We start from the raw sequence: 144179 nt of genomic DNA, 5'->3' as shown, positions 1-144179 counted from the left end.
GAATGGGCACTCCATCCACGCTTTTGTCTTGTGCTGCGTTCCATTTATGTAAGAAGCTGTATGTCAGGAGAAGAGTACTGCTGCAGCCTGGAGTAAAACGGACGTGTCCTGTGGGCGTCAGGTCAGATATTAGATTTTTGTTTCTCAATGACTTCTTCATCCAATGATATATTAGACCTTTGGTGTCAATCCTCTTTTAATTCAGCAAATCATCAACTGGGGTCACTTGTCATTCATTTTCTACTTTAACCTAATCTACTTTAAATTGCCTTAGCGATATTTAAAAAAAGAGCGCAGGAGTCACAGAACTGTTCTCAGTACAAGTAAAAATAAGCCTGTCATTCTATTCAGCAATAGTTTAATCGACAGAGTGGTAGATCAGTAGCTACACCTGTGTTGGCAACCTATGAGTGTCAATATTTTACAGTACAGCACTCTTTCAAGTGGATTATTGTAATTATACTACATTTTTACACCCATTATTTATGTGTAGAATTGTTCTTAAAAATACAGATCACAAAAAGTTTAGATATGCGATGTTTACTGTTGCTCGACGCGTACTGTTACTAAGCGACCTCGGAAGGAAATTAGGATTTCAATGAACATATGAATGCAGATTTGCAGTTTGCCTAATTTAAGTGAGTTCACAGAGACTTAATATAAACTATTCTTAATTAAGTTAGCAAAATTAATACAAATATATGACTTTTTGTTTACTCGAAAAGTCCAAATGAAATAGTAGTCTGCATTAAACAAGGCACACCGAAGACGGGCTACAAGCCTATTACATTTTAAACTTACCAAATTATCAAAGCAAAATCTTCACTCTAGAGTACACAAGTCTGAAAAAGTGTTTAATTATTAAATTGTTTTACTGCCACCTTTGCTATTCAAATACTATTTATGAAATATTCCTAATTTTTCATTATACCCCCTTCTACCTGAAGAACAGTTTTTGCTCCTTGTTTGCTGTGGGGTGTGTCAAATATTCCACAGGCATGAGTGACAATTCGCAGTATAGCGACAGTTTTTTTTAGCTGTAATAAGATTACAGATTAGATATTTGATACACTCAAACTCACGTAACAGACAGTGGACAAAATTAAGAAAGCTGGCAATAAAATTATTATTTAAAGGCATTCTTTAGTTGCCTCCACACATTAACAATACTAAATGTAAGAAAAATGGTTATCATAGACCTCATCTTACTGCCACCGAAAAGTCTGTTCTTGACAGCGGCTGCTCTCTCTGTTGTCCAAGCCAGAAAATTTTACATGTGTTGGGGGAATGGGGTTGTTGTTTATTATTTATTTATTTATTTGTGGGAGTAAAATTTTCATTTCTACATAGGGATAATAAAGTATAATCTATCTATCTATCTATCTATCTATCTATCTATCTATCTATCTATCTATCTATCTATCTATCTATCTATCTATCTATCTATCTAAATGTCTAGTATAATAAATAGTATTATTGATGCAAAAATTACACTTAGGGATTAAAACTAAACAGATGTTTCATTGTAGTTCATCTCTCATTTAGCCTGCATTTGAGTCCATCACATCCTGGTAGTGTGCGTAACACCTAAACTTATCTATAGTGTCTCTATGATTGTGTGAATCCTTATTTCCAGGAATATGATCAGATATTAGCACTGATGTGTGTCAACATCATTACTGTTAACAAGTATCTTAAAACATCATCAGAACATAAGAACATATGACTACCCAAGCAAACAGTATACTAAGAGCACGCAGACTGTGTATGCTCCAGTATAACTGGCCCTAAGGCTCTCTGTTACTGATATGACATGATTCTGCTCTACATAACCATCCATACTCGTGCTGATCACCAAGGAAAGAGAGGTGGAGGGCTAGCAAACATTTACTCAAGCAGGTTAAAATGTAAAAATATCAGTTTTGGTAAATTCAAGTCTTTTGAGTATCTCGCCATTATTATTCAGGGAGATTCTCACGTTCTAGTATTATCCGTGTATAGACCTCCAAAATTCAACGCGTCTTTCTTTGAGGAATTCTCTGACTTGATGTCAATCTTAATTACGAACTATGACACACTCTTAATAGTCGGCGACTTTAATTTTCATATAGATAATCAATGTGACCAAAAAGTAAAAGAATTTATGAACCTCCTGGACTCTTTTGATTTGAGACAGCTCGTTAATCAGCCTACACATAAAGCAGGTCATACGTTAGACTTAGTAATTACTAAAGGACTAAAAGTTGATATAAAGCAGGTCATTGATATTGGTCTATCAGACCATTTTCTTCTACTCTTTAATATAGAAATAATGATAGAAAACACTCATGAGAAGCATATTGTTAAAAAACGCTTCTTTGACTCATCAGCAACTTTAAAACTTACAAACATTCTAACCAATCAGTCCGTTTATAGTGCCAACTATAATAGCGAGGAGAATGTAAATAGTAAGGTGGAAAGATTTAATACTAAAGTGAGGGTTGCTGTTGACTTAGTTGCACCTGAAAAGACAGTTAAAAAATCTTCTAGCATTGTTATACCATGGAAGACCCAAAGAGTGTCTGATTTAAAGAGAACATGCCGTAGAGCTGAGCGTAAATGGAGGAAAACTAAACTAACTATTGACTATGAAATATTAAAAGTTAAAATAACAGAATACAATAACACAGTCCGTCTTGAGAGGCGCTACTATTTCTCTAAGATTATAAATAACAATGCTAGTAATCCCAGAGTCTTATTTTCGACGATTGATCGTCTGTTAAACCCAGGTAACTCAAAGGAATGCCTCCTAAGTACTTCCAGTAAAACCTGTGAGGCTATCGCTGTATTTTTCAATCAAAAAATTAATGATATTAGAAATAACATAGTATATCTCCCCAACACTAAGGATCCTCCTAAACCCCAGTACCCCAGACTGTCTTAAGACTGCGGTAGTTAAACCCCTACTTAAGAAAAATAATCTCGATCCCTCTGCTCTTGAAAATTATAGACCCATCTCTAACCTGCCTTTCTTAAGTAAAATTCTAGAGAAGGCAGTCATTATACAGTTAAATGAGCACCTCAATAAACATGCTATTCTTGATAAATTTCAGTCAGGTTTTAGAACAAATCACAGCACAGAAACTGCACTCGTTAAAGTAGTAAATGACTTGCGGGTAAATGCAGAAAGAGGCCATTTATCTGTTCTCATCCTCTTAGATCTGAGTGCCGCATTTGACACCATTGATCATAATATTCTTAAGAATCGCCTTAGTCAATGGGTGGGCCTCTCTGGCAGTGTCTTAAATTGGTTTGAATCCTACCTGGCAGGGAGAAAATTCTTTGTTAGTTGTGGTAATTATAACTCAAAGACACATGATATTCTATATGGTGTTCCACAAGGCTCTATCCTGGGTCCACTGCTCTTCTCAATCTACATGCTTCCATTAGGTCAGATTATCTCAGGGCACAACGTGAGCTACCACAGCTATGCTGATGACACACAGCTGTATTTATCAATAGCACCTGATGACCCCAAATCTCTTGATTCGCAAACACAATGTCTAACTTGTATCTCAGAATGGATGAATAGTAACTTTCTCAAATTAAATAAAGAAAAAACTGAAATCTTAGTGATTGGCAATAATGGATACAATGAGGCTATTAGAAATAAACTGGATGCATTAGGATTAAAAGTCAAATCGGAGGTAAAAAGCTTAGGGGTAACCGTTGATTGTAATCTGAATTTTAAATCGCATATTAATCAGATCACTAGGACAGCATTTTTTCACCTAAGAAACATAGCAAAAGTTAGACCTCTTATATCATCGAAAGATGCAGAGAAATTAGTTCATGCGTTTGTTTTCAGTCGGCTAGATTACTGTAACGCACTCCTCTCAGGTCTACCCAAAAAAGACATCAATCGTTTGCAGTTAGTGCAGAATGCAGCTGCTAGAATCCTTACCAGGAAAAGAAAATCCGAACACATTTCTCCAGTTTTGATGTCACTACACTGGTTACCTGTGTCATTCAGAATTGACTTTAAAATTCTGCTTATGGTTTATAAAGCTTTAAATAATCTCGCCCCGGCTTATATATCGGAATGTCTGACACCTTATATTCCAAATCGCAACCTCAGATCCTCAACTGAGTGTCTCCTTAGAATTCCAAGAGCAAAACTTAAAAGAAGTGGTGAGGCGGCCTTCTGCTGTTATGCACCTAAAATCTGGAATAGCCTGCCAGTAGGAATTCGCCAGGCTAATACAGTGGAGCACTTTAAAAAACTACTGAAAACACATTATTTTAACATGGCCTTCTCATAACTTCACTGTAATTTAATCCTGATACTCTGTATATCCAATTCATTATAATAACTATTCATTCAAAATCTGTACTAACCCCTACTCTCTCTTCTGTTTCCTTTTCCGGTGTCCTGTTGGTGGTGGCGTACGCCACCACCATCTACCCAAAGCACCATGATGTTCCAACAATGATGGATGGATTAAAAGCCAGAAGTCTGTATGACCATCGGCATCAAGTGACTCCGTGAAAAACCCGAACTACAAAGAGGACTATTTCATTTATGTTAGGTAGAATGCCCAGAGGGGACTGGCCGGTCTCGTGGCCTGGAGCCCCTACAGATTTTATTTTTTTCTCCAGCCTTCTGGAGTTTTTTTTTTGTTTTTTCTGTCCACCCTGGCCATCGGACCTTACTCCTTTCTATGTTAACTAATGTTGTCTTATTTTAATTTCTTATTTTGTCTTTTATTTTTCTTCTCTTCATTATGTAAAGCACTTTGAGCTACTTTTTGTATGAAAATGTGCTATATAAATAAATGTTGTTGTTGTTGTTGTTGTAAATGATCTGTAAACGACTCTGCTGTACCGGACATTATACCATACACAGCACAGCGCTTGTCTACTCTTAACCTAAGTAATTCAATTTGAGGCAAATACCCAGAAAAAGAGTTGGGGAAGCTTCCCTTTTATAATGTCCGGGGGACAGAGCTGTCAATAAGGACTGTTAGTTTGGTCAAAAATTGAAAAATATTTGACATTATGACAGAAAAAAGGGGGGTATTTAAGTAATGGCGGCAGGAAGGTAGTTGAGGGCAGAAAGGAAGTGGAAATGGTGTCATCGTGGCTGGACAGGAGTGATGTCATCAAAGATGGCCCGGAAGTGACATCATTGTGGCTGGTCGGAAATGACGTCATCAGAGGTGAGTTGGAAGTGACGTCTTCCTGAGGAGCTGGAAGAGATGGTATCAGATGGGACTGGGATGGAAAAGAATGGTTAATCTTCTGTTGGTCCGTTAAAAGAGGGAGAAAGGCATTAATGCTCCATTCCAAACCCCTATCTTTTATTATTTCATGTTCACTTGGACCCTTTGGCTGCCCTCTAAGCACACGTGTGTAACTTTATATATATATATATATATACATACAAACATCCATCCATCCATTATCCAACCCGCTATATCTTAACTACAGGATCACGGAGGTCTGCTGGAGCCAATCCCTGCCAACACAGGGCGCCAGCCCACCGCAGAACAAACACACACACACACACACTAGGGACAATTTAGAATTGCCAATGCACCTAACTTGCATGTCTTTGGACTGTGGGAGGAAACCCACGCAGACACGGAGAGAACATGCAAACTTCACACAGGGAGGACCTGAGAAGCGAACCCGGGTCTCCTAACTGTGAGGCAGCAGCGCTACCCACTGCACCACCGTGCCACCCTAAATTGTATTTTCAATATAAAAACAATTTTTCTCAAATAATTTTTGTTGAAAATGTGACACCAGAACAATAAGATTCTAACATACCATTTTTTTGACTACTTTTATAAGTGAAAATCAAAACTTTGACCAGAATGCTCAGATTGCACACTATTTTAAATCTTGTGGCATTACCGGCAAGTCCAACAAGGTACGTGCCATTTGTAGACCATGTTGTTACGAGTGGAGGCTCTGGTAAAATCTGTTAATTCTACTGGTGTTCATCTGTATGTCAGTTGATTAGGTCAGCACTACTTAAAAGGACAAGGAAATCTTAGTATTGGGACTACCAAAAGCTGACTTCATTGGTAATTATTCAGGACAAATCGTTCAACCACCACGTCAAATACAATATTTACAATTAACAGTAATAATAATGGGTGTGTTGAATTCAAGGAATGCACAAAGAAAATCAATTTAATAAACACACTGATCAGGGAATAAAATACACAAGTTGAAGCATTCCTATATTATATAGTACATATTTAGAAATTAAAGAAAAAATGTAATTAGGATAAACATGTTTGTTTGTAGTGCACAAAAATGGAATACAATTATACAATGCAGTTATGAAATTTTTAAAGAAAAACATGTAAGTGAAATGAACTAGCTAAAAACAGATATATTAAGAATTTCAAATATACAGTACTTAATCAAGAAACTTAACCCAATAACAGGAAAATGTTTCCTTTATTATTTATATCAATAATTAAATCAAATATACAACAGTATTATGCATCGTTGATAAGCTTTTGTAACACTCAAGAAATAGTTTAATTGTAAAAGTCAAAACATAAATAAGAAAGTAGGCCTGTGTACAGAGTGAGGGTTGTATTGGAATCCCAAGTTCAAATGTTTCACAGATGCTGTTCTTGTGCTTTCAGCTGTTGTGACACAAATATATCAAATTCTTGTCTCTCAATATTAAAATAAAACACACACACACACAAATAACACTCAAGGGTAAAAGCAACATTTCTATTCATATCAGACAAAAAATGTGCATTAGTCATTTGAAAGCACAACTTTTGGCCTTGTAATGTTTAGAAAAATATATCCTACTTATGACATATTCTGAAATTGGCTTTTATCAATAGGTAAGTGTTGTACTATTGTTTACTTAATATTTCGCTTTACGTTTACATATTTACTTTTAAATTGTTTCCAAATTCTCTACAATTAAAGGGTATTCTGTTTAACAGAATAATGGTGCTGAAAAGAAAAAGAAAGAGCTTGTTTGTTTCACATGACACATCACTCCGTGCACACTGGGCCATCAATAAACATGTCCTCTGCCTCTGCCAGAGAAATCCTCTCAACTTTCTTCCAGAGCTTTAATATCATAAACATTGAAAAAGACAGGACATTGCTCATACAGACAACTCATAACTCATTAAGGATTTACTGTAGAAAAACTTGTCCTGCTCTTAGAACCGGCACAATTATAATATGCACTGCCCTCCTAGAGCGGCAGTAAAGGAAAAATTAAAAATTCCAGGGCTTGAGTGACCAACACTACTTTCCTACTACACCATCCCAAGTACAGAGACACACCAGTGAATGCCGGGTTAAGTAAAAAATTATTACTGGAAGAAGATACACACACTTACTGTAATAAAAAACTCCTATTTACATAATATCATGCTGCCGCGCTTCCCACCTACCACAAATCATGGCACAAAACACTTGAACACATACGCTAATACATACATTTGAGAAAGAGAAAAAAAATAACGTATTCGTATTCCTTTAAATATTCTCTGTACAGAATGAGGTGCCGACCCATACCTCCTGTTCCAGGAAATGTACACATCAACAGTCCCTTGTGCTGGCCCGTCAGGTCCTCTCCTGATTATACCTTCACCAGAAAGGAAAAATAATTTGTCCTGAAATGAACGCGGGTTCACCTGACGTTTTCCATGCGGTGTCAATCTCTTTCCCTCTCTCCCTTTCCTTTGATGGTGTCCGCTTCTCCTCTCCTTTTTTACACCATCCATTTACATACTGTTGGCTTCTCCCTGTACAGTCTGTTAGGCCCTCCAAGCCAGGTGCTCCCCTCCCCATGTACAATACTTATAAATTAAGCCATTCCACTAATAACAGGAATGGGGAAAGGTACAAACGCACAGTGACACACACATATTCCAGACGACCATTACAAACTAACCTCTGCCATTAACACATCCAGAATGATACGGACTCTGTCCCTCCTTTCCAAAATGCCTGCAGCACTTGTAAGCACCCCAGCTAGATAGCTGTAGAGGACATCTATTAGTTCTTCATCCTCTATAAAGTACATTACCTGATGAAGTTTAGGATCTTCATACATATCATACCATTTGGAGGAAACATTTCTACATACAAAGACAAGAAAATACAACAGGCTGGTACTTTAAAGTCACCATCGCTCTCTGCTAACAGATTGATTGAAATAAAGTTTATTAGTTGTTATCTGCCCCAAGGTCCTTTGCTATGAAGTCTATTGGTTTTTTTATGGTGAGCCCTTCTGGAAGCCCTGCTTGTCTCTGTAGCTGAAAAAACCTGAGCTACTTGCCCTAATGCAGCCACACAGCCAGCAGTCTCTCCCATACTGTGAACACACACACACAAATAATACATAAAGTTATCAAATGTAGTATTTATCTTGTGCAAGCCATCAAGTTCTGAACCCAACTATTATGTTTCCTTCAGAAAAGTTCACACCTTGGAATACAATTACAACTGGGAGAACTGACTCTATGGCTCACCACAAAAACTCCACATGGAGGTTATCTCTGTACTTCACTGGTACACATCTAGCATTTTGACCGAGTATTAGATTATACCAATCTGGACAAAAAAAAAAAAACCACTAGTTAAAGATGTACATAAGCCACAGAAAAGCTTTCTAGATACTTTTATTGTAATCAACAAAATAACCAATCTGGCACTTCCCAAGATGACAATGTTTCCTTGACAAAGCTTTGCTTATGACAATCCTTCCGACCATGTTAAATTTTTCAAAGTCAAACCAAGTACAGTATCAAATAATATTGGATAGATAGATAGATAGATAGAGGGCGGCACGGTGGCGCAGTGGGTAGCGCTGCTGCCTCGCAGTTGGGAGATATGGGGACCTGGGTTCGCTTCCCGGGTCCTCCCTGCGTGGAGTTTGCATGTTCTCCCTGTGTCTGCGTGGGTTTCCTCCGGGCACTCTGGTTTCCTCCCACAGTCCAAAGACATGCAGGTTAGGTGGATTGGCGATTCTAAATTGGCCTTGGTGTGTGGGTGTGTTTGTGTGTTTCCTGCAGTGGGTCAGCACCCTGCCCGGGATTGGTTCCTGCCTTGTGCCCTGTGTTGGCTGGGATTGGCTCCAGCAGATCCCCGTGACCCTGTGTTCGGATTCAGCGGGTTGGAAAATGGATAGATAGATAGATAGATAGATAGATAGATAGATAGATAGATAGATAGATAGATAGATAGATAGATAGATAGATAGATAGATAGATAGATAGTGTGGCACGTGGCTGGGGGTGGTACCCAGCCGGGATGCCCAAGAGGACCGGAGGAGGGCTCAGGCCTCCTCCAGACCACAAGGGGGCGACCACCCTGGTTGCTGTGGGAGCCATGGGTACAGAGATTTGAAGCTCAACCCTGTAGGGTCCCATGGTCACCGCCAGGGAGCGCCCCAATGCCTGGAGAGCCCTGGACCTCAGCATTTCTGCCACACCAGGAAGTGCTGGGGGGAAGAGGGGCAGGGACACCCGGAGTGCTTCCAGGGATACAGCCGGCACTTCCGCCACACTTGGGCATGTCGGTGGAAGATTGCCGGAGCACACCTGGAGCACATCTGGGGGACAATAAAAGGGGCCGCCTCCCTTCATTCAGGGCTGGAGTCAGGGAAGAAGACAAGGTCTGGGAGAGGAAAGGCACAGTGTGGTTTTGGCATGGACTTGTGGGGTGATTGGTGCTGCGGCAATGGGTTTGTGCACTTTTTATACTGTGTAAATAAACGTGTGTTGGGAGTTAAAACGATGTCCGTCTGTCTGTGTCCGGGCTATCTACCACTATAGATAGATAGATAGATAGATAGATAGATAGATAGATAGATAGATAGATAGATAGATAGATAGATAGATAGATAGATAGATAGATACTTTATTAATCCCAATTCACATACTCTAGCAGCAGCATACTGATAAAAAAACAATATTAAATTAAAGAGTCATAAAAATGCAGGTAAAACAGATGGTAGGTTTACAATAATACCTTGGTGTAGCTGTATCAGTGTATTCCTCAAGGAGTTCACTGTTGTCATGTTCCTCCTGGTCCTGATTTTTAGACCTTAAAATATTGGTTATGTGATTCATTTAACCAAAAAAAAGAGACAAATTAGAGCACATAGTGAAATTGTGGCTGTACACACCAAAATACATACTGGTGGATGCCAAAAGAACTAGGCGCATACAATTATTGAAAAACTTATGAATTTAAAAAACAAAAAAACAAACAAGAAATACTAACGTTTGCCTTCCATTACAGCAGTTCTCCAGAAGAAGCAAACAGCACTATTTTCTAATGATTGGCATGTCATCCTAAGATAAAAAGGACACATAAACGAATTTCATGGTTAAAAGTATATATATATATATTGTGATAGACGGCCAGGAGCCCTGCCCCGCTGGCTTGCCTGGAGGAAGGAGGAACCAGGAGAGCGGCACTTTTTTTCCCTGGGTACCTGGCCGGTCCTTGATCCCTGGGGGGCAGCACTTCTGGGACGCCAGGAAGTGCTGACAAACCAGGGATGGTTTATGCCCGGAGTGCTTCTGGGTGCAAGGGCAGCACTTCCGCCACACTGGGGAGTGCTGCCAGAAGTCAGTCATCAGGCACCTGGAGCACATCCGGGGCTGAATAAAAGGGGCCGCCTAACTCCATTTGGGGGCTGCAGTCAGGAGGAAGAGGACAGAGCTCGGTGGAGAGGAGTGGAGGCGGTGAAGGACCTTTTGAAGGACAGAGGAAAAAGGGCGATTGGTGCTGGGGCACCGTGTGCTGTGGACTGTACTGTAAATAAACTTGTTCTTTTGTAGACATGGAGGTGTCTGTCTGTCCATGTCCGGGGCTGGCTTCCACAATATATATATATTTGTTGCTGGAAATCCACAAATGGAGCAAATGAATCACGTATCTTAAAATAGTTTTTTATTCCTAAGCTTTCAATTCCTACCAGGAATCATCATCAGAGGAAAATGATTAGACTTACAGGAACCCAACACAAAATATAACAAATAAGGAGGGGAGGTTAGGTGGATGTTGGAGGGGAGGATTGATGAGGTGGGGTTTGGAGGGTGTTGCTCATAAAGTCTTATTTATATGTGCATGTACTTCTTTTCAAGCATGCATATGCTGGATTCATGTCAAAATGTCTGTTAATGGCGTTTTTATTGGATAGCCACGTTTTAGCCAGTTTTCTGGAACTTTTAGTATTAGCCTTGAATTTTACTTGCACTGAGTTCAATTTAAATGAAGGGACGAAAAGACTGGGGGAAGGAGCTTGCACAGGGTAATACCTTTCCTGTGATGAGAGATGGCAGCCCCCCTGGTTTGCTACAATTCCACGGTTTTGGAACAGGGAAGCTGAACCCTGCTGGGGCACACAGCAGCCACCAGGGGGCACATGGAGAGCAGCTGAGCCCTCCTCTTCAGGGCTGCCGCCACACCTGGAAGTGCAGTCAGAAGGAGATTGTGAAACACCTGGAGTACTTCCGGGTGCTCAATAAAAGGGGCCGCCTCACTCAATTTAAACAGCCTGAACCGGGTGGGAGAAGATGAAGCTCGCTGGAAGAGAAGTGGAGGCAGAGAGAAAGAGAGAGAAAGAAGTATTGGTGCTATTTATACTGTGCTGTGTAGTGGGGAGCAAAGGAAAAGTGCTTCCCCACTTAAAATAAACGTGTGCTGTGTGGCAAGACTGGCTCTGTTTCTGTTGTGTCCGGGTTTGCGGAGCTGTACGCCTCTTGGTGGTTCACTATATATATATATATATATATATATATATATATATATACAGAGAGAGAGAGTGAGGGACATCACTGGAGGATCGGCATCTCAGCCGGAGTTGACTTGGAAACCTTACCTGGCAGGGACGCCAATAATATGGATGGACAGGGGAGAGCAATATATCCAGGTTATTGTTTCCCCCACCATATGATAGATCGCAGCAGCCCAGGATATCGGTACCTGTTGAGGTACAAGCAGGGAATGCTTGGAATTGTAGTCTGGTATTGCAGCCCTGCTGGGATCTATGGGTGCCGCAAGGGGGTGCTGCAGAGAATTACATTCCTTACTATTTGGGAATTCTGTACAACCCAGAAATTGCTTCCAACAGGTGAAGCCCTGGCACCAGAATTACTCTTGAGCAATCCATAAAAGAGACCACACTGCCTTGTCCAGACAAGTTGTAGCCGATAGTGGAGACAAGTAACACTCATCTGGATGAGTAGCAGTGCGGAGAGAAGAGAAAGAAAAAGAAAGAAGGACAAGACACTTGTGGAATCGTTAGGTATTTTTGTAATAAACCTCACTTTTTATTTGAATCCAGGACTGTTTTGTATATTGTGTTTGGGTTTTGGGGCTCAGTGCCACCCCTTAGCTTTCTCAATATAGATATCAGCATTTTAAAAGACTTACAGCGGTAAACTCAAAGGCCTCTGCCATTGTTAGATAAAGCACATACTATGAGAAAATACTAAAATAACAGTAAACTATTGAAATAACAATTAAGATATACCACATTTGAGGTAAATAACAAACCAATCTTTAAAAGCACACATACAACCTGAGAGACAGCAGAGCGGACAGCATCATCACTCACAGAACAAGGTTTTTCAATAGCTTCTTCCCTGCCACAGTCAGACTGATGGCAAAACAAAATTACTGAACGTGTGCAATAACCCCACACTCCCTCACTTCACTTGTCATGTAATAATAATAATAATAATAATAATAAATTTTATTTGTACTGCACTTTATATTTTAGCAATCTCAAAGTGCTAGTGCTGTAAATGACGAGTGATAAATGTGCAATATTTTAACTGTGCAATATCTGCAATATAATTGTATTTTTGTGTAGATATTACTACCTTTTTGTATATTGTTGGTATAATTCATATTATTTATTATATTGTTTTATTTTTTTTTTTTAATGTTTACTATGACTCTGAAAGAGCTCTGCACAAGAATTCCAATGTGCCTTGACTGTTGGTTTTATGCACAAATGGCAAATAAAGAACCTTGATTACTATTTCAACAGTCTACTGAAAATAGAATGGAAATGTTCAACTCCTTTTCCCTCCAAGCTGCCTTTAAAAAGTTAAAAGGTTTTGCATACTACAGACATAAAGAATAACTTTTATATTCTTCCAGCCATCTTATATCTTAAAAGTAAAATAGTAGCGTATTTAGAACTGATGTTGTTAGGTTGCAAGTTTACTCGATCTCATTTGTTTTCAATAATGACAGTAAAAAACATCAACCACTGCAGTATTTTGCATAAGTAGAAAAATATCAGCAATGGATTGGAATATGAAAAAATATGAGGCAATAGCTGTTTAAAGGGTTATAAGTAAAAAAATCAGATAAATAAATAAAAGTTGTTGAAATACATCCAAACTAAATTAAAGGAAGTATAATAATTCTTTACATTTATATAGCGCTTTTTTCACTACTCAAAGCGCTCCCCACACAGAGAGGACTCTGGAAGCAAACCCACAATCTCCTTACTGCAAAGCAGCAGCACGACCACTGCGCCACCTGTGAGGATACTCAACATCATGCATGGCAATTAACAATGTAGAGAAATTAATTCATTGACAGCAACAAGTTGGCTTAAATATTACTCTTAGCCCAGGAGTATCTCCTTCCGGTCCTGGTGGGCTGAAGCGACTTCATGTTTTCATTCTGACCATCTTCTTAATCAGTGATCAATTACTGTTAATTAACTTCTTTTGCCTTAATTTTAATTGACTTGACTCAGACCCCTGAATTGTTTATTTTTTCCTTAATTAGCAGCCAAACAATAATGATTAACAAAATGAGCCAACAAATTGCAGGCTTATCTGTGCCCATCACACAATATCTGAAAGTAAAGAAAGGTGAAGGTCTGAATAAATGTTGATCTGCTCAGATCACTGAAACATCTTGACGGTGTTCTTAGAAAAAAAGAACAGTTTTGGAAAATGTCTGCTGTGGCAGAATGAGAGCACCAACAAGCCATGGAATTAAATAACAGGTTTAATTAACAGCAAGAATGGGCTTCACATTAAGAAACTGGTTGGAGTGAAATTGGCTGGAGTTTGAAGCTCCTCTTTAGCTGGTCATCTGTTGGCTTTCTTTACATTTCATTTGTTTGGCTGTCATTTAATGAAGAAAAGAATCAATTCAGAAGACTGCATCCTTACAACCAGGGCTATTAAAATGAAGAGGAAAGAAGTTAATTAGCAGTTAATACTGGCCACTGATTAGGAAAAGGGTTAGAATGAAAACCTGTAGCCACTGCGGCCCACCAGGATTGGAACTGGACACCCCAGTTAAATTGTGTTGATGGGGAAAAACAAAACAGAACATAAGCTATAAATAAATGTTCTTTAACTCGTATAGCCAAGCTTGAGTAATACTGTCGCGTGTGACAGTAAGGATTGAAGATCACACTAGCAAAACAAACCTCTAGGAAAGTGGAACATCAAAGCAGGTGGGAATGCAAACACAGACATGCAAAGACACTGGTTGCGGTTAATTTTGATAGACAACCTCGTATTGTTAATAACTGGACACATTAACATTTGATTGATGTGTACTGGCAACAACATGATCCGCCGAAGTCGAATTTGGTTGACTTGTATTCGCCCATTTTACTCCAGGCTGCTGCAATAACTACTTGGATGCCGGCGCTGGAATGACGTCACACTCGAGTATTCGGGGAAAACCAATACGGACGTGTCCAGGAAAACCTTTTCTTATGCTTGCTGATTTGGAATAAATAGCAGTTGATAACAGCAAGCTACATGGTGTTTTTGGTATCCAAAAACTGTAGCAGCATGTCCACGAATATAAATTGGACAAAACTGTGTATACGACTGATTTAAAGCGCCACAAATAGACAGAAATGTTAATAAATAGTATGCACTAACTAAAGTTTTCGGTGTACGTCGCCATTTTGGGTAACGTCATGATCTTAAATCGGACAAACTCGGACTTGACAGACCAGACCCGAGTTTCCGACTTCAGGAGACGTGTTCCCAGTTACAAATTCCACCTAGGAACTGCAATTTGCCACTTCAAATGGAACACAGCATTGGTTTGCTCCACTTTCTGCACCTGTTTAAAAACGTCTTACGTTTGAAATCTTTCTCCACCTTGCTTTACCACTTGCATGGCAGAATAGCCGCATGAGGTGAACCATAGAATCCATCATTGGATATGGCAGCAAGCCGTTAATACCTTGTCTAAAACGCGCCTTAGTTTTGCAAAGTTCTGAGTGTTCCCGCATAGCGACGAAAGAAAGAAGGGTGTCTCACGATTGGCTGGATAGCAATGATGACTACTCCCATTGGCTATAAGAATAAAACCCCGCCCCTTCCTCTCTGGGTTCGTGCTCAGCTTATTTTGAATGTAATGCTGTGTAAGAACACTGCCAAAGTTCACATGATCAGAAGACTTTGTAAAGTGTATCGCATGTCTTCAAAACGTCTTGTGTACGTTTTCCGAAAGCGTAACTCCCACTCAAAATATTAACTTGCGCTTCCGTAATCTGTCTCTCACAGACGTTTTTTTACTAGTAGGGCGCAAAACAGTGTTGAAAATCACGTGGCTCAAAATGCAACGCTGGGGCTCAAAGTGTCCTACACGCGTTGCAGAAAGTACCATACTCAACATGTGCCCCACGGGCTTGTAAAATGTACCTCTCCCGCTGAAAATGTGCATCTTTGAGAAGAGAGTTGAGGGGCTATTTTATTCTGCAATGCGCCAAATTCTGACACGCTTTACCTAAAGGCAGCCTAAGCAAATGAAATCCTACTAACCTATAATCTCTCGCGTCCCTCCTAACACATGAACACCAGCGTTCTGCGTGCAGCAGTTTCTTGCTTGTGCTCATGTGCAGAGATACACAAAGGAACTGCTAGCCTCCAGCGAGCTGTCCTTCAAGGTGGCAGCTGTCAATTCAGAGATCCCCCCCACAAGCTAGCTGAGGTAACCATGTTGAAAGGTAAGTCTGAGCGGGCCCTTTATTCAATATCTGCGAGTTAGACATATACATTAATGTGTTTAGTTTGCTTTTTACTATCATGTAAAAACAAAGCTAATTCTTAAATGCTTTTTTTACTGTACTGTATGTTGGTCGAGTAGCCAATCAACAGAGACACGGTGTTTTTCTTTAAATGCCTACCGTAATTTGAGCTGAAAACAACCCAGTGGAAGGGTGAAGCCTCTGTGTACTGTGTTTATGTCAACCAGAGAATCAGGCAGGCACTTTCTCTCAGGGGATTAATTGCTCAGAATTCCAGATGTAACACCATTGCATTAGGCACGCAGGTGTAGCAAACATCCCAGCACGTATGACTTGCTGTACAAAGCGTGGAAAAAAAATCACTTTGTGTTTCAAACAAATGGTGCCAACAGTCCATTGAGACTGAATACAAGTTGGAGAAAATGTTTAACTTTTCTTCATTTTTATTCATTTAGCATTTGCTGAGAGTCCCTCACCCATTTCCTTTATACAGACTGTAAAACATCAACCTCATATAATATCCAAATTAAATTAAATTTGGTCCGGGTTTTTTTTTTGTTACAGAGTAATTCTTATCAAATATCTCATTGGCTTGTGTTATGAAGGCCACTCAACAGAAACTACAATCATTTTTTGTTTGTAAGGCAGTCAGTTAACCACTTGACAGCCTGAAAATCAAGATGGTAGATGAATCGGTCATTTCTATTTAAATTCTTTCCTTGGTATGGGTTGACAGCCCAGAGCCAGGTTGGTGGTCCGATATGGATGTTCCCTGCTTTTATGTATGTTTTCCATTTTATTATTTTTGTTTTTTTTAGCATATGCTTTTTGCATGTATGGAAATTTGGTTTATGTTTATTTATTATTTATATATTTAAGCATATTCCTCATATTTTGTGGGTGGTTCCCCCCGCCAAAAAGAAGCAGGACCACCCTCCACCTTTTATATTCAGGTGGAAGAGCTGGACCCCGTTGCATGTTCATTGACAGATTGTGAGAAAGTATGTTCCGCATGTTTTGGTTTCTGTTTTTTTGTTTTGCCTTAATTTATGAGAATAGGATTTGGATGCACTTGTCTGCTTGTCGTGGCCCTTTACAAACCCTTTTTGCCTTTCTTTGCTTTTCCGTAAGTGTTTCTGCTTCCTTCAGGGCAGAGAAAAGTGACTGAAACTTATCCTTAAGAATATTCTGGTAAAGTGACAAATTCACATCTCTTTCAATAATGGCAAATCTTTAGGGTGCTCAGTCAGCAGAGCCTCCCCAACAGCTGCACCATACCCTTGAACTGTATCTGCTTTACTTCAGACATACTGGGACCAGCGTTGTCCATAGAGTTCTACGTTTAACACATCTGTCTATAGAATGTTACCAAAGAGCCCCTAACAATAACCACACCCAAGCCCCTGGACACCCTGAGGGACTAATACAACATTGTGTCTAAAAGTCTAAATTTATTCATTGTGACAAATATGAAAAAACAAAGTGTACCAGGAAGGGGGCAGACAGGCTTCTGAACACGGTAGCTGTCTGGATGGCTGAAGGGTTAATCACTCCATCACTTCACTGTACATGGCTCTTGATATTTTACTTTTTCTTGCCAAAAGTATTTGATTTCTATGAGCACCTCTCCATAAATAAGAAAAGTTCAGGGTCTTTTTAAGAAAGCAGGACTAATATGAAATCTGGTTAAAGCAAGTCTTAATTCACAGAAATCAGACCAGTTTTGTTCCAGAAAACCTAGATGTAGCCAAACCTGCATTTTTGGAACAGAGTAGGCCAGAATTACATGATTTGTGATACCAAAGATGTGGATAACCCGCTAATCCTGCTGTTTGTAGTGGGCTCGGGATTTGCCCATGTCAGTTACCAACATACAGAACCTACCCTGCAAAAGAGCCAGTTTAACAAGAAAGAGTAACACCTGGCAGCCTCAAAAGTTAAGGAGCAGAGCATTTTAATCATAAGATCAAAGGTCATAAATGTCCTGTCAGACATGTTGATCAAGCCTGCACTTTTTAAGAAGCACAAAATCCAGTGAAAGGATGAAATGTTTTACCACATCTTGTGCTCTGTGTTGACTGTTCGTTCAACTCCACCTCCAAATTCTGCCCAGAGAAATGAAACCAGACCACAACCAGACATTCTGGAATGCCCAGAGAAGAGTCTGCATGAATGTTACCCTTTTACATCTGAGATTTGAACCATTATTTTTTTTGCTAACGGCAGCTTTGTCCACAATACTGGAGACTCCACACATTCCGACAAAGCGATCATAAAAGTGTGCCTAACTTTGAAGCAGTGCCTGCACACACACATACTGAAATAAATAATCACTATCAAAGAGGAATTTCATATAATCATAAGCAGGGCAACCGGATTTAAACAAGTGCATCATTTATGCACCATAATAACTGATGGTAGACTCACTGTTTCGACATGCTGCCCACCATCATCCCTTCTGTGGAGACTCCTGCTTTTTAAAGAATAAACCCGAACACTTGCCTCTTCTGCAACTACTGTACTTGATATGCTTATTAATATTTCATTATTGTACCCTGAATTGAAAATGCAAGTCCCTACATATTACATTGTAGTTGATTTGGCTGAAGGTTTTTTCTAATGTCGATAGCACTTCTATAGTTCCTGTTTCTCCCCTTTCCTTTACTTTAGTTAACCTGCTGGGTGGCAGTTGTAACTATACTCATCCTGCCAGATGGCTACTCCGCTAGATTAAATCCCCCTGTAAGTTGCTTTAGATAAACACACATAATTACAAATGCTTCTGCCAAACACCCAGGGTGTCAAGTTTGAACAGGGTAAGCTACCATTCAAAGAATGGGTACTGTTCCAAGTCTTCTTTTGAAAATGTGTACTGTACATAAAACTAATTAACCTTTGTTTTCTTTTGGTATGTAATTACAGGAAATACAGGATTCAGTGAAAGCAGGATAACATTTGAGATCTCACATCAACGACTAGAGATCTTCCATATATGCTGAACACTTAAAACACTTTTTGGATCCCATTAATATTGCAAAAACAAAATACAATGCTTACTTCAGTACATATAGCCTTTCCTGTAAGGTAGTACTATTAGTGATATATTTGGCACAGTTCAATAACTCACACAGTCACTGTCAGTGATATTCCTCCACCCCATCTTCCTTACCTTGACAGCTGCTGCTGTTGATTTGCTCCTCTGTTTTCAGATATGCTGATAATACTATAGGGTGGTCCAGATCTAACTACTTTAACTTTTAATGCAATGCAATAAATGCATAATTAGTTCTGGACCACCCTGTATTGTACTACAACCAGCACCTCTTGCTCTGCAGGCGTGAAGGAAGGTTGTTTGCCAATTTCTCCAACTTGTAATCCGAGGCTGATCGGCTGGTCGGTACTCAATTCAAAACATATCCAAGATTGCACAAGCCAACTGCACTCTGATGTTCTGACACCAGCTAATCTTGTTAAAGCAAACCATGATTCATTCAGAGATCCAAGATTATCTAATCTCTTTGTAGAACAGACCCCCAGTCAAAATCAGCACTTCTCCCCTCTATATTTGATTTGTAAATACTGTTCCCTACTTTACCCATTTTCAATTAAGTATCAAGGTAAAGCCATCTCTTGCCAAACGATATTATGACTATTTGGGTTCTCAACAGTTTGAAACATTCTCTTGACTCTTGGTCAACACTTTAAACTGTCATTCAGATCTAGGTTAACAATTATAAAAACAAAATATTGCTCCCCCACTTCAATTTTTGGTAGCTCAAAGCTAACATTCTTTGCGCATATTAGGTATTCACATAATGTAAGGTGGTAATGTGTAATTTTAATGAAAATAAACCACTATTAAACATTCCATATCGGTCCATAAAGGTAATAGGCAAAGTAATCTTGCCGACCTCACGCAACATCGTTAGGACTACACAATTTGTCTGGATTGGGAATGGCTAGTCCATGCCAAGGAATACTAATAAAATTAAATAGTGGAGTCCCAGGAGCTCCTTCCTCCCTCTTGCTTTACAGCTATTAAGTTCAAGACTCAAAATGTATCTCTTCTAATTACATATGATTTAGCTGTATGACTGTTCTTTCTTGGCCATAACAGTGGGAAGGTGATTCTTTTGAAGTACTGCCATGAATCGTTCATTAATAAATAAATTTGCCCATTATCCTGGCATTCATTTATTTGGTGTGTATGTGTCTCAGCCTTCCAGTGTTAACTGGTACAAATAATGCAGCTTAGCACAATATCCTAACTTACATTTTCCTTCTTTTACTTTGAATAACTTGGACTATGGTGAATCCTCAGCATTAGTATCAGTAAAGTACAAAACATCATCATGCATGTTAACTTTAATTTTCATGACATAAGGGGGGGGGAGGAAGCAAGCACAGAAGGCAGCGAGAACAGAGCAGAGAGCACAGGCAGATAGCTGGCCAAACTTAGAAAAAGGAAGAAGAGGGAATAGAGAAACTGGACATCAAATTAAATGTCCAGAAGAAAAAGTAAAAATTCTCACTTAGAGGGTCTGTTCAAAACTTAATTTTATTTTAAATATAGCAAGACCTAATTAATTACATTTTAGATTTAGCTTTTATATCACAGGAAACAATATTCTCCCCTTTTTTTTTTTTTTAAAGCAAAGAAAAGAATCGCGGTTACTGTTGGGTCTCCTCTTTCTCTCGGGTTGTTTTTAGGTTTGTTAAGCCTGACTCGATTGTATGTAATGTTACTTTCCTTGTTGTTAAAGTAAGTCTTGTTGGTATAGCATGTTAACTTCTGTAAATAAAATCTACCAGAAAAAAAATGTAGTGGAAGGTCCTGAACCACTCTTACTCAAAAACATCACCAAAAGTTGGGATGCTCTGCAGCACTCAGACACAGAGATGGGTTTGCCTTCAATAATACAGAGCAAGATTATTAAAATAGGGGATCTGGTTATGCAAACATGGGTAGAAGCCTAAATGTTTCTCAACCTTACACAAAATAATAAGTGCATATGAAAGCAACACATTAAAGTTTTAAGTGGTGGACCTGGGAAAGACCAAGTTCACATCAACTAGAATGACACTGGGCCTATGGTCACTTGCCATCTCTCGAGTCTTCACAGTTTACCTCCCCTGCATTTTCTCTGGCACAGCTGTGATGCTACTCCTCACTCAGCTGTTTATTCAGACTTTCCTTTTAACACTTAACAAGAACTCAGTTTATCAACAGCATTGATGTCTTATTGCAGTGTTTAAATGAATATCTTTATAAAAGAACACAATGAGAAATGTATTAAAGATTTTAAGGGGGAAGAGGAAAAAAAGATGTAAACAAACCATAACTGGCAATGAAATCTTCAGCAAAATGAATTTCAAATTTCACAAGACACTTGCAGTTTAGTCAAAGGATTTTACAAAAGTTGACAAAATCAACAGAAAAGCTGCAGAAAGTAAACACAAAATGCAACAAATCTGGGCAGGTACTACAAAGCAGCAGTTTTGAAATACTGACTTTTATTGTTAGTAAGAAATTTGCTTAATTTAAAAAAAAAAAAAAAAAAAAAAAAAAAAAAAAATCAAAAACAAACAAAAAAAAAAATCAAAAAAAAAAAAAAAAAAAGCCCTGTAGAAAATGACCTGCACTGGTATGTATTCCACAGTGTACAGAAACCTTAGGGCGACAATAAAAGGCAACAAGGTCATTTAGAGATAGCACCATAGTAGTTGCTTTCCCCACACCACCCCTCCCCCCCAAAACGGCTAGTTTACTGCATGTTTTTGGCAATTAGTTTATTTACAGATTTTTTCACTTAAACATGAAACTTTCCAAAAAATATAAAACAGTAACAAAAGCCAACCTTTAACTGAGCAAAGTAAAACAAGGCTGGAGAGGTGATACCCAGATAAACTATTCAGAAGTATTTAGATGAAACTTTCAATCACACTTTTGTTACAGCCATTAAATCCTAACCACTCATTGCTTGTGTATGATTATTAAAAACACACCCCCCACAATGATCCCCCTTCTGTGCACACATTTCAACTAAAGTCAACTGTAAATTTGTTTCAAACACATACTGGAATTAGAAGTGCTAACAGCACTGTATTTGGGAAGGTGCAATTTCCAATAAAAGGCAAACACATCAGAATTTCACATTTATACATAAATATCAATCAATTGATAATGCAAAGACTCCAACTTCCCCTGCACAGCTACTGTACAAAGGGGTTGGGGGAAAAGAAACCACGCTAATTCTCCAAAAGCTTCAAAATATAAAGCACTATATGTGTTTTGCCTAGAAACAAAATGTAAAAGAGAAACAGATCAAAAGTCTAATGATGCTGTGCAGGGAAATAACACCCATACATGGCACAACCCACTTATGGGCCAAATAAATTTCAGTACTATTCCTTTTGCAAGTTAAATTAAGCAGACATTGCTTAAATCACAGTTAAACCCATAGCAATGTTCACAATTAGTCACTACTGCTACCCTCACTGGCCCAAAATTCTGTCATCATGAATTTATCCTCCGGGAATACAATCTCTGTAAAGCTTTGCTCTTCCAGATACTAGAAACTAAAAAATAGTAGCTTTAAGTTTGCATAACAAAAATAAGAAAACATTAAATATCAGACCTGTAGTTTATTTTCATGAATATTAAAAGTGTGCTTTTAAAACTTAGGTGAAAAGTGAACTTATGAAAAAAAAAAAAGAGATCCGAAAAGTCAATATTTCCTGATCTCCCCTGAAAACAAAGTGGGGGGGAAAAAAAACCCACTTGACTGGTTTGTGTAATACTTTTAAACAATATAGTTCTCTGTGGACAAATTCATATTTATTCACATCAAGGTCCAAATATTTTGCAAAGTGCAAGCATTACAAAAAGAGGTACTCAACTGGATTTTTCCCACTTACACAACATTTTCATATAAAGTTTGTACAGAACCAAACGCATAACATGATTTGGTGGGGAGTACAGGCAGTTAACACATTGGGAAAGAAACTTAGTATTCCTCTTGCTCCTGCGGAGAGTCTCCATCGGGAATCACAAAACCTTCCTAAAAAAATGAAAATATAATCCAATTAACTTTTTGTACCTCACCACCAAAGTACTGACCCACATTCTGCTCCCACAAATGTCGTCTCAGGACAAGTAACAATTCAAAGACTGACCAAATGTACACTAAACTTTCATGTTAAAAAAAATTATTTTTCAAGCACTGGCACAAATATACTGGTAAGTGAAAAAAACACTTAGAAGAAATCCAATTTTGAATACTGTAACACAGTATGGTAAAGAAAGAGGGCATACAATGTTATGATAAAAGTATAAGGTCAGAGTATAGAAAAAGATCACATCACTTTCATTAACTGGTAATGGTCACAGCATTACAAAAACTGTTGTGTTACCATATACTGTATGGTACTCTGAATCATTATTCATGACTGGTAGATGTGACTGACCATCATTCGTGCAAGTAACAGAGTCTGAGCGGTTGTGTAACTCAACATGTTCTAGAAGCTGTCTGTCATTTTGCCTGGCCAGCATACTCACCAGACCTTTCCTATCAAGTACGTTTGGAACTGGCTTAGACAGCATGTCACATGCACACAGACATTAGCTGTGGACCTCAAACAGTTGAGTCTTCTGGTCCAAAAGGCATGGAAGGGCATTCAACGGGAGGACATCGCCATCTGTGTGAGTTTGCATGCCAGAGTGCAGGTCTATACTTCAGCACATAAGGTTATTATATATATATATATATATATATATATATATATACATACACACACACACACACAGGATGGTCCAGATCTAACTATGCAACTTTTAATGCAATGCAATAATTGCATAGTTAGATCTGGACCACCATATACAGTATTAATGTGAGTATGTCTATATGTAATAAACTATGTCATATCTCAGTGCAAGTGTAATCATGTTCTTAACATGCTCTGCTGATCCTCCTATCTATGACTCAGTTTGGTGGTGTGACACCTAGAGTGTTTTTTCCTTTATTTTCTGCTATTACAGAAATATGTACATTCTGCATCCTCAAGAATCCACTGTACTGGCATTTTTTTTTTTTGATACTGGCAAAGTATGGATGGAGAAAATCCTCAGTAAACAGCAATTGTATGAGGTGCACTGGACTTTAATTAGACCTCATCGTACTTATATAACAGATATTTAATTCACTTATCAGTAGTCCACATTACATTTCAATATGCATTAGATTAAGATCTACATGGGGAAAAAAGACAAGACACAAACAGGGAATAAAGAGAAAAAAAGAAAGTTGACAGCATGGTCAGTCAAAAAATTTTCAGGTCCTTTATGGGCTTGTCGCTTTCTGCTGCACCAACCTACTCTGCTTATGTAAGAATGCACTCTTTCATTAATGCACTAGTACTTCATGTTGAGATTTTCTGTATCACGCATCACTATTATAACAATAATAATCCACCTTAATAAAAGGACAAGTGTCTGTGTATCGGTGTGTTTATCTGGTTACTATGTCTCTGTAATTCCAACAGATGGTGTATCACAACCATTTGTGCATTTTGTTACTACACTGCAATAATACAGGGCAGCAAACCCTAGTTCTAGAGGTGCACAACTTCTTTCAATACAACTAGTCTCTACATTAGATATTTATCTAATATGTTCCATTAACTAGGTTGTTGTTGTTCCAAGTCTACTGTGTCCAATCGTCCTACTCGTGAACCATCTCTTTCCTCAAAATGTTTTCTTGTAGCAGTTACTTTACAATGAATAATTGCACACACCAAGAGATACTGTCTTTTATTTGATCCTAGTTGCTGGTTTGAGACAAGAAAAAAAATCCTATCAAAAAGGTGAATTAAAATGAAAAAATGTAAAAAAAATGAAGATTACAGTAGATAAATCACATGCTTATTATCCCTATAGCACAGTGTTTCTCAACCTTTAAGTATTTGCAACCCGAGTTTTCATAACAGTTTTAATCACACCCCCTAACGTTTTTTTGAAACCCTAATAAAATTTATTCCTATATTTTTTGCTGCCAATACACCACTACAAGTTTAAAATTTCCCTACAAATAGCGAAATTACACCACATATGGCAACATAAGCGCCCCCTTTTTTGTTACTTCAGGGCGCACCCCACTGTTTGAGAACCGCTGCTATATAGCATCAATGAGCATTTTAAGAAAGTGGCAGTTCCGTTTCTGAGATGTGGGCAAACAACTTATGTGAAGGAAAAGTTTAACACGGACTAACTTCAAAACAGGACCACAAACCCTGTAACCTTCCATATTCATTAAAATATTTCCAATCCCACTTGGAGGTTTACTTCTTGCAAATTTCTTCACAATGCACATCTTTTCAGTTACTTAAATATCAAGTCTGCATTTGAATACTATTGTTTTAAAAATGGTTAAACAGATTTGACCTTTTCAAATGTTATGCAAAACACATTTCCAAGTGTTTTAATTAGAGCAAAATATGAAAAAGCTGACTTGCAAGATTAATTACTTACATCAGTGGCATACAAAATCTCAACAATTCTCTGCAATGTTGGATCATTGTCACCTTCCTTCTCCTGACAGATAAGTTCGATATTTCTCAGTTTGCCAAAGTAGAAATCACGCTCTTTCTCCATGTCTTCAATAGTAATTTTTAGTAGGTTTATCTATATAATTAAAGCATAATAAAGCAGTGCATTACTGAAACAATATCAGATCATGGAAAAGCACAGATTCTGTTTCAAATGCAAGCAATAATATCAACACCTATTTTTGTAAAATTGATCATGAAATTTTAATATTCACTATATTACTTTAGTTAAACAAAACGTTAACACATTGTCTTAATCTCATAAAACATGGGACATATTTTCATGTATGGTGGCATACAGTGGGGCAAAAAAGTATTTAGTCAGCCACCAATTGTGCAAGTTCTCCCACTTAAAAAGATGAGAGAGGCCTGTAAATGAGAAAAAAAAAATCCAGAAAATCACATTTTCTGATTTTTGAAGAACTTATTTGCAAATTTTGGTGGAAAAAAAAAAGTATTTGGTCAATAACAAAAGTTCGTCTCAATACTTTGTTATATGCCCTTTGTTGGCAATGACAGAGGTCAAACGTTTTCTGTAAGTCTTCACAAGGTTTTCACACACTGTTGCTGGTATTTTGGCCCATTCCTCCATGCAGATCTCCTCTAGAGCAGTGATGTTTTGGGGCTGTCGCTGGGCAACACGGACTTTCAACTCCCTCCAAAGATTTTCTATGGGGTTGAGATCTGGAGACTGGCTAGGCCACTCCAGGACCTTGAAATGCTTCTTACGAAGCCACTCCTTCGTTACCCGGGCGGTGTGTTTGGGATCATTGTCATGCTGAAAGACCCAGCCACGTTTCATCTTCAATGCCCTTGCTGATGGAAGGAGGTTTTCACTCAAAATCTGATGATACATGGCCCCATTCATTCTTTCCTTTACACGGATCAGTCGTCCTGGTCCCTTTGCAGAAAAACAGCCCCAAAGCATGATGTTTCCACCCCCATGCTTTACAGTAGGTATGGTGTTCTTTGGATGCAACTCGGCATTCTTTCTTCTCCAAACACGACGAGTAGAGTTTTTACCAAAAAGTTCTATTTTGCTTTCATCTGACCATATGACATTCTCCCAGTCCTCTTCTGGATCATCAAAATGCTCTCTAGCAAACTTCAGATGGGCCTGCACATGTACTGGCTTAAGCACGGGGACACGTCTGGCACGGCAGGATTTGAGTTCCTGGCAGCGTAGTGTGTTACTGATGGTAGCCTTTGTTACTTTGGTTCCAGCTCTCTGCAGGTCATTCACTAGGTCCCCCCGTGTAGTTCTGGGATTTTTGCTCACCGTTCTTGTGATCACTTTGACCCCACAGGGTGAGATCTTGCGTGGAGCCCCAGATTGAGGGAGATTATCAGTGGTCTTGTATGTCTTCCATTTTCTAATAATTGCTCCCACAGTTTACTTCTTCATACCAAGCTGCTTACCTATTGCAGATTCAGTCTTCCCAGCCTGGTACAGGTCTACAATTTTGTTTCTGGTGTCCTTTGACAGCTCTTTGGTCTTGGCCATAGTGGAGTTTGGAGTGTGACTGTTTGAGGTTGTGGACAGGTGTCTTTTATATTGATAACGAGTTCAAACAGGTGCCATTAATACAGGTAACGAGTGGAGGACAGAGGAGCCTCTAACAGAAGACGTTACAGGTCTGTGAGAGCCAGAAATCTTGCTTGCTTGTAGGTGACCAAATACTTATTTTCCACCATAATTTGCAAATAAATTCTTAAAAATCAGACAATATGATTTTCTGGATTTTTTTTCTCCTTTTGTCTCTCATAGTTGAGGTATACCTATGATGAAAATTAGAGGTCTCTCTCATCTTTTTAAGTGGGAGAACTTGCACAATTGGTGGCTGACTAAATACTTTTTTGCCCCACTGTATATGAATGTTCCTCACATGTGCACATCTTCTTTAGTTCTATAAAATACAACAAACAATTTGACTTGACATATGGGTTAGTATTTGTCTATAATTTGGGAGATGCTACCAATATAGTAGCATTGATCAGGTGATTTTTACACACACTGTGCCACGCTTAGTGGTGGAATCTTTCAACATTCTACTGTAAAAAGGTTGGCATGGTCAAAACCCTTCATTAAAAAAAAATGCTGCTTAGTGGCAACAAATTTGAAATTTACTATTCAGAATTTTAGGAAGGTGCCATAGATTAAATTAAATAACTGTCATCTCTAATATGAATGTAAATGTCTAATTAGGAGGTCCCATTCAATGGCAATATTCTGCAAAAGAAAATGTTGACACAAGACAGACAGATTACAAAACCCACCTCCTGAATAAGCTCTGCCTTTTCTTCATCTCCATTTCCTGTTGTACCTGGTGCTCTCCTAGCTGGTCCTGTAACAGGTCTGGGGGGGGCCGGTGCTGTCTTTGTTACTGCTGTGGCTCTTTGAGGAGCTGAAAATAATTAAGACATACATACATATATATATATATATTTAAACTACATAAAATGCTAAAAATACAAATCAATTGCATCCTCCCTAAAAAGGTATTGCATTTTCTAATGTACATACAGTAAGATATATTAACAGAAAAATACTTTTGATCACTTTCAAAGGAATTCAGGTTATGCTTCAATAGAAAAATCATTTTATAAACGAATATAAAAATTATTAACATAATTCCATTTATACTTGTGATAACAGAACAGAATTTGGATACCTAGAGAAAAGGCTGGGGAATCACATGTGTATTTATGACAGATTGTTTATTGCATTAAAAAGTGATATATTAAAAATAATTAAGACAAGTAATTTAATCTGTAATTAACCTCCATAGCTTCACATGTTTTCTCAAAAAAAAAACAAGTAAAAAGCAATACATTTTTTGACTTAAAAAATGACATTGATTACACCTCATCTTTCTATTGTATAATGTGCAAAACAATAAAAGTACAAAGTCAAAAGTGTAAGATGACGAAGACAAAGAGCTAACACGTGTGAGTGACATGAGTGTCATTTTCAGATTCACTTTCAGTTTTTCTAACCATTTCAATTTCACTGCCTTAATCAGTGCTGATAAGAGATGTTTCTTACAAGACGCCACTGAGGCTAGGAAAAGACATGCCTACACTGTAGCCCAAGTAATGCTCAGGCCAGACGCTTACGCAAGACACGCCTATGCCATTACCGAAGTAAAGTTTGGCACTAACGATGTTGACACATTTACAACCTGAGTAAACCTCGGGTCTTTGCCCAAGTGACACTCAGGGCTAACTCTTAGTACTGTTTTTATATCCCAAGTGACGCTTGGGTCAAATGCTAAGGAAGTTAAACTGGCTCTAGCATTGCACAAGTATGTAAAAATTGGTCATCGCCCTGATTAGTTCTCTCAACTTCTGTTTTCAAAATCTACCTAAAACAAAACACGAAGCCTACACTTTTATGACCAAATTTTGGGTTTCTCCGACTGTCCAGATTTGCAGTCACTGAAGGAATCTTAGAATGTATCACTCTTCGAAAGCACTATCTTCAAATCACTAAAAAGTCATGGGGCATTTGAGGTCCTAGAACAGCTCACAGGGCATACCTGCAGCTTCATTTTCTGGCCCAAGACATGAACACACAATAACATAAGGTGACAAAGAGTTTAATTCTGCAGATCCGGATGTGGAAATCAGATGCTCTTCATACATGATATGGATAAAGATCATAGAATTAAATCTCTAAGAAAGCAACTTTGGATTAACAATACAATAGCCTGGCTATCTTTCTTAGCCTTATAAAACAAGAAAATGGGAAGGAAAATAAATACAATTAAATGCAGCTGTCTTGTCACAGCTACCTATATGTCTTATCCATGCATTTCACCCATTTCATCCACATTTGATTCTCAACTATATGCATAAAACTCTCCTTCAAGATGAAATTAAAGAATGCTGCACTAAGGGAAATCAATCACAGAGCAGGGTAAAAAAAGGAAGCAGCAAAAAAAAAAAAATAAAATTATATATATCACACTGGCTGGAAGCGTGATATAAAATTATGGGAAAATGTCTTTATTAAAACTTAGTTTCTTCAAGTTTAGATGCTACATTTGTTATATGTTGTTATATGTGGGATTGAAGACATTAATATTTATAACAATTTGTTTTAAAGTCTCTTTCCTCCTCACAGTAGGGTAAACATTAATAAAATTATTTTGCAATTGCACATTTAAATTCTTGAGTCAATGCAAAGAGTGTGTGTACAAATGTTGATCAAAACATGCATAAAAAAAAAAAAAAAAAAAAAGATATTTAATGGTGCATCCACATGAAAAAAATTACTAAAGACTAATCACCAAAATAAATTTATGAATAAAGGCAAAAGCTATATGAGAGACTTTGTTTCATGCAATTTAAGTAATGCAAACCATGTAAAAAAGTAAGACCAGCTTAAAGGATTTTTTTGTTTTTTTCATGCTACTAAAGGTATTAGCTTAAGACAGAGTTCTAGACTAATGTTCACCCAAAAATATCTTCAAGAGGACTAAGTCAACACGTCAGTTCTACCATGTCTCTAAAAAACAGCATTTCAAGTTTAACCCCAAATAGGTAGTTAGGTGAAGTTACACAGAGCTTAAAACACATAAGGTTATATAAGCTCCAATACATTTCAACTTAAATTTCCAACTTGGAACAGAAGTTTCCAGATTTTCAGATGTGCACACTGGTAGTATACACATATGCTGGTGCAAAAAATATTCTAGACAAACTTTCGATGACCTGCTATAGTATATTAATATTCAATTTCATTCGTTTTGACATGTTCTTATACACACACTTACTTATGAGCCCAGCACAATGTACAATAGCTGAAGCATTATAAAATGCAATATAAATATAAAACCCAAGGATAAGTCAGAGAAGATTCATTAAGTATATATAAAAATTGACACAAACACTTTTTTTTTTTTTTTTTTATAACAAACTTCAGCTGTGCTAGGTCTGAGGAATTCTGAAACGGCAAATTTAATTTAGACATGGACCATTTTCTGATGCACTATTATCCATGACAATGTCTTCTGGGGTTGATGAAGACATAATATGAAACAACTGAAGTAGTATCTCTAAAAAGTGTATGCTATGGTAACACTAAGTTTTCAGTCTTGGTTTACTATGGCACAAGTCTGCAAAGGTACTGGCACATGTGTCATTTCAAAAAATGTCACTGCATCTTAATAAATAGCCTCCAGACTAGGGAATCCATTTTCTGACATTTTGCATTCCCGGGAAAACGGTAACTGCCAAGCTTGCATATATAGCGTGTAAAAATCGATCAAGAAATAACAGAGTTATAGTTGAAAATAATGAAGGTGGCGCCATTGCTGCAGCTTGCACTTCATCAGACAACAGCTTTGAACAGCAACTTGAAATTGCAATGCGTCAGTCTGTTGCATCCGCATTATCTGTGCCAAGAAACTTGCCATCACAGAATGATGACAAGAAACAGGATACATCAGTAAAAGCTGAAATGGCGGTGTTTCAGAGCAACAGCAAGCACGGGTGTTGTTTAGAACAAGTGTATCAGTATCTGATGACTGTGCCACCTACTTCAGTTGAGGCACAGCGTGCTTTCTTAGCGGCTGGCATATTCTGCATGAAGGTGCGCTCTAGCCTGGACGACCGCACGCTGGACACGTTGTGCTTTCTACGCTCTTATTACTGCAACTAACTAGATACATGTACTTATATGACAACAAGAACTGCTTTTAGATAAGGTTAGTCTTTTATTTGTGTCAACATATTGCAGTAGTTTTATTAAAAATAAGTGTCAGTCGTTCTTAAACCGTTCGCATGTGAGATGCCCGTGTACTGTGTCATCCCCGGGAGCCCAGGATTCCCAGGAATGAGATGCGGGATTCCCGTATTCCCGGGAATGGATTCCCTACTCCAGACTTTCTTCATTCCTGTAAATCAATACAAGCCATACTCTTATCGATCACTGCCAATCTAAATCTGCCAATTTTTACTACTAAAGGTTAGATTAATGATTTGTAATTGGCTGAACAAAAAAAAAAAACATTTTTAGCATCTGCTTTTCTAAGCTTTATGGTAATTTAGTTGTAGTGCTTCTTTATGTGACATATTACTGTAGTTCAGGTAGAGCAGTCATTTTTGCTGCACTACCTGGAGCAGGAAGGCATATTTTACCAAAGTGAAGATGATTTGAATGTTAGACTTAAAATTAAGGTGGAGTAATAATCTGAGAAAAAGGAATTGGAGGGGTCATTCTGTGCAATTATACAAACCAAGAAAAGCTACTTTTTGTTTTGTCCTTTAACTGAAATGAACACTGCTTGTCTAAGTGTGGACAGTAAGAGACCTTGTGTTTAGTACAGCAGCTCACATTTGCAATTAGAAAAAATGTGCTGCTTTGTAAACAGGGTTGTTAGCTTAAAACAAATTTACTGTATATATTGTATTTGAAAACTTAAGCATGTTAGCCTTGTACATTCTAAATAAACATCTTATGAATATTTGATAAGATGTGCAGCTTTCTTTAAGGGTTTGTACTGTGTTTATTATTTGTGTGCACTGTCATACAGCATTTGGTTTTGGTAAGAAATAAGTACTGCATAATTAAAATAATCCATACTTATAATTATATTTCAACAATTACGGTTGTCCAGCTAGTACACTATAAGAAAAAAAACAAAAAACTGCATATATACAAGTAAATATCATTTAATAGTTAAATGCTGTAGTACAATTAACGATTAAAAATTATTCAAAACTATAATTTCATGTACATTTACATTTAAGCACTGTTTACCTGCCAGTTTCAATTAATCTGTTAGAATATACTGTATATAATTTGTTAGACAAATGGTGAAAACGTTTTTCAAATTAAACTTTGCTTTAGATAAACATTTCAGAAAAAAATTAAAAAATATGTATTTTAAGGTACTTTTACTTATTTTAGTATTTTTATGGTCACTGAACAATGAGCCTTTATTTTGTCAATAAAAATTAACGGTAACACTTGTAATCTATAGTTTAATTATAATAATACTAAAACTACCTTGAACAGTGTAAGAAAAAAAAACTCCTATTACAATATCAAACAAAATAAATAACAGCACTAATGGCACAAAACAAGCAATACATCTGTATTTTCCATTTCCACTTACAAAATATAATTTACCTCACAGAGCTAATTTAAAACTATTTTTTTAACCCAACTTTTCCTCATCTGACCACAAAGATCTTAATGTCTTGCCTTCCTGTTGCTTGTGTTCCAGAGTTCCTGACATTGCAAGAAAAGCGTTCAGGAAGCATGAGAACACTGGAACTGTAGTGCTGGAGTAAATGACATTCACCACTGCCAGTGAAGAGGTGCTGAAAATGAACTTTTCATCACTTCATCTTGACAAAAAGAAAAGGACTAGTGCCGCAGGAATCATTGTTTCCGGACCACTTCCTATGACAAATTCACACAAAGCATGCATCAGACTCTCTCTCTAAGGGACTGGCTGACATTCTTTAACAGGCACAGCTTTAGCTTCGTGGAAAACTAGGACTTCTTTTGGGAACGACTATGCTCCTTCATATGCAACATCACAAAGGTAATAAAATGCTTGTAATCATCTATATACAGTATAATAGCTGTTATGAACACATTAAAATATGCTGATTCAGTAGTACATTTGAAATGGAGGAGGTGCATTAAAATGGGACATTAAACATTTATTACAGATGCAATAAAAAGAATTAACAGACTCTTATACTTTTAACTTCTCTAGCTTTCTGGTATATTCAATGCTGTTATATCAATCTGATCCCCTTTAGCAAAAAGTTAGTCCTGAAGGAACACAGGTGCAACATCTTTTTATTCTAACCCAATTTCTTACTGAGAAGTCAGTTACTGCTGTTGAAACACTTACTGCTCAAGCAACATTTAATTTTTCATTTTAGTTAACTTGCTTATTAAAATTCCCCACTATTAATTGTTTTAGTCTTAAATAGCTGCAAACAGTTTTTCATTTCTGCTTAACAGCAATAGGACGCAAACGACAAAGGAACTAGCAGTTTTCCGTCTAACCTGCAATAATTTACTCCTTTGAATTCATCATGAACCACATCAGGTTTAATATTTAGAAGAAAACAGAAGGGGAAAGAAGTCCAAGACTGATCATTCCTAATCCGCTTCAAACTATAAGTAATCTGGATGATATCCTTGGCAAGGAAAAAGTATATGATATGGCATGAAATGACACGGCAGAATAAAAACACTAACGAGCAACAATTGAAGTAAGATCAGTTACTGGCAAGAACTGGTTTCTAATTAGGCAATAAGGTTGGAACAAAAACATGCAACTACTACAGCCCACTAAAATCGACTATGCAGGCCCCACAATTACTAAGGTACTTAAATTAAAAGATGCCAACCTTGGTAGATGAATTTCTTTTAAATACATTGCTATTATAAGAGCACTGCCTGTCCTAATTATCCATTTATCATCCACCAAAGCAAAACATTTTATTAATGGAATTTCAGAATGACAAAATGATAAAATTCACTGAATTTCTCATAAAGTCAGTCAATGTAACTCAAAGGCATGGGAATTTCTGAACCGTGTGTCTTCCTTTGATCTCAGTCAGCATGTTTCCCAACCAACTCACAATAGGTTGGTTCTAAATTAGATTTAGTTAGATCAGAGGGGCTTAAACATTATTATCATGCAAATCTTTGTCTACTGTGACATAATAACTTTGAATAAAACTGAAGGGGAACAAATTATCAAGAAATGTTATTTTGATTCAGTAGCTGCTCCCACATTTTGAAATATTACTATGGTCAGCCATTATTCCGTACTTCTCTCTCTATTATAAAAGGAAATCTTGAGACGAGAAGAGATTTCCAAGAGATTTTTTCAAGTCCCACCCTCCTCTCAAACATTTCCGGTTCCAAGCCCACGGTCCTCTCACCTTTCATTTGCGTGAATGCTTTTGTCAGACAGTTCCTGCACTCTCAGCTCTTATAAGTTTTTACGGTTTTCCTCACTATAAGTTCCCAATAAATGAAGACTTATGTCCAAATCTTAAAGAAGAATTTCATCCAGAAGAGTCATCAACAGAAGAAATGAGTACACAGGCAATCCTAGCACTGAGAAACGATGAAGTCAAACGAATAAACGCAAAAATTGTCGAACGGTTACACAGCCAATTAGTTAAATGCATATCAATAGACTATGCTGAAACAGTTGGTGATTGTGCAGAAGATGAAAACAATATCCCATACAATATCTACAACCGTTAACACCGTCCGGTCTTCCACTGGCTGAATTACTGTTGAAAGAAGGATGTACTGTAATGTTATTGCGTACTTTATGTATGGGTGATGGGCTATGCAATAGGAAAAGATTAGTTGTATTTAAAATTGGTCGAACAATTCTTGCATGTAGAATTTTAACAGGCGACAAGTAATGTAGTACATCTTCCGCAGAAAACAGACACTAATAGAGAACTTGATATGCCATTCATATTAAAAGGTTTACAGTTTCCCGTTAGAATAGCTTTTGCTATGACAACAAATCACAGGGACAAACATTCGAAAGAGTAGATTTAATTTATTAGAGAGAAACAATATTCACTCACTGGCAGTTGCATTGTCACGATGCAACTCCAAACACAATCAAAATTTTTAAAAAAAAGTTAATTCCAAATATTTTTACTGATGTTTTACAGTAAAAGTGAACATTTAAAAAGTATTTGTTAATTTCAAAGCCAAACAGAACGAAAACATAACACAATGAATACCTCTAATGCAACATGAAACAATTTTCTTTCAATTTATTACATTTTACTATGGTTAATTACTCGCTGTAGTGTAAAATAGTTAGGTCTATTACGCATATGTAACAATTCCCATGAAAATAATCTGTTTAAATTGTACATCCGCTTCCCCATACGCGAGCAGCAGAGTGTGCTGTGCCCGCATGAGGGTTAGCGAGCGAAGCAAGCAGGGGGCAGAGCCCCCTAGTACTAATACAGTAAACAATGTAAATGGATTACTTAACAAGTTCATTATTAGCCTGAAGGAAAAAAAACAAGTACAACTTCAGCTACACAGAAAACACAAGCAGCCTGTAAACTCAAAATAGAGTGCTAGAAAGCCGAGAGTGAATAGAAAAAAAGCTAAATTAATTGCACAAAAAAGCAGTATGATTAGTCAGTCTTATTATGTCCAGAGTGTCAGAAACGCCAGTGATATTCTAAACTATCAACCGTCTATTCCATAGGTGGACCTCTGTTTTATAAACATAAAGGATCAATAGTAAACTGTAAAGCTTTTGTAATATTTAAAGAAAACACAAGATCTCACATAGTCCCCATTTCACCAAGGGGGCAGCTTGCAATTGCTACAAGGGGGTCACCAATATATTTAAAAAGGCAAAACTGGGGTGCAGGCTTATAAAAAGTGGAGAAAGACTGGTTTAAAAAAGGTGATGCGGGTTGAATACATAATTAGCCATATGGAGCAAAGCAGATCAAAAGAAACCCCAAAGTGCTCTCTAAGAGTCAGAAAATATGAAATCCTGTGAAGCAACGAAAGATGCATTACTTCATCTGGTTTTAGCAAATGAAAAATTTCTAGAATATTTTTTTTTTGCATTCAAATAAAAATAAATCAAGGTTCGATATTTTAGAAACACAATAATAGAACAAGAAAGAAATGCTGCTACATATTTTAGAAAAAAAAACAATGTAAGATAGAAGGTGAGTAAGCATTTGCTGTTATCTTACATTATATGCAGAGGATTATTAAATATTTTCATCCACATGATTGTGATACATAATGTGTAATGAATGTTTTAAAAATACTAGCTGTGCTATCTAAGACAAGTTTAAAAATAAGTAATCAATATAGACCTCAGCATTAACGTTTGCAGTGCACCATGCAATGCATGTACAGTAATCCCTCCTCTATCGCGGGGGTTGCGTTCCAGACCCCCGCGAAAGGTGAAAATCCGCGAAGTAGAAACCATATGTTTATATGGTTATTTTTATATTGTCATGCTTGGGTCACAGATTTGCACAGAAACACAGGAGGTTGTAGAGAGACAGGAACTTTATTCAAACACTGCAAACAAACATTTGTCTCTTTTTCAAAAGTTTAAACTGTGCTCCATAACAAGACAAAGATGACAGTTCCGTCTCACAATTAAAAGAATGCAAACATATCTTTCTCTTCAAAGGAGTGCACGTCAGGAGGAGATAAAGTCAGAGAGAAAAAAGCAAACAATCAGAAATCAATAGGGCTGTTTGGCTTTTAAGTATGCGAAGCACCGCCGGACAACGCAGCTGCTAGGAAGGGAGCAATGTACAGGTAGCCTTACAGCATTTTTTTAGAGGAGCGTCCATATCGTCTAGTGGTGCGAACAGCACCCCCTGCTCATATCCCCTCCGTCAGGAGCACATAATGTCAGAGAGAGAGACAGAGAAAAACAAACAATTAAAAATCAATGAGAAAAACAAAATTAAAAATCAATATGTGCCGTTCGAGCTTTTAAGTATGCGAAGCACCATGCAGGAAGCATATCGCTTGACAAAACAGCCACATTTAAGCCCAGCAAGGAAGAGAGCAATGTGAAGGTAATCTTTCAGTGTTTTTTGAGGAGTGGCCGTATCTTCTAGGGGTGCGAACAGCCCCTGTGCTCACAATATATTTGGGGAGTTTTATTTAATACGTAATACATGCTCTGATTGGGTAGCTTCTCAGCCATCTGCCAATAGCGTCCCTTGTATGAAATCAACTGGGCAAACCAACTGAGGAAGCATGTACCAGAAATTAAAAGACCCATTGTCCACAGAAATCGGCGAACCAGCAAAAAATCTGCGATATATATTTAAATATGCTTGCATATAAAATCCGCGATAGAGTGAAGCCGCGAAAGTCGAAGCGCAATATAGCGAGGGATTACTGTATCTGTGTTAAACACCATTTGTTACAGGATTCATAAAAGCAGTATTACCGTTTGTGATGCACCCTCTATTGGAAGGACAAATGCAATGCATTTTATTGTTAAAGATGCTTGTGATGCACCATCTTTTGAAATGAGAAAGACACAGCAATCAGACAGACATCTATCCTTTTATTAATGTGTATGTATCATTGTACTTCAATTGATTTACAAACCTACTATGCCAGCAAGCACTTTGCACAACAGAGGAACAACCTCTGGAAATGTCAACAGTCCATCCCAGGGTGATAACAAACACGGGCCAATTTAGCAACTCCAGTCTACCTAATCTGCATGTTTTCGGACTGTGGGAGGAAACCTTTGCAAACATGAAGAAATGCAAACTTCACACATGGAGCATCCCGAAGGCAAACAATACCCCACCGTCTTGTTATTGCAAGGCAGCAACGCTTGTGTAAAAATATTTAAATTACTAATAATTTATTGCAATCCCTGTAAGGAGCCCCCATGATGTTGCTTATAATGATGTGATCTGGAGATTTATACCAAATGCAGGAAAACTCTATTTTGTTGGATTTGAGGATGGCTTACTGGTACCCTGGTAGTTGTGGTAGTCTGATCGTGTAGGCTTGTTTAACACTAGAATCCCTGAAGCCTACGAAAAAAGTCGTAAAGCAGGGCCACCTTAAATTCCTTCGCACCTCTCCATCAACGTCTTTGTTTTGCAAATGTGTTGATCAGCACAAGCAGCCTGCTATCACATCCCCACCCCACCGACGCAGCTTAAGTTCTCCTAGCTCAAGTCAGTTTATCTGGGTGTAAGGTGTCTGGAGTTGTGTAGGGTAAATAATATATCATGTGGAATACATACATTTCATGTGTGTTCTGTGTCTACAACCTGGATAAATGTAGGATGATAGGAAATGCAAGGCAAGAAATGAACACAACTAAAACAGAAATTTTTTTCATGGCATAACAATGACAAAATGCAGACGTGAAGTGTATAATGTGTGCAGACTGAAGTCCAAAGAAAGCAAATGTATGTTTTTATAATATAGTAATAACAGAAGCTCATTACTCAAAACGGAAAAATGCGGGAGAGACCTGGGATCAAACCTGCAACCTCTTGATTTAGAAGCAGCTGTTCTTACCTCTACACCATCCATGCAATTGATATCTGGGCTTTGGATTTTTACATATTGGCAGCAACACGTGAATTGAATAATTTCTTTTTCTTCGGTTATATTTTTGAATAAAGACGCACTTGTTTAGTTATACCTTTTGTGAAAGTGTTTATTTGGCATTTGGAATTCAGTCTGCACACATTATACACTTTCATGTCTGCATTTTGCTATTACATGAAAAAAGTTTTAGTTATGTATTCAACATTTCTTGCCTTGCATTTCCTGTCATCCTACATTTATCCAGATCGTCAGACACAGAGCACACGTGAAATGTATGAATTCAAAATAACAATATTATTATTTACATTATACAACTCCAGGAACCCAGATAAACAGACTTGAGCTGGGAGAACTTCCAGCTGCATCAGGGGGTGGGGGGAATGGGATAGCAGGCTGCTTGCTGCCTGTGCTGATTTGACACATTTGTCAAACAAAAACAGAAGGTGGCCCGGCACTGCCTTTTGTCGTAGGCTTCAGGGATTCTAGTGTTAAAGAGTTTGTTTTCATTTGCGGGTCACAGTATTATATGGATGCAAGATTATAAAATTGATTGCAAGGTGGAATCATATTTAGTGCACTTCAAGTAAACAAAGGATTCTGTAACTTTCTTGAAAATAACCATCTTGCACTTTAAACTTTAACTGCTAATTACGATGTGTTTTAGCTATGAAAACATTTGTAAAAAAAAAAAAATAAATAAAAAAAATTGATCAATAAACTGAATTATACCACCCCAATCCTCAAAGGCTAGGTTACATAACACAAGGAACAGGTGTGCACGGAGCTGAAATTCTAACACGTTTAGTGATAATATTTCAAAACCTAAATGCAAGTATCAGGTAAAGCAAGCTGGCAAATAAATGCACAGAATCGTAATTACTCCAAATATAGGCTGTTAAAGACAACATCATCTTCAGTTTTGGCAACCAAGCCTGGCAAATAAATACAGTAATAATAATAATAATAATTCATTTTATTTATATAGCGCTTTTCTCAGTACTCAAAGCGCTATCCACACAGGAAGGAACCGGAAAGTGAACCCACAATCTTCCAGTCTCCTTACTGCAAAGCAGTAGACAAAGTAACTTGTCACAGCTATGTAGATGTTGCACAGTTATTTCTCTCTATACTAGCAATAGACCCCAGAATTTTAACCTGCCAGAGCCTTAGTAGCATTATAGAATGGATAAGCATCAATTTCCTTCAATTTAAAAAACACCCCACTAACCATTACCAGCAATTAAAGTGGGAATCCTAGGGGAAAAATTATCAAATTAAGCCAAAATAAAAATAAACTATTATTCTGAACTCAGAGCTAAATTCTAAACATTTTAACTATATTACAAAGGACACTGCTTCTTCATTTAAGAAACAGCACAAATTCAGTCTTTCGTATCATTGTTAAATATCATTGAACTTGCAGACGTTTGATTTTAGTTACCTACTGTCATGTGAAACAGTAAGAACACAACATGAAATATTTTAACATATTGACATAAAGATTTCATCTTCATTTAAACTGTATATTTGGATTAAGGTGAGGATAAAATAAACTTTGCAATAATTTCTTCAATGTAAAATGAACAGATATACAATTTCCATCTATAAAAAAGTAGGTACACCCATGGCTCTAATAGCGTTTTTGCCCCTTTGGCATAAACAACCTCAGATAAGCAATCCCTATAACTCTACTAGTCTTGGTCATTGACTGCAAAGAAGTTTTTCCCACTCCTCCATGCAGAATTACGTGATGCAATGTTGGTGCCTTGCATGCAAAGCCTATATTAAATCCTCCCACAGCATCTCAAAGGGATTCAGATTTGGGCTTTGACTTGGCCATACCAGAGCCCTTCAAATTTTCTTCTTATCGACCATTCTTTGGATGATTTACTGGTATGTTTATAGTCACAGTTACTTTCAAAAGTCCATTTACAATTGAACTTCATCTTCTGACAGATGGTTTCACATTCTCAAGAACATTCTGATATAAGGAATTTATAGTGGATTCTACAATGGTAAGCTATCCAGGGTACCCAATTCTAATTTTAGATATTTGAGGTACAGTAATCCCTCATTGTATCGCATTTCGCGGCTTCACTCTATCGCGGATTTTATATGTAAGCATATTTAAATATATATCGCGGATTTTTTGCTGGTTCGCGGATTTCTGCGGACAATGGGTCTGTTAATTTCTTGTACATGCTTCCTCAGTTGGTTTGCCCAGTTGATTTCATACAAGGGACGCTATTGGCAGATGGCTGAGAAGCTACCCAACTTACTTTTCTCTCTCTCTCTCGCGCTGACTTTCTCTTATCCTGACATAGGGGGATTGAGCAGGGGGGCTGTTCGCACACCTAGACGATACGGTCTAAAAATGCTGAAAGATTATCTTCACGTTGCTACCTTCTGTGCGGCTGCTTCGTGAAGCGACATGCTGCACGGTGCTTCGCATACTTAAAAGCACAAAGGGCACGTATTGATTTTCGGTTGTTTGTTTTTCTCTGTCTCTCTCTCTCTCTCTCTCTCTCTCTTTGTCTGCTCCTGACGGAGGGGGTGTGAGCTGCCGCCTTCAACAGCTTTGTGCCGCGGTGCTTCGCATACTTAAAAGCCAAACAGGCCTATTGATTTGTTTGCTTTTCTCTATCTCTCTGACATGTTCTGCTCCTGACGCGCACTCCTTTGAAGAGGAAGATATGTTTGCATTCTTTTAATTGTGAGACTGAACTGTCATCTCTGTCTTGTCATGGAGCACAGTTTAAACTTTTGAAAAAGAGACAAACGTTTGTTTGCAGTGTTTGAATAACGTTCCTATCTCTCTACAACCTCCTGTGTTTCTGCGCAAATCTGTGACCCAAGCATGACAATATAAAAATAACCATATAAACATATGGTTTCTACTTCGCGGATTTTCTTATTTCGCGGGTGGCTCTGGAACGCAACCCCCGCGATGGAGGAGGGATTACTGTAGTGACAGATGTAAGGATGTACATACAAATTTCTCATGTGGAAAAAAAAATGATTGAAATTATACAATAGACTATAAAAAGAATATGAGGCATGACATTTGTCATACCACCGTTTTCTATAAAAATAATCAAGATCAATTTCATGGGGCGAATTTGTTTTTTTTTTGTTTTTTTTTTTTTTTATATAAACATGACTGTAGACTACAGTAATGCATTGCTATCAGAAATACAGACAGTATACCAATTAACTGCAGGTTATTTAAAATACAACAGAAAAAAATCTTAACCCAATTCAAAAAAAAATCTAACACACACGTCACCTGTATTACTATATTTACCCGACTTTGTCTTTTAAATTGATTTAAAAAAATATTCTCTAAAGTCGGTTCAGAGCCTTTTAATCTTCCTATATTTCAGAATGCCTGTTCACATACAACCCTAATCTTAAATTATGATCTTCACTTTTTTTAGTGCTCCAAGAGTGAAACAAATGAAAAGGGTGAAGAAGCTTTGATTCATTTTCACTAAAACTCTTGAAATAATTTACCAGTAGAGATATATCAGGCTAGTACAGAACAATAAAGTGTATTTTCAGCAGTGTTTTAATGTCATTTCATAATTGATAGCACAATTCTAATACTAAAATGAATCTTGCAATGCTAAACATTTTCAGCTTTTCCTTCATTCATGGTTGCATGCCTTGCCTTTTTGACAAAGTACAACTATTGGAGAGTTCTAATAAATTCATATTAAACCTTTCCCAGTTACTTGTCACTGCTTCTGTTTTTTTTTTTTTCTTTTTCTTTTTCTCCATTCCAGTATCCTATGGTATCACTTCACAGAACTGCCCTCTGGCCAGAGTACTCTGCAGATGTACTAAATGTTGTTAAGGATAACAGATGCTATAATAAAGGCCTACTGCACCAGATCTTCAGAGATGTTGTCTCATATCCAGACATTACGGAGTAGCTGTATTGTAGAATTTCCTGGGATACAGGGCTGTGTGTTGCCCTTGAAAACCCTAAAGGGGTTTACTTCCTCTACAATCTGCACCTGGAGAAATTGTCTATTTTTACCCTGTGATAAAAGGTCCAAAGAGGGCTAGATCCCTAGTAAAAGATCAAAAATAACATTTGAAATCACTAACTTAAAAAGTAGTCTAAAATGATATCCCACATTCTTTGGGATTTTTCATTTTTAAACTTCTGGGAGTGACTCTTAGAGGCTAGGACTACCAGTGAAAAACAGGTTTTAATATGTATTTGTGATGTGCCATACAATTACAAGTTTTATAATGGAACACATTAATTACTGAAAATGAAGTATTTGAAGCTGCCTCCCTCACACCAAAATTATTTCAAATTTTACTCAATATTAACAAAAAGAGCACTACGGTCTCCTTCACACTGTAAATCACTCATAGGTTATCTCGGATTTGTCTGGACACCTATGAAGTTAAAAATATTTAAGAAGGTCTCATCAAGAATAGATTGAATATTAACCTAAGATTTGTATGTGAAAAACAACAAACAGCAAATAAAAGTGTATTATCCTGTAGCAATATAGTTAAGTCTACATTATAACAGATACATATACAATATATACAGTATTGGTGACAAAATACTCATTGGAAAGTACGAGGGCAATCCCAAAAGTAAGGTCTCCAAAGCGGTGGGGACGTAGAGAAACTGTTCATACGGCTGTTGGCCACACTGTTGTGATTGGTGCTTCCTCCACTCCCAAACAAGCATGTGCGGCTTCGCTGGGATGCTCAATCTTGGCTTGGCAGCCCTTGAAAATGAAGCTCCCGTTGAACGCTACCGCCAAGTGTGAAGTTCGCGCTGGAGACCGTCGCGAAGGTTGAGGAAAACATGCGTAAAGATCGGCGGCTGGAACTTCATCATCCACCCACCCTATAGTCCGGACTTGGCACCCAGTGACTACCACCTGTTCCCTAAGTTGAAAGAACATTTGTCCGGAAGGCGATTCTGCTCTGACGAAGAGGTGAAAGATGAGGTTCAACACTTCCTGAAGGACATGGCGGCGAGCTGGTATGACATGGGCATTCTAAAATTACCACAGCATCTACAAAAATGCATCAACCGAAATGGCGATTATGTAGAAAAACAAATAAGTCTTTAACCTTTAAAATGATGTAAACATTATAGAAAATAAACGGTTGTTTGTATTTCTAAAAAAAAAAAAAAAAAAAGGAGACCTTACTTTTGGGATTGCCCTCGTAGAATCTACGTCTACATTAACATTTTATCGTATGTGCAATTAAGGGTTCTCATTAGGCTTTAGACAGATATCTTCAGACTGGGAGGACAATCTGAATGTTTTGCACAAAAAGAAATCACTTTTTACATACATGCTACAATAGTAATATTTTAAATATAGTTTTGTTGCTACTAAAAATAAAATTACAAATATGCCTTTTTTAACAAAAGGGCACAAATAAGATGACAATCTATCCTTTTAAGCATGCAAACCAGTGCACGTACTACATACAAGTAATACTGTTTTCATTAGGAATGCATGCTTGTATAATTAACTGGCTTCCAATTCGACATCATATTTTCAATTTCCCATTAAACAAATGTGTAGTGCATGCATAATGTGTTAGGATTGGGATATACATGACGCACCGTGATCAAAGAGTATTCTGACTATACTTGCACACGTACTTTATGTAAATCTGGAGGATTCCACCAGGTGGCAGTGCGAGATTCTTTTGAGAAGGTTGGGGGAGTCAACAGATACACAGATGATGGTATGCAAGACCATTAAATGTATTGTGTCAGAACGATGGGGAATCCCCACTTCTTTTCTAAGACATTTTATACTTTGCACAGATGTGTCGGTCTTGAATTTGCTTCCATTTTGTCTAGTACTTTTCCACATCCCCTTTCAAAGAGCACATTTCCACGGTACCTCATACCCTGGCGTACGCAATTTCTCCGCTCGGTTTTGCAGACTGGCGGCACCCAGCGTCAAAGCAGTGCTACTATTCCTGTGTGGTCATGCTTTCTTTCTTAGATCCACATTCCTGACGCAGCTTTATAAATACACTGAAACGAACTGCATATTGTTTATTAGTGTAATGCATCTGATTGTAATTAACCTGCAGCAATATAATGGTCCAGGGAATAGCCATAGTATTCCAAATACCATAACTGCTTTAGCGTTGTTACTCTCCCTGCATCATCTTCTTGGAAAGAGAATTATCGGGATACAGCATGAAGCAGACGTTGCCTGTGCCACGGCAAAATGTTTCAGAGACTTTCCTGTACAGACTTTGCGGTTTAGAAAAAGTTTCATCCCAAGAACTATAAACTATAAGTACAATTACCTCACTGTAAACTTGCATTACAGTTATAATATTGCACAACCTGCGCCACTTTATAAAGCGCGTATTTACATATGATGACGATATCATTTTTAAGATGAAATGCAGCAAAATATGTTGATTATATTATACAGCTAAAACTTTAACTTCATTTAAATAATCTGTATTGTTAATAATTAAACACGTGAGGACACGCTGCCATAGCACTAGCTAGTTCAGGGATTGTTCCTGCATTGCGTTGTATTCTTGCTGGTGCTGACGCGACACTGGAAGGATAGACGGATAGAATAATTAAACATGTACTACGAAGATATTTCAATGTTCCTTAAAAGTTTTGAAGAATCGGCGTTCTAAGCTTACAAGTGGCTTCACGTCTATTACAGAGCTGATTGTGTGGCGATTGGGTATTTGGAGAAAGAAAAGTAAGGACAGGAATTGGGGGTTAGTACATTTGAAAGACACAGTACTTGTGTAATAAATTATTTCATCGAAGGTCGCACATGGCGCAGCCAGCCTCTTGTGTGAGACACGACCAATCACTGCGCCACCGTGTTCCCATGTTTAATAACATGCTTTCATTCCTATCATCATGAAAAAGATATCAAGTATACATCTCAGTATTTTAATTATTCAGAGAGCTGTAATATCATGAATGTAATGGATTCTGTGTCCTGTCAGAGAAAGAGAAAGCCCGTTTAAGAAGCAGGTAGTGATTCATACACAGAGCACATAGAAGATCAAATACAGAACAAAGCATTTAACGTGTACTTTAGTTACAATGGGATTTGAGAAACTAGTAAATTAAACGATTTTAAGATGAAGTTTATGATGTTCTACTTTAATGGCAAAATAAACTGTGATTAAAGTGGAAATTTCGAGATTAAAGTTGACATTTCGTGCTTTGTTCCCCACTGTGTGCCTATTTTTTTTTGTCTATACCCTAAGAAGCTTTCATATGACACTCAGACAGTGGGCTACGACTCGCCTTTTCACAGTGACTTTGATATGCGATTTCTTTCGCACTGTGCGACTCTGTGAACTTGAGCGTTCGAGTTTCTCCGACACACTGTCACTCGATCAACTTCCTTTTGTTGATTATACCACTGCTTAAACCAACAAATAGTATGTTTTTCCAGAAGGCTATTTATATTGATTTGCATATTCAAAAAGGCGTAATTCTGGGAGGAGTTGGGGCGGGACAGAAGGCGTGTGCACGTACATTACTTTTCACACTGATCGGGATTTATGTAGCAGAAGAACGTGGAAGTTTGTGTACGTACAGATTCCTGCATCTGGATTTTTCTGTGCGTACGCACATTCCCGCTTTTGCGCTTATGCCATGTTATAGTGCGAGTTCTACGCACGGCATTATACATGAGGCTCCTGGTGATCTGATGCTAGCCGTTCTGACAGTCATGTCTATCACTACGGAGATGTGGATAGTAAATAAAGATGTTGATGTTAAGTACCAAAATTTAAATACACAAGGCACTCAGATTTTTGCTGGTACTGTAAGTAGTGCACGCATCTTGTTAATTTCTGACGACATGCTCAGAGGACACGTCAAAATAGCGATGGGAACATGCATGCACGTTGCTTTCCGAGCGTCAAGTATAACCCAGCTAAAACAAAGTATACGTCTTTAAAATGAAATTAAAAAAAAACAAATTTACTGAGTATACAAACTTTTAGTTGTTTCCAGTGTTTGGTAGAAGCATAAATAAATTCTACTTAAGATGCAGAACATACTACTAAAACATAATGAGAACAAAGAAGTGACAAAATCCCATCCCTGAACCATACACTAAATACATACTGCATAAACCACCAATAAAGTGCACAATTATATAAAATTATACCAATTGTTGCAGCTGGTTTCTTAAAGGTCTGCAACTCTGAAGACTGGTTATAATCTGAAATGAACAGATCACAACTCAAATTTGCAAGACTGGAAAAAGCAATGCAGTAATTTTGTAAATTAATACATCTTCTTGATATTTTTCATATAGACTGGTGACATAAAATGGTCTGTGTCACAAAGTATTTTGTGCATCAAGGCATAAGGATTATTTAAAAAACAAAAAGACACTACACTCACCAGCACTACCCGTACTTGGTATTTTCTTGGGCTTGTTCAGCACAGGAGCGGCAAGGTTTGATGCAGGAGCGGTTTCTTGACCCTGTCTAGCAGCAACTGGATCATACTCCTTTCCATCATAGTTAGCATCAAAAAATTTCTTAAACCACTGAACAAATTCAAAATTATCCTGAAATTTGCCTTTAACTAACTTGTCCACTGGAATAATCTATTAAAAAAAAGAAACAAAATGAATAGAACATAATTAGGGAAATTGACAAATAGCATTTCATAAAACAATGTCCACACTTCACTTATATTCATTCAAATACAAAAAAAAATTCAAGCTTCATTTTGATCACATTGAGGTAAGAATCCATGTTTTCTGTTCACCACCACTGGTGTTTTCATGTGAAATAACTTGAGTAAACTATGAAAGTGAACAGGAAAGTCAGACTTCTTTAAAAAAAAATCATAGCCTCGCAAAAATATATTTTCTGCAAAATTTATATGAATGCACACTTTTACAATGTGTGCAATCTCCAAACATGACTCAATGAGCAGAAACATACTCAAGCTTCAAAGCAGATGCACTGAACATTTTTCACTTGGAATCCGCCACAGGAGACACTTTTTTAATGACATGCAAGATCTTAGAGAAAAAAAATCCAAAATACTTGAATACCAAACTTATCTTCTAATACTGTAAAAAAAACTGGAAGAGAAACATGAATCAGTTGCCATGTGCTATATCTGGTTATCTGTAAAGCAAAGAATGTTTTCTCTTTGAATTTGCATTTCCCTTACTAAGTAATTCTGTATAAATGAAGCATGACAAATGCAGTACAACCAAAGAAAAAAATTAAATGCTCACTAACTTTATCAACACCCATTTTCTTGAAGCCTGCTTGCAAAATTTTGAAATTGTGAATAAATTCATGTTCTAACTTTGCTTGAAATTTAACTTTTTTCAGTGGCACACAGCCTGGAAAAAGCATGTCCATGAACTGGCAATATACAGCACCTACAAAAAAAGCCAAGAAATACAAAAAGTTAGCAAAACTTAAGCTTTATAATATAAAATTATGATAATGTTGCAGTTACAGGCAAAGAGGTTAATTAAAAACATTTTGTGTAATTTGTCAAAATCATTAAAAGTATAGTTCTATTCATAGCACAGAACCATGCAAGACTTTGGATTAATAATGCATCATACCTGAGCAAAGCAATTCAATCTTTGTAAGGTTTATTTGTAAGGATTCATTGATCCAGGCCAGCATATCATGTCGACTTAAATTATCACTTGTCACGGAGGTTGAATATACATTCACTGCCATCTTTATTAAACTGCACAGGAAACAAAAATTAGATTAACCTGAATACAACAGGTGCATGATGGGATAGTGAGTCACAAACCTAAAAAAACCCACTACAAAAACCTGTGATAGTATTTTTTTTATAAACAGGACAACTGGAAGGAGAACAAAAACAATGAGAAACTTGTGATAATTACTGTGTCTACAAAACATTACAATTCAGTAAATTAACCCTTATCTTTGTCTTAAACCCAAGTAAATTAACACCATTAGAAAAAGAAGCAAATATAAGCATGTTTCAATCAGCAGAAGAAAAGAATGATTTTTCTGTATACACACTTATTGGTTGGCCACAGAGGCATACAGAAACAACTGTTTGAACTAAATATCACAGCAGCTGCTGTGATGGCAACTGTGGAGTTGTATAATCACGTATCACGTAACACAAATCAAATATAAGCTAATGTGTTGCGAGAACGAAACTAATGCCATACACTGGCTACAATGTATGCACAGAAGCTCTATTTATAAGTACCCTCCACTTCAAACAATTACCGTTTGCGCTCAAAATAACCACTTGCATGGGGAAGAGGGGTCGTCCTTCTTTAAATCTAACCAACAGTACTAGTTTCAATGATTTTTCTGACAACCTAGATTTGCCGGGTGGGAGGAGTTCAGACACAATTACAGCCGTGAAAATCTGACTTGAAATATCAGCAGACTACTGCAGGCAAAGCGACTTAGAGAATCCGAGAAACTGCGAACAAAAACAAGCCCTTAAAGGTTGTGATTTAAAAAAATAGAACTTTACAGAACGGGCTTTGTGAAAACTTAAGTTGTTTTATAAGAGATAAACAACTAAAATCGAGTACTCTTGTAATAGCAGATTTACATTTACTATTGGGAAGAAATTATGATCCGAAATAGCATCAGCGTAAAACGATCTTCAAACTTCCAAGTGTCAGTTACAAAGGGCTTATCATTTCAGGCATCTGTGGAAAGAAGTCTCAGTTAAAAACGGAAAAAAATCGAAGAGCCAACTGGGAAAACGAGTGAAGACTGGCAAAGTGCTCTGTGCCTGCTTAGCCTGGGGATTTCTTAAGCAAACTTCAATCGAATAAAACTGTTACGCCACAATAAAAGACTGCCAAAATGCTCTGTGCCTGCTTAGCCCGGGGATTTCTTAAGCAAACTTCAATCGAATAAAACTGTTACGCCAAAATAAAGTGTACAATAAATATCAGTAACGGGTAAACTCGTCGTTTCTCTTATATAGTCAACTGCATGCTCAAGCAAAAATATGTGGGTTTTTCTGAGCTGTAAAAAAACGTTAGATATCTGCCAAAAGTCGGGCCTGTTCATTGGCTGTAGCGCTGTAAATTATTGTTGAACACACAGACGAACACCGTTCTGGTAAGAAATCACTTCGTGGTTACAATGGGAAATACAAATTGAAGTGTTCGATTGTTTAATCTAAAGCAACGGCGAAATAAGAAACTCGCATTTCCGCTTTTGAACGGAGTCTCAATAGGAACCAAGCCGTCCTCGATTTCGATTTTGAACATAAGAAAAAGATACTGGGTCAACCCAAGAACTACACAGACATTTAGATCACTCGTACACCGCGCCCTTCTCCTTTGCGAACCTTTTTACAAATGCGACAGTCCATTTCACGGTGGTTCCGCAGTATGACGAGGTACTTTTGCTTTACATGAATACACATGATAAAGGGGCAGGTAAAGAAATAATCATCCTACGTAAGCACTGAACGTTTGTATGCTTAGATGTAGCACTTGAAAAATTTAAAGACGGACGCGAAAGCCCGTAGGATGTAGAAAATCAGGGAGGCGCCCCCCCAGCTGCTAAGCAAGTACAGTCGTCTTGCTGAGAAAAACCAGCCCTTCTTCAGCTTGCTAACCATCCCCCAGAACCGGCAAAAAAGGAAGGTAAAAACGGCCATCTCCGACACTCCTAGATTCATTCAGATGCTACCTTGAATGCGGACACCGAGTCTACTTTCATGTTTCTAAAAGTCTTAACGGTATGTTACGGCATTATGTTATTAACCACGTTTCTGTCTTGCCCCCTCATGCCATCCGCCATTCAATGCTCACCAGTGACTTCTTTTGTCGCGCGGCCCGCCGACACCTCAACACTCACCTCTTACGTCTGTGTCACGAGTAGTTAAGCCAGCGAGGGGAATGTGGTGGTTGGAAGGAAAGTAGTTTATAGGAAGTCTCTTTTCCTTTTTTTTTGTTTCTTCTGTGTTTTGTAATTATTATCTCAACTTCTCCTTTCCTTCGCCGAAACCCTCTTCCGTTCCTTAAACCTTGAATTTCTTCAACACGCACGTGACGTCATGGCGTAACCGTTAAGCGCGAGGCGCGCTGCCGTACTTTGGCTCTCGAATACGTCAATCATATCGGTTGTGGGCGGGGCGCGGAAGTAACTAACTGAAGTTCTATCAGCCTAAGGAGACGATTATTAGAAAGTTCGTGTTTCATTTTGCTCCATTAATGATAGGGGTATTTGTAATATAATTAAAAGAAAAGCTATATTGTTCTGTAAAATATTTGAAACTGGTTCTTATTTTATTCAGGAAACGCACGCTTGTGATTCTGATATTGATTTCCAGAGAAGTCAATGGGGAAATGATATCTGGATGTCAAATGGTAACTATTCTGCTGGAACAGGACATTTTAAAGGGAAGATTCTTAAAACTAAAATGCATCATTCTGATCAATACATTTTGAAAGTAGTGGGGATAAAAGGAAAGCGCTACATATTGGGGAATATATACACAATAAATAGCCAATTACCAAATAGAGTACTGTAGTGTTTTCTGAGCATAAGAAAGAAATGAGCAATCTTTCATCAAAGATGCCTGAAGCTAAATAATATTGGTCAGAGAATTTAACAATGTACCTAATTTTAACAGAGACAGACAGCCCTCCAGAAATGCACATAGGGGAGAATCAAAGGATCTAATTAATTAGTATTTAAGTCTGGATTTGACTGATATGAAGAACTGAAAACCCTGATAAGATCAATTTAACATGGTGCTCTAAAGATAGGTCTAAACAGTCAAGAATTGACATGTGGCTCATATCCAATGTATTGGAGAATCAGATTTCTAATGTGTGTATTGACCCTGCTATTCTGACTGACTATAAGGCTATTTTTGTCACTTCATTTAAATAGGTGCCATGAAAGAATACATTTTAGCTGTTGCTGGAAATTTAATACAGGACTTCTATAGGACACAACATTCATAGAAGATACATATTATTCTATGTTGTAAGGGACAGACCATTTTAAGTAAAGATTGGGGAAACATTGGGAACATATGAAATTTAAAATTAGACAACTGGCTATTAAAAGAGGTAAAGAATAAGCTATACAGTATATCAAAAGACAGTCAAGTCAAGTCAAGTTGGGTAGCATGCACTAGTACAGTGTGCTGCCACACCCACTACACAACGAAACAACTCGGGATCCCGGTTGGCAACCCCCCAGGCAGACACGCAGTCCAGTCCCACCTTCCGGAAATGACCCTCTATCTGCTACAGCCAGGTGTTACTTGGGCGACCCCTTGGCCTGGTCCAGCCACTCGGGTCCCCAACAGTGAGGATCTTACAAGCTGGATCACTTACAAGGGAAACACGCCACATGGCCGTAGTGCTGTAACTGATGCTCCCTCACAATGCAGGTAATGTGCCTCATTCAGGACTACATGAGCAACTGCTCATTCGACACAAAGTCAAACCAATGGTATCCAAGGATTTTCCGGAGAGACACAGTACCAGAGGAGTCCAGTCTTCGTCTAAGGTCACTGGATAGCGTCCATGTCTTGCAACCATACAGCAAGACAGGAAGCACCAGGACTTTAAAGACTTGGACCTTCGTCCTTTTGCATAGATATTGGGAGTGTCACATACCCCTTTCCAGCGACCTCATGACCCCCCATGCTCTCCCAATCAGTCTACTGACTTCATAGGAAGAGTCACCAGAGATATGAATGTCACTGCCAAGGTAAGTAAACCTCTCGACAAGGTTGACACTCTCTCCGCAAACAGACACACTGCTGATGGCTGTGCCGAAGAGGTCATTAAAGGCCTGGATCTTAGTTTTTATCCAGGACACTCGCAAGCCCAGACACTCAGACTCCTCACTCGGTCTCTCGAGTTCCCTAATCAGAGCCTTCATTGACTCCGCGAGGATTACAGCATTGTCAGCAAAGTCAAGATCCATGAATCTTTGTTCACCAACAGATGCCACACAGCTGCTGGACACCATGACCTTGCCCAACACCCAGTCCATACAAGCATTGAACAGAGTAGGAACAAGAACACACCCCTGACGAACCCCAGAATCAAATGGGAAAAACACAGAGGTTCTGCCTCCACTCTGCACAACACTCACAGTATCAGTGTACAGGCTGGCCATGATATCCAGCAACCTCAAGGGGATCCCGCGAACCCTCAGGATGTCCCATAGGGCAGCTCGATCAACTGAGTTGAACACTTTGCAAAAATCGACAAAGGCTGCAAAGAAACTCTGCTGATATTCGCATTTGCGCTCTATGAGAACCTTCAGTACCAAGATCCGGTTGATGGTACACTTCTTATGTGTAAAACCAGACTGTTCCGGTCGCTGGTAGGTGAGCAAGTGATCATGGATCCTATTGAGGACGACCCTAGAAAGGACCTTACCCGGCACCGAGAGCAGTGTTTATCCCCCTATAGTTGCTGCAACTAAGGCGATCACCTTTCCCTTTCTAGATAGGGATGACAAGTCCCGTTTTCCAGTCAGTTGGGATGATGCCAGTCTCCCAAATGGAAGCAAAGATTGCTTGCAATGCCAGGAGGACAGCCTTACCACCAGCCTGGAGAAGTTCACCCCAGATACCACAGATAACTGCAGCTTTTCCCCCCCTCAGCTGGTTCACCAGCTGTGCAATCTCAGTGAGATCGGGTGGTTCACAGCTAATTGGAGGATCAGCCTCAAGGACTGTGGACCCAGAGATATCCAACATCCTGGAGCTGGAGGATCAGCTTTGAACAACTGCTCAAAATAGCCAGCCCAGCGGGTGTCAACTGCAGTGTCATCCGTTACCACCTACTAGGAAAATGAGACTGGACTTTGTCAGACTCCAAGACCAGGCTGTTTCTAATGAGTTTGCACGCAGTTTGTGTGAGGAACTTGCAGATTTCAGCAAGTGACACACCATCTATAGTCTAGCGACCTACGTCCTGCTTACAGAGGAATTGAAGCATTACACACATCCGAATCAGTTCCTCGGAGAGTCGCAGTCATGGCAGCTGATGGAACGGTCCTTATGGAAAAAATAAAAGAAAATAAAATCATTAAAGAAATTGTAGAAATTAACCCTGTCCCCATACATTAATAGCAAAGAGGAGATTGTCCAATTAGAATCGGACAAACTATATGAAGATAAAGATAAAACAGCATTTGTTAAGGGGAAAGTGGATTGAGGAAGGAGGGAAAAATACAAAATACTTTTATAAATTAGAGAAAAAGAACTTAGAGTTTAACTTGTTAGATAAATTACGCATTAAAGGGAATATTACACACAATGTTAAAGAAATAACTTCATATGTGACTCTGTTTTATTAAAATGTATACTGCTCTTCACAATCTTTTTTAAACAGTATTAAACAAAGCGTAAGAAGCATAGATGCTGATTATCAGAAATTGTATGGCAAAGAAATAACTATAGATGAGATCAAAATCAGTATCAATAAACTTAAAGATCCCCTTGAAATGATGGTCTGAATAGTGAATTTTATAAATGTTTTTGAGATGATGTAGTGGAATTTCTCCTAACTATACTGAATGCAGCCATTGAAGCCAAAGAATTGCTTCTTTCAATGTGGCAAAGACACATCACTCATACCTTAATGTAATAAAGATACTTTGGTATTAGAAAACTGGAGGCCCAATACTTTATTAAATAATGTTGTAAAGTTATTTGGTATAATATTCACTACCAGAATGAAAGAACATCTAGACCAGATCATTGATGAATCACAATCTCTCTTTATGAAGGAGAGACGTATTTACAGTAACATTCATTTGATAGATTATGATGATTTTGTTAAGGATGACGGTTTAATATTACATTTAGATTTTTATAAGACATTTGATATGTTGAAAGCGTGTTTATTTTTAAGGCACTGTATTTTTTTAGTTTTGGACTATTCTGCCAGAAAGCTCTTAAGATTTTATATAATGGTTGCAACAGTTCCATTAAACTCTGTAATGGAGCATCACCGAGATTTGATATCAGAAGTAGTATTAGACAAGGCTGTCCTCTTTCCCCACGCTTGTTTTAATTGGTAATGCAAACAGTCACCCTTCATATTAAGACTGGTCATTTTCAAGGTGTTAATCTTTAGGTAGGAGAACTTAAATTTTGTTAGGTAGCCAACAACATAAACACTTTTTTTGAGAAACGAGAAGGAAGTAAAAAAAGCAATTGAGAGAATTAATATCTTTACATCTGTGTCAGGACTAACCCTTTATATTCAAAATGGGGAAATTTTGCCATTAGAAGATTGTAATAAAGAGTTTATATGTGACATTCCAGTGAAACAAAAACTGTTCAGTAATTGATATATGTAATGATCCGTCAGAAAGTTAAATGTTACTGCTATTATAGAAAAATACAAAAAAAAAAACTGAATGCTTGGATGATGAGAGACCTGTCATTAACAGGTCATGTATTTCTTTTAAAAGCGGAAGGCTTATCTGGGTCAGTTTATACTGCACTGTCTTTAGAGGTACACGAATCCATAAAATAAATAAACTAAATATGCTTCTTTAGAATTTCATCTGTAAAAATAGGCATCACTATCTGAAAAACAAAACAATTGTTACTAATAAACAGGACCAAGGTGTCCTGAATGTTTTAGACTTTAAAATATCAAATCCTGTCTTGAAGATTAATTAGATAAAACTTCCTAAAAATAGAGACTGTATGTGGCTTATCATCCCTAAATTTAATTTAGATTTTGAGAAATTGGGCAGGCTTAAGTTTTTATTGAAATGTAATTTTAATGTTAACAAAATACCTGTTAAGTTATCGCATTTCCATAAACAGGCACTTATTTCTTGGACACTGGCCTACAAACACAACGTTTCCCCACATATAGTACAGTATATGTATTATTTCGAATAACAAAGATATAGTCAAGTCAAAATTTATTTATAGAGCACATTTAAGGCCACAGAAGTGGTTTCCAAAGTGCTGTAGATGAAAATAGATAAATGAAATCAAAGACTAATAAATCAAAAAATAATAAAAAAAAGAAGTAAATAAAAACAATAAATGATTGACAAATAACAGTGGCACATAAAAACACATCATAAATAACTAAAAGCCAGGGAGAAAAAAAATATGTTTTCAGCAAAGATTTAAAACTTGACAGGGTTGGAGCTGCACTTATCTGAAGCAGTAGGCTGTTCCAGAGCTGAGGAGTTTTAACAACAACAACATTTATTTATATAGCACATTTTCATACAAAAAGTAGCTCAAAGTGCTTTACATAATGAAGAAAAGAAGAATAAAAGACAAATAAGAAATTAAAATAAGACAACATTAGTTAACATAGAAAGGAGTAAGGTCCGATGGCCAGGGTGGACAGAAAAAACAAAAAAAAACTCCAGAAGGCTGGAGAAAAAAATAAAATCTGTAGGGGTTCCAGGCCACGAGACCGCCCAGTCCCCTTTGGGCATTCTACCTAACATAAATGAAATAGTCCTCTTTGTAGTTAGGGTTCTCACGGAGTCACTTGATGCTGATGGTTATACAGACTTCTGGCTTTTAATCCATCCATCATTGTTGGAACATCATGGTGCTTTGGGTAGATGGTGGTGGCACAAGCCACCACCAATAGGACACCGGAAAAGAAAACAGAAGAGAGAGTAGGGGTTAGTACAAATTTTGAATGAATAGTTATTATAATGAATTGGATATACAGAGTGTCAGGATTAAATTACAGTGAAGTTATGAGAAGGCCATGTTAAAGTAATGTGTTTTCAGTAGTTTTTTAAAGTGCTCCACTGTATTAGCCTGGCGAATTCCTACTGGCAGGCTATTCCAGATTTTAGGTGCATAACAGCAGAAGGCCGCCTCACCACTTCTTTTAAGTTTTGCTCTTGGAATTCTAAGGAGACACTCAGTTGAGGATCTGAGGTTGCGATTTGGAATATAAGGTGTCAGACATTCCGATATATAAGACGGGGCGAGATTATTTAAAGCTTTATAAACCATAAGCAGAATTTTAAAGTCAATTCTGAATGACACAGGTAACCAGTGTAGTGACATCAAAACTGGAGAAATGTGTTCGGATTTTCTTTTCCTGGTAAGGATTCTAACAGCTGCATTCTGCACTAACTGCAAACGATTGATGTCTTTTTTGGGTAGTCCTGAGAGGAGTGCATTACAGTAATCTAGCCGACTAAAGACAAACGCATGAACTAATTTCTCTGCATCTTTCGATGATATAAGAGGTCTAACTTTTGCTATGTTCCTTAGGTGAAAAAATGCTGTCCTAGTGATTTTATTAATATGCGATTTAAAATTCAGATTACAATCAACGGTTACCCCTAAGCTTTTTACCTCCGATTTGACTTTTAATCCTAATGCATCCAGTTTATTTCTAATAGCCTCATTGTATCCATTATTGCCAATCACTAAGATTTCGTTTTTTTCTTTATTTAATTTGAGAAAGTTACTATTCATCCATTCTGAGATACAGGTTAGACATTGTGTTAGCGAATCAAGAGATTTGGGGTCATCAGGTGCTATTGATAAATACAGCTGTGTGTCATCAGCATAGCTGTGGTAGCTCACGTTATGTCCCGAGATAATCTGACCTAATGGAAGCATGTAGATTGAGAAGAGCAGCGGACCCAGGATAGAGCCTTGTGGAACACCATATAGAATATCATGTGTCTTTGAGTTATAATTACCACAACTAACAAAGAATTTTCTCCCTGCCAGGTAGGATTCAAACCAGTTTAAGACACTGCCAGAGAGGCCCACCCATTGACTAAGGCGATTCTTAAGAATATTATGATCAATAGTGTCAAATGCGGCACTCAAATCTAAGAGGATGAGAACAGATAAATGGCCTCTGTCTGCATTTACCCGCAAGTCATTTACTACTTTAACGAGTGCAGTTTCTGTGCTGTGATTTGTTCTAAAACCTGACTGAAATTTATCAAGAATAGCATGTTTATTGAGGTGCTCATTTAACTGCATAATGACTGCCTTCTCTAGAATTTTACTTAAGAAAGGCAGGTTAGAGATGGGTCTATAATTTTCAAGAGAAGAGGGGTCGAGATTATTTTTCTTAAGTAGGGGTTTAACTACCGCAGTCTTAAGACAGTCTGGGAAGACCCCCGTATCTAATGACGAATTTACTATGTCAAGAACATTATCAATAAGCACACCCGATACTTCTTTGAAAAAATTTGTTGGTATCGGGTCAAGGGCACAGGTGGATGGTTTCATTTGAGAAATTATTTTATGTAAATCAGGTAAATCTATCCTAGTGAAAGACTCTAATTTATTTATTATGGAGTACTGGGGTTTCGGGGGATCCTTAGTGTTGGGGAGATATACTATGTTATTTCTAATATCATTAACTTTTTGATTGAAAAATACAGCGATAGCCTCACAGGTTTTACTGGAAGTACTTAGGAGGCATTCCTTTGAGTTACCTGGGTTTAACAGACGATCAATCATCGAGAATAAGACTCTGGGATTACTAGCATTGTTACTTATAATCTTAGAGAAATAGCAGCGCCTCTCAAGACGGACTGTGTTATTGTATTCTGTTATTTTAACTTTTAATATCTCATAGTCAATAGTTAGTTTAGTCTTCCTCCATTTACGCTCAGCTCTACGGCATGTTCTCTTTAAATCAGACACTCTTTGGGTCTTCCAAGGTATAACAATGCTAGAAGATTTTTTAACTGTCTTTTCAGGTGCAACTATGTCAACAGCAGCCCTCACTTTAGTATTAAATCTTTCCACCTTACTATTTACATTCTCCTCGCTATTATAGTTGGCACTATAAATGGACTGATTGGTTAGAATGTTTGTAAAATAAGAATTTGTCCTACTTCAGAGTATGTTACATCTACTCCCAGCTGGGAGTAGGAGTTAACGCTTGAGAATGAATGATGTCACGATTTTACAGTATCCCAAGCCACAAACTTGTACTCCTGAAGGTATTTTGTAGTTTCCATAAAAATCATGATGATGTTTAGTAGTTTCTTGATACTAACACTGTGGCTTCACTACAAAGATAATAATATTTAAAATAGCTCAAGAACAAGGAAAGCATAATAAAATAGGATATCGCACTAAGCTGCACGTAATTTTTGCCAATTAGCAATAACATCAAGGATGATACTGTAATTAATACTAACATGGAAAGACCAAGACAGACACACCAAATGAGAGTAAATCCTGCTAATGGGTGCATTTATTTAACAATGAATCCACAGTTGTACTTTCAGATGAATCCTCTTCCCACTGTTTTGACCACCTGAAATGCCTTGTAAAATAACAGTTACTGAAACTAGGCACAGCCTGCACTACCTGTGAAGTCACACTCACTCTTCCAGTGTTTCCCGATCGTCTTTCAGATCTGCGTACTGTGCTCCTCTCCTCCCTATCTCCTGCAAGGCCGTATTTATCTAATGCCCCAGGAGCCTGCGCTTGCCTTCTTGAGCCTTGTGAAGTGTGACGTGAGTATTACAGGAAGTTGTGGAGTACAGAGCTCAGTATACCTGTTTGACATTTAGCTGTTATTATCCATCCTGTCCTGCCTATCTTCAGAGTAATATGATGGCTATACAATACAGTTTGCCTCGATGTCCACCTGTGATATCACATATGCGTCCATCATATACAGTTAAGGCAACAATCTTCATGTCCATGCCATCAATGACACCAACAACTCCAGGAAAACCAGTGATTTTCATCAGTTTTCAAACCAGCTTGCTTTAACATTGCCTCATGTGGATTGGTGGGGAATAAATCTCCATATTACCTCACACGTTGTAAGGGCATTTAATGTTTGGTGCAAAATGTCAGAAATAGTTGGTTATGACATACTTAAAGCTGCATTTTCCCAGTGGCCAAAAAAATGTGACATTACCAACACTTTCATTTTGGCTGACAGTGAGATTGATCATGTAATATACAAGATTTGTTACAAATATTATTCCATCTCTGTCAAATCGGTGTCTTTTGACAAGTTAATTGTGGTTCAGCATGTCCAGAACATTCAGCCTTTCCTGGAAAGTGCATACTGATCTCTGTCTGAACTCCATCGTCTGGCAGCTCCTAGCAAGTTGGTGCAGTTCAGGAGCTTTCCTAAATCCTGGTGAAGTTAGGAGTGGTTTCCTAAATTAGGAAATTTTATGAAATGCTTTTACGCCTACTCCTATGACTAGGACCAAACTTGCACCAGTCTGAGATTTATGAGCCAGTTAGTTACTGTTTTCCTACTCTGAGACAAAGAATGGGCACTGGTTTCTAATTCCTGCCTAATGGTTGTTTTTGGAGTTTTCCTCCTGCATATTCAATATCTACATTTCATAAGGTGTGTGAAGTGAAGAGTGTTTGCGGGCTCACCTGTTTTGTTAACGTTGGAGTTCAGCCCCATGTTGTGCTCTTATATTTAGTGTGCGTCATCTCCATCTCTGCATTGCAGTACTGCTCTTCTCTGGGAAGCTCATCTCCGGGGTCAGGCTGTGGTCTGTAATGCTGCTCCTCGTTTTGGAGAGATCTGTTCTATCTCTGTGTGTTAGGAGATGCAGTATCATGTTCTGTTATGTCACTGCATGACTGGCTCAAATTTTCCTATTCTGTCATATCTATGTAGTTTGTATAGGCACTTTAAATAAAATCTGCATGTGATGATCCTGTTTTCATTTTGCAGTATTATTTTTATGTTTGTTTGTCTTTTTACATTTTTAAATCATCAATGTTTTTAGTATAAACACTAAGTAGAGAATATAGTGTGCAGCTACTAGGTCTCTGTGATTTATGCTTATGGATCTGTGTGTATATAGATGTGATTTTAGTAACTTGCATTTACAAAAAATAAAAGTGCTAGGAAAATGAGGCACAAGCTGGAGAGCAAGGATCTTGAAACACTAACACCTACAGAGAAATCAAAAGACAAGCGCTGAAGGCTGAATGCAATGATAAAAATGTTGCAAGTACCACACCCTGTTCCTGCTTTTTATCTTTATAAATTAACATCTACAGTAAGTGCTGTCTTGTTAGAAGCCATCACCCCATCCAGCCTTTGGACTTTTGTTTTGTTTTTCCAACACAAGTTACTTGGATGCTTCTGTACAACTAGAAAGAAAATTCAGCAGCAGATAAGATATTGTCCACATACTGGAAACTCTTGGTGATGATCCTCTACTAGAATAGATAAGGGGTGAGCAAATGCCCCAAAGCGAGAACTTCAAGAACCTCAGGGTCTGGCTTATAATTGAGTGGGGAGTTAATCCTGAGACAGATGAGTGAACTAATGGAGCAGAAGCAGTTTTCAGAACATTGCACCAGACCATGATGACAGTCCCCAGATAACACTTTCAGTTTACCAGTCAGTCTACACCCCCATCCTCATTTATAGTCAGGATGACGTGAACGTCGTGGGTGGCCATTGACACTTTTCTGGTGTCATCCATATTTAAAATAAATGACAATAAAATATGAAGTAAAGGTATATCTGTTATTATTAGTTAGACACAACAAATTAAATCAAATGTACATAAATATTAAACAACAGATGATTTTATTGCACAAATAACAAGACTTGCAACTTTTTGGAAATGATTGGTCAATGTAAAATTTTTTCAGGTTGACAGCCTTGCATTTATGTGCAGTGAGGAGACCAGGGTTCGAGTCCCAGGTCCTCTGTTTGTGCAGTTTGCATGTTCTCCCTGTGTCTGCGTGGGTTTCCTCCCACAGTCCAAAGACATGCAGGTTAGGTGGATTGGTGTTTCCTAAACTGGCCCTAGAGTGTGGTAGGGGTGTGTGTTTGTGTGTGTGTGTTTGCCCAGAGATGGACTGGCACCCAGTCCAGGGTGTGTTCCTGCCTTCTGCCCTATGCTAGCTGGGACAGGCTCCAGAAGACCCCTACAACCCTGTTCAGGACTAAGCAGGTTAGGAAATGACTGACTGACTGATCTTGCATTTATTTATACATGTGTAATGGCTAGGGATTAACCACAGTCATCCAAATGCTGCTGCCCACTATTTTAAACTGCGCTCTCATTATGGAGGCTTTAGGGCAGGGATCTCCATTTTCTAGTTCTGGAGTTTTCATTCTAACCATTTTTCTTAATTAATAACCAGTTTTTTTGCTGCAAATTAACTCTTTTGTCTTAATTTTAATTGACTTGTTATTTAAGACTCAGAACCCTTAATCATTTCTTCTTTCCTTAATTAGAAGCAAAATAATAATGAGATACAAAATGAGCCAACACATGAACAGCTAACCTGTGTCCATCATACCATATCTGAAAACTAAAATGGTGAAGTTCTCAGTAATGTTCATCTGTTCAGGTCCAAAAAACATTTTGATGGTGCTCTTAAAAAAAAAGAAAATCAACCATTTTGGAAATGTGTGTTGTGGCAGAATGAGAGCCCTGAAAAGTCACAGAACAAAATAATGGGCTTAATTAATAACAAGAAATAGCTTCTAATTAAGAAACTGCTTGGAGTTTGAGGCCCTGACTTTGCTGGTCCTCTATTTGCTCACTAACGGCACATCTCATGTTTGACAGGGCGCCATTTAAAGAAAAAAATTAAGCAATTCAGAGATGTGAATCTTAAAAAACTAGTTAGTGAAAATGAAAGAAAAAGACTAACTAGTCATTAGTTAAGAAAAGGGTTAGAATGAAAACCTGCAGCCACAATACTAGGGCCGGAGATCCCAGCTTTAGAGGCTATGACTGCATCAGGAGACTCAGTTTGCTGGTCTTCTGTGTTAAGTGCCAACAATACTCACTGCTTTGCTGCCCTCTAGTGGTACAGTTTGTTCCACTCTTGCTTTTTTTAGTGCAAGTTGTGAAAACGTTTCGAATGCTAGCTGTTGTTAATACATACATACATACATACACACACACACATTATATATATATATATATATATATATATATATATATATATATATATATATACAGTCCTGATCAAAAGTTTAAGACCACTTGAAAAGTGGCAAAAAATCATATTTTGTATGGTTGGATCTTAACAAGGTTCCAAGTAGAGCTTCAACATGCAACAAGAAGAAATGGGAGTGAGACAAAACTTTTGTTGAGCATGCAATTTAATGAAAACAACGATTAAACTGAAACAGGCTGTTTTACAGCTGATCAAACGTGTAAACCCCCCCAAAACAGAAATCAAACTTCCAAACATGAACTCAGTACTGAGTAGCTCCACCGTTATTGTTGATCACTTCAAAAATTCATTGCGGCATGCTTGATGCAAGCGTTTCCATGAGGTGAGTGGGAACATTTCTCCAAGTGGTGAAGACGGCCGCACGAAGGGCATCAACTGTCTGGAACTGTTGTCCATTTTTGTAAACTTCCCTTGCCATCCATCCCCAAAGGTTCTCAATTTGGATTTACATCAGGGGAACAAGCAGGATGGGCCAAAAGAGTGATGTTATTCTCCTGGAAGAAGTCCCTTGTCCTGCGGGCATTGTGTACTGTAGCGTTGTCCTGTTGAAAAACCCAGTCGTTACCACACAGACGAGGGCCCTCAGTCATGAGGAATGCTCTCTGCAACATCTGGACATAGCCAGCGGCCGTTTGACGCCCCTGCACTTCCTGAAGCTCCATTGTTCCACTGAAGGAAAAAGCACCCCAGACCATTATGGCGCCCCCTCCACTGTGGCGCGTAGAAAACATCTCAGGTGGGATCTGCTTGTCATGCCAGTAACGTTGGAAACCATCAGGACCATCAAGGTTAAATTTTTTCTCATCAGAGAATAAAACTTTCTTCCACTTTTGAATGTCCCATGTTTGGTGCTCTCTTGCAAAGTCCAAACGAGCAGTTCTGTGGCGTTCAAGGAGACGAGGTCTTTGAAGACGTTTTTTGTTTTTGAAGCCCTTCAGTCTCAGATGCCGTCTGATGGTTATGGGGCTGCAGTCAGCACCAGTAACTGCCTTAATTTGGGTCGAGGATCGTCCAGTGTCTTGACGGACAGCCAATTGGATCCTCCGGCTCAGTGCTGGTGAAATTTTTTTGGGTCTTCCACTTGACTTTTTTGTTCCTTAACCCTCAGGATCATTTAAGAAATTCCAAATGACTGTCTTACTGCGTCCCACCTCAGCAGCGATGGCGCGCTGTGAGAGTCCCTGCTTATGCAGTTCAACAACCCGACAACGTTCAAAAGGGAGAGTTTTTTTGCCTTTGCCAACAGAACGTGTGACTACCTGACAGAAAATGACAATGAATCCACATCTTTGCACAGATTTGGCCTTTTAAAGGCATGTGGTCCTAAAATCTTGATCAGCTGTAAAACAGCCTGTTTCAATTTAATCGTTATTTTCAAATAATTGAATGCTCAAAAAATGTTTTGTCTCACTCCCATTTCTTCTTGTTGCATGTTGTAGCTCTACTTGGAACCTTGTTAAGATCCAACCATGCAAAATATGATTTTTTGCCATTTTTCAAGTGGTCTTAAACTTTTGATCAGGACTGTATATATATATATATATATATATATATATATATATATATATATATATTGAAGCCATTTTCCTCCCCGGCGTCACGTGACTCGTTAGTGTTACAAGGTCTCAGGTGAGAATGGAGAGCAGGTGTATGCTTTGATGGTCATCAGCACAAAAAAATAACCCGAAGACTCCCTAGCAGTTTTACTATATTCGTGAACTTGAAGAAGCTTCAGCTAACTCTTAAGAATTACTCTGGGCAGAGGACGTGGACCCACCTGTGCTTGCTGCCCCACTGGCTTTCGCAAGAAGTTACTGGCGATACCACACCTTAGCCATATCGCTGGCATATGAGTCTTATTGATCTTTGTCTCAAGAAAATATCTCCAGATACACAACGTTCTTGGTGAAAACTTGAAAGTCTTGCTCTCCGGTCCTGAGATATTTCACTTACACGTTGTTGAGCAACGGCGTTTACTTTATTTCGACGTTGTGGCTCTTCATCTGTGTCACTAGCACGACGTTCCTGATGCGCCGCGGCATTTGCACGCCCAGTCTTTCGTAGAGCAGTGCATGCAAGCGGCGAAAACATTTAAAAGTGCGTTAGTGCGCCATCTAGTGGCTGAGGATGAGCGCGAGCAGAGCGGACTGCTTCATACACACGCACTGGTCTTTCGTTTATACGGGTGTGTGTCTAAGATAGATAGATAGATAAACATTAAAAGTCAACTGGCGTAATTCAGAAGGTGTTAAGCTTTAAAGTGCAAATTTTGTAATGACCAGTAATTCAGAAAAATACATCTAACTAGCGATTCAAATTGGGATGTTTGTGGTTGTGGAGTATTGATGTGTGAGTGAGAGGTCAGTACAATGGAGGGGCACCTGGACCCTGGTTGGTTACTGCCTTATGTCTGATGATCCTGAACCCCCGATTTGGATTAAGTGGTTTGAGAATTGAGGCCCACACTCGTAAACTCGTCACTTTAACTGTTGGAATGTGGGAAGGACAACCATGCAACCCGGAGGAAAGCTGATGCAGAAACTTGGAAACATGAACAAAGCAAATGACATGAAAAAGCAGATTAATGAACTATGAAAATGTAAGTTTATCAGACAAAGTACAGCTATTTAAAACCACAACAAAATACAATTCACTTCTGCTACACTCGCCTCTAATTTGAGCACAAATTGAATTTTTCCAGGATATTTTTTTTTCAGTTCAGCATTAGGTTTCTTGAAATTGGTCAAGTTCAAGTGCGACAGTTCCTTCAATTAAATAAGTCCCAGTGACTTGTGTTTAAAATATAGCAAGAAAGAGCCACTCAGCATTGGCACCTTTGAGATCACAGACTACACTAAAGGTAAGAGGCTTTAATATGCCTGCCTGCTTACAATCCAAATGCAATTCTTGGTTAACATTTGTTTTTGTTTATGATTCAGATATCACATTTTGACCGAGGTAATGCCTTTTTAGAGACTGTATTCTCCACAAGTCCTCAGGTTTCTTTCTCTGTACATTTTCTCCCCATCACCAAAGCTACGTATGTTAGGCTGACTAACAACACTAAACAAGATCCATGAAGTGTGCATGTGAATGTGCCTGTCGATGGGCTGGTTTGTGCCTTGTGTCAAATGTCATGACAGGCTATGGCATCCATGCCCCAAATTAGACTAAGCGGGCTCAAAAATGAATGGATTTGTGGAAGGATGGAAAACGAGGGATCGACCAGTTGCTGCAGGTTTGGTGGTCGTCTGTATGCCATGAGGGGTGGTTATGGGAATATATCTCTCAGCGCATCATCATTATTGAGTTTCGGCTGAAGTTCTTTTACAGTTTTGCAAAGTACTTCAAGATGTGGGTAATAGGTGACAAGAGGGGGCATGTAGTTCTTGTTGTCTTTTGTTTCTGTATTCCAGGAGATTGTCTCTGGGTATGGCAGTAGCTCCTCATATTTGTGTGTCTATTGTTTTGGGAGTGTATCCTTGTCTAATGAAATCATGTCTGAACTCCTCTAATTGTTTATCCCGGTCTCTGTCCGGTCTGAGCAAATATGATTCTAACGTATTGCTTGGAGTCCCAATATGCTTTGGGTGGAAGCTACCACTTGTCAGGTAGGTCCATCTGTCTGTTATAGCTCCATGTGTCCAGTAACACGCTGCCCTGCGGCTGTCATGTGATCTTCTGTGTGAACGCTGGCTGATGTCCAGGCTTTTGAGACAATTCCAGTAACACTGAAATCAGATTTTACCATTTTGACAAATTTAAAACGACAAATTAAGCAGTGCATAGATTTACTGCTCGTGTTAAAACTTTGATAGAAAACTTGAATATACACGCTGCTTAATTTGTCATTTTTCTGCCATTGATGAGAACAAATAAGTTGCTTTCAGTAGTCTGATAAGGTACAAAGTTATTTTGTATATTAAAAAATATAACCACATCAAAAGTTCCACATGTGGTAGAAAAACAAACTGTATTAAGTGCAATTTAAAGTGACAAACCAAATGATTTGGTTTATAAATGGCCTTCATATTTGTATACATTTATTGTATATTGTCATTTTAAAATTGAGTCCAGAAACAACCACCTGATTTAGTTCAGTTTGAAAGGTCACATAGTATTGTTATGTCTTTAAAATAGATCAAAATGACTGACCTCTCATCTGTAAGGTTTAATTTGAAATATTTTAATGTATACAGCACAGTGTATGTGACATTTACAGTGTGTGTGCCTACAAAAAAAGGGGTCAAGCCCAGCAACACCATCCAAATTGGGTTTTTGCACATTACACACAGTTGTTGGGTTATGGGGGTAGGCTTGCACATAAATATGTCAGGCAATAAAAATGTTGTGATTAAAAACACAAGAGTTCTCGTTTTAGTGATGTTTTTAACAAAAAAAAAAACCAGACTTTCACAAAAATCCTATTTGCCACACAGCCAGTTAAACTCTTATTGGAACGTAGGTCCTGTCAAATTCAACACATGCTCGTAAATGTTTCAGAATATAATTTAGGTTTCATATGCTATTGGGCATTCTTGAAAAAGGGACATTTTATGAGATGATGAACCACAGTGTAACATCAAAGACTGTCAACTGTTCTCAAATTTTAGATGGAAACCACAAAAGAGATTAGAGAGATTTTATTTTAAATAGAAATGCTCTAGTGGCTATGGTGACTGTGCCTAATGTAGATGAGTTATCAGAAGAACAAAAAGAAAGTTCTCACCAGATATAAAATAGGAAACCCATGACAACATTCAATGATCTCCAGACCTCAGCTGCTACTGCTAATGTCCATGTTCATTATTCAACAGTATAATGTAACCTGAAAAGCAATGCCATTAATGGGAGGGAAGGCAGGAAGAAAGATTTACTGTACGAAAACAGAATTAGCTAATTACCCTATACATGTTCAAAACAATAACTTGTCACACACCAACACATTCATCGAGAACACCAAAATTATATTATCAAGCATGGTGATTGCAATGCCATGGGCTGCTTTTCTGCCAGTACTCTGGGGAAACGGTGAGTTCAGACATAAGAAAATATACTGTACTGTATGAGAAACTTAGGCACTGTCTTTAAGTTGCAGCTACTTAGAAAATGAAAAACTCATCAGTAAAGTTACCTAAAAATGGGGGGAAAAACTGCTTTCTTTTAGATTTAAAATGATTTGTCAAGTCAACATTCAGATTTCAGATTAACATTGTTTCAAAAGCACTAGTTAATCTGGAAAAGTGGAAACAGTTTGGAAAGGAAGATGAGGCAAAACTTCCTCAAAGTAGATGTGAAAGATGAATCAGCAGCAACAGGACCACTTTCATAACAGCTAAAAAGATGTACACCTACTATAATAGGGTCACTCCCTTAAGTCCTTATTGGAATGTGTGGAAGGTATAAAATCTTGGATGTTGTTAAATGTTGTTGATGTTAACGTAAAGAAAACTAAGACTAAGACCCCCCAATAGTGCTGCTGACTGTAATTTTGGTTCACTCGCACCATACGTTAAATCCTGTACTATGAACTTACGTATGAAATTTGGTTGTGACCTTAAATTAGATAAACACATAAATTCTGCAGTTAAGGCTTGTTTTTTTCCCCTAAAACTAACGAGTGTTAGCTAAGATCAAGCTCTTTTTGTCCATTGCTGATCTGGAAAAGCTGACTCAATTTCTTTGCAACTGGACTCTTCTCACTCAATATACCAGTACACTGGAGTTACAGAATCAGAATATCTTTATTGTCATTGTAACAAATACAACGAATTTAGGTGCAGTCCCTGCAGTGTCAAAATATAAATAAATATAATTAAAGGATAAGAAGAAATCAGGTAGAACACAAACATTCAACATAAGACCTTAACTGCACATGAACACTATTGCACAAGATGCCATCTATTGCACTGCTGCACTGGAGGTGATTAGGTGGCACTCCGTGCCCTAATAGCAACAGGGTAGAAACTGTTATTCAGTCTATTAGTCTTTATTTACCCACTTACTACTGGTCCAAAATGGGTTTCTTCTGTAATTATTGTGTTTTTTGTACTATGTCTTTTATCTAATTATCTCCTGTCTTAGAATGCAGTTCTTTTTACCTTTATTAATTTTAATGTGCAAACTTTGGACGACATTGGTTCTTTTAAATGTGCTTTACAAATAAACTAATAACTGAACAAAAAGGTTTCATGTAGGTAGTGAGTTTCTACTGTATACACATGTAAACACATTTTACATAACAATGACAAAATACATTATCATCTTTTATTTAGTTACTTCTTTCAATACTTATTTTTGAAGATTTTTTTTGATTTTGTGTAAAATTAAAAAAAATGATTGGTTCACACACATTCTACTCACCAGTTTGCTTGAAATTTAAAAATGAAACATTACAACATTGATTTTTGTTGTTTTTAATGTCATTGTGGTTACATGTAAAACATTAAAAAACATTTTCTAGTACAGATTAAGAAAATATATAAACACTGTTTAAATGAGATTGCATGAACCCCTTTAAAATGTATAAAAAGTAGCTTACAAATAAAGCTAAGAAAAAAACCAACAAACACTAGATTAATGAAGTAGCACCAATATGAAACACACTGAGGTATTTATTTTGTGTTTCAACACAAACAATGACATCCGATTTTCAAGTCAAATGATGATCTGTTATTGTGCAGTGACCTCTGCAAACACACCCCAACACGCTAGTAAACAGCATGATTACAGTGTTTTTTACTTGTTATCAATATTACAAAAATTCTGCTTAAAAATATAAGAGTAGGAACAACAACTCCACCATACTGTAATTAAAACCAACAGAGATTAAACTGTTGTATTTGCAGTACTGTAATGACCAACAGTCATGCAACTGTCATCAGAAACATAAGTAGACTCCTAAGATGATGGCAATGAAAAGTGAAGGTGCAGAAAGATGAGTGAAGAAATTAGGAGCAAATGAATGAAATTTTAACAGATATCAGGCACTGAATGTTCTGTGTCAAGAGTATGGACACCTCAGTATGTCAATTCCTTTTCTGAACCCATCTATTCCAGTAAAGGATCCTTGGGAATGGGAGCAAATCCTGGGAAGCACCAAGTAGAAAGTTAAAGCTAACCCAGCAAAGAACGTCAGTCTGTCACAACGATACTCACTGGGTTAATGGACATTTTCTAATCAACCCAAGATGCATATATTTTTAATGTGAGATGAAAACAGAGTGTATGGAGCAAAATGCAAACAGAAAATGATCAGGCTATGATTCAAGCCTAAGCCCCTCTAACTGTGAGGCAGCAGCACAAAGCACCATACCACATATGAAAGTACACATTAACGTTAAATGTGTATTGGTCAAAATAAAATACACTATATATATAGTGCATTGTTTAATTATATATTATAGAATTATTATATATAAAATAGGACAATGAGCAGTCTTTTAAATTGGGGTTGTTTTGAGACAATCTAAGGAAAGCATGTTTACAGAGCCATTTTTTGGAATAAGCAACTGATAGTCTATGGTGTTTATGCAAAGCTTGGCACATCAAGGCATCCAAATGTATAAAAAGCACCAATAAATCAAACTGGGTTACATAAAACGCATTCTGGCAATTTTCTTCCACAGTATCTAAACAATCAACAACTTGCAAATTAATTCTGAAGTCCTATGAACCCTTGTCTTACTCCCTGACTATTTTTAAAGCACATTATTTATCACACTGGGTTGGGCCTACAAAAGCAACACACTTATTTTAGAAAATAAGTGTGAAAAATAAGTACTATCTGGGCTTCAAGTAAACAACATAATGATTGAATATGTCAAATGAATTCTTAAAATGTTAACTCTAGAATTAGTTTTAAAAATGATTAAATGCTTTGATTCCAAGCTGGTGTATCTACTATTTGGGGGAAAAAAGAATAACTGCACTCCATTACTTTTGTAGCATTTGACAGATGATGTGGTTCATACACACGCAGAAATATAATCAAATTAACCACAGAATATGGTAAAAAGTATGTAACATGATTCAATGATACTTAGAAAATTTTATGCAAAACAAAAACAATGCAGAAAAAGTAAATGAAGGCCAATAGCTTTGAGACAGAATAGAAACAATCATTCAACGTTAACATACTTAAACCTAATTATGTTAAAGCCATTGAATTAAAACAAAACACATTGCTTTAGTGAAAACATGATTTGAAAGTTGGGAAAAGTGTCTTAAAATGTATTTATGCTTAAAATAAAGCACCATGAATGTTATCGCTCATCAGTCTGAAAGAGTCTTGGGAAGTTATTAATGACACTTTTAAAAAGTGGTAACTTCTGCGTCTCAGAAATGCTTGATCCAAAGGCACTGGCCAACATTAAACATACCTTGGCTCAACAGCACTGAGCTTAATGAATCTGCTATTGTGCTGGCGTTTACTTTTCTTAAGTTCCAGTGGGTGATAATAAGACACCACCTGCGTACAGAAGAATGTAATGACGTGGGATCTTCAGTGAACTAGTCCTTGACTTGGTAAATGTTCTCTGACAGTTGAGATTAAGAGGACAGTATAAGTTTTTTTCAGCCTTGTAAATGAAAAGCTATCATACATTAAAAACAATAAAAATCATCATCAGGCGAGAGCAGGAAACTACACTGTAAATTTCCATTACAAAATTTTGCTAGGAGCTCCTTAATTTTCATTACATTCACAATACATAATTTTGTCTTAGCAAATTTGCAAGTAAACTTTTAAAGCTTTTCTAAAGAAACATTATAAATTTACTCACAGAACCTAAAACACTCTTAATCAGTATTAATGTAACAAAAGTGTAAGGCAAAAAGGGGAAGCCCCTTTTTTTCCTGATTATAATATATATGTTAGCACCCAAGTATTTTTTTACTAAGAGTATAAATACTCTTCACAGCAAATGTGCAGAGGTAGACTAAAAACATGACTGAGATAAAAGGTTGAAACTAATAAAAATCATAAAAAAAGCAAACTAAAGTGACCTTTAAAATTCTGTAAAATATTCGGAGAATATAAAGAGTAACAGCTACACAGTCAGTGATGAAAATTAAGATGTGCAATTTATAACTCATAGTTGTAGATTGGCCCACTGACTTTTTTTGCTGCTTTAAAACCCATTAAAAATGATACAAATTGTTGTATCTATAGGTCCAGATACAAGATGTGTAACAAGTATGACAAAATGGAATGATGAAGAACAGCTATATGAGAAAACAGTGCAAATTAAAATGGAGACAGGAAGAGACATCTCTACTGCTGTGTATATGTCTGGTGTTCTTCAGTTTCCTTTTGCTGCATTACTGTTACAGCTCAATGCTTAGCTTGAGGTTTCCTTGGTTGTGAATTCCTATTGTGTTTCACAGGCAAAGTAGTCTTTGAGGGGTGCAAACAAATGCCGGATCACAGGGACACTCCACGACCTCCCAAGAACTTTCTGGCGAGCTCCACGTCCCATATTGCTGACATCTGTATAATGCTTTGGAAATCCAAAAATCCTTTATAATGCAAGAAGAATGTGGAGTTTTAATTAGATTCTATCATTTTTAAGGTACAGTTTTCTTTAGCAGCATTAAGAAAATACTGTAAAATGGTTATTTCTTAATTGAGCAAACCCAAGAAGGTGAATAAGTTAAACCTGATCGATTGAAACAATCACCATTAAAAGAAAGAAAGCACACACACACACACACGCAAAACAAAATTATTTTTGAACCCAAACTCTTTAAATATTAATCTGTAAATGTATTTTGTGTGTTTACTTTCTTATCAGTAGTTAAAAGTCTACTTTTAATAAACAGTACTTTGTCTGCATACACACATTATTTTTTGTCATCTGCATTGCTGTATATTTAAAAAAAAGGTCTTTACCACTAATCCTTTTCATCTACTCACATAGCTGTTAATTATAACACCAAATCTAAAAAGAATATGCAAAAACTGTCATCTCATCAGAATATGTTAAAGGAAGTTGACTGGGTTTCAATTTATGTGCTCAGTATTTCTTTAAATTTAAACTTAAGGTTAGTTTAGAAAAAAAAAGTTTTCATGCACAAGTTCAAAATGGCTCACTAATATTTCAGTATTACTTTGCTGCCAAACTGTACTCTATAGGCTTATGAAAAAGAGACAATACATCATTAAGTAGTTTCTTCTCAATCTTTACACCTGGAACTCACTTATTTAAATCTAATATCCTGTGTATAAGGCACACTTCACTCAGAGAAGACCAAGGGAAAGACCTAGGACTTGTTGAAGGTATTACACCTCTCATGGGAATGTCTCTCAAAGACAGATCAGATCCAACCAGATTTCTTTCAACTAAATGGCAAATCACATACACAATGAGACCAGTGGAAATTAAGGGAAAGTGCATTTAAGACTGAAACAAAAGAGCTCGTCTTTACTCAAAGAGTTGTGTGAATCTGACAACCCTGACAACTTTTATGAAGTATCTGGATGAGACTGTGGGACAGCCTAGCTAGCAGCTTAACAAATGAGCCTGATAGACTGAATCATCTCCACTTGTCTGCTGGATTTCTTTTGTTTTTCATCTGGGTATCCCCACCCCCACCCCCACCCTCTGAAGATAGCAATGATTGGTCTGGACAGGACATATCAGATCAGATCAGCCCAGACATGCATCTTCCAACAGGAAAGTAGATTTTTTTTCTCTTCAATTTTTAACTTTAACTCATGACATCTCATTTAAAACCGCATAGGAACCTATGGTTAAAATGCTTCAAGCTCCTTTGTGTACTCAGTTGTAATTTGCATCTCAATTTTAATTGCCATTGTCAGATTATCAGTTAAACGCCTGTAATGAAGTTCTGACCTATTTTAAAAGACAACTGCAAATTTGAATTTGCTGCTTGTACGTAGGTAGAGTCAAGGATTCATTTCAGTCATTAATCCCTGCATTCACTCACTGAAAATATGGCTACTTACTACCCTCAGTCACCCTTGAAGTATTATGGGTATTTCCTTATTTTATTGACTGCTCATAATGACTAAAGTATACAAATACATATGCAATAATTTTACTTAAAATGCTAAATATTTTACTGAAGCCATACCTTTCCATCTCTGTACACCATAGCATATCTTCTTTTCCTTGCATCATCACTGGCATCATTGCTTCTTTACCCTGTTTAATCGAATTTGTACGAGTTGTTATAGTCCGAACCTTTGAAAACTATTTCAAAAAAAGAAAAACTCCATTAAGGACTTGTACATTTATTTGCAACCTCTCACCAAAATACAAAAATTTGCAGAAAAATATATAAAAGTAACCGTTTGGAGGTAATATACAAGGATACATTTCTGGATGATATTTTCTGACACGATTCAAACTTTCAGAAAGAAAAAGTGCAGCGTGAAGTCATTAGTCATTTCCTAAACTGCTTAGTCTAGAAGAGGGTCGGGGGTGCTGGAACCCTACCAGCTAGCACAGGGCACAAGTTAAGAACAAACCCAGAACAGTGTGCCAGTCCATCACAGGGTGAATGAACACATAGAACCACACGCTACGGCCAATTTAGAATCGCCAATCCACCTACCCTGCATATCTTTGGATTGTGGGATGAAACCGGAGCACTCAAAGGAAACCCACACAGACACGGAGAGAACTTGCAACCTCCATGCAGGGAGGACCCAGGATGCCAACCGTGGTCTCCTTACTGTTTGGCAACAGTGCTGCCACTGTGCTACCCTATTCAATGTGAAGTGCAAGTACATAGCACAAAAACTACTGTCTTTTCCATGCCAGGCGGCATCTACATAAAGTTCATAATTTGCACATTGCATAGGAGATGATTAGTGAAAGGTTGTATTGGTGACAAAAAGTTGCCAGGATATGTGCACCTCTAGAAAGTCACAAGAGGAAGTTGCACAAAAAGCCACCACAACAGGAAGACAGCCAAAAGCCAGCGTGAAAGCAGAACTACTGCTTGGAATGGTGGATGCAATAGCAGGCAAGAGGACCAGTAAAAAATAAAACAGTGAGAACGAGAGAGAAAAGAGATGCCGTATTGGCAGAAGGATTTAATGCTATCCCAGAGCCTGTGAGCAATGATCCTGATCCACCTGTAACAGATACATTCAGGTCTGTAAGATAACTGTAGCAATGGAAACAAGTACTGGCCTCAGAATTCCAGAAGATATTGTATGCCTCCAACACATCAGTCAGCTGTGGACTCACCTTAGAAATGTATTTCTTCAAGAACAATTAACAGCTCAGAGGTGCAGAGACACCAAGTATTTAGCAGTTAGGTTCTCATCTGCTGTCTCTGGAGCAGCACTAAAAGCGCCACGAACACTCATATTGTGTTTAAAGCTGTCTCATGGCCAGTGGCTTATTTAGAACTTAGGAGTGAGGAGAAGAATTTGTGTTGAAGACACCATTAGCAGGCAGGTGAAGGAGAAAAGAGGACACAGAAAATAGGAAAGTTAGTGTTTGTGTTTGGTAGTGTGGTACATAGGACATTCTATTTTTACTTCCCTTAATTTGCACTTTTTGTTCTCCCTTTGATCATCTATCCATTGTGTTAAAAAAAAAAGTACCAAATATATTTTTCCAGCCTACAGTGGACATCGAAAACAGCTACAACGTCCATCATAAAGGATGAGTACACCTACTAGGGTGGGACCCAGTAGAGACACTACAATTATAGTATTATACTAACATATGGGTCATGATATGACATTACAATTTTATTTATTTGTTTATAGGTTTACAGTGTCATTATTGTCATGGTTCTCTAATAAATGAAAGTTCATTTCATTTTTTAATTTGACTGACATTTAAAGGTGAAATGCTGTTTTGTGAAGGAAAATGTCAATCTGTGACAACTAATCTGAGAAAACCTTAACACAATCCAAACCACCATGTGTGAGTACCACATTATCCATAGTTCAACTGGGAACATTCAGTTATAATACCTAACATATATTGGTACATAATCTGACTTTCATGCTGGGCCAGTCCTTGTGGGATAGGCCTTTGCATTTATAAGAGGGCTGTCAACCAAAAAACTAATATTTTGTATTTAAAATATTGTCAGAATATACAATCCACAAAAGTATACTTAAGATTCTTGGTGCTACTGCACATACATGTAAGTTGCCAGAAAGTAGAAGAAGACCACTGACTTGTTTTCCTCAGTATATTATTATACTGTACTTTTATATATTGAACATGTTGATATTCAATTTTCATATTCTGATAAACATTCCATTTTAATTAATGATGAGTTGGGGAGGGGGAATGGGGGCTGAGCCATATCCTGTGATACTTCATGTTACTTATTTGAGATTTTTATGTTATTATCCTTTTGCTTACTGAGTGTGGTTGAAGCTACATTCATCAAACCAGTTTGTGAAGTCTAAATTGGAAGGGAAAAAAACAAAACAATGCGCCTACAATTTTTGGCACATCATAAACCAGAATGCATGGCATGATATACATAATAATAAACATTAACAGCTTTTCATTCTAACAGGTGTAAATGCATATTAAAACTGTTGAATCCCATACCTAAAAATACTGGTACCTGCCCTCAGTTTTGTAATTCATTTTCTATAAATTACCTTTCACTTTTTGTTGTTACAATATTTTATTAATAGTGAAAAATGGTACGATTCGATTTCAACATTTACATAATGAAATTAAAAAAAAGTACAGATATTCACTGTAGGTGTCATTTTGACTGCAATAAAACGATCATGACACTAACCATTGAATACATGACACTAGTATATTAATAGGAGACTCAAACTTTAAAGCTGGAGGATTTTTTTAAGGACTGGAGTAATAATGTGCCTGCGGCCTTGTGAAAAGAGTTGTTTCCCCATAAGATTTTCTGAATTACTGAATATATATGTCAAGGTGAATTATTAATAATTAATTAAACAAAATCTATCTCTCAAACTATTTCCGAGCACTGGGTAAGTATTCTGACCTGATCTTCCACGGGGTATTTCCTCAGACAAACGGTAAATGAATATGAACTGCTTGTTTCGTTCCTGGCATATTTTCTTAATGAAGTTCTGAACAGGGTTTGACCAGGGCATTCTACAGCCCTTTTTTTTTCTTCTTTCATTGATACAGATTTGCTTATGCGCTTTCAATTGCTGTCTACTTACTGTAAGACCTACTTGTGCTTCAGCTCAGAGAAGAATTTTTTGTTGAGTTATTAATGAATATTCTGATATCTGAGCACAATTTGAGGCTTTATCATTTATCAGCAATGCACGCCTGATCTCTGGATGTTCTTGAAACAGAATATAGTTTGATTTTTGCCACTTTCCAAAGCCTACATCAGTCAAAACATTAATATCTTTCAACTTGTATGTCTACAAAAAATATGAAACTTTTGAGGGTCATATAACTACACCCAGGTAAAATTGTTGTAAATGCTTGTGTGTGTATTGGGGGGATGTTTCTACGAAAGACAGAAAAAAGCCTTAATGTCCCTTGATTTACAATAAACAATTTTTAATATTTCTTTTGGACACATGAGAATGTTGTTTCAAACCCTTAAACCCTTTACTTGAGGGCAGAAACTTGAAAGACAATGTCGCCTATGTTATCTTCACAATTAGTGTTCCTTTAGGTAATAACTAGTACTTCTACAAACTAAAATGCATTTTTCAAGTGTGTGCCCTGTTCGGAAGATAATTCAGTGTTCATGTTTATCAAGTATCTTACATTAAAAAAAAAGTCCAAACTGGTTCAAAAATTTAAAATTTGGTCCTAACTCTTAGGGTCTATTCACAACCTAAGCTTTTTTCCAGAATTTCAGTGCTAGACCAGAACATTCCAAAACCTCATGAAAAGTTACTTGCTGTTGTTTCCAATGATATCATTCACACCTACAGTCATGGCCGAAATTATCGGCACCCCTGGAATTTTCCTTGAAAATGCACCATTTCTCCCAGAAAATTGTTGCAATTACAAATGTTTTGGTATACACATGTTTATTTCCTTTATGTGCATTGGAACAACACAAAAAACAGAGAAAAAAAGCCAAATCTGACATCATTTCACACAAAACTCAAAAACCGGGCTGGACAAAATTATTGGATACCCTCTACTTAATATTTGGTTGCACGCCCTTTGGAAAAAATAACTGAACTCAAGCGCTTCCTATAACCATCAACAAGCTTGTTACACCTCTCAACTGGAATTTCCGACCACTCTTCTTTTGCAAACTGCTCAAGGTTTCTCAGATTTGAAGGGCGCCTTCTCCCAACAGCAATTTTGAGATCTCTCCATAAGTGTTCAATCGGATTTAGATCCGGACTCATTGCTGGCCACTTCACAACTCTCCAGCGCTTTGTCTTCAACCATTTCTGAGTGCTTTTAGAGGTATGTTTGGGGTCATTGTCCTGCTGGAACACCCATGACCTCTGACGCAGACCCAGCTTTCTGACACTGGGCCCTACATTGCGCCCCAATATCTTTTGGTAGTCTTCAGATTTCATGATGCCTTGCACAGTCAAGGCATCCATTGCCAGAGGCAGCAAAACATCCCCAAAACATCTTAGAACCTCCACCATGTTTGACTGTAGGTACTGTGTTCTTTTCTTCGTAGGCCTCATTCTGTTTTCTGTAAACAGTAGAATGAGGAGCTTTACCAAAAAGCTCTACCTTGGTTTCATCTGTCCACAAGACATTCGCCCAGAAGGATTTTGGCTTCCTCAAGTACATTTTGGCAAACTCCAGTCTGGCTTTTTTATGTTTCTGTGTCAGCAGTGGGGTCCTCCTGGCTCTCCTGCCATAGCGTTTCATTTCATTCAGATGTTGACGGATAGTTCGAGCTGACACTGTTGCACCCCGAGTCTGCAGAACAGCTTGAATATGTTTTGAAGTTGATTGGGGTTGTTTATCCACCATTCGGACTATCCTTCATTGCAGTCTTTTATCAATTTTTCTCTTCCGTTCACGTCCAGGGAGATCAGCTACAGTGCCATGTGTTGTGAACTTCTTGATTATGTTGCACACAGTGGACAAAGGGATATGAAGATCTCTGGAGTTGGACTTGTAGCCTTGAGATTGTTGATATTTTTCCACAATTTTTGTTCTCAAGTCCTCAGACAATTCTCTGCTCTTCTTTCTGTTCTCCATGCTTAGTGTGGCACACTCAGACACACAACAGAAAGGTTGAGTCAACTTTTCTCCATTTTAACTGGCTTCAGGTGTGATTGCTATATTGCCAGCACCTGTTTCTTGCCACAGGGGAGTTCAAACGAGCATCATATGCTTCAAATAAAACGATTTACCCACAATTTTGAAAGGTGCCAATAATTTTGTCCAGCCCATTTTTGGAGTTCTGTGTGACATGATGTCAGATTTGGCTTTTTTTCTCCATTTTTTGTGTTGTTCCAATGCACATAAAGGAAATAAACATGTATATACAAAAACATTTGTAATTGCAATAATTTTCTGGGAGAAATGGTGCATTTTCTGGGAAAATTCCAGGGGTGCTGATAATTTCGGCCATGACTGTGTTTTAGCAGCAAGCAGTTTGGTTTCCACTGACATTAATGGTAACGCTTATAAAACTCTGGTAAAAGAAAACAAGAGCGTTTTCAAAGCTTTTTCACAGGAAGTCAATGCCTCTTCCTGGATGAAGCAGCTCATTGAAACTAGAAAGAAAAAACAAAAACCTGGTGCCCTCATGCACACCTGTGCATCAGTCTTCTAGTGACAGCTATTGAGTGATACATTAAGGTATGTAGCTTGCAATTAAATGGCAAGAATTCAACAAAAATGATAAGAATAAATTTAGTTTTAATCAGGTTTAGGTTTAGTACAGGTGCATTAACAAATTGGCAGAGTAGTGGCACAGAGCGCTTCCTCACAGCGCCATATGGGATTTGCATGTGCCTGTGCATTTCTAGTTTGATTAATACAACTGAAGAATCACCATCTCCAATTTGCTTCATACTTGCTGAAAACAATGTAATTGTACCTAGAAACCACTTAGGCTTGTATGTTTATTACTTTCTCAGATATAAAGATTATAAAAAGTGTGTGTGGCCCTAAGTTTACTTTTCTCTTTTCATTTTACTAAAAGACAAAAGCTACTAAAAAAATGACAATGCTCCAGTAGTCACAGCTGTTGAACTGTTAATGCTAGGAGCTACCGACTTTGTATTTTGTGCATTTACTAATAAAAATAAGATCTTTCCAGAGGTAAAATTCTTTTTATGACAGTGTGTGTCATACTTGGCCAATATGCATTTGAAATGATTTTCCCCATTTTAATGTCACATAAATCAGGTGGTTTGATTTCTTTCTGACAGGCACCTAGATGCTAGAGAAGAACTATATCATGAGCAACACACAACAAAATTTAAAAGATCTGATGTGGTTTGGAGTGGAAATATAGATGGTAAATGTTTGCTTAAAGCATGAAAGAAGTTTTTATATAATTGTGAAAAAGCCAGAAACTGGCAACTATGCAACTGTGGACCAACTATTTTGGATGTTAAAGACATCTAATACTAACTAACAATCCCAGAAAATTAAATGTATCTAGCATTAATAGTTCAAAAGTTATGACTAATAGTACATTGTCATTTTTAGTAGCACTCTTTTGTTTTTAGTAAAATTAGGGCCACATTCCCTTTTTAAATTACCCATATATTGAAAACTTAATAACATACAAGCCTAAAACATTTCACAGTAGTTATTATGCACAATGACATTGTTTTCATCAAGTAGAAAGTAAATCAGAGATGGTCAGGAACATTTTATGAAATCTTTTGATGTGACATAGATTGACTCCCTAGTCAGTTTTTTAGTACAATTTCTTGAAGAAATTCTGAAATATTTGATAAATATGGGCACAGACAGATCTTTATCAATTGCTTTTTTTTGCCTCCTTAGTATCTATTCCTCTATTTTTATTGTCATTTAAAATTTAAAAAAATTACAAGTTATAGCAGCATTAATGTCTTAAATTTCTGTTAAAGAAACTGTAATCACTTAAGCACATATCCCAACAGACTCCACACATGAACTTAACCCAGCAGTCTTCTCTTATCTGTAGTCTTTGCATATAAGCTAATAAACCAACTTAAATTCCAGTTTCAAAAAGTTACCTCAGATGTCAATTTCTAAATGAATTTTTGGTGTGGAACTACATCAAGGCCTTTTTTAAAATCTAAGTAAATTATGTCACATGCTAGTACACCAATTATTAATTCTGGATTCCATATAATCATTCTGGTTGGGGAGTGTCAACAGCACCTCTCCATTTACAATAGGTATGCTTATTATAAATATTAACTTACCTTTGCCATCCGTCCATGTTCCAAACATTCTTGAAGTTCTAGTTTGTCATTAGAGGATGCAGATATGGGCCTAAAATTGTTAAAACAAAAAATCCATATTACTGTTAATGGTTTCAATGTATTTAACTTAAATATATCCTGTGGGGAACAGCCCGGACACAGACAGGTAGACATGTTGATTCACCACACACGTTTATTTACACTAATATTTACAACAGTAGTGAACACAATACCCAGTGCCGCAGCACCAATCACCCCTTCAGTCCTGGCCACAACACAATGCCTTCTCTCAGTCTCTGGTCCGCCTCCCATCATCTCCACCAAGCTTCGTCCACTTCCACCCGACTCTTGCCCCTGACTGGAGGGAGGCGGCCCCTTTTATACACCCCGGAAGGACTCCAGGTGCTACCTGAGGGTTTCTGTAGCCACACCCCTGTGTGGCAGAAGCTCTGCCGGTATATCCAGAAGTCCTCCGGGTGTCCCCAATCCTCTTCCCCCCAGTACTTCCGGGTGTGGCGGAAGTACTGAGGTCCAGGGCTCCCAAGTGACCACGGGCCCCTACAGGGTTGAGCTTCCATGCTCTGTACCCGTGGCCCCCCAAAGCAACCAGGGCGGACGCCCCCCTCGTGTTCTGGAGGAGGCACAAGCCCTCCTCCGGCCCTCCTGGGCATCCCATCCGGGTAGGAACCCCAGCTGGGTGCCACAATCCATATAAGTGAAGTGCATTTCATCAATATTTAAGCAGTACTACTGTTCCTTGCATTTATATCAATTAGTGGAATGACTTTACCATTTTACATTGATTATTGAAGGATGTTACATTAGACTACTATAAAATGTAGCATGATTCAGCTTTTCAGTAAATAACTCTGCATAACAACTGGCACAGGCTAATAAAGTCAAGGTCTTGTGTACCAGGTTTAATAAACACTTGTGTGAAGTGCACTAAATATCAGAAGGTAAGGAAATACAGGAAGAACAACTCTGAAGATGAACCTTAGGAATTCTTGGAGAATCAACACTTAACTTGTATAGTAATGTTTATGAGTGAATTGTGCTTCACATATACAAAACAAGTGATCAGTATAGTAACATAAAACTGACAAAACATTTGATGAAAATACAACATCACAAAAGGGGTGTACAATGGCATGGTGTTTAGTGTTTCTGCCTTACATCTTTAGGGATGAGATTCCTACCTTGGCTGCAGTATACATTCAGTGTGCATAATCTCCCCATGTGTATCTAGCTGTGGGGTCTCTCTGGGTACTTCAGTATACCCCAGGATTCAAAAATCACACACTTCTGGTTAACTGGCAACTTCAATTTGTCCCATATTGAATGAATCTAGATTACTGTGTGCATGAGAAATCCCTGTAATGGACAAGCATCTCATCCAAGGTTGGTTTTGGTTTTGTGCCAGGTAATACTGGCAAAGGTTCCCACTCACTGAGAAAAGCATCTTGTATCATCCCATTTTACTTGTGGTAATTTGCTCACCAGAGGTAGTATGTCAAAGGTATTTTAACATCATTCAAGTCGAAACTATCAGTAGACGCATACCTACTACACAAAATTACAAATGATAATTCCATTGTTTACTTGCTGTTCTACAGAAGAAATGTTTAGGAACTGGCAAAGAAAGTTTACAAAAATGTGTGCTGACATCACTATCACACTGAATAGGATACTTATTAGTGAAGCAATAGTTCTCCTCTAGGAAAACAATTATACTTGAGGATTTGCACTTGTATGTTTGTTGTCAGAAGGTCAAGTTAAAAGAAGAGAGGCTTAGGAAAGAAAGAAATATTTCAATACAGTGTTTCAAATTAAAAATGTGGAGTAAAAAGTTGATAACCAGGGGTGATGAAAAGTTGCCCTGTGCATGGAAAAAAGACTGATAGATGAATATATCTTCTTACTGTATATAATATGCTACCATGGCTGTTCATTTGTCTGTTCAGGATTTTAAATCACCAGTAGCTCGCAAACCGTTTGAACTATTGACCTGAAATTTGGTGCACATGTATTACGTGACCTCTACTGTCCGCTTTCGGGGATGATGATTTTTATTACTCTTTTTATTTTATCTTATTGTAGAATCAACTCTCGGCAGCGGGCAGTCGTGTGATGCATGTGTATGGGCGCTGTTCTCATTACCTCCCACCTTCGCTGTCACTTCCCCTACCTCTCCAATATCTTAAATCATTCTTGAGGCAGATAGGTAGAGGGCATCATCGCTACCACCTTCGCTGTCACTTCTACCTCTTCATATCTTAAATCATTCTTGAGGCAGATTGAAGACTTAAGTGCCAGCTTAAGTGAGAAATTAAGGAAAATGTACTAAGTAATTGCAACACAAACACTGACTTAATCAGTTTTAACGTGAAAAGATGCAGATGAAAGAAGAGAAGAAGCAGGCCGCTAGGGTGGAGAAAAGAAGAGCTGATGAGGAAGCAGCAAGCACATCAACCTCTGAGCAAATGAATGCTAAACGTACAGAGAAAGAGCAAGAAAACTGTAAGTCAAATGTATTCACTGCATGTTATCGTGCAGAATGCCGTTACTGGTTTTGCATAATTAACATCAGAGTGGAAAAAGGAAAAGAGAAGATGATCAGCTAAGTCAAAGTTCTCAAACTACAAACAATTTATTCATTAAAAGCCAATTCTTGTTGTTAATAAATTCCATTTTGTGTTGGTGATCTCATCTGCCACACAGGATTCTTCTAAAACTTGATTTTTTTCCTGTCAGCACCATCAAATGTTTTTTGGACCAAAGCAAATCAATATTTCTTACATCTAAACCGTTCTTTCTTTTCAAACATTTTCTTGAAAAAGATGTTGTACAATGGACACACGGATCAGATTAGCTGGTCATGTATTGGCTCGCTTTGCATCTCATTATTAATTGACAGGTGACTATGAAAGAAAGTCTTAAAAAGCAAGTCAATTAAAACAAAGGAAAAAAACAAACATACTTTGTTAGTAGTAATAACTTGGTACTAGTGAAGACAATGACTGGGAGGGAGGAAAAAAAAAAAACAAAACACAAAACTTGCAGCCAGTGTGGCCCTCCACATTTTAATACAACTGTGTTCCAGTAAAGTGAGTTAGGCTTTCTGTTAATATGTTGTGCCTATATACCATGTTAGTACCACTCTTAAGGAGATTATCATTCAAAATTCTAAAAGCAAGTGCAGAGGTGATTTCAAATATAGCTGCGATCATGAGCATGTTATGGTTTCAATAGGATATTAGGACCAAATAAAATATATATCTACACAAATATATACCTGTCCATTCCGGGTATGTTGCCCCAAAAATATCTTGCTCTATGAGCAGGACTGACTTTGACAGCATCTATTAGAACTGGATGACACTGTAATTAAAGAAAAAAAGATTAAATACTCATTAAAAGAAAAAGATTAAATACTCATTAAGGTATTAAGCCAAATTTTAAAAATGTTTTAGCATGGATTTTTAATTTGGCACCACATTCATTAGTTGCTTCATTTCTAGAATAACACATTAAATGTTCGATGAGCTTAACTGAAATGTCATTACGCCTAAGGAACTGTTATTATTAACATGTGTATGTGTTCCATTTTAATTTTTTAATTATTATTTTTGAAATATGGCTCCCTCTAGCTATTTTATAAGAGCAGAAAATGGTCAATTGTAGGAAAACTTTGTTTGTAAAGGAGCTTGTGTATATTGCAGTTTTCTTTGGATTTTCTGGTTTTCTTGGTTTATTTTGTGTCTGTCTCTGGTTTTCCATTCTGTACTGTGGATTTTGACTTGTTTACTCTAACACTGCCTTTAAGGCAACTCCTTTTTGCATATTTATGATCTTGTGGACTTTTCCATATATGTTTCTCTTTTCCTTTTGTTGTTATTAATAAACTCTTTATTAATAAAGATTCTCGGTTTGCCCCTTTAGTACACAAGCTAAGGGTTTGCAATCACCCCTACTCTTTCTAATTATTTGGCCACCTTCCCTCTGGGTGCTCTGTTAGTAGTTTAGTTACAAAACATCTGACAGAATTGTTCAGTTTCATATGCAAATTTACCATGGGCCTCCAATGATTCACAGTTAAAAGACTGCAGTCAGAGAAAACAGCACACCACACAACAAGTTATGCTAAGTATAAACACGTACCACCAAATGGAAACATTTTTACAAAATGTAATTTGGCAATTCATTATCTCACTTTGAAAACCATAAATGAACCATATTTACACTATGATACACTGATAATGTTTAGTAGCAGAAAATTAAGTATTTTTAGAAACAAGATGTACATTTTTGAACATCACATAAGAAGTCAGAAAACATCCCAAGGAATATTGCTGTCATGGGAAAAGTGCATTTTGTCTAGGATAAGGACTTACCTCTAAAAAACGAGAAATGTCTCGCTTATCATTAACTCCCATGGCAACCACATTTTCAAACATCCAGAAAAATGGTCTATTATCATCATCTTTTGGCTTTAGCAAGTTTAAAAGCCGATAGTATTCAAAGAACAATCTTCCTGTGCCCTCTACAAGAAGAATTAAAGAGATGTTACTCACGATGCTATTAAAAAAAAATATCACACACACATTAAAAAACACATGTTATTTTCATACCATAGAGCCCTTTTCTTGCTGGGTTTACAATAGAAAGATCATTGCAAGGACTTCCGCCAATTAAAAGATCAAAAGGACCCCACTCTGCAATCTAGAATAAGAAAAGTGAACAAAATGAAGTAAAAGCAAAATGTACTCAAGAATAAGTAGCTCTTTCTGTACATAAAATGAAGGAACATTGCACTATTCTTACACTATTTTCCCTTTTGAGCTAAGCCAAAATTGTTCAGATACAGTTACAAAGAAATATGATAAGAATTAAAATATTCTATAGAAAAGCAATACACTGAAGTGATATAAACTAAACAGTACTATAATGTAAAGAAATCAAATGGTGCGTCTCAAATGTTAAGGGAGATCCAGATTAGCACATAACATGTTTTTTTTAAACTGGGCTGACTCACAATGGGGCCCATAGTATGTACTAATCCTTTATTTGTGCTCATTCTATACAACCAACACCTTGCAGCCAAACTTTATCTCCAAGTTAAAGATGTTACTTGACCCACTTCCCTCATCTGTTCTAACATGACTGACCTCATTTTGGAATTCTGATATGGATGTATGCATAACACATATGTTTAATTGTGTGTTAAGCACATTAACCTTTAGGTTAACCAGTTACCTATTAAAGTCATCCTACTGTACAAATCATACACAATCGGCTGCAGAGTTTTTTTAGGACTTCCCCAGCCTTTGTTCTATGCTCAGATACACAGTAACAACAGTGCACATATTGTAGTCAAACAGGTAGCTTATGGCAGATGCAGATATATATATATATATATATATATACACATACACACACACACACACAAACACATACACACACACTGGTATAAACTTCTTTCCTATATATGCCATTATACTTTAAACTGAGGTTATGTTGGTATATTTAATTGAATGGTTTACAGTGGGAAACAAAGGCAATACATACATGCTTCTTTGTTATGCTTCGCACATCATCCACATATTGAATTTTGCCTTCATGCTTTACCAGTCCAACAGCAATCGAGTCCTCACAAATCTCTGAAGCATAATACTTATCAATTTTTAATCCAAGATCTTTCAAGACAAGATAACCTGACAAATATAAATTATATATATTATTTAATCATATACATATATACATGTACACATATATATAAGCTGTTTTAGTATAAAAACACAATAAGTTTGTTTAATTTAAGAGCAATCAAACTAATCCATCCAAAGTGTCATTAAATGCAGTCTTCCTGCTTATATTACTTTCCATGATCTGGTGGGACTTTTCTAAATAATACTATCATTTTACCCTGTACAAAAGATTTATATGTACTAATCTGTTTATAAAGGAGATGTTCAGAAAATAATTGTGAAACAAATAGGTGGCACATATAATAATTTAAAAATTCAGAAAAGTGAGAACTGGCTTAATGATCCAATGGCAGTTACAACAAATAAGACATAAAATGGACAATTTTTTTAGCTATACCCTCAGAAGCTTTTAAGTATTTCATTCAGTGAAGTCCAGGGCTCTTCAAAGAAATTCTCAAAACTTATAAGCAGTGAATGTTAAGCATAAAATGGGAATTAAAATAATAGGCCTTTTTTCTAAACATGTCTTAAGAATTTGTTAACCAAATGAAATTCAAGAAAGCATGACACTAACCTGTGGCAATACCATCAAAAAGGGACAATACTCTAATTGGTCGACGTTTATCAGCAGGGACTGCAGGGTACAGTCTGTGGGGTTCCTATTAGAAGTTTAAAAATTCAGATAAATACGAGACTTGCAAACTGGTAGAAACCCCCCCCCCCCAAATATAAAAAATTGTCGTACAAATTCCATCCCACTGTTATTGGCAAAGAACTCCTGCACTTTAACGCTCCAGTTGGGCCTCTGCTTCAGAACTCCGTAACGGGCTGACGGAATACATATGTAACAGCTCCATGGGTCTACATTCTTCAGTTTTTCAAAAGTTCCAGCCCCAACCAAAGTATCTAAGCAGTCAATGCAGAAACAACTGAATGAGGAAACAAAAGATACACAATAAGGCAATATACAAATTAAGGTAACATAGCCACCTACATAAGCTTATAAAAAATAAAACCAAATATTCAATGGTTTATACTATTGTGTTTTTCCATGTTTACACAATGATATTCATTACAACATAATATGAAATTGTAATTCACTTATATGCAAAATATTCCCAACATTACAGATAATAAGCAACTCACCGACAGCAACTAGAGTTTCCACACAATATGACTTCTAGGCCGGCACAGCATATAGTGCAGTAAGACTGATAACCGTCCTCATCATACCTGTACACTGTTTCTGTAAAATTATCCTGAAATACAATAATGTGATTAATTGCAAACTGTACTGTAAGCATTCATAATATATAGCACACAATATATATAGCACTTTACTCTATTATATCTATCAGTAATGACATTGTTCAAACAATGGCCCAGATTTACTATACTTTAAAACAACAGTAAGTGAAACTGTAGAGATTTGCATTCTGACAGATGATTGAGCAAGTCAGTTATTGAACAGTCATAATGCTATTTTCACATCAGGTTAATCATTTTTTTTTAATCAGGAGTTTGTGTGACAAACGCCATAGAAAGTGGAACTGAATCAATACTGAGAGAAACAAATGCTATTCAACAGACATGTGAAAAACATAAAAAACATAAATACTTAAACTTCAAAAAGAAATTCTTCTGTATGAATTTGTATTTTATATGAAGTCTAAATATTAATGGGAAGTTAAATATACCTTGCATCTAAGGCACAAACCGCCTTCAAAGAGAGGGTGAAATGTCTCTGTTTCTGGGGAGCCACATGATAAGCAGAAGTCTATAAAAAAAACAAAATAATTAATGTTTCAAGCAAAATTACACAAAAACATATACAAGTTAGGTCCATAAATATTTGGACAGAGACAACTTTTTTCTAATTTTGGTTCTGTACATTACCACAATGAATTTTAAATGAAACAATACAGATGCAGTTGAAGTGCAGACTTTCAGCTTTAATTCAGTGGGGTGAACAAAACGATTACATAAAAATGTGAGTAACTAAACCATTTTTTGAACACAATCCCTTCATTTCAGGGGCTCAAAAGTAATTGGACAATTGACTCAAAGGCTATTTCATGGCAGGTGTGAGCAAGTCCGTCATTATGTCATTATCAATTAAGCAGATAAAAGGCCTGGAGTTGATTTGAGGTGTGGTGCTTGCATGTGGAAGATTTTGCTGTGAACAGACAACATGCGGTCAAAGGAGCTCTCCATGCATGTCAAAGAAGCCATCCTTAAGCTGCGAAAACAGACAAAAACCCATCCGAGAAATTGCTCCAATTTACGAGTGGCAAAATCTAGTTTGGTACATCCTGAGAAAGAAAGCAAGCGCTGGTGAACTTAGCAACGCAAAAAGGACCTGGATGTCCACGGAAGACAACAGTGGTGGATGATCGCAGAATCATTTCCATGGTGAAGAGAAACTCCTTCACAACAGCCAACCAAGTGAACACCACTCTCCAGGGGGTAGCGTATCGATATCCAAGTCTACCATAAAGAGAAGACTGCATGAAAGTAAATACAGAGGGTGCACTGCAAGGTGCAAGCCACTCATAAGCCTCAAGAATAGAAAGGCTAGATTGGACTTTGCTAAAGAACATCTAAAAAAGGGAGCACAGTTCTGGAAAAACATTCTTTGGACAGATGAAACCAAGATCAACCTCTATTAGAATAATGGCAAGAAAAAAGTATGGAGAAGGCGTGGAACAGCTCATTATCCAAAGCATACCACATCAGCTGTAAAACACGGTGGAGGCAGTGTGATGGCTTGGGCGTGCATGGCTGCCAGTGGCACTGAGACACTAGTGTTTATTGATAATGTGACACAGGACAAGAAGCAGCCGAAATGAATTCTGAGGTGTTCAGAGACATACTGTCTGCTCAAATCCACTAAATGCAATCATATTGATTGGGCTGGGCGTTTCATGATACAGATGGACAATGACCCAAAACAACAGCCAAAGCAACCCAGCGAGTTTATTAAAGCAAAGAAGTGGAAAATTCTTGAATGGCCAAGTCATCCACCTGATCTTAACCCAATTGAGCATGCATTTCACTTCAGACAGAAAGGCCCACCAACAAACAGCAACTGAAAACCGCTGCAGTAAAGGCCTGGCAGACCATTGAAAAGGAGGAAACCCAGCATCTGGTGATGTCTATGAGTTCAAGACTTCAGGCTGTCATTGCCAGCAAAGGGTTTTCAACCAAATATTAGAAATGAACATTTTACTTCCAGTTATTTAATTTGTCCAATTACTTTTGAGCCCCTGAAATGAAGGGATTGTGTTAAAAAAATGCTTTAGTTGCCTCACATTTTTATGCAATCATTTTGTTCACCCCACTGAATTAAAGCTGAAAGTCTGCACTTCAACTGCATCTGAGTTGTTTCATTTAAAATTCTTTGTGGTAATGTACAGAACCAAAATTAGAAAAAAGTTGTCTCTGTCCAAATATTTATGGACCTAACTGTATGGCCGTAAAAATTCCCAGAAGCATTTTGAATTGCATGGTCATGTGACAGCACTAAATAACATGTTTTCTAAAATGTATGCAAGAGTTCCGAGATCTGAATCATTTGGCTTAATTAACCAAGTTAAAGTTAACTTACTTTCAATGATTTTTCCTTTGTACAAAACTCTTTGGACCATTTCAACTGGAGAAAGAAATAAGGCAGAAAAATTAAAAATTTCTATAGGGGATACACACTTAACTGCTGTTAAAAAAAAAAAAACAAGATTGTGGTAGTCTGGCACAGTTTCAGGGTTTTACTTCACCTATAATTTGTTACAAATTATAACATGGTTAACAACAGTAAAAATTCTGAGGCTGCATACACTTACTATTATATGATTGCACAAACAAGTTGCTAGACAGATACAACTGAAATATTCCAAAAAGATAAAATTACTGAACCACTGGAAATGTAACTTCGCAGATTTGTACTCCTGAATGGCTTCAGTGTGAAACATTCATCCAGGATCTACTGTTTTCCACGTAGTAGTAAGTAATCAACATATACTAATTTAAGCTGATTTGAAGTATTACTTAATACAAAACATTAAGCTGACTTAAACTGAAACAAATCATTAATATCTTTCTGCCTGTCTCCTTCATCACCTAGCATGGCAAGTCACCAGTTTAAACGGTCCTCCCTTGCCAAGCACCTATCACTGTTGTAAACTGAGCAGCAAAAAGAAAAAACAACAACATTGGAAATACCCTTATTTATCCTAAAGCTCGATGATGCTTTAAGTAAACACAGTAAAGTCAAAAGTATGACCATACTAAATAAAATGAAATGGATTCAGAAAACAGTTTTTGGCCATATTTTCTGAAGGGTTTACAGTATGCAGTTTGAATGACTTAATAATTTACTTTGGACAATATTCAATTCAAATTAATATGCATGGTCTGCACTTGTGAGGTACAGAAGCAAGTTAGTTTTTATGTCTTTGATGCTTTGATACTAGAAGATGGAGCCACAGCACTTTCAGCACTGGTAAACATAATTCAGAATGAATATGCCCAGCCATGTAAAACGTATTTTTATTCATTACTACAATCTTTTTTTCAAAAGGATACATCACGTGACAGTGCATGTAGTGAAAATTGGCTAGGAGGAGATTTTCCTAAAGGGAGTCTCCACTGTGGTACACAAATTCAGTGTTTAAGGGTGTACAAGAGAAAGAAAATAAATATATACTGCCACCTAGTACCTGATCGTACTTATGTTCAAGAAATCACAAAGTGCTTCCATTAAAATCTTTACAGCACATAAAAAGTACGCATCAAATATACAAATTAAAAGCATAACATCCAGCTATAACTGAATACCAAAGTAGCTCTTCTCACCTCGGGTATGAGAGTCTCCACCAGTTTTGCTTTTACAAAGGATTTTGTGTTTTTTGGCAGGGGCTGGTATTCACAGTTAGATGTCTTCAATTTGGATATTGCAAATGAATGTCCTGTTAATAGTAACAAAAAATTCTTCAGGATGTAACATTTAGGGAAAAGAGAAGTTAGGAGGAGAGTGAAGGAAAAGATCCCTTACTAAAAAGTAATTGGTGCTTTGAATCCATGAGGTCCAACTGGCTGAAATCCTCCCATTGCCCAGTCTAGAAGTTGCTTGTTCTTGTCTTCTTGTTACCCCCCAGCACAGGGGTGGAAATTTTTTTTTGGACCTTTCAGCAGCTAACTACACAAAAAGATTAGTTCTATTTTTATTTTTTGACTTTAAATAAACATTTCTCATGAAATTATAGCTCTATCGGATGCTTTAAAGGTATCGTTTTCTTTTCTAAGAAGCTATGTGTAAATTTCAAGTAATAAATGCACAGTACATGCAACATTTCCGTTCAAATTGCAGCATCACTGCTTGCAGAAATCCATTTGCGTAAAAGGGTTATATTATAAACTGTTATGTTTTACTTGATGATGCCTAAAATGTCAATTTTAGGATATTTTGTTGAACAGCATGTCAAACATTTTGGATTAAAAAACAAATCTAGATGAAGAGGTAACATATTATACATAATAGTGAAGCACTTAGGGGTCCAATGAAAATGCAGACAAGTGACACTAGTAATGCAGCAAGTTAAGAAAAGAAAAATATAATTTAAACAGGTCTGTAGATAGATATAAAAACATTCATTAATGTATTGTAATCCATGTATAGAATAAAGTTATCTTCAAATGTAAGTTTAGTATCCATGTGAATCAATTTAAGGTATCTTTATAAACCACTCAAAATCTCCAATGGCAATTTGGAGTAAGAAATTTATTTCAAACATTTCATTTCAGTATTTTAGACAAGACCTTAAGTACAGATAAATTTAAATACCTTCCTGTTTACAGGGAGCATTGGTTTTCTTTGGTTTACATACATGCAGAATTAGTTTCACAGTCACAAGCCTAAGATGTATGTCCATTTTGTCTCCCTTTTGTCTGAAGGGAGCCTGGCGCAAAAGGCGTTACCTCAACTCTGATTTACACCTTTGTTATCATATGAAATACAGAGCTGATACCCATACATAGGCATGCACATACATAAATCGGGTTAAGTGAATAACCTAGTTAAGAAAGAAACCTGGTTTCTTAATAATCCGCATTTACATGTGCAAGTAAATCTTCTGGAGTTCCCCTTTGGCAAAACGCTGCAACATCATTAAACTGTGCAAAAGAGTTAAAACACCAGTCATCAGGCCAATGTGAATCTGAATGATGCTTGTGATAATTTTCTTCTGTTTTAAAAATATATTTAGTCAAATGAAGCTTTATTTATAGGTTTGACACCAAACGGCACACTGCAAACTCCCGTTTGGCTGTGTGCAATTGAGCCCCTGCAAAGGACCCGGTATGTGGTGCTTCTGCCTTACACCCAGTGCAGCTGGAAAAATAGAAACACAGGTTAACTGTTACATCAGTAAAATAAGTATCGACTTAGGGTTACCCCATTGCTTTAAAAAGTATTTGGACTGCTTAATGCACATTACTTTTAATGTGTTGCCCTATTGCACTCAAAATTGTGTTGTGGATTTTATCACCCGCACGGTCAGTCATCTACATAAAATTTAGGTGATTTCTGAAATACAGAGAAGATTATTTTCAGCCAGGAAATTTAATAAGCAATCGTCCACAAATTGTCTCATAAAAATGTATCTTTCTGGACATTTCTACACATGGCTGCTGAAAGAGTGTGCAAAGCAAATACATGCAGAGGCTGACAGAGTGCAACAGACATGTGCAGACTCCAAAATCCTTAATAGTAACCTAGTTATAGGTGTAAATGGCCACATAATGTGATTATCCACAGACAAATCTACCTCCGTTTATCCAGTTTCTTAGAGGCCAATAACCTGATTTCTTTAATTGGAACATGGGGTTACGTGGCTTTTTTGAAATCAGGTTTCTGTGAATAGTTTGGTTATTGAAGCACATATAAACATGCTAACTGGTATAGGCTGCAGTTCAGCTATTTACTCAAGAATGTAGGTTTGTGTTGGGGTGCTGCCAAATTTCTGCATTTTAGCAGGCCTTGTGTGCCACTAAAAACCTAGCAATGTCTACTTTGTCCTACATTAAAAAATATTTAATTACTGGCATTGCCAAAATCACAACTAATAATTAACTGATTAACATTACTCAATTGAACCTTCTTCTCACATCAACACACATATTCCCCATATAATGCATTAGCTATTTAATCCATTATTAAATTCCTGATATTTTCTTTAACACAACACTTATGCAGAAAGTTATTCTTGATGTTTTACATAACAGTACAAACAAAAGCATTACAGGACAATGTAGGGGTCCCCTTTGTGCATTATAAAAAAAGCAAATATTAAGATGAGTTTTGAAAAGCCCAAAAAAGGCCAGGGACAATTTACAGTAACACTTCACTGCAAGTTGTCTGAAGCAACACTATGATTTAATTTTAATTCAGCTGAGGTTTATAGACAGTGTTTTTTTCTAATGTAATTTTTATTTGGCTCATCACTATGAATGATACTTTTGAGCACTGTTAGAATTATTTTGTATGTCCAGTCAACTTTGAATATTCCAAAACTGGTAAGACTGGTGGATTCTGCAGAAAACATAAGCAGTATTAAGTGAGAATCCATCCAGCCATTCATTATCCAACCCGCTATATCCTAACACAGGGTCATGGGGGTCTGCTGGAGCCAATCCCAGCCAACGCAGGGCGCCAGCCCACTGCAGAAAGTGAGAATTCACTGTATAAAAGTATCTATCTATCTATCTATCTATCTAAATAAAATTTGATAATGACAATTTTCTGCTCACTCTCAATATACTATCTAGAACCTACAATCTGATGTGATTAACATTAGTCTTATTTTTCACTGTGTCTTAGATGAATACAAGCAATACAGGAGTAAATGATATGTCTGTTGTATATCGCAACACAGATCTGGAAATTAAATATTTTCACATAAACCTCCAAAAATCTAAAAAGAAAAATTCAAAATTTTACCTCAATGGACTGAATTATGGCCTTCTTGTAAACTGGTTGTTCGTTAAAAGAGGACTTATCAAAGTATTTGGAAAATGCAGCAAATGGTACCAACATGTCAATATAAATCTACAAAGAGAAAACAAGTAGCACTATTTAAAATAGTTTCATAAAAAGACATCTTTTCAAATTATACAGTAAGTGAACAGCAGTTAATATCATTATTTCAAAGGTGTTTTAAATTGAAGCATAAACTGTAAAAAGAAATGCTCAAGCTAGACAAGAGAGATATTCATATACTGTAATGAAGCTTGCATCTACAAGAAAACAGTTATTACATATTATATACATAAATCTTTTAATTTTTGCTGTTTTATATCTGTGAAATATCCACACATTCAGGATATAGTTAAAGCAGAATATTACAACACTATCATGATCAAGATGACCAGAATTACTGGACATGACACTTATTTTAATGTTTAATATAGAAAAAAAATTAAAGCGTATGTGACAGTGATTTCTGTATTTAAGTGTTTAAAACACGTCAAAACATTTTATTGTCACATTTTTCCTAAACAACTGAAGTCATATAAAATTAAATCATGTCACACTGAAGGTGCACATTTAGGATAATAAAAAAAAAAATCAAAGGCACTTTTTAAATGTAGAATTAGTTGCCGTAGACAATTTTTTCTATAACTTAGTTTAGATAAAGTACTTTGTTACTCTCTTGGATTCAGCACTGGAGCACTTCCATTAATCACTGGAAATGCAAACCAATCAAATCAAAAAAAAGACAAAAGAAATATGTAGGGTAGGGACGGCAGTCCAGTAAGCCACAAAAGAATTGCCAGCCCTGCACGTGTGCAGCTTTAAAAAGTGAGCGGAGTGGTGGCCGTGACGTGTCTAAAGTCAACCTACTATTTCATTCATAACACTACCAAATCTTTGGCATCACGCTGTAACAGTGAAGTTCTTTATGACTGTTTTGACATGTCACCTTTTTCTCACTTTTCTTGCTGGTTCATTATTGAGTAGCCCATTTCTCACTTCAGCTACAGGTTTGGTGGCTGTGATGCACTGGGCTGCACAGATAACATGAGTAACCACTAAACCCCAAATTGCTGTACTTATAGAGGGAGTCTATTTGATTGCTATCTGGACATGATGAGGATAATGGATGCACATTTCCAAGCCACATGTAAATGTAATCCAGATAAAGTACAGTATATAAAGAACAAATCTATATATGAAACTTACCCTAAGTTCTTGTCAATAAGCCGCGGCTTATCTAAGGAAAAAAGTTGTGAAAATGAAAAAATAGAATATCGGCTTATACATAAGTCCGGCTTATACATCCATCGCGGGGGTTGCGTTCCAGAGCCACCCGCGAAATAAGAATATCCGCGAAGTAAAACCATATGTTTATATGGTTATTTTTTATATTGTCATGCTTGGGTCACAGATTTGCGCAGAAACACAGGAGGTTGTAGAGAGACAGGAACGTTATTCAAACACTGCAAACAAACATTTGTCTCTTTTTCAAAAGTTTAACTGTGCTCCATGACAAGACAAGATGACAGTTCTGTCTCACAATTTAAAAGAATGCAAACATATCTTCCTTTCAAAGGAGTGCAAAGCAAGCAGTCAAAAAAAAAAATCATAGGGTTTTTTGGCTTTTAAGTATGCGAAGCAACTCCGCCGGTACAAAGCTGTTGAAGGCGGCAGCTCACACCCCCTCTGTCAGGAGCAGGAAGAGAGAGGAAGAGAAGAGAGAGAGAGAGATAGAGAGAGATAGAGAGAGACAGATAAAAAAAATCAATACGTGCCCCTTTGAGCTTTTAAGTATGCGAAGCTCCGTGCAACATTTCTTTCAGGAAGCAGCTGCACACAGCCCCCCTGCTCACACCCCCCTACGTCAGCGCAAGAGAGAGAGAGAGAGAGAGAGAGAGAGAGAGAGAGAGAGAGAGAGAAAGTAAGCTGGATAGCTTCTCAGCCATCTGCCAATAGCGTCCCTTGTATGAAATCAACTGGGCAAACCAACTGAGGAAGCATGTACCAGAAATTAAAAGACCCATTGTCCGCAGAAATCCGCGATATATATTTAAATATGCTTACATATAAAATCACAATTTAAATGACCGCTACGGCGCTCATGTTGACTCGGCGACGCCCAGAGCAGAAAGAACGCGCTCCGCGGCCGCTCCAACCGCGCCATGCGGGGAGTGAGAGAGACGGCAATATCTCACACTCTCTCCCCCCTTAAAGAAATTAAATGGGCGCGAGTGAGACCACTGACCTCCCTCCCTTCTATTAGTTATAGGTTATAGTACGTTCGGCTTATCCATGAGTCCGGCTTATCTATGATACGATTTTATTTTAAAAATTCGTATGATTTTTGGTCTCCGGCTAATACATGAGTCCGGCTTATAGACAAGAACTTAGGGTACTTTAAAGGGAATCTTTGAAAAAACTAAGTCATTACGTACTGTATGCAACATGTTTTGAACATTGATTAGGCAGGCCAACATTAAAAAAAAAAATGGACCTTACGTTTAACACCTCGATGTTGCATGATTTATGTATTTTGAATTTTTAAATATTATATTCAGTTATCTAGCAGCTTCTCTGGAAGTTTACTGGGGCTGCCTAATGGGCCGCAGCACCCACCCCCAACTCCAACTATGTCAAGCACCACAGTCTAATGTTAGTTTTGAATGATAGCCTTACAGTAAATATTTTGAACTGCACAAACTTTTAAGCATAAAGATTAAGACATCATCCTGTAAACAAACAAATCAAAAATACTCACTTCAGAAAACATTCCGTCACCATACCATTCCACTCTTCTCATTCCTTTAGGAATCTGCTTATTTGGCCAGCCAACGATAATTCCAGGCCACCTGCTAAAACCCTTCACTTTTCCAAAGACTAGCTCTCCGATCTTGAATCCCTTTCCATCCTGAATGCATTAAAAATATACTGGGTAGTAATCTGATGTTTAAGTGTGTAAAACACAGGTTCTGTTAGAATAAAGACAATAACTAAGAAACACCCATTGCGCCCTAAAGAGAAAAATGCATCTTTCAACTAATATTAAAAAACACTAATTTTCAAAGTTAAACACAAAAAGATATCAAAGTACGTATTTCATACATAACTATGACTATACACATGTTGATCAAGGTTTACTGTATAGACAAGGATGTAATTAAAATTAAAGCAGCCAAGCCAGCAGAAAATATGGAATATGCATTACTAATAAACATATGTACTCTGACTGAAAAATTCATGTACCTGACTGAAATGATTCTATTGCAATTATGAAATCAAACTATTACATACTTGACATGATCTTTTTATTACTAATGGTTTGTCTTCAAATCAAATAGTTTTAAAATAAATATAAAAGGAAACATGACTGATATTGTAAAGATAAAGTAATATAATGAAAAATAGTATCATATTAAGAATTGTGTAATAACATTACATATTATTATTAGGAACATTTTAATACAATATTTTGTTGGAAACAAATTAAATTGCAGTTATTAGCCTTTTTAATATTCAAAATACAGGAGCAGTTCATAAGAATAATTCAGAAACTTATTGGAGAAATAAATAACTTACTGCCAAATGCCCTCTCTTAATAAAGTTATCAAAAACTGTACCTTAGTTTGAAGCAACTGCTCAATGTAAACAGAAATTCACAATCATTAAAATAAAAGGCTGCTTAAAAATGTATTTGTACTGTAATTTTCCAAGCTGTCACCCATTTCCTAAACACCTAGCTACTTTACGGTAATGAGAAAAACTTAACCTAGTTATAATTTAATTTAAAATAAAATTTACAGTGTTTTTAAATTGAATAAACGAGCCTCTTATACACAAAAGAAAACTGTAAACACAAAATAAAAAAGTATAAAATTTGTGGGATAACAGATTTAAGTAACAAATGGGTTAAGAAATTGATTTTGGTAGGACTATTTCTAAATCAATTTTGAAACGGCGTCTCTCTTCAGTTAACAATTTTAACTTTACTCAGAAGAAAAATTAAGTAATTTACAAAAACAGAGGATTCACAATCTTTAAAAGGTTTCAGACAAAATTATTTTAAACAATACAACAAAACCTGGGCTGAATAATCAAAAAGACTTTGACTTACCAAGTATGGGCAAGACTTGTTTGGTGGCTTAATTGGTGTTGAAGTGCGGATTTCTTTTTTAATCTAAAAAAGTTCAGAAATTGATCAAAATTCTATAATTTGACCTACATTGTTATAAATCATAAATTCTTCTAACCAAAAAGCATTTACATTAAAAAAAATCTTCAAGTAATGTGAAACAAACATAAGAGAATGTTATCTACTGAAGCAGTACTTCTCAATTTAAAGAGGCGTTTTGTGTAATAGAGAGAGCAGCAATAGGAAAATAAAGTTAACAGCTGCAACCAATTACTGTACAATATTGGTTATAATGGAGTTGTAATACTTTAACCTATTTTAGACACATCATTTCCAGGCATTATGACTAACACACTTTTTATGATTGTACATATTTATAGAGAAAAGACACAACAATTTTAAGTCAAAATAATGTATTTTTATGAAAAATGCGTGTGCTCCAGTTCAATCTGTTGTTTAGATTGCTAAAGTTTATTTCATGAAGGTGACCATACATGTAGACTGCAAAAGTCACCAAAGAGATGCTGTCATCCATCTAACAACCTTTTTTGCCTGTTGCTAATTTTCACCGAAAGAATATCTGACAATATTGTCAACTTGGTCTCAGTAGTATGAATAAATAATAGGATGCCAAATACAGTCTGCACCACACCACTGCAATGGGACTAGATGGATATTGCAGGCTTTTTATTTAGCACCTTTCTGACTTCATACCATTACACACAGCCTCCATTATCACAAAAGGTAAAGGGTTTTCACTTGCACCTTTAACCACTAACAGACTCAAGTCCTTTTGGGAGCAATTCATTAGTCCCTTCCCCTTGCAATGGTTTTATAATCACTTCCAACTCATATCTCACCCAGTCTGTAAATCTGTTACCATGAATGTAGGGCACTGCTGGGTACAAATGGTTTTTTTTTTCACATATCCATATTCAACATGACATACCACAATGATCTTTTTAGTAATGTTACAGAGTTTTACTGACTGTAATAGTATAATGATAGTTGCTACTTCTGTTAAACTGTTAAATGGTGAATATATGTATGCCTCATTTTGTAAGATTAAATATTGCATTGAAAAATGTCAATGCTGAGACTTCATTCATTTCTTATTTGTAAACTTTTAAGTATATGGTGGACTAGTCATCCCCCACGGCTCCGCCTGCATAGTACTGAAACAGGACAGTGATGAGGTCCCTGCCTGGCTCCCTACTCCTGACGTCACGCTTCCCCTTTCCCTCAGCCCGCAGCCTCTATCTCAGATTAGGAAGTATATATTGCTCCTGCAAGCGAACTATGATTCTTAGCGCAATGAGAGAAGTCGCATAATCAACCGGAATGTTCAACCAAATTATAGATAAAAACCCAATCTAAACCCATTAAGTAGTTCTCTCGTTTGCTAACTAAGTGGAGGTAAGGAACGCCCCAAGGCTGGCACGTGAGTGAGGAGGTTTTTTGACATTTTTCACAGGTGCCCCTCAATTTTTGGCAATTTACTGCTGCCTCACTGTAACTTGTGGTTGCATATTATCCTCTATTTGTAAACACAATTCTGTTTCATGAATGGTTATGTTGTGCCATTGCTTGTGACAATTGATGCACCACACAAAAGTGTGCACCAAGTGCCTGATAAAGACAGCACTAATAGCATTGCCAGGAAACCATCTGATCCAAGTAAGCAATTACCTTCAAACCACTGACAATGTATGTGACTGGGAACATGTGACAGCAGTACATGTACTCAAATCATATTTTATTCTTATGCTACGTACATTGAAATCATATTTTGTATATGCAATGCAGGCACAGATAATGAACCACATATAGACAGAATGGTTTAACAGCAGTCAAATCATAATTATTTTGTCCTAAATGTCGCTTTATACACAATCAGTTTCCACGTTGCATTTGTCCTTCTACGTGTATGCTGCTTCTGTGCAGTCTCAGATGCAGGTCAGCATCAAGCAAAGAAAACCAGCTGTTATTGCTGCATTTTTATACAATTGTGCTCATAAATTTACATATCATGACAGAATTTGTAAGATGTGTACCATACTTTAAAGAAAAGATGACTCATCAAAGAACAAAGACATTTAATTTACTTTTAAGAGAATCCAAGTTAAACTACAAGACATCAAAGAACAGCACAACATTAAACAAAACATAGTAATTAGGGGCGGCGTAGTGGGTAGCGCTGCTGCCTTGCAGTTAGGAGACCTGGGTTCGCTTCCCGGGTGCTCCCTGCGTGGGTTGTCTGCGTGGGTCTCCTCCGGGTACTCCGGTTTCCTTCCAAAGACATGCAGGTTAGGTGCATTGACGATTCTAAATTGTCCCTAGTGTGTGCTTGGTGTGTGTGTGTGTGTGTGTGCGCGCGCACCCTGTGGTGGGCTGGCGCCCTGCGTGGGGTTTGTTTCCTTCCTTGCACCCTGTGTTGGCTGGGATTGGCTCCAGCAGACCCCCTTGACCCTGTGTTAGGATATAATGGATGGATGGATGATTTATACAAACCAATAAAATTTTCCTTTGACAGTTCTTTTGCATTCCCTATGGCTTGGCATCCAGCAAAGTCAGTGCAGATCTGCATGAATTTAAATTGACTATTCACAGACACTGATTACAATCAAAAAGGTAACAGGTGTGGACACTCTCCCTTAATTACCCTTAATTTGAACCTGTGTGTGTATTATCAGCCCCAACATTCAAGGGTATGTAAACTTCTGATCACTCCCATCATTATGATTTCAAAAGGGCACATACAATAATGTGAGAATAAATTGTCTTGCCTGAGCACATTCTCTAATCAAATGAAAAGCTTTCTGCATGATTACTAATATTTTCCAAACAATGGCCAATATTTCACAAATACTGCCAGGATATGTAAACTTATGAGCACAACTGTACGTTGTCAGGTATACTGTGAGACACACCTTCAGGCATTGTGCTCTTTAGCCATGGCTTTTTTCTCCAAATGGAAACTGGTGCAGGCTGTGTACTAATTATTCCAAATTGTGTGGAATCTAATACCATTTCTGTTGAGCCAGTGGTGTGGAGTGATTGTGGCAAGGACTACTTTTCGCCTCTTACATTTCATGTCATTTTATTTTATACTAGACAAAAAGCCCGTTTCGACAACGTAAGATGAAATGGGCACGGGTTTGTGTCAGCAGTGTATGAAAAACAAATGATAAGTAAGAAATAAATAAGAAAGTGATATAAGTATTGATAATTAACTAAGAGGTTTTGGATATGTATGACTTTATCACTGCGAAAAATACCGTACACTTAAAAAACACATGCTATGACAATGTTTTTTGTTTGTATACTGGAGGCCTGTCAGTATGCAACTAAAGTTGTAAAATCTCTCTGTAGAGTACATTTTTTGTGAAGACACTCTCACTGTTTGGTAGTAATTTCCCTTGATGTGGCCCATCTTTAACTTGCACCTTCACATCACTCGCCCTTGTGACTCTTGAAAAAGCCACATACAATTGACCATGGCTGAAAACGGGTTCGGCAAGGAATATTCCTACCATGTCAAATGTTTGTCCTTGTGACTTGTTTATAGTCATGGCGAATGCTAGTTTGACAGGGAATGCCCTTTGAATTTGGAAACACATGTAGTCTTTAAGCTTAATTTATTTTGTGTCATGTGCATAAAAATTGCCATATTTTATAATTATGTAGGCCTATGGCAGTAAAAGGGAAAAAATAAATACAAATCAACGAAAAGTAGAAGAAGAAACAAAGAAGTTTTTTTGTAATGATTTTAGTCCGCTTTACTCATTACTGTACAGGCTTGTACTGTTAGTTGATGAATTTTCCAGGCCTATAGTATAATATTGAATGATGAATGTTCCAGTAAAATATGTAATAGGAATAAGTATAAGCACCACAAACCTGATATAGGTGTATTGAATGAATGCGTAATTGAATCAGAATGCGTAATTAGGCCTCGAGCTGTAGTCGAAATCGCCTTTCGGGCCTCTAGAGCTTTAATCGAAGTCGCCTTTCTCTTTGAATTTTTGTGGCCGTTGGCACCAAGTTGCGAGAATAAGCAGTTTTGAAAGGGCGAGGATGCAAGGGGCATTAAAATCACTCCAGATGGTGTGGTGAACATTCAGTGCTTGGTGCGAATAGGCCAGCAGCGTTTTATTTAACTCAGATCTCAGCAGCAGCGCACGACAATGCGTACCATGCCACCTGTGGAGATTTGTATGTGGCTTAGAATGTGTACCTCGCTTCGCACACATCAACATCTGCTGACGACAGTAGTGTAATGATCGTGATGGCTGTGGAGTCGTTCCTGCCGCTGAAAGTACTTAATAATAATATGTTCTTATGTATTATTTTGAGTGTGAGGCTTGGCTGTGATCGGGGCTAATATCCAACGCCTGGGCGGAAGAATTTGGGATTTCAGAATAATAATCCCGAAATGCGTAGGCTAAATCCGCCGCCTGCCGCGATGTTGGGGTTGGATTTCGATCTCGTAAGGTTTTTCGGGCAGCTGCGCAGAAGGCGACTGCGCATTCGGCTTCGGACGGACGTGAGTGAGTGAGTGAGGAGGCAGGCGAATTATGTATTAAGATAGTCTACAAAGCCAGATTCACGCTGAGTGGCAGCATGGTGCGTGGTGATCAAGCATTCACATAAGAATTCAACTGTTCTGTACTTTTGACACAACTGATTACACTACTTTGCATTTTTTTACCAAAGCTTCAGATTTCTAGAGGAGCCATTGCTACCAATATTTCAATGCTAATTTCACAGTACCAATCAACATTCAACATTGCTCACATTCCAGAATTTCTTGCATATATATGAAGCCCACAATCAAGTATTAAAAACAACAACATTTATTTATATAGCACATTTTCATACAAATAATGTAGCTCAAAGTGCTTTACATGATGAAGAAAGAGAAAAAAAGACAAAATAAGAATTAAAATAAGAGAATACTAATTAGCATAGAATAAAAGTAAGGTCCGATGACCAGGGAGGACAGAAAAAACAAAAAAACTCTAGTCGGCTGGAGAAAAACTAAAATCTGCAGGGGTTCCAGGCCATGTGACCGCCCAGTCCCGTCTAGGAATTCTACCTAACATAAATTACCTCAATCAGTCCTCATTGTATTCAGGGTTCTCATGGAAGGACTTGATGATGATGATAATAACAGCAGAATATGCAATTTGCAATTGCTTGCATGTGTTGAACTCACAAAACCATTAACAAATAGGGTCAACCTACCCCTACAATGCATTACTTTTCCAACCAAATGCAGAAAATACCATTCAAGTCTAATCAAACAAGAAAATCTTACTTTTTTCCCAATAAAGGTACATACCACAGGGGACAATGGAATCTTATCTTTGCTCGGAACAGTTTCACAGTTTTTTGGTTCCTCCCAGGTATGTGCACCTGCCTGAAATACTTTTCGAGGTGGAGGTTTCTGTCTGAGACTGGCCTCCCACCCACAAATCCCTCTGGTTTTCCCCTAGGGAGACAAAACCCAAATTCTAGCTCAAATTACCTAATAATCACAAAGCAAAAATGACACAAAATACAATGGGTTAAGTAGTGTATAATTTCATAATGCTTTTGGGGAGGAAGAAAACTAGTCATAAAAACAACATTAACCTGAAGAGGATTAAAATAATGTAGTTTTTACCCGAGTTACTTTATTAAACACAATACTTTTGTTTCAATATGTAAATTAGTGAAGGTTCATAGACAAACAAACATCACTACCACAGTCAACCAAGGATCTACTGTGCCAGTATTTATTAAACATTATGCATGTTACAATACTAATGAAGTATACTTTTAAATAAACATTAAACAAAACAACATACCTCATCAAAAGAAAGAGAACTGTCCTGAGTAGAACTGGTGTTGCTCTTACATATAAAAGTTGTACTCCTATCTGTATAGATAGTAATAAAAACAAAAAGCGTTTCTATGGTTAAACAGTTTTTATAACAGGTTAAAATTTTTTTCTAATTTATAACACACAGAGTTGATAACAAGAAAATGGGAAAAAAACATCTGTCACAAATATTTAAATGTACATATTTATGTTCTGCTTAGACACTTTATGAATGTAACACTTGCTTTTGTATATAAAACTAGTTACTGCTATCATGTTTCAAAGCTTTTTGGGTTTGGAAAAAAACAAAAACATGTATAAATGGGAAATTATCTCTTTTTTTTGCACTTTAATTGCTGTTTATTAAACCGCTGAATATTTACTTTTTGCAAAATACACCAATTCAATTAACTATACTTAAAATTCTAACACACTTTTAAACAAGGGTTTAAAAATTATAACATCATTTAAAGTAAATATTTAAATAGTAATTAATGGAAGGTCATATATTAAACCCTTTCACAAAAAAGTAGCAGGGGATCCAGGCTATCAAGAATGAAAGATGATGAAAAGGTGGTTTGTTTAACTGTTGATAAGTTAGGAAGCAATTGTTTTTTTTTTCTCTTAACATAAATCAATATAAGTCTGATAACAATAGATAGACAGACCTTTATTACTCCCCAGGGTAGTATGTGTAATTATATATTACACATTCACAATATGGTCTGAACACACCCCAGAAAGACTAAAAAGGAAGAACATTTAAAAAGAAAGAAAACTTTTGACTTGTCACATTCACAGTTAGGCATTATGCAGGTGTACTGCTGTGTGTATAAAAGGAGCCCCAATAGCATTTCTTGACACATTTCTGCTGAATAATTTGTTGGCTGAAAGTACTAAGTTGTTAGTCTGTCAGAGTAGAGAATGTGAAGCATTGTTCATAATGCATTTAGTTTTATTTTAATTCTCTCCTTCACTAATACCTCCAGGAGGTCCACAGTGCACCCTATAACTGAGCTTCTCATTTTAATTAGAAGTAATGATAGCAGCCTAGCCCGCCACAATGTTGAAAGTCGCACTGGCCATCATAGAGGTATAGAAGATGACAAAGATGTCACCTTCCCACATTAAAGGAACACAGTCTCCTAAGGAAAAGGAGCCTGCTCTACCCTTTCTTGTATAGTTCCTCTGTGTTTCTGAGACCAATCCAATCTGTCATTAATGTGGACCCCCAAGTACTTGTAAGAGTGGACCACCTCAACATCAACTCTATAAATAGTGACCAGACGCAGAGACTCTTTGGTGCAGTGAAAGTCAATAAGCAGTTTCCTTGATTTTGCTAATGTTAAGATGCAAACAATTCTCGTTTGCACCAAAAAAACTAGGTTCTCCACCTGACTCCTATACTCCGCTTCATCCCCTTTATCAAAACGTCCCATAAGTGCAGAATCATCTGAGAATTTCTGCAAATTACATGACCTGGTGTTATATTTGTAGTTTGAGATGTAAAGAGTGAAGAATAAAGGAGACAGGACTGTTACTTGTGATGCTCCAGCATTACTCACATCTGTATCAGAAACACAGTCCTTAAGTCACACAAATTGCGGTCTGCTTGACAGATAGTCCATAATCCAGGACACCATAGGCACATCCACCTGCATATCTCTGAGTTTAAACCCTTAACAGAGATAGCTGGATAGTACTGAAGTTGTTGGATAAATCAAAAAACATAATCCTCAAGGTGTTGCCAGCTTTGTCCAGATGAGAACAAGTTCTGTGGAGCAGGACAGCAAATGCATCCTCCACTACAATCTTTGTCTGATAGGCAAACTGCAGTGGGTCCAAGTGATCTACCACAAGAGGACTCATAGTCCAGGACAAGCCTCTCAAAGGTCTTCATGATGTGAGACGTAAGTGCCACTGGTCTGTAGTCATAATGTGAAGCAACGCCTGCCTTCTTTGGAACAGGAATAATGCAGAATGTTTTCTACAGCAGTGGTACTTTCTGAAGCCTTAGGGACAGACTGAACATGTTCGCCAGACCCATGTGGACAGACACAATCCTCATTGCCAGCCCCTGTCAGTGCCAGTGGTTGCACTGACGTCACCCATGACCAGAGCAGCATACTTCACAGTCACCCACCAACCACTGAGTGAAGTTGCGAATAAATTGTCTCCCTTCCCAAGACATCACTCACCGTGGTGAGAGTATACTCACAGACAACAGACAAGACACCCAGAGTGTGCCTTAATTTGAGCCACAGAATACGCTTATTGAAATGAGTGACATTGGACACCATCGGAAAGAGCCAATCCGCCACAGTAACAGCTGCTCTGTGAGTATGACAGCCTTCAGAGGGACCAGACCAATAAATGGTCTACCCCACTTACAAAGATCTGGCTAGTCTCAGGTCTGCGCACCTCAGTATGTGCTGCCACTGAAATACGGAGTTTACAAAGCAGAGGAAGATGATCACCATTTCAGACAGATAAGTCGTTTGATGCACCTACCCGAATGGGCTGCATCAAATTGGGACCCAAGTGCTGCCATGCAGCGGGCAATGCCTCAGCATCGCACCACACCACTTCCAATCCCCAACAGGCCTGACCCCATTGTATCTCCAGGGATGAGGCTCCCGAGGGCTTTTCCCTATCTTCTTCATAATACAAGCAGCCTACTCCCGTGGAGAGCAGAAAGGAGTCCTGTCTGCTTTATAAGAGCTCTGTGAATTTTTTACTGTGGCTGGAGTGCCAATCTCCAAGATCTCCCTGTAAGTTAGAGGACCACTTGCAGGGCCAGATGCAGTTTAACGTCATGCCCAGGGAACCCTGGGAATTATGGTTAGTATTCAATTTGAGCTATCGTTCATTAAGAACTTGCTTTACATTACATTATGGAACCATTTACATAAATTTATCAATATCATTAATGTCAAAATATCATGAACAGTTTGATATAACAAATATTAAACTAATTGCTTAAAATACTTAAAACTTAAATGTTCTTACTCGAAGCAGAGCTTTATATACAGCATGCCACCAACACTACCTTTGAAAACTGAAAAAAGTAACCAAAATAATGGAGTAATTCAAATGCTCAAATCTTTCCCAAACGTATGTCATTTTAAAGTAAAGCCTGCATAAAACTAAAACAAATTCTTTACTTACAATTCCCTTTCTCCAGCAGCACAAAACAGGGCTTTGTTAGCATACAGTCAGCAACACCTGGTGGGGCAAAAATAAATAAATAAAGTTATTATGGCATTTTGCAAACACAAAAATTGTTCTTTGTTTACCGATTATCATTGTTAAAAATTTAGAAGTTAAATGTAAAGTCAACAGAATTCTTACCATGTACATGTTCTACTATGTGCACCGAAAATAAAAAAGTGTTTAAAGTAAACTTGGGCACATCAATTGCAAACTATCATATAACTGACATACAGTAACATATATACACACACACACATATATGTCACACATGTGCGCATAGGGGCAGCTAAAGAGCAATTCCATGCCAGACCAGGGGGTGGGGGAGTGTGCTAACCCTGACAATGGCACTTCCGGCCTTATTGATGATGTCACTTCCGATCCTGGCCCCAGTGACACTACTTCTAGTGCTGACCCTGGCCCCAATGACAATATTTCCGGTTCAGGCCCTACTGATGACATCACTTCCTCTGCTCTCCTTTAAAGCCACCATCTTTTTACAAGCAAGTCAGTTCTGTTCTGGACTCCAGTGCACATCAGTACAATTATTTTCTAAATTTGCAGCTGGGGAACAATATACGGGTGGCTGCTCCAAACCTTTTTCTGGCTCATTGTCGAGTGTGTGACTATATATATAATCTCACATCCACCATCCCTCCAGATGACTTGCCTCTTCCTGTCCCTCAACTATAAAAACCACCACCTTTGCTCTGCAGTTATTCCATGTTCGTGACTCAGTCTCAACAGACTACTCGAAGTATCGCAGTCTTTTTTCAGAGCAATTCCTACAATATACGGGTGGAACCCCAAACCTTTTTCTCTGTGTTTGTCTCTTTACAGTTGGTGTATTCAGCAGGATCAAGCTTCGAAATGTCAGAGGAGCAGCACCTGAAGGCAACACTGACAAACATGGCCACCGAGCTTCAACGCCTCCAGCTTCGAGTGAGAGTCTGAAGCCCACATAGAGACACACCTTACCATGCACCAGGATCCACCCAGGTACTAGTCCCACTAACCGACGCAGACAATGCCTATACTTATTTTCTGGTTTTTGAAAGACCCGTTACCAGATACAGAAGGCCGCGAGAAGAGTGGAGTTAATATTTTAGCCCTCTTCCTGAGGGGAGTGACACAGCGCACCTATTATGACCTCTCGGAGGAAAACGCCACAGACTATGACTGCATCAAAAGCCATGGTCCAAAAAACGTTTTGCTGTCACTATAGACCAGGAGGTGAGGCTTTAGCTCGAATGGTGCTTTGACCCTGCGCGGCCCACCCAAGCACAGGTGTTCAAAATCTGGAGCATTAGCAGTCATTGGCTTAGGCTAAATGCAAGTGACTGCTGTTATACCTGTATTGTTAAGCAAATTGCGATGCCCTAGTCACCTAGGGCCTAGTGAATGAAACTGCCTGATTACCTCGCCCAGCTGTTCTGCAGGCAGCCTTATAAGAACATAGAGACCTTAACTGAAGTAACTGAGCGTCATAGGATGCTGTCCCAAACCAAGAGGTCCGAAAGACTCTCTCCAGACCCAACAAGGGAAGGGTGTCCCATCTGAAGCCAGATGCCGGAACAGAGAGCCGACCCAAGGAGAAGAGTCCAACCACCCCGTGCTGTTTCAAGTGTGGGGAGCCGGGACACACGGTGCCTACGTGTCCATTCTTGAGTGAACCCATGGACTGCGACTGGACCCAGGGGTAAAGGTACAGTGCACTTGTAAACCGCCTGTCCTTTTCCCCCTTGGGAGTGGTTTTGGCAAATGGGCACAAATTTACAGCACTATTAGATTCCGGAAGTAACATCTCCATTGTTGCTCCCCGGCTTGTTTTGCCACAACAGTGAAGAGACAGAAAGACCAGCATAACCTGTATTCACGGTTATGGCATGGCAGTGATTGAATGCAAACACTTATTATGGCCGTGTTACCAAGCCCACCATACTCCGTGATACTAGGTTGAGACTGGTCTAATAGCAATCGCAGCAACCTATGATCCACTCCTCCGCCTAGGTTAGACCTGGTCACGGATGGCCAAATGTCTCTACGCCATGTTCTCCTCCGGCATCTGGAAATGATGTGGGTACCCAATGTGATGTGGCTAACGCCACAACACCCTCCTCCATGTCTGACGACGCAGAGGTAGCATCATGCCCCTTGTGGTCACACCAGACCCACTAATGACCTTGCAAGCTCAATTTAGATGGATGCCAAGTTTATTTAAACGAGAGCAATGGAATGATGACTCCCTGCAAAAGGCTAAAAATGCGATTGTCTCAGTTAACAGCCAACACACGTTACGACCCTGAACAGGAATTAATGATGAGGTCTGTTGCTTTTGTACTTCTTGTCCTGAGTGCTAACTGCGACAGATTCCAAGCAGGACTGTGCTCCTCTTGTTCCATTGCCCCTTATAGATGTTCCCTTTGAAAGGATTGGGGTTGATCTCGTGGGACCCCTAGAACCCTCGGCAAAAGGACACAAATATATTCTGGTCCTCGTTGATTATGCCACGCACTTTCGCAATGATGTCCCCTTGCACTCAGCCAACTCAAAAACCATTGCTCAGGAGCTAGTAGGGGTCTTTTGCGCATTTCGGCATCTCCAAAGAAGATCTTATGGACCAGGGGATGCCATTCACCTCAGAAATGTTCAAAGAATTACTCCAAATAAAGCGTTTGAAGATCTCAGTTCACCACCCCCAGGTCGATGACTTAGTTGAGAGATTTAACCAAACTCTCAAGCAAATGCTACACAAGGTGGTCAGTGAGGATAGGAGAAACTAGGACCAGTTGCTCCACCTAGTGCTGTTTGCCTTTCGGGAAGTCCCCCAAGCCTCCACAGGTTTTTTTCCATATGAGTTCTTATGGCAATCCTGGGGCATATTAAACATACTAAAAGAGGGCTGGGAGGAGGAGGTCCTCCTGTCTACCAACATTTTATAATATATTGCACAATTACGTGATAGATCAGACAAGATTCAGCCAATACTAAAAGAACATATGATTAAGGCTCAAGCAGCACAGGCTCGCTGCTATGATCGTGGCACGACTCTACAGGAATTCCATCCAGGAGACTGAGTCATGGTCCTTGTCCCCACCTCCCACTCAAAACCCACGCACCCTCTTCGCTCAAACAACCACTCTTAACCTTGGCCCAACCCTAACAACGAATCAGCGACAGGAACTGGAAACAGTTATCCTGTTGGTCCCGGAGGTGGTAAACAAAAACCCTGGGAAGACCTCGTTGGTTGAGCATGACACTGTCACTGAATCCAGAGTTGTCATCAAGGAATGACAAAACCAGCTTCCCGAGGCAAAATGAACTGAAGTGGAACTAGAGATCCAGCATATGCTTGACCTAGGTGTTATTGAAGAAAGTCATAGCCCCTGGTCTAGCCCTATTGTCCTGGTTCCTAAGCCAGACAGTAGCTGGCGCTTTTGCAACAACTTCCGTCGCCTCAATCAAGTGTTCCAGTTCAATGCCTATCCGATGCCCCGGGTTGATGACCTATTCAAACGGTTTGGGAAGGCTCAGTACCTGACCATATTTGATATGACTAAAGGGTATTGGTAAATTCCTTTAATGGAGTTCACCAAACCAAAGATGGTGCTTAGCACCCCTAGCGGACAATAGTAGTATTGTGTCCTCCCACTTGGCTTGACGGGGCCCCTGTGACCTTCCAGAATCTGGTGGATAAAGTGCTCCGGCCCCACAACACTTCTTGTGCTGCCTACCTGAATGACGTGGTCATATATTCCAGCACTTGGGAAGAACACCTACTACACGCCCCAGCAGTGCTGCAAACACTAGGTAAAGCCGGCTTCCAAATCAACCCAAATAAATGCTTCTTTGGGCTGACAGAGGCCAAATATTTGGGCTACCTAGTCGGTTGGGGTAGTGTTATAAAGTTACTGCCATATTAAATTAGCCCCGTCTGAAATCCAAAAGGCAGATTCAAGCCTTCCTATGGTTAGTGAGCTACTACCTTTGGTTCGTACCTCACTTCTCTGAGAGGGTGACACCCTTGACAGATGGGACAAAGAAGTGGGCCCACAACACGGTGGTATGGATTGACAAAGCAGATGTTGCATTTTGTGACCTAAAGCAGGCCCTAACGTCAGCACCGATGCTGAGAAGACCAAATTTCTCTTTACCATTTATCCTTCAGATGGACATTTCTGACTCCAGACTGGGATCCATGCTGAGCCAGAATGTTGACGGCGCTGAACACCTCATGATGTTCCTAAGCCGGAAACTGCTGGGCCAGGAGACCAGGTATACAGCCGTCAAGAGAGAAGCCCTCACGATCAAATGAGTGGTGACCCAGCTGAGGTATTACCTCCTGGGCCGGGAGTTTACTCTGGTCATGGACCATGCAGCCCACAAATGGATGGTCCTACCCAAAGACTTGAACCCCCTAGTCACGAGGGGTTTCTTGGGCCTTCAGCCTTACAGGTTCACCATAATTTATCTGAGCAGTTCCCTCCAGGCAAATGCCGATGCCCTCTCTTGGGCACACAACCTCATGGTACGGAATGCCACACCCAATGGGTCTGGGCTTGGGTTGTAGTTTGAAGGAGAAGAGGGTGTGTCACACGTGCACATGGGAGGAGCACTGGGGCCTGACTAACGCTGAAACCCAGGTAACAGGTGGTAATCAAGTGTGCTAATGCCTTTTCTCCCATTCTTACAGGTGCAGTAAGATCTAATCTCCTTCCTCTTCCAGCTTCAGACCACGCCCCCTGACAACCTCACATCCGCCTTACCTCCAGATGACGTGCCTCTTCCTGTCCCTCAACCATAAAGTCCCACTATCTTTGCTCTGCAGGTAGCCCTTGTTGGTGACGCAGTCTCAACACACTACTCTTAAGCAACACTACTACTCAAACAGACTTTTTTTACTGAGCAAATCCTACAATATACATATATATATATATATATATATATATATATATATATATATATATATATATATATATATATATATATATATATATATCACACACACACACACACACACGCACACAGACACAGTATCAATTAATTGTTAGTACATTTACCCACTGAACATTTTTTCAGTGTTTACTTTTCTATACTTCAGAATTTTCCATATTTCAGAATAATAGTGATTACATCAAAATTACCAAATAAACTATACAATGTGAAAAATGGTTAACTCATAACTTTTATATATTACATTCTTCACAGCAGTCACCCTTCACCATGATGGCAGCTTTCCCCCCTTCTTCTTAAAAATTCACCTGGGATGCTTTTCCCCCCCCCGACAATCTTAAAAGAGTAACCATATATGGTTGATCACTTGTTGGCTGCATTTCCTTTATTCTGATTCATCAAAAAGCAATGGGCTTAAATGAATTAATGAGAACAAAACTCTCAAATTTAACTTTTAATTTTGAACAATTAGCAATATAGAAGATAAAGATTATGGCTCAGAATTATCCAAATATAAATTTTACTTAAGCTCCAAATGAAAACTATCTACATGGGGGTGGGGTGTATTTCAAAATAATATTTTAAGTTTAAAAATTGTTTTTTAAAGAAATTCACACATTTATGCTTGCCTTTCAAACACATTTCAAGTATTTGAGAAAAATATCCATAATTTTAAAGACATTTGGAACACCTGCAGTTTGGTGAATCTAGCGTCCAGTGTTTTGACTGGCCCCCCCATATAACACACTTTATATCTACAGTCTGTCTATAAACGTACACACACACACACAGGTTTTGAATTGTGAACACCTAATTACCATTTATTTTAATGAAAAAAAATATGTAAACATTTCCTGGCTCCAGAAAATACTCTCATTTTGCTAAAACACTACCAAAATACATTAAAATTGACACCATCAGTTTAAAATAATATTAGTCTTCAAAGCAAACCATAATATGTCACTTTCCCTTCACAAAATTCAGTTTAATAATGCTGTTAACCTACATTTCATCACTTCAAGTTTTACAGCGAAAGGAACAGTCTTTTAATATTTTTAGGCCTTTCCAGTTCCTTTGCGGTCTTCTATGAAGCCATGATGCCCAAGATAATATAAGAAGACACATACATTAAACAAATGCCACGTTGATTAAATTCTAGCATGTGAACACAGCACTAGCTGTAACAATGACCAAGTCTGTAATCGTATGTCACCAAAGTCCAGGTGCACCCCAAACATTTGGCCCCACTCTGTTCTGCAGCCTGTAGCTAAGTGTCTTTAGGATGAATATGAAGATGATCAGGTGCCAGTTGTGTACAGTTGAAAATTGTCCCAGACTTGGTTTATACAATAGAAACTTTCAGTTTATTGTGGTTCGTAACACTAAAAAAGGTATACAATGATTTTCTTTATATACCCACATTTTCATGACATTCAGGAGAAAAATGCTGCTCAAAAGTCTAATTCTACCTTTTTGTAACCTTCCACAAGTATTCCTCTCTTTGTGGAAGTCTAATAACAGTACAGATTATTTATTGAGATATATTGTTTTGGCTTACACTCAAAAGTACTCAGAAATGATACTTATGTAAAAGCTGAAGTACTTTGTCAAATTTTTAGTATCACTTAAATTTTTCCGTTAAAATATACTTCAGTAAAAGTAGTATCTACTTTCCAAAAGTACCAAAAGTAAAAGTACACTTTAGAATAATAAGAAGGTGCAAGGATTTATCTAAATTAAATGTATTGTGTTCTCTATTTTTAAAGAACATTCATAACATATTTTATACTTTTCTCTGTTTGAAGAAAAACTGACACCCCTTTATTAGCTCTCACATAACAAGAGACAGCTAGACCTTGGCACCACTCCCTTCTACCCTTGCAGATCTACCTTGAACACCAAATCTGTCTTGTCCAGTTAACAAGAAAACTTTACAGCAGAGATCACTGCAGTGCTTCAGTAACTGGGCATGTAAGAATCAGCCACAATATTTTGTGCATATTACACTCAGATATTGTTCAGACATTATGTAACTTTTTGTCTTAAGATATTACTTTACACAAGATTATACAGGCACTGTATTTTGGGACTTTTGGGCTCCATATAAGATAGCTTAAGAAGAGGAAAAAATTTTTTACTTCAACATGCTTCTTTAAATTTGAAGGTAGATTCTTGAAACAGATTACTTTAGGTGCAGTTTTCAAATATGATTGTGGGAAAAGTGCCCACTCAGTTGCTATATCTCAACAGTGAGCAGGAAGCATGGAAACAACCTACCCAATGATCAGTGAAAGGCAAGCTATTGCACTTTTATTTTTGAATGATACACAGCATTCAATTGGCTGTGTCTGAGCAACACTGGGCTATAAACTAAGTTGACAACACATCTGACAGCTCTTTTATGAATTTATAATAGTTTGGTATGTGTAACAAGTAAAGAGAACTTGCTGGAAAATGTAATGAAGTAAAAAGTATACAGCTGGACCTAAAAATGTAGTGGAGTAAAAGTAAAGGTAGTACCAAGCAGTTGTAGTTCATTATTTTAAGCCTCTGCTTATACTATACAACAAAATCATCACTCTTACATGTAAACAGGCCAGGAGCTAGTAACATAATAAAAATGGTTTATGAAAAAGACAGTTTTGAACAAGGTATTTAATGCGAGTGCATTGGGCACAGATATTACTCAAGATATCTTTCAAACACTGTAGTAAAATCGACCTTCTTTAACAATCGTTAGTACTATTAATTAATTCATACCTTCTTTTCTTGTGAAAGGTGTTAGAGTGGAAGGCTCATTGGATGAAAGAACACTGTTTTCATTTTCGCTTGTGAGATCTATAACAATTTCACTGTTACACTGGTTGCTTCCTAATAGTGAGGCATCACCATTCTTTATTGCCTAAAACAATAAAAGTGAAGTTATCTTTAACAGCATCAATGTTATTGTAAAACATACTATCACCATACATCAGTAGTTTTTGAAAGTTATATATTTAAAAATAGTGCTTCAACATCCAACACAATACAAAACTTCTAATAAGGCAATTCATCTACAAGAATAAACACAAACATTCTAATTTTATAAATGATAATATTACATACTCTACCAAAGTACTCACTTCTTTTTATTCTTTATACTACAATAAGACATCTTAATGTATTTAATGGGGATTTTTACTAGCACTGAATTAAAATTGCAAAAATAACAGTGAATGCAGGGTTCCATAAAACTTGAACAAGTATTCATGCCCTTTGCTATGACACATCTAAACAGGCACTGGATCAATCAGTTGTTCTTACAAACAATATAAATAGTTCAATAAAATTTTTAAAAAAAGCATAATTCACTAATAGGTTTCTTTTACCTTGAGAGAGATTTAGTAATTTGTTTGTTGAAAAATGCTCATACTAAACACCAATGGCTGCTAAGGGGATAAATATACAGTATGACCTTTTCATATAATTTTTACCCGAGCATTACAGAAATAAGTGTTAATCAAAGACAACACATTTTAACTTTCCACATGTGTTTCATTTTTATAAAGTAAATATGGCCTTTTGCATGGTAAAAATATGGCAGTGAACACTCTCCATAAGTTCTAGTACAGAAGTTAAAATTCATATTTGTTTTACAGTGAATTCTGAGAAAAGAAGAATGAAGAAACTGATTTGATTTCTTCTACATAAATGTTTTAAAGTTACAGAATATGTTTTTCATCTCCCCCATTTCAGACAGAACTAAGTATTGGGAAAACTGGCCATTCTATTAATGCACAGGACCTAAACTTAAGCTTTGCTGAATCTGCACATCATTTGTGCATCATCTTCGACACTAATTCATGCACAAAGACCTTCACATTTCAACTATACAAAAAAATCCATTTCTAACAGTACAGTATATAGAAACGTTTAAGTTAAATTAATGACAATAATGTGTTGGCTGTTCACATAGTTCCATTTCCAGCCTGTAGTTGATTGAAAATGATGTGTAATGGATCACTAAAAGGAAGGTTTTGATTAAGTAAACAAGTCTTATGAAAAGAAAGTTCACCCTCCTTTGACATTTTTTTTTAACATATTGTACCAAGACGTAACTAAATAGCATTAAAAAAACAAAAACAAAATTCACACATAAAACGTTTTCTAGTTTTCTTCCTTGCCATCACTAGCTGATTAATTTGCTGATGTCCTGCATGGAAAACATGAAGCAGTGAAGCAGCTAGGGCTGCAAATAACGATTATTTTGATAATCAATTAATCTGGTGATTATTTTGTTGATTAATCACTTAGTTGGATTGTAAAAAAAAAAAAAAAAAATCCATTTGAAAGTAAACACATGAGTTTCATTAAATGGAATCTTTCAACAATTAAACAGGTCTGTGTAAAATTTTCAGAAATGCATTTAAAAAAATAAACTACTTATAGATACTTTAAACAAAATATTGTTTTTAATACAAAATTTATATAATACATTGAAAATAAATAGTAGCAAATAGAAATAAAACACTTAAAAGCACTTCTGACTCTGGTTGTGCAATGAACACACACACATTTTCCTTAAAAACCACAACAGTTTTCAATAAATTAATTAAACTCAGCATTTGGCTTGCATATTCAGAATCACATTAAACTAGCACTTCAAAATAAAATATGTAATTTAAAAGTTTTTTTCCACTTTCTGTTAAAGAGATGGTTTACTGGCAAAGCACCATTTAAATATCTGGCCACCACAAAATAATCTGTTACACCACCATGATTTTACTAGTTTTTTTCTATACTCTTCAGTATTGTTTGAAATTAGTTCAGCACAACAAACATGGTTGTCATATGTTGGGGATTTATTTTAATACATTTTTTCAGCAAAACAAGTGGTTTCATTTGTGTGAAACTCAGTTCTTTCTTTACTAAGTAATATAGCGAGTTTATTCCAACTGAAAGTTCATATCTTTTTGCATCATCATTCGTCCGTTTCGTTTCCTTTTACTACTGCAGATTCTCTGGCACATTTGCTTACCTGCAGCCAACACGCTGTCACAGCCTGCTGCATGTCATTTGCCTTTGGGAGTGCGGTTAGATTTTCACATTTGAAACTGTGTGATCCAGCCACAATATCTGTTTAACCAGCTAAACTAGGCTTACTGCAGCAGTACTTGCACATAATAATGTGTCTTCCTCCAGACTGTATACAAGTCAGTTGAAGTCCAATAGCCAGCTGGTCTTTTGACTTGGAATGAGCAATACGCCTTTCAGCCAACCTGTCGTGTTATCGCTGAGTTTTTGATTTCCTTTGCACACGAGACTGAGAAAAAAAGGTTTTCTGCTCAGAAGGGAATTATGCTTCTTCGTAACCATTTTTGTAAGCACACACATGCTAATGTTACACATGCTTGAAAGCATGTAATGCAGCACCATAATTTAGCAGAGTGACCTCGTCAAAAAAAAAAAAAAAAAAAAAGGTAAGTGAAGTTCTGAATGTTTACAAGCTGCTGGCTAAAGACACATATTTTTAGTCGCCACTTATCAAATTCTGTCAGATATGCTAGTGTTGTATTCGCTATGCCTTGAATAATCTGCTCATTATGCCTAACCTAGAAAAGACTGAGTTAACATACATTCAACTTACTGGGATGACAGTGAGTCTTCCTTCTCCACAATGCCTGTAATGGTATTTTTCCTATTCAAATATTTGTGCCCCTCCATTGTGCTCTTGTGCCATACGAGGTCAGACCTACACAATTTGCACCTCATAACCTTTTTTTCTGCACTTGGAGTGAAGTGCTCCTAAACTCTTAGGCCACACTGTCTTTTCTGGCACTTGCTTACCATCTGCCTGAATGAAGTAGTGATGCAATTGTACGCCACAACATGCTCAGCCTAATGATGTAATCAACTTATCGATGAAAGTGACCACTGCCATTGTTTTTAATAATCGATTACTATCGATCACAACGGTAAGTTGTTGCAGGCCTAAAAGAAGTCCATATATTGTTGGTGAGTATGATGGTCTATATTATGCATCTGTCAAATAAATTGATAAATTTGGTTTTATCAATTCTGTGAATGTACATAGTGATATCAGACTTTGATCATTTGTAAAATTCATTTGAACGTCAAAATAGAGATATGAGCCTAAAATTGTAATTGCGTTACTTTTAGCTGCAGTGTGAAGTTAAAATGTGGGCATAAGAGACTTTTAGTACTGTGCATAATCATACAACGTGGATATTCTTCGGTGTGATGGCTCCATTTCAGATTGCACACTTGAACCAAAACTGATCTTTCAATTAGCTTGTGTAAAAATAAAATCAATCACTGTGCAAACAAACAAGACTTTTTGTTGTTTCATAATTCCAACAAGCTAACTGTGTAGCTGATAGTACTCAACTTTCAGATTAAAGCAATGAATTCCTCATTTTCAGTCTTTGGATAAAGTACAAATAAACGTTTCGACATGCTTCTACAATTAGGCATTTTTAACCTTTAAAAAGTTCTCCTGATTTAAGCCAAAAATCAGAAGAAAAAAACTTTAGCTATAAATCCCTACTGCCTAAAACTTTGATTAGACCACTACAATAAGTAAATATTCCCTCAACGTGGGCCTGTTTTCTAGAACTCATTCTTTAGTAACAAAGAATGTACCCAACAATCCTGTGAAACTGCTAGATTTCAACTGTACTCACAATCTGTCAGCTGCCACCTAGAAATTGTGAGTATAGGTGAAGACAGAGATGTAGAATATTTAATTCATCAAAAGCTTTGCTCAAGGACTTGGCTTTTAACTCATCACTACCTCGGGGCAGAACACTTCCTACAAAATTGCCACCTCTACACAAATTCACCAGTAAATGCAGACATCCACAATAGTAAATTAATATTCAATACATTAGTGCAGTCTGCATGTTAATTATGTTTTGCACACATAAAACCTGCTTATTAAAACATTTTTATTGGCCATTTCCATTTATTACTGTGTTACATTACTTAGCATTCCCTTTAATAATACATTCTTTTATTCTGATGATTACACCTTGTCAATCTGTTAAAAATACACTGTGGAGTCTGCCAGGAGAAAAACTGGTAATGCCCTTTATTCCAAAAGATTATCTAGCATGGTAGGGTACAGCTCCTAGTTAAACTTAGGTTTGTCAAAAAAATCACCTTCTTACAGTTGTACAAAGTGTTAGCACACAAACATACTGGAATATGTGACAAAACAAACGCTAAAGCTCAGACATTCTAATACCTATTTACATGCTGACTGCCTGGTGCTTCATTCGGCCCCAAAGAACTCATTAAAGTCTCATTAAAGTGACTTGTGCACTTTTGCCCTTTTAAGTCCTTTTTGTTACTTGTTGACCCCTTTCAACTCATTCATCTCTTTGCATCGAGTGCCACACAAGCTCACTCCTGTGAATGTCATCTGTTGTGGGGTGCCCAGTAAGCTCAGCCATCATTTTTTTTTTCCAGCAGTTTTAATTTGCATAGGCCGCTGTTCTTCCTACTGCCCAGTGCCAACAACAAACGTTGACTTAAAGGTGTGCCACTTCACAGCTGAGACACTACAGTATACTGTCCGCAAGCAGTGGTCGAAGCTGAACCAAACTATCAGCAGTGCTCCATTTAGTAAGCATCTTGTTCCTCCTCTCAATATATTATTACGTATGACACGACGAGGTCAGAGTATGCGTATATTAGTATATCTTGTCAAAAGGAGACAAGGTTCCCTTGAATCTCAGAGTGGGCCAGTTTTAGCAATGAGTACCAGCCCACTTCAAGCATTTGGAGTCTGTGAGCGCTGCCGTCTTGTAGTGCTACAAACACACCTGTGCTCTTCCCATTCAAACTTTGTGCATGATGCACTGATCAGACTTCTTTTTAGACTACAGTGCACTCTTGCTAAACTACTACTAGCTAAGCACAAGAATTTCAAGTGCCTCCTGCTGTGAATATGAGTGTGACAGTTCCCTTGGGCAAAAGATAAAAAAAATAACAAAAAGGTGACGGCTGCCGTTTGGTATTTTGAGACAATTTCTACAAATACTTGGAACCAATTGACAATGTTTATTTACATCTACAATGCGTCCAGCATATGAACAATATCATAGACCACCTGATCAGCCCTAGTATGGAGGTGGTCATTTTACATGACTACATTATACTAGTATGTGAACCACTCCAGTGTGTGTCCAACATCAAAGTTTGATGAGACCAACAGGATATTATCATCTACAAAAAGCAGATATACAACACTTACGTTTCCAAACTAGATATTTCCCTTGCCTCATTTGTACCTTAATATGTCCATAAAAATCACAAACAGGAAAGCAGACAAGGTACATACATTGTAGAATTCCTAATGTAAACATGAACGATTTAACATCAAATATGTAAACACAGTGAACTGATTAGCACAAAACCACACCCTTGATCCCCATAGCACTTCCTATGAAAGACAACATGTGGTACACCATTGTTGAGGTTTTTAGACATCTACAAAGCACCTGTACACAGGACGGGCATCTTCCACAACTTGTGAGATATGTGCCAAAAGACAAAGAGCTAGTCTGCTGTTGCACATTATTGCTCCTGGATTTGAGGGTTTGCTACTGATTTCCCAAGTTTCTCTCCGTGATGTACAACAATCTCTGTTGGCCCCATTTAAAAAAAAAATGAGATCATCATCCCATTGAGTCAGTCATTAGGCACTGCCCCAACTTTCCATCTAATACTGAAGAGATGTGTTAGCCAAAAAACATTTCACTATCAAGTGCTTTCAACATTTCTGGTCAGATCTTATCCTCCTCTCCAGTCTAGTCAGCACTGAATTTTTACATCAACCTCAAGATACTAGAACAGACCCAACCCCAAATAAAACTCATAGAAAGCATACCCATTAAGTTTAGGAGTCCTTCAAAGTGCTCCTTTCACCTCTTGACAATATCAGTTGAGTTCCACATTTGCTCACCCGTGCTAAGAACATGATTTTCCTTAGATGTTGTTGGGTTAGCTAAACTTCTTTGAGAATGTTCAAAAGTCATCTTATATGGCCTCACCGAACTACTCCATACATATACCCTGCTGTTAAAACTGCAAAGACAATTTGTCTTCAACTGGGCAGCTTTTATTACCACGGATGTTTATCAAAAGGTAAAAATAGATACCACCTTGTCAGGCATCAACAACCTGTTGTGCACAGTGAATCTGCCATCACTGCTGAAATCTTGAATAGGTCCCATTCCAGTATTATCTTTAGCACTAAAATAAATGGGATGCCTCCGCAGTAATGTTGATCATGAGTCAGTAATCCACAGGTTACCGTTATCAACATCAAGTAGAGTCAAGGCACTGTAGGATCCAATACTGAATCAAACTGAATTACAAATCACTGTAGTGAATTTTCAAAGGCAGCACACTGCAACCAACATGTCAAAGGTGTGTGTTTGTTAAATTCTGTGTTGTGCTTTTTTCCTTAATCTAATGCGCTTTACATTGACTGGCTGCAAAAAATATCTTCAACATGCCTTACACAGCACAACTTGCAATCAGTATGAAAACCCAAAAAGAATCTTATTAGGAATGCACCATTATTTATTTTAAACTTCGGTTTCTGTGACTGAGAAGTAGGAAAATTTATGCAACTACCATCCTTAAATTTCACGTGCCTTCCAGCAAAATGTTCTTAAGCAAAATGTAATACTGTCTTTAGGAAATAACATTATTCCTCCCTCACCAGTGAAAAAAAAACTCATTCCCAAAATTTCCACTTCCCTTTAAATAATTTAAACACAAAGCAAACAGTGTTCTGACTGCCTACTTATTACAAGTTAGAAAAAGTAATTAGATTAAAACATTGTTTGCCTTTCCTTGTGGGTATGTTTTCATTGTAATTCACTTAAAGATTTGTATGTATTCATTTTTGTTGTAAAATTAAGATTTTTACATTATGTAAATATTTATTGCTACTGTTATTTATCAGTGCCACCTCTATAACACAGAACCAACACCACTACTAATAACTTTTTACATAGAACTACTGCATTCATACTCCATGAACCTTTTCAAAGTCCACATTTATCATTTTTTAACTACCTGAATGAGACAAACTTTATAGATCCATGTTGACTAAAGCAAAAAATGTTTATATACAAATAGAGTGAACAGTCTTACCTTGTGGAAGGCTATTTCAGGTTGAAGAACAGAGGGTGGCAGGCAAAACAAAGTGTGAATTAGCTTCCTAAAGAGAGAAGACTTTGTTTCTGTAGAGGTTGTGAGCAACTTTAAAACTTTACTCCAGTATGGCATTGACAATTGAAAAATGGAATTAGTGTCTTCGTGATCAATTTTCATAGACTGATAAAGTGAGAACTCCGTCTTTAGTTGTGCAATATCCTCTGCAGTTTTGCAGATTTGTAATTCTGAAGCAACTTCAATCAAAATGCTTTGTGTGATCGACATTTTGCAGGCTGGATTTAAGATTTTCACAATGTTTTTTAAACAGCTATTGCTAAAAGGAAGTACGTTAAGCAACTGTTTTATTACCTCCACATAAAATAATTCTACATCTTTGAAAAAGCTGTCAATGATGTGTGAATTTGATGCAAGCTCTTTATGTTCTACCAAGTATTTCTCAGTATCTGTGCCAATGAAGAGCTCATTTTGAGGAAGAATGTTTGTCGGGTATTCAAGCACTGTTGGATCACTAGTCTTTAACAATCGGAGAGCAGCTTCTGGCTGTAGTAGTCTCCCAGCATAACAACTCACAGTATAGCTGATGTCCTTCAGCATTTGCATTGTATGGTTATCTTGACCATGCAGCTTTTCATTTAAGGCACACAAAGTTTCTAAAGCATATTTGAGAAACTGAAAAGTTAATCTAATTTTGTGGTTTTGTAGCCTGTCAAAAATTAGTTTCGCCTTTTCTGTACTACTTTCAGGTGACATAAAGTAACTGTTAAGACTTGGCCACATCTCATCCATTTCCTTCACTATTTTCTTCATAACAAGGCAGTGGCTAGATGCATCACAGTCATTGTTTAAAAGTTCCAAGTTATGAAAAAGTTCCTGAAATGCAGTAATTTTAGGGGATTGACTGAAATAGTATTGGATGTCAGAGATAAGGTCATTTACTGGTGAAGATAATTTTCTAACAGCAGATTTGCAGAGGCAGTCTATTAAATTGCACGGTATTCTAACACTGATTACACTAGGGTTCCTCCGTTTCACGCAGGTTAAAACGCTCTCATAGCTCTCAGCTGCTAAAGCTGCGTCATTCAGGTAGAAAGACATGAGATTCATAACAGGTATATTAAACTTCTTTAGAGTTTCCAGTAGGCAGGCAGACACCTGCTGAGTCGAGTCCATGGCATGCTCTGTGATATCAAGAATGCGAAACACATTCTTACCAGTAGTTTGATCAAATAGTCCAACCAAAAAGACATTTGCACTCTCCTTGCCCAAATTCATTCTCCAGTAAACATAAACACAAAATGGAGTCTTTTGACATTTGGAGATTATATCTTCTGGGTAATTCAGTCCAAGGACAAACTTTGCAATATGAGGTGAAACTTTTCCTTCCTTTATAATCTGCTGAACAACTTTTACGTCCTGGCAATACCTGCCAATGAATTTTAGAGTGATGTCTCCAGAACAAAAAGAGTTTGAAAAACTATGAAATATATCACTGTTTGCATGATCCAAAGAAAGTTTATTTTTATTTCGACGATGTCTTTTTGTTTCTGAATGACGGGTTAAATCAGTTACTTTATTATGAACAGTTATGTCTCTTTCACAAAGTGCACAATGTGCATAGAAGTTTCCAAGTTGGCTTGGATTGGCCCAAGGAAATGTTTCTTGCCATGAGTCGTTGAAAGAAGTATTCCTCTGCTTTTTCTTTGGTGTGTCAATCTCAAGATTTGGCTCTTCTCTCTTTATCCTTATTCCTAAATTAACAAAATGAAAATAATTATGTAATAAATATCAAGTGCGAATCAAAGGGTGCAACGGCCTACTATGAACCTGAGGCCTTGTGGTTTAAGTCCCAAAACTGAGTGGCAGTGTGACCCTAAACAAGTCAATTAACTTGCCAGTGTTCCAAATTTCAGCATCTCTGGGAAACTTGTGCCACAATGGCCTTTGCAATGTTCACTACAAATATATAAAATAAACATTGCCTGAAAAGCAGGTTAATATAATAATGAAAAAGAAAATGTTAGTTGCCTGTAAAGAAATAACACCCTTTTGTTCCAGTTTCAGCTCTTGCAGGCTAAAGCACCCAAAGACGCTCAAATTGATTTCATGGATTAGAAAATTGATTCTTTTACTGCAGTTACAGTAAATAAAAATTGCAAAGAGAACAAATATGAATACTGTTAACATATAAAATGTAAAAAAAGTCATGATGAAAGTTAAACTGATTATACTAAGGGTGCCTCCATTTCACGCAGGTTAAAACGCTCTCATAGCTCTCAGCTACTAAAGCTGCGTCATTCAGATAGGAAGACATGAGATTGATATCAGGTTTTTTCCTGAAGGTACAAACATGATGAATATAAAACCTGTTTGTATTTCTCCACAGTCATCATTCCATTGATTTTTACGAGATTTCCTACACTTCTGGTCTAAATATTACTCCAAACCATGACACGGTCGCCACCAACATCATGTTTCATGGAAGACAAGAATCAATATACTGTATGTCATGTCAATTGTCTAACATACTGGCAATCTTGTGAAACAAATATTTCAAATTTGGACTCACTGCTCCATAACAGTTTTTGCCACTGGTTGTCATTCAATGCTTTGTGGTCTTTTACATACTACCATCTGTTCTGCTTGTTGTCAATCCTCAAGGCTGGCTTCCCAGCTGTAACAGGGGTTATCACAATATTGACATTTCCAACTTCAAGTACTGACATTCAATATCATTTTGGATATAAATGTGGGATGCAGACAAAATTGATGGTCAGATTTAAAAAAATAAATAAACTACATTAAGATAAATAAATTGTTTTTGATGGAATGCATCCATCCATCCATTTTCCAACCCGCTGAATCCGAACACAGGGTCACGGAGGTCTGCTGGAGCCAATCCCAGCCAACACAGGGTGCAAGGCAGGAACCAATCCTGGGCAGGACGCCAACCCACCGCAGGACACGCACACACACCAAGCACACCCTAGGGACAATTTAGAATCGCCAATCCACCTAACCTGCATGTCTTTGGACTGTGGGAGGAAACTGGAGCACCTGGAGGAAACCCACGCAGACACAGGGAGAACATGCAAACTCCACACAGGGAGGACCCAGGAAGCGAACCCAGGTCTCTTTACTGCGAGGCAGCAGCGCTACCACTGCGCCACCCTGATGGAATGCAAAATCCTCTCTGTTGCAAATTCAAAAATCAAAAAGAACAGTACAGTAATCCCTCGCTATATCGCGCTTCGCGGCTTCACTCCATCGCAGATTTTATATGTAAGCATATTTAAATATATATCGCGGATTTTTCGCTGCTTCGCGGGTTTCTGCGGACAATGGGTCTTTTAATTTCTGGTACATGCTTCCTCAGTTGGTTTGCCCAGTTGATTTCATACAAGGGACGCTATTGGCAGATGGCTGAGAAGCTACCCAGCTTACTTTTCTCTGTCTCTCTTGCACTGACTTTCTCTGATCCTGACGTAGGGGGTGTGAGCAGGGGGCTGTTCGCACACCTAGACGATACGGACGCTCGTCTAAAAATGCTGAAAGATTATCTTCACGTTGCTATCTTTTGTGCAGCTGCTTCCTGAAACGACATGCTGCCCGGTGCTATGTATACTTAAAAGCTCGAAGGGCACGTATTGATTTTTGATTGAAAAACAAACTCTGTCTCTCTCTCTCTCTTTGTCTGCTCCTGACGGAGGGGGTGTGAGCTGCCGCCTTCAACAGCTTTGTGCCGCGGTGCTTCGCATACTTAAAAGCCAAACAGCCCTATTGATTTGTTTGCTTTTCTCTATCTCTGTGACAGCCTGTGCTCCTGACACGCACTCCTTTGAAGAGGAAGATATGTTTGCATTCTTTTAATTGTGAGACGGAACTGTCATCTGTCTTGTCATGGAGCACAGTTCAAAACTTTTGAAAAAGAGACAAATGTTTGTTTGCAGTGTTTGAATAACGTTCCTGTCTCTCTACAACCTCCTGTGTTTCTGCGCAAATCTGTGACCCAAGCATGACAATATAAAAATAACTATATAAACATATGGTTTCTACTTCGCGGATTTTCTTATTTCGCGGGTGGCTCTGGAACGCAACCCCCGCGATGGAGGAGGGATTACTGTAGTCCATGAGTTGTACCCAACAGGAGTATTGTATATGAGTGTAACTTTCAGTGACCTCTATAAGCCAAGAGTCATTCTTATGATGATGTGCAAACTAAGACCATGCATTACTTGCAGACACGATTTTCGCAATTACACAGGCAAAAGGTCAGGTTGGGGAGCATGCACTGGTACAGCATGTTGTCGCACCCATCACATGACGAAACAGCTTGGGATCTTGGTTGGCAACCCCCCCCCCCGGCAGACATGTGGTCCAGTCATAACTCCCCAGAAATGACCATCTATCTGCCACAGCCAGGCATTACGTGGGTGTCCCCTATGGCCTGATCCAGTTGCTTGGGTCCTCAAGCCATATGACAATAGTGCTATAACAGATGCTGCCTCACAATGCAGGAAATGTGTCTCATTTGGAAGTCCGTGAGCAACCACTTATTCGACACAAAGTCAAACCAGCAGTACTCAAGGATTCTCCAACGAGACACAGTACCGAAGAAGTCCAGTCTTTGTCTCAGGTCACTGGATAGTGTCTATGTCTTGCAACCATACAGCAAGATAGGAAGCACCAGACCTCTAAAGAGTTGGATCGTCATCCTTTTGCAAAGGTATCAGGAGAGCCACACACCCTTTTCCACTGACCTCATGACCCCTGAATCCCAAGTAAGTAGCAGCATTTGTCCATGCATTATGCTTTTAAAAAGTAACTGGTAACTTTTGGATTGCTTTAGGAATGAGGGTGTTCTCCTTCCAAGTCTAGGAGAAAATAGTTAAGCCCAACTAACACCACACACAGCAATGTGCATACTGCTTCACATATGCTCTTACAGCAAAATAAAATAAAATAAAATGATGCATGTTCCAGTGCCGTTAAAGAAGCAGCATATGTTTTATGGAAAGAGAACTTAAGTGAAGCTTTCCAAAATACTTAAAACATATTAGCATTTATCTTTATACATGTGCAGTTCTGTATATGGCTCTTCAATTTTGAAGTTTGCAATCCAATGGAAGCACACAGACACATTTGGTGCTAACTAAGCTTAACAATGTCCTCCTTGGCTTGACTTTCAGAATTTAACTTTTCAATTCCAACTTTTAAAAAACAGTTCTATATTTAAAACACAGAAATCAAACAATGAAGTTTGTCATAGACTTTTAATCATCATCATTCAAGTCTCTGAGCATCGGTTCACTAATATCAAAATAAGCATTTCTCATATTTTCACCCAATATTCTTTTCTGTTCACACAATCATAGAGCAGGAAATTTCTGGCAGTAATACTGGGTCATAAACTGGGAATCTGCCTTGTAGAGTTTCCTATGTTTCTTGACTCAGCTTTATGCATAAATGCCTTCTACCTAGCATTTTTCCAATAATTTCCTATGACAGACTAAATGTGTAAAAGTGGCTAACAGCACTTCTTTTCATCTGTTATGCCAGTGTCAAAATAAACTACTTCAAGTTGGAGAGTATACCATACTTTACAACTATAGACATTGCGCCTTGTTGAACTAAGAATGTCACATTACACACCTAGAATGATGGTTTACATGACTCCCTCATGACTGACTTCTCAGCACGGTTTCAACTTCCAAAGTACTGCAAGCTCACCACATTTTGGAAGACAATTAACAGGTAGCCTAGAGTTGCATTATATACTCATTGTTTGTCATCTCTTGCACACAATAGAGCCAGCCCTTACGACTTAAGACAAAAAAAAAACAAACTTACTACATTCTGTTGTGACAAATCACAGAGCGCTACGGCCAAGAACCTGGGGATGTCACAATACATAACTGTCATTACACATATGCTACAACTGTCCACAACTCTCTATGATTATGTAAACGAAGGACATGACCAAGAAATCTCTAGAAAAGCCATGTAGTGGCTGTGACACCGACATTACTGATAGAGTAACTGTTACATTCAATGAAATAACATGTATTAAATCTGAGAGATGTTATCTTGGTGTTCACAGTATGTCAAACCATTAACGGGTCACCTTTGATTCCCATTTGCACTATCCTCATTCCAGGCTGTAAAAAGCACCAGTATTTAGTTTACAGGGGTGTCAGATTGATTACTAGATAGTAAACATCTGCTGAAGAGACTGTATATCAGGGTGGCCAACTCTAATCCTGGAGAGCCACAGTGGCTACAGGGTTTCATTCTAACCATTTTCTTAATTAGTGACTAAATAAAGTTAATTAGTAGCAAAAATTAATTTATTTGCTATTTAAGCCTCAGACCCTTTAAATCAGGGCTGGGCATCGTCGGCCATGGAGGGCTGAAGTGGCTTCAGGTTTTTGTTCCAACCCAATTGCTTCATGAGAAATCATTCATTGCTGATGAAACACTTATTGCTTACGTGACAATTTTCTGTTTCATTTTAGTTGTCCCACTTGTTAAGATTTTGAACTCTTAATTGCTTATTTTATTAGTTTTAAACAGCTGTATTTACTGTTTTAACTGCTTGTTATTAGCAATATGATACAAATGACAAAGGAACCAGCAGTTCTACATCTTGGTAGCTCCATTTTTTCCCAGGTGTACTCATCATTCACTATTTGGTTTAATTAAGTACTTAAAAGGAAACTGAAGAGAAAGTGAAGAACTGAAAATTACTCATCTGTTTTAGGCTTCAGATCACTTGGATGATACATGTATCATTAGAAAGGGAAACAAAAATCTATGATTTAAAGAATGAACTGACATGGTACAGTTAATACTCTAATAAAACATAAATTAAATAAGATCTGTTATTGTTGAGAATTGTCTTCTAATTAAGCGACTAGGTTAGAACAAAAACCTGCAGCCACTGCAGCTCTTCAGGATCAGAGTTGGCCACTCATGCTATATGTAAAAAGCAAATTATCTAGCTGAAAGAAATATTTAACTGATCATTGACCCTCAATGTCTGTCAGTAGAAGAAAATTACTACGTGAGACAAAACTACACAGGGTGCAACAAGAAACTGAGAGAAACTGATGAATGGAACAAAATTTGTGCTTTACTTGCACATTTGTCATCTGGATATGAAAACCTTTCGGTCAAAATATCACTTACTGCCAATGAAAGTAACTCATGCAAGTATTCACTAGCTAGATCATGAATGATATTGCAAAATGTTTCATTCCTTGAAGAAGAATTAAAGAAAAATACACAGAAAGAAACGCCAAGAAAACTATTCAGATTTAGTGTTGGTGTTTATTCTCTTTTATGTTAATTTAAAATTAGTGTGTTTCAACTACTCCCTCAAATATGAGTCTAAAATCCAGATAGTTTCAATAACAAAAGAAAAATAGGTAATGGTGTTTGTGCTGGGACACTGCCCAAACACACGAATGTAAAAATCACTAGTTTCCTACAGATGTTATAATATATGAAATGTATACTTGATAATTCCACACTCAAAGAGTGACAAGCAATAAGTTGCAACAGCTACCTACATACTGTAAGTGGGTTGCTTATAGTGCTCCCTAAAACTAGACCTTAGCTCTTCTAATTATACAGTAACAAAAATGTAAGTAAAAGTAATGCAATATGAACTTTATTCACTTGCTTTCTGACAAAACAAAAAAAAAAAAAAATTCGGACACCATTTGTGTGTTTGGGGTGGTGTTTGTCTTCTATGCTATGGAAAATCTTTTGCATCTTCAGTAGGAGGCATAGTTTAAGTCTCATTATTTACAGGCTCTTTTCATTAACTGAGCAGAAGAACTTGATTTATCAATATTAGGACAGATTTCTAATTCAGAAAACTATATGACCTACATCTGAAATCCACCAAAGTCAAATTTTACTATACCTACATCAACAGCGCAGGTCCAGGATGTGTTTAGTAAAATCAGCTTTACTAAAGACCTTCATTTTTAGCAGGTTAACAAATCAGAAAACATCTTTTTTTACTTAAGTACGTTTCTTTCCTTTCACTGTAATAAATATGCACATTTCCTTACCTTTCTCTATGCTAGACAGACATCTTGCTTTGCAACTTTCCTCCTCCATGTCCATCCACAAGAATTCCAAAAATTACATCGATTTTCTCAAAAATACAAAGGGGTGGACAGCGAGAGAGACGTATAGGTCTTGTATATAACATTGATCATTACTGGGATCTGCCTTCTCTCAGGCCAGCGACAAACACATGCGAGCACACTGTGAGATATTACCGTAAGTACCACTCCTTCAATAAATTACAATTAACAAAATGCTAATCTGATTTGATCATGTGATGCAAGTATAAACAACAGCACATTCAAATGTTGATTACTTTGGCAAATGTGATGACAAAAAACTTGGGTTATTTGTGTTTCACAATGATGGGAGGTGGTGCTTTTAGGGGAAAGATCAGTATGAGTTTCAGTTCATATTACTAATACTTACCTGAAGGTGTTAAACTCCTATTCATAATCTGTTCAAGAGGGACTCCACGAATATGAGTAATCGGCAGTATTTCTTCACCCTTGCGAGCAGCTACGGGATTGTATTCATGGCCATTGTAGTTAGCATCAAAAAACTTCTTGAACCACTTAGCAAACTGGAAATTTTCATTGAATTTCCCTCTCAGTAGTTCTTCTACTGGAATAGACTAACAATTAAAAATAAGGTAAAATCAAGGAGCATAGAAACAGTAAAATAATAAACATATTAATGGCAGGAAGTTAACACAGACTATGAAAACAAAATATTATGTATACGATAAAATTCAAGAAGAATCTGTTCTCTAAACTCATTTATAATTATTGTATAACCCATCATACTAACACTCTTAAAAACAAAGCAAATACGGATTTGTTGTTAGTAGGTTACATTTCTTTAGTATAACTTCTTATATACCTAGAAATAAACAGCTTCATGGCTGTTACTTGTGATGTTTGTGAGGCCATGTCAGACTTAGAGTAGTGTTTTGTAATTTCTAGTTATTAAAAGTGAAAAGTCAAGCAAAATGACACCTTTTATTGGCTAACTAAAAAGATTACAATATGCAAGCTTTTGAGGCAACTCAAGCCCCTTCTTCAGGCAACATGTAATGATTTGAATAACGATTACATCTTGCCTGAAGAAGGGGCCTGGTTTGCCTCAAAAGCTTGCATATTGTAATCTTTTTAGTTATCCAATAAATGTGTCATTTTGCTTGACTTTTCACTACATTAATAATGGCTAACATGGTACAACACCCTAGTACTATAGTTATTAAAAGCAAATAGACTGAAAATCACTCAATATTCGCATTAAAGAAACCAAACTACACTTACCCTTGTTACACCCATTTTCACAAAGCTTTCATTTAAGAGATTGAAATTGTTGATAAAGTCATTGTCTTCAAGAGCTTGAAAATTTACTTTCTTCAGAGAGAGAGAACCAGGGTATATGTAATCCATTAACTGACAGAAAGCTGCACCTGAAAAGAATTTACGAAAGTTTTCTTAGCCAAGGTGACAAACCTATAGTTAATTAGACAAATATACTGTAAAATCATTTAATATGATTACTATGCAATTATTTAATAATAATGCAGTGCACACAGCAATGCATACTGATATTCTTTATCAATAGTTTTGTTTGTGCAAGTAAATTATACCAGGTCTGCACATGGAAGGCACTTTTCCATTTATCAAACAATTTTTTAAAAGGTACTACTTCGACCCTGTACACAAACAGTTTTCATTGTCACTGGGTTATTAGAAGTTTCAGTAACAAATTCTGCAGAGTTAACAGGATTGTGTGACAAACAAAATGAACACTGTCAACTGAGAAAAACATCTTATCAACACCTACGTTTGAAACTTACAACTTATTTGTAAAATTACCTTGTATTTACATAACAAATACCTACTGTGCACTGCAGTCCCTAATAAAGACATTCATGCTACATGTGTAGGAAAATAATTTGTGGCTTTTAATCAACAAGACCTTCATTGTCTTCCACCACTTCCTCACTTTCCTTTTCCATCACTACTTGTTAAAATCTCTTGAATTCATAATTATTCATAAAATGATGCAGTTTCCTCTAAGAATTTGGAAGGCCAAAAATAAAAACATCATTTATATATCGAACTTCTGTACCAGACAGTAAATGTATTTTAAAAGGCTAACAAAGATATTACTTGGTTGGTTTTTAAGAGGGTTTGCTTGTCTTTTATCAAATTACATGATCAGTGACATCAGACAAGACTATACACACTACAAGTGACAGCCTAAAATGTACTAATTTCTGCACTTTCAGTTGAGGTTTGCAGGGAGCCACAGCTTATCTGGGCAGCAGTGGGCAAAAGATAACAACCAACTTTGGGCAGGGCACTAACCCTAGGTGGGCAATCAGATATGCTTAAAATTATTTCCAGTAGCAAAAATGTAAAACTCTACATTTTAGCGGGCAAGACACGTTCTTCATTAGTGTCGTTGCTGTCGAAACTACAGTATGTGTTTAAATCTGTTTTGTGGAACCACAGAACTGGAGTCGTTATCTTTGCAGCTACAGAGCTTAAATATACTGGGTTCAAGTTGCTCTCAATATGGCTTTTCCACCATCTTCTGTGGGGGTACTCCACTTGTTAAATCCGCTATCTCCACAGACATTGCACAGGAAAGAGGTAACATGTTGCATGTTGATTAGCACATTCAAGTAGGAATTTCACAGCACTCTGCACACGTGAAAATAATGACCCTAAAAACCTATAAATTGACCCCAATGTGAATGTCATTATAGGTCTGAGAAAACCTTTAAACCTCCTTTTTTTCTACTGAAAAAAAGTTTCACGATTAGTGTGCTGGTTAACACTGTGGCCTGGCACCACTCAATATTTATGCCAAGTGACAAACTGCATGAACAAGTTGTAAAGAATGCAGCTGCATCTAATGGAATGTAAAACTTCAGATGTATCCCCAACAAAACACCAAAGAAGCGCCATAAAAAAAAAACTCACCATAAAATATGAAAAATAAAGTGTCAAGCAACAACTGCAAACATATTCACTGAAAGTTATTTCAAATATTTTCTTTACCTGAGCTGAGCTGCTGAATCATTGTGAATTCTGTGTTCAGTGTTTCGTTAAACCACACCAGCAACTCGGCATGACTTAACGGGGAATTTGATGACAAACGCACATTTACAGCCATGTTCTATATCCTGCAAGGAAAGAAAAATATTTAAACCAAATTCACAACATTCAAAAGTGCATTATTTTGCTAGTGAAAACATTTGCTTATGACTTCTAAGCATTTTTAAAAGTGCATTTCTAAAATTTACAATGATTATGTTACACCAGACAGCCATGTTTGCCTGTTGCAAAATTTACAATGATGTCAGAATCAGGGAGGCTACTTAAATGCTACCAAGAGACAGCAGTTTTGTGTGTCAACTTTCAGGTGATCTGTTCACCTGACAGATGTTACTTCAGATAAGTAGACTGCCACTACTCTGTGGTATCTGCACACACTAAACAATGACAACTCAATCGTCGTGTAATACGATGTCATTTTGCCTAGAGTTTACATGGAAGGCATTGCACTCCCAAACATAAGATTTACTCGATTATGAGTCACTGTGCTTGAGTTGGCAATGGATAAATTTAAGAAAATAAATTCTGTATATTTTGAAAACTTCCAATTCTATTTTGCTAGCATCGTTATTTTTACCTTGCTGAAGCACATGCATAAAAGAGAAACTAGCACACTAACTTAAGAGTTTTACCATAATACTATCATGATCATTTTTTTAAAAAAAAATTAATAGCACCTCACATAGAAGCATATGTATTAATTAGAAATATTTTCTTTTTAGGAATTTTAGGAAATTTGATGTTATATAAAAAATGTGTCACAAAAAAGGTAGCTAAAGCTTTTTGGCTTCTTTTCAAAGAATGTGGGATGTTGGGCTATTTTAACCCCTCTCCTCCACTCTTATTAACATGCTTCTCACCTGTGCCCAAACCCATATTTTTTTTAGCACTGAACTCTTCTATCACTGTCCAATCTCAGAGGGGGACAAACACTGCTTTTCAGTGTATTAGTATATCTGTCAGGTATCAGGCTGGTTTCTTGAGAGAGTTTTGAGCGGTCTTTGAGCTGCAGATTTTTTCAGGGCCTGGCTACCCTCTCATGCAGGTCTCTAGACTGAAGTTTGTCACAGACTACCTAAAATGACCAACAGCATGATTACCACTGGCATTTTAAAATATTAAACATGTACTGATAATTTGTTGTTTCCCATTCCATTTGACATTATAATTAAAAGGGCATTTTGTCCAATTGAACTTTATAAAAAGGCTATAGTGCCATCAGGATATTTCTAAGTCAAGCTCTATACAATATAGTTCATTCCATTGCAATACTTTCAAACTCCAATTAATTCACAGCCAAAGAAAAACAAACATGTGAAAAGAAAAAAGAAACTACATTTCATTGAAACTTCTGTTCTGAAGCCAAAGAGAAAACACAAAGCTACATTATTAAAAGTGAAGCTACACACTATAGTAAAGACACAGTGATGCACTGAGCAACACACACACACACAAATTCAAAATTAAACTTAAAAAAAATAAAATAAAAAAACGGGTATACAAGGGTAGACAAAAGTAGGTTTGCAGTTGCTTGTATGGAAAAAGACATGCAGGTTATGACAGTTACAATATCTTTATTAACTCAAAAGACACAATGGTACACTTTGGGAAAGAGTACAATGAAAAATAATACAAATAAATAATACAATAATTAATAAATTAATACAAAAATAAACTTTTTGCTTCCCGACTCACAACTGTAAACCTGCTTTTACCCACCTTTATATATACAGTAATGCAACATTCTTAAAGACATTAGGATATTAATCAAAAAATACCTGATGTATACCACACATTTCATAGTACATGAGTAAAGATGCATTGCTGTACATATCTGCTGCACCACGACAGTTCTATGCTAGCAGCCATACAACATGCACTTCAGAAGAGGTCATCCACCTGAAGCTAAATATGTTCAGGCCCAGTCACTACTTGGATGGAAGACCATCTAGGAAGAGCTTGGGCTGCTGATGGAAGAGTTGTTGGTGAGGCCAGGGTGCACTTACCCTGAAGTCTGAAGGTGGACCCCAATGCCCCAGAGCAGTGATGGGGACACTTTGCAATAAAAATATCGCCACCCTTCGGGTGACATGTAAAGTGGAGGACCTGGCCCTCTGCAGTCTGAGACGATTGCCTTTACTGTCCAGTCACCCTAGATGTCCAAGACCTGGAACATCATAATTAAAAAATGGGAAGTGCTGGACAAAAACGGTTTTCAGATTTGGAGTCAGCAAGTGAAATTTGTTAAAGTACAGGTGAAAGAATTCCAGTAGCCAAATGCTTGTTGACCAGTGATATAATTTCTAAGCAACAAATTGAAAAATGCATTACATAACTATGGAAATTTGCTCTTGGCAGCTTGTTTTCAAACAACTGACCATTCTCTATAAAAATGATTAATGTGACAATACCAATCATTTCTTAAAAATTGCTACAAGACAAATTTTGTTTTATGTGAGAAAAACAAACAAAAAAAAATTTCTAGTACATTTCCACCTGGGATTTCATATACAAGGCATGGACAAAAGTGGGATTACAGAGGTGAGTACGCAAAACAGAGTTTATTCTTGTATTAATTATGTATTAATGATTGTATTTATTTATATCATTTGTCTTTGCATTCACTTGACGGTACACTACAAGAATGTGTAAATAATGAAGGTCAGCAAATTGAGCACTTATAAGATTGTACATAAGTGTACTGTGCCATTGTGACATTCTTTTTAGTTAATGAAGCTACTGACATAATCATAACGTGCATGTCTTTCCATACAAACAACTGTAAAGCTGCCGTAGCCTACCCCTGTATATTATAAATTATGTACTTTTGGCTTCCCATTACAGGCAGCTAATTAATACTGGGCACTTTCTAATAATTCTTATGTCTCTAATAGTGCTGGGTGGTATGACCAAAATTCTATATCACAGTATTTTCAAAATTATAACGGTTTCACAGTATTCAACGGTATTTTTTTCCCCATGCATGAGTGGATGTTAACCACATTTTCCCACTGCAATTACTGCAGTAGACTGGCTAAGAATAACCAATTCCACTGTCATGAGAGAAGGAATCGCATTGCATGACAGTTGCAGTCAAAATATAGAACCTTTTTATTGAACACATTTTGCAAACAACTTAAACTATAATTTTGACAGCATATTTTCAACCATCCAAAGAGGCATTTAGACTATATCCAGAGGTGCTTGTCAAAAGTTGTATTGCACTGAACATGTCTTAGAATAAACAGTAAATATTTTTTTGTAAACCAACTACACTTTTTGTTAATGTTGACAATCTCTGTCCACTGACACGTTAAACTGACTTTTTAAACAACTTTACCATCATTAAACTGCATAATATTTAAACTAATAAATAACAACAATAAAATAAATAATAGCACAACTTCCAGTAATAATACTATTACTTCAAGACTTCAAGCCCAGGTGCATTACAGAGTATTCACCAAATAAAAATAAAATAAAATAAAACAAGTGCAACTTGGTGATGACGTCTTTACCAAATGAACCATCATTATTGCAAATTGCATTAATATGGTCCTTGCTTCAAGCTAAGCTGTATGCATAAATAATAAAACTGCAACTTGCACTTATAATGCTATTTGTGGTATAACCCTACCGAATTGTATTAGGGCCACGGTGAAGAAAAAAAAAAAAACGAACACAGGGAAGAAAAAAACTATATGTTGAGAATAAAGTGGACATTTCCACTTTATTCTCATAGTTTATTTTGTAATTCAAGTAGAATGTCGTAAACTAAACTTCATCCTAAAATCAATGTTTAATTTACTAGATTTTATCAAACCCCATCATAAGTTAATGTAGCACATTAAATGTTTTGTGTTAAGTGTTCCCCGACCCAGTTGTTAATCACTGTACGCGCTTCTTAAACTTACTTCCTCTACACTAAGAGGAGGCACCGGCAGTGATCACTGCACAGAATACGTTCACTTTATGATATTCATGCTCTCTGAAAATTTGCTGCTCCCTCGCAGTAAGGGGTCCCCAGGTATACGTTCAGTGTAGAGAACTTTATGGCAGGTGTGACGAGGCTCCAAAAAACTGGATGTATGAATGGGTATCGCACAGGTTTCACTTAAATATTGTGTAAATTTTGGGTTTGTGATCTGGTGGTCGGAGACACGAACACAGAATTCAATGCATGTTCTTCTGAGTGGGCTTTCTTTATTGCATGCGTGCTGTCTCTATCTGACGTACCAAACCCCCAGTTCCTATCCTCCCTTTTTCTTTCTCCACATAACCAATCACCACACGATAAACGTCTCTGTGAAATTAAAACTAGTTATAAACTTAGAACACGGAGTGTTCAGAAATTTAAAAAAATCTTTGTTATACATGTTTAATTATGCCATCCATTCAGGGTTGTGCCCATCCCATCCTGAACGCCAGCACATCGCAGAGTGAATATGAGCAACACATACACTAGCAGGGTTAATTTAGCATAACAAAACCCCACATCCTATATGACTTTGAAAGGAAACTGAAGCGCCGAGTAAACCCACCAGAAAAACATGTAAATTCAAAGCAGGGAACACCCAGGACCCCATTGCTGCGAGGCAGCAGTGCAACCTCCACGCCGCGGTGCCCCCACATGATTAATACATGTTTTAATGCATTTCATCATGAAAATTATATCAAGTATATATCTTTGCAATCTAAATGTTCAGGGAGCAGGAATATCATGAAGTGAATGTATTCTGTGTGGCAATCGCTGCCTGCGCCTCCTCAGTACAAGAGGAAGTCAGTTTAAGAAGCACGTAGCGATTAACATGGGTCGGGGGACACTTAACACAAAGCATTTAACGTGTTACATAACTTATGATGGGGTTTGAGAAAATCTAGTAAATTAAATATTCATTTTAAGATGAAGTTTAGTTTACGATGTTCTACTTTAATAACAAATTACGAGAATAAAGTCAATATGTCAACTTTAATCTCGACAAACGGTGAGAATAAAGTAGAAATGTCGAGAATAAAGTCAACATGTTGTCATACTATTACACAGTACCCAGGTACATTACACAGTATTGAAAAAAATAAAACAAGTACAACTTGGCTTGCAGTATTATCCAGTAGTATAGAAACAGTATTCACACATTTGAACATAATGGTCCACATCTGACCTTTTAAATCCAAAGTATCTCCAGACAACAGACGTGACTCCTTTTTCCAGCAAAAGTTCTTCTGTGTCATCATGTTCAACTTTATCGTCTGCTACAGCTTCATTTTCGGAATGTTCTCTATCCATTTTCACTGCTCAATACCTCCACTAACACATGTACTCCGTTGCATGTGTTTAGCAGTGTAGCAGTGAAAAAGGTCCCCCTTAAACAGTTTCCTGCTGCGCCACTTTCTGAACGTTGTTTAGGCTATTTAAACCGGTGTTGCGGTATAAGAAAAATTTGTATCATAACAAAAATAAAAAATGGTTTTCGGTATGAACCGGTATACTGCCCAGCACTAGTCTCAGATAACCTTCATAGTTAATAATATCTAAAGATGATGATGCTGAAATGAAGCAACTGCTCACAATTGGCATACAAAAAACTGTCCTATTAATGTGCTGTAAGCCACTTGTATGGGGAAACACTGCATGCCAGAAAGTTCAGGGAGATTGTATTTGAGAAACATTGATTAAAAAAAACTCCTGAAAACAACATATCAGAATGTCAAGATCAACATTTGAAGTTCTGTGTAGTGGCACAGATCATAATTGGACCACTAGGCAGCCACCAATCACCAATTTCAATCAGAAAGAGCATTAACCAAGTGCCAAGTGTAGAGTGACTGGAGAGACATTTGGGATGAGGAAAATCCTGATCCTCTGTTCGGTTTACAAAATGTGCACAGCCATTCGAGAGAGAACGATGCGCAGGTATGTCAAGTTACCAAGTACTGCAGAAGTAAACAAGACTGCATACTATGACTTTGACACACCTTGAGACATACAATGGAATGCATATACCTAGTCTTCCCCGAACTGAACTTTACTGTAATTATAATAACCATAAAGGGCTGCCAACAATAATTCTTCAGATACTCGCTAAAAGTAAGTGTTTAATCCTGGACATTTATGTTGGCACACCTGGACGTGCACATGATGCAGCTATATTCACCGCATCAAGCTTAACACACAGTATGTAGAACCCCTAAATATAATGAACACCTGCATAGGCTAGACATTCACACACAATAAATAAAATTGTGTGTTTTTAGAGAATGTCCAAGAAGAAATGTTTTTAAGTGACAGCAGGTATTATGATTTTCCCACAGGCTGTGGGTTTTGTTATAGATGAGGCACATGATGAAACTCCTGTCACATGACACCCAATGTATGCATAAATGCATCGTGTTTCCTGTTAAAACCATTTCCACTACAGTTTTACGAAACATGTCCAACAACATATTTGGTACAGCAGAACAGAAAAAAAGTTTCAGGCAACATTTCTAAAATAAACCAACAATTACTGCTTCCATCACCTGTATTGATGAACATTTTAAAGTATTATAACATTTTTGCATAAAATACTTATATAATAACAAAGCTGAGTACCGACTTTCCTGGCATAACCTGGAAAAGTTTAAGCAAACCAGCAAAGAACTGGTACACGGTACTAAATGCACATATACAAAGCTGATATAGACATGAAGAGTAGAAGTTACATGGGTAATGAAAAATTCTTGAACATATTATAGACAACATATATAACCGCCAAGAAATCAAAATATTCCAAAAGCATTGTACACGTCCAAAGTGCCATCCAATCTTACTAATTAAAGAAGCTGCCTCACAGTTCAGGAGGACTGGGTCAGTAGATGCATGAGGGAAGAATGTGTTCTATTGCGTCTGCATGGTTTCTTTTTCGAAATACTATTTTCTTTAACCACACTCAAACGATGACTGTGTTAATGTCATCAGCACCATAGATTAATTTGCTCAGCATGAATTCGTCCGAGTAAACGAACGTGTGTAGTTACAATAAATTGTTCCTTGTCCATTGGCAGATTTCTTTCTTGTACGCTTAAGTGCAAGAGCAGCTTATTTCTTCCCAATGACTTACAAGTGGATGAAGAACTGACATTAGATGATGATTTTAATAGTGCACATAAAAGAGATAAGACGTACAGCAATATTACAAAATCTATTTAACAAGCCAAATTTGTGGCTTGCCGTTTTATTTAAATCGCAAAAAACAAAAAAACGCCCTGTGGTATGGTTTTCTGTACGCAATCAAACAAAACGCTCCACATTTATAACAAAAAGTGCAGTAATGAACATATTTATATTAAACAGGGATGGCATTTCTTTGCCGACAAAATTAGCAAGCTACATTCAGTGGAACGATCGCCAATTTCCTCGATTCAATTCTACACTAAAAACCAAGGGGATTAAAAAAAAACTTCATTATTTTCAATTGGCGATTTATTTTGACAAGAAATAAAAACTGAATATCGAATTTTAATGTTATATAAACCTGTCTAGTAGGTACTGCTGAATGCACGAGGATTAAAGAAGGGGTAAAAGGGGCAGAAAGCAAAAGTGAAGCACATACGTGCTGGTGTCTTCAATTTGAAGCCCCTCCGGCGGACAAATAAACGCGGAGACCGGCAGAATGCTTTTTTCTTCTTCTTCTTTCGCCTGCTCTTTAATTCTCCGTTACCTTCTAAAGCATGTTTAGTTGCAGCCAGGTGACATATCTCTACCTCCAGGGTCACATTTTTCAGTAACCGAATAAAAACACAAAAAAAGGTTTTAATTCCACATATTTAATTTTATACACATCAGCCTCATCATCATTCAATGCAATACGGCAGTTCAGCCTGGACGGAACGTACTTTCTCCCGATTTACCCTCAGTACACACACCCACAGAGCAATTTAAATGATACAAACAAACCACGCGAACTGCAATCAAATCTATGAAACAACAAAATCAGAAAACAAATTGTAATGAAATAGAATGTGTCGCCGATCACGAGTGATTTGTATACATTTTGTAAGCACTGAGATCTTCGAGGTAAAGTTCACACGTTAATTTAAAAATGTGCACGTGTCCCGAAGATTAAATACATGTTATTTTCCGTTCTTCACCATGCAGTTATAAATAAATTATACATGCACAATCACTGTTTAAAAACTCACTTTGCTGCTATCACTAAAATGATCAAACAATTTACTTTTGTTCCAACAAAGATTAATCAGAACGATCAAAACGCACGGAAACAGATAACACGCCACGTTTCTTATTGTTCAACAATGCCATTCAATTTTTTTATGTATACATTAATGAAAGTACAAAAATACAGCAAATACATTTTCTTAAAATCGTGCATGTTAACTTACTAAAACCAAACTATTTTAGCACATGTAAAAATAACTATATATTATTTTCATGCGTTCTAAGAAACATACCTGATTATCCTGCACTCCAAAGTTGTCTTTCTCCGTTTGCGCGCTTGCATGCAAGTATTGACGTCACTCCTTCTTATAATGGGGGGGTCTCCAATTAACCATTACTTCGCCAAACGTCCTGGATCGAAACGTATCACGGAGGATCGTTGCACCATTGTTGTCGCCGCCCAACTAAGGGTTAAGCATCACGTGGAGCTCGTTTGTTGATGTGTCTGGTCTACACTGTATAAGATACTTTTCTATAAAAGATAAACGATGTTTATATGTTCTTTTATCTTAAATTACTGACATTGCAATATTTCGCAAAGAAAAGGGTAAATCCGAGTATGTCCAAATTCGGCGACGGGGTGGAGAAAAAAGAAACAACCCTTGCACGTCCATCCAATCAAGTAAAGCCATGGGGGAGGAGGGTAGAGATTCGGCGGGAAAATAGCCTTCTTCGCTCTGATTGGCGACTTTTCATAAGGGCGGTACAGTACTTTAAGCATAATTTAAATGGATACAATAGCTCCACGTGCTTGAAGTGGAATACGAAGAAATGATTTTGCAGTAACGATTATAAGTAGTATGCTGCGGTTAGTAAATCATATAGACGAATAAACGCATTAATGATATGGAACTTGTATGACCCTGACATATTCCTTTCCTGATGTTGTTTGAAGTTAACCCCAATGTTTGATGGATACAGAATTTCTTAGTCGTTTTGTTTAAAATGAACTTCGTTTACTATACCCCGATGATCGATATCCAGGCTGGCACCGCGGTCTTAAGAAAAGTAATAAACTTGAGGGTTTTAAACGACTCTTGCCGTCTACGTGCCGGACCGTTGTCGATTGATAAGAAAGAAAACGTTAAAGAATGGTGCACGGTTATAATGGCCGGCCTAAATATGACCGACAAGGAACCCCTAGCAAAATGAACGTCATTTTTGGTAACTGTTGGTTTTGGGGCATCGGGGGACAAGTCAGAACCTAGTCCCGGATGGAATGTGCAATTATCGATAAAACTAGGCACTGTAAAATACATGAAGAACATTGACGTACACCCTCATTTTAACAAGTTGGCCTTGTTTTTAACAAAATTATACAACGGTGTTTGCATTTAAAATGATGGGAAGTAACGTTTTCAAAGCGCACTGGGCAGTGGACGTAAATGGTTAAAATGGTAAGCGACTGCGTTATAAAAAACGAAAAACGGACCAGAAAACGACATTTTATGAAGTCAGATGAGGCCATCCAGCAGTCATCCAATCCATTTTCAGCTCACTTGGGTTTCCTTGGGCCAGTGGTAGGCAGTAATATAAACGTGACAAAAAAAGAAAGAAAACTCCAGATTTGTAGGGCGTCTTGGGGATAACTAACATTACGTCGAAATTATTGAAAATAACTGCGTTACCCTGCTCTGGAACGTTTTTATAATTTTTAGTTATGCGTGGTAAAATTCCGATCGGAACTG

At 37.4% G+C, this 144179-nt stretch overlaps 2 protein-coding genes across 3 annotated transcripts; both read right to left on the bottom strand.

The window, feature by feature from the left end:
* Window positions 1-21796: 21796 nt before the first annotated feature.
* On the bottom strand, window positions 21797-50796 carry LOC114659235 (microtubule-associated protein RP/EB family member 1-like). Of its 2 annotated transcripts, none has more exons than XM_028811595.2 (7): window positions 50595-50796; window positions 48335-48465; window positions 47997-48142; window positions 47140-47347; window positions 27902-28029; window positions 25548-25700; window positions 21797-23082 (listed from the first exon to the last, which is right to left on the bottom strand). In XM_028811595.2, exons 2-7 carry the CDS (start codon window positions 48453-48455, stop codon window positions 23029-23031), a joined length of 810 nt encoding a protein of 269 aa, XP_028667428.1. In that variant the 5' UTR covers window positions 48456-48465; window positions 50595-50796; the 3' UTR covers window positions 21797-23028. The 2 variants fall into 2 exon arrangements, with proteins under 2 accessions (XP_028667428.1, XP_051789258.1); XM_051933298.1 differs by lacking the exon at window positions 50595-50796 and adding an exon at window positions 50549-50568.
* A 19344-nt stretch (window positions 50797-70140) lies between these two features.
* On the bottom strand, window positions 70141-142948 carry LOC114659234 (DNA (cytosine-5)-methyltransferase 3A-like). Its single transcript, XM_051932451.1, is given in 27 exon segments — window positions 70141-72198; window positions 73777-73895; window positions 81002-81071; window positions 84297-84382; window positions 85396-85544; window positions 85633-85723; window positions 86570-86715; window positions 87284-87368; window positions 87455-87638; window positions 87856-87968; window positions 88407-88486; window positions 90317-90361; window positions 90549-90574; window positions 91760-91869; window positions 91871-91903; window positions 94703-94810; window positions 97497-97646; window positions 98850-98912; window positions 104212-104361; window positions 104720-104790; window positions 107902-107958; window positions 115657-115798; window positions 123067-124838; window positions 131596-131800; window positions 132468-132613; window positions 134217-134341; window positions 142725-142948. Coding segments are annotated over 26 exon segments (4464 nt in total). The 5' UTR covers window positions 134332-134341; window positions 142725-142948; the 3' UTR covers window positions 70141-72050.
* Window positions 142949-144179: the final 1231 nt, after the last annotated feature.

This window comes from Erpetoichthys calabaricus, chromosome 10, assembly GCF_900747795.2.
Source record: "Erpetoichthys calabaricus chromosome 10, fErpCal1.3, whole genome shotgun sequence".
In the NCBI taxonomy this organism is placed as follows: Eukaryota; Metazoa; Chordata; class Cladistia; order Polypteriformes; family Polypteridae; genus Erpetoichthys; species Erpetoichthys calabaricus.
Note: the sequence above shows the minus strand (reverse complement) of the source record. Positions and strands in the feature narration are given on the sequence as shown.

Coding starts and splice junctions, on each gene's coding strand:
- LOC114659235 (XM_028811595.2), bottom strand. CDS start 48,455: ATGGCAGTGAATGTATATTCAACCTCCGTGACAAGTGATAATTTAAGT. Junction 28,030..47,139: donor ACCAAGTACGGGTAGTGCTG/GTGAGTGTAGTG, acceptor AATTATTTTCAG/CTCCTCAAAGAGCCACAGCA. Junction 25,701..27,901: donor AGGCAGAGCTTATTCAGGAG/GTGGGTTTTGTA, acceptor TTAATTATATAG/ATAAACCTACTAAAAATTAC.